Source organism: Lithobates pipiens, unplaced genomic scaffold, assembly GCF_037356315.1.
Source record: "Lithobates pipiens isolate NorthernLeopardFrog02 unplaced genomic scaffold, aLitPip1_a1.2 Scaffold_22, whole genome shotgun sequence".
Taxonomy (NCBI): domain Eukaryota; kingdom Metazoa; phylum Chordata; class Amphibia; order Anura; family Ranidae; genus Lithobates; species Lithobates pipiens.
In genome coordinates, this window is record NW_027507784.1 from 311,873,361 (window position 1) to 312,017,539 (window position 144,179).

At 40.6% G+C, this 144,179-nt stretch overlaps 1 protein-coding gene across 1 annotated transcript; it reads right to left on the minus strand.

Annotated features, from left to right (window-relative positions):
• Positions 1–10,917: 10,917 nt before the first annotated feature.
• LOC143925739 (uncharacterized) lies at positions 10,918–88,604 on the minus strand. The gene is made up of 55 exons (XM_077450191.1): positions 88,488–88,604; positions 85,932–86,028; positions 84,358–84,395; positions 82,508–82,579; positions 80,810–80,831; positions 80,676–80,706; positions 78,838–78,916; positions 78,206–78,358; positions 77,757–77,965; positions 76,787–76,878; positions 75,655–75,761; positions 74,195–74,544; positions 72,983–73,086; positions 72,396–72,399; positions 72,133–72,265; positions 70,514–70,699; positions 68,268–68,479; positions 67,060–67,157; positions 65,028–65,131; positions 64,420–64,602; positions 59,196–59,395; positions 58,715–58,824; positions 57,706–57,824; positions 57,233–57,406; positions 55,346–55,545; positions 54,959–55,059; positions 53,785–53,897; positions 52,409–52,588; positions 51,903–52,105; positions 50,723–50,823; positions 49,361–49,476; positions 48,970–49,137; positions 46,914–47,116; positions 45,851–45,954; positions 44,502–44,620; positions 41,750–41,908; positions 40,097–40,296; positions 37,894–38,000; positions 35,856–35,974; positions 35,599–35,760; positions 34,991–35,196; positions 33,936–34,039; positions 33,256–33,371; positions 31,887–32,054; positions 31,104–31,321; positions 29,334–29,437; positions 28,106–28,221; positions 26,324–26,482; positions 24,385–24,593; positions 23,375–23,457; positions 21,533–21,648; positions 19,563–19,727; positions 18,044–18,246; positions 17,276–17,379; positions 10,918–14,526 (listed from the first exon to the last, which is right to left on the minus strand). Exons 2-55 carry the CDS (start codon positions 85,987–85,989, stop codon positions 14,375–14,377), a joined length of 7,416 nt encoding a protein of 2,471 aa, XP_077306317.1. The 5' UTR covers positions 85,990–86,028; positions 88,488–88,604; the 3' UTR covers positions 10,918–14,374.
• Positions 88,605–144,179: the final 55,575 nt, after the last annotated feature.

Consider the following 144,179-nt stretch of genomic DNA (forward strand, 5'->3'; position numbering starts at 1 on the left):
TTGTCTACTGTAGATAACTTCCCAGTGCCACTTCTTTATTTGTTGAATTGATAACCACTCAGAAACACTTCCTTATTATTATATAGATAACTATCCAGTAAATTTTAACTTCTCTTTTTTTTAAATAACTGACTAGTACCACTTCTTTATTTTTTATATTGCTAGTCCTAGAAGATTGCTGGTTGCATGCCTAGGAGTGTATCCTCACTTGATGCACTAAATGTTCAAGATATGACAGGAGTCACTAAAGTAAGAAACAACTTTATTCCAAAGCCATACAAGCTGTCAGGACATACCTTCTTAAAGCCACTCCACATTAATTAATTTCCCCCGAATGGGTGAATGAGTGGAGAGCCTTTAAGGTGGGATATTCTGATAGCTTGTTTGGATTTGGATAAAAGTTGTCTGTTATGCCCAGTATTATTTCTTTATTTTTGTTTTAATTTGTATTTAGATAAATACTTAGAGCCACTTCTTTGTTTTTTGTTTAGCGTGGATTACTGCCTAGTGCCACTGCATTATTTGTCTTCTAGATAACAGCTGAGAACCAATTCTTGACTTTTTAAATAGAAGACTGCCCAGTACTATGTCTTTATTTTTTAAATTGATAACTGCCTAGCAATGCACCACATCCTTATTTGTCTTATAGATAGTAGTTCTGTACAATTACTTTATTTTGTTTAGCTAAAGGTAACTGGAATGTGCCTTTTTAATTTTTTTTTTTTTTGAAGATTTTGGCCTAGTACCACTTCTTTATTTGGATAACTGCATTGCACTGTGTTTCTATTTTTTAGAATAACTGTCTAGTCATTTTCACTTATTTTTTTTATTGTTTCTTTTCTATATAAATGCCTAGCACCACGCCAATATTTTTATATAGGTAACTGTCCTGTATAATTCCTTTTTTTTATTAATTTTTTTAGAGAATGCTTACCGGCAGTGGTGTCGCTAGGGGGTGGCTTTGGGGCTATAGCCCTGAATCTGTGGCCCATAGCCTCGAGCCTCTGCAAGGGTTCCCAAGGGGAGAGGAAGCTCTCTGGGGACCCTGATTATAAGGAGGAGGCTCTATGTAAGGGGGGCTCTCTGGGAACCTTGATGAAGGGGGGCTATCTGGGGACCCTGATGTAAGTGGGGGGTTCTCTGGGGATATATATACACACACATGCGTATATTACTTTATATACATGTGTATGCCCACCCAAGCGTATGACTTTCTTTACTACGCTGCTATGGGCTCTAGCCCCAGATCTTTTGTAGACCTAGCAATTCCCCTGCTTACCGGTATTATTTCTTTATTGTCTTTTTAGAAAACTTCCCATTGTTTTTATACATATCAGCCCAGTTCTACTTTTTTATAGTTTTTTTTTGCCCAATACCACTTCCTTTTTGTTTATAAAAATAATTGATCAGGGCCAATTTGATATTCATTATAGATGAATAACTAGTAACTATTGTTTTTTTAACTACCTAGTGCCATTTCCTAATTGTTCTTTATAGATAAAAAAGTGCCCAGTATCCCTTTATTTTTTGTTAGAAAACTTCCCAGTACTACTTCTATATTGCTTTTTATAGATAACGGTTCAGTAGTGTTTCTTTATTTTTATAGATAACCGCCAAATGCATTTTAAGTTTTTTTTTATATAAATAAGTGATTAGTATTATTTTTTGGCTATGTTTTGTAGAAAACATTGATAACATAATGTTAGTTATTTACTAAAGGAAAATACACTTTGCACTGCAAGTGCACTTGAAAGTGCACTTTGAAGTAAAGTCTCTGTAGATCCGAGGGGGACATGCAAGGAAAAAAAAAAAACAGCATTTTAGCTTGCACATGATTAGATGATAAAATAAGCAGAGCTTCCCCTCATTTCAGATCTATCCCTTAGATTTACAGTGACTGCACTTTCAAGTGCACTTGCAGTGCAAAGTGGACTTGCCATTCGTAAATAACCCCATATGTCTTTATTTGCTTTCTAATTGCACACTTCTACTTCTTTATTTGTGTTTTAAATTTTTTTATATAGATAACCGCCTAGTGTCCGTCATTTACTGATTTTTATATAAATATCTGCAGAGTACACCTATTAATTCATTTTTTTTGTTTTAAATAGACAACAGCCCTGTACCATGTGCTGTTTTTAGTTTTATAGATAAACGACTAGTCTTCTTTAGTATATTTTTATGCAAAGGTCCCCCAGTATCCATTTAAATTTTTGGGGTGTCTGTGTTCTTCTTTATGTGTACTGCTTCTTTATTATTAATCATGCTATTTTTTTGTTTTTTTATGTAGGGAAAATATATACTATCATACTAATTACCTGCTGTGCACTTTATAATGTTACTTGTTTGTTTGATCATTTTGTTTCAAGATAGTTTTAAAGGGCTGGACCACCAAAAAGGGAAATTACCTTTTATTTCTCTCGGGGGGTACTTGTGATAAGGTCTCTGGCTCAGAGTTCACAGTTACTGCATGCTCAGTGTAAAGGTTATGGCTACAGTATGTTTCTTTATTGGATCTTTACATATTTGCTTAAGACTCCTCTTGGATTGAGGTGACATCAACCGTGTCTATCCATCACTGAAGTGCCATTTCTGAGTGGAGTGGCTGTTTAAGAAATGAATCCATGTGATCCTTCTTCTATTAAGTGATCAAAACTGACTCATCATTAAGGGAAATTGTATGTACTGTGGGCCTTACTTAGGGTCTGTGTGTAGGTAAGACTCAGACCTTTTATATTTCAGTGAGCAAATATTAAATAGTGTTGGCATAGTTATTAGAATATATGCTTGCTTTGAGCTGTTAGGATGTGTGTTCCTGTAGATATGATGTACATATCCCTTTAAAGTTTCAGTGACAATTAACATGTGCAGTGCATCTGGAAAGTATTCACAGCTCTTCACTTTTTCCCCATTTTGTTACGTTACAGCCATATTACAAAATGGATTAAATGCAATATTTTCCTCAAATTCTACAAACAATACCCCATAATGACAACGGGAAAGAAGTTTGTTTGAAATCTTTTCAAATTTATTAAAAATAAAAAACGTAAAAAAAAATCACATGTACATATAGTAAGTATGTACAGCCTTTGCCATGACACTCAAAATTGAACTCAGGTGCATCCTGTTTCCACTAATCTTCCTTGAGATGTTTCTAAAAATTGATTGGAGTCCACCTGTGGTAAATTCAGTTGATCGAACATGATTTGGAAAGGCACACACCTGTTTATATAAGGTCCCACTGTTAACAGTTCATTTCCGAGCACAAACAAGTCATGAAGTCCAAGGAATTGTCTGTAGACATTGGAGACAGGATTGTATGGAGGCATAGATCTGGGGAGGGGTACAGAAAAATGTCTGCAGCATTGAAGGTCCCAATGAGCACAGTGGCCTCCATCACCTGTAAATGGTAAAGAAGTTTGGAACTGCCAAGACTCTTCCTAGAGCAGGCTGCCCGGCCAAACTGAGCGATCATGGGAGAAGGGCCTTAGTCAGAAATGTGACCAAGAACCAGTTGGTCACTCTGACAGAGCTCCAGCATTTCTCTATGGAGAGAGGAGAACCTTCCAGAAGAACAACCATCTTTGCAGCACTCCACCAATCAGGCCTGTATGATAGAGTGGCCAGATGGAAGTCATTTCTCAGTAAAAGGCACATGGCAGCCCATCTGGAGTTTTCCAAAAGGCACCTGAAGGACTCTCAGACCATAAGAAACAAAATTCTCTGGTCTAATGAAACAAAGATTGAACTCTTTGGCCCGAATGGCAAACATCATGTCTGGAGGAAAACAGGCACCGCTCATCACCTGGGCAATACCATCCCTACAGTGAAGCATGGTGGTGGCAGCATCATGCTGTAGGGATGTTTTACAGTGGCAGGAATTGGGAGACTAGGCAGGATCGAGGGGAAGATGAGTGCAGCAGTGCAGCATTCTTTATGAAAACCTGGTGAAGGTTCATCTTCCAACAGGACAATGGCCCTAAGCACACAGCCAATATAACAAAGGAGTGGCTATGGGACAACTGTGTGAATGTCCTTGAGTGGCACAGCCACATTCCAGACTTCCACTCAATTTAACATCTCTGGAGAGATCTGAAAATGGCTGTGCATCGACGTTCCCCATCAAACCTAATGGAGCTTGAGAGGTCCTACGGAGAAGAATGGAAGAAACTTCCCAAAAATAGGTGTGCCAAGCTTGTAGCATCATACTCAGAAAGACTTGAGGCTATAATTGGTGCCAAAGGTTGGTGCTCTAAGTATTGAGCAAAGGCTGTGAATACTTATGTACATGTGATTTTATCAGTTTTTTTATTTTTAATAAATATACAAAGATTTCAAACAAACGTCTTTCACATTGTCATTATGGGGTATTGTTTGTAGAATTTTGAGGAAAATAATTAATTTAATCCTTTTCGTAATAAGGCTGTAATGTAACTTGTTATAGAAAAAGTCAAACTCAGTGAATACTTTCCGGATGCACTGTACACAGTGTTCTCTAGATCAGCCTTTCTATGGACCCACAGCCATCTCTAGATGTGTCTAGGGGTTCCTTGAGCAGTGTGGCAGATTGATTTCCTGCCTGACTGTACCGCCATAGTTTCAGCACCACTGTCATTAGGCAGAACCTCTCCTTTTGCCTCTCAGGAAAGTAACTTCCTCTTGCCTCTCAGGGAAGTAACTGCTGATTAATGTTTTTAGTTGTACATAAGAGGGACATTCTTCCCACTAACCAACAATGTAAGAGGGTCCTTCTCCCAGTGACCACTAATTTAAGGGGGCACCTCTACACTGACTACCAATGTAAGGGACCAATGGAAGGAGTGCCAGGCCAAATGATAAAGGAGTTCAAATTTACTTTACTGGTTTACACTAAAAAACAGCCATTGTGTTTCAGGGGCCTTAAAAAATCCCCCCTTCGTCAGGGCTTCAGTTAAAATAAAACACTTGAATGGACTCAAAATAGGTCTTTCCTGTGTGTGGGGAAGCTAATTACTGGTTTCCTGGACTAGGAGAGTTACTAGCCATTCACATCTGTGTGAGCAATCAAGATAACTTTCTTATTTTGAAGGCAGGTCTCCTGAAGAAGAGTTTTTTTTATTCTGGCACCTGGAATGCATTAGCTGTTTGTTCAAGTGTAAATCAATAAATTAAATTGGACAGTTCTATTATTTGGTCTGGCACTCCTTTCACTGGTGCATGTTTTTTTTTTCTTCTTGTAACCTGCTGAGTAACCACTAGGGGGTAGCCCTGTCTGTTCTGAGCAGCCTGACCTAAGCCAATGAACTCTCCAAATAATTTTATCATCTCACTTTAACTTGTATGAACTCATTTCAAAGTCCCAGCTCCCCTTGGATGTTTTTTTCTATATTGGAGTACCAGGGAGGGAGCATTTCTATACCCAACACCAATATAAAAAGGGAATTTCTATACTAACCAGCAGTGTAACAGGGCGCTTCTATACTGTGTACTTTTACAGTGAATACCAACATAAGCGTGCGCCTTTTCACTGATCAGCAATGTAAAGGATACACGTCTACACCAACTATTAAAATACCGTATATACTCGAGTATAAGCCGAGATTTTCAGCCTCTTTTTTGAGGCTGAAAGTGCCCCCCTCGGCTTATACTCGAGTCATCGCCGTCTGACTGCTCGATCAGCGTATCGAGCAGACAGACGGCGGACATACTACAATTCGAAAGCCGCGCCTCCGCCTCCGCCTCCGCCTCCGCCTCCGCCTGTGATAGGCGGAACACTGAATTTCCCAGCAGCCTGTGTTCCGCCTATAACGGACATCGTCTCATCCTCGTCCGTAGTACGAGGATGAGACGATGTCCGTGATAGGCGGAACACAGGCTGCTGGGAAATTCAGTGTTCCGCCTATCACAGGCGAAGGCGGAGGCGCGGCTTTTGAATTTTAGAATGGCCGCCGAGGCGCCGACGAAGAGCGGCGATCCTGGCAAGGCACGGGACGGAGGCAAGGCAAGGCACGGCACGGGACGGGACGGAGGCAAGGCACGACACGGGACGGAGGCAAGGAGGCAAGGCACGGCACGGGACGGAGGCAAGGAGGCAAGGCACGGCACGGGACGGAGGCAAGGAGGCAAGGCACGGGACGGAGGCTCGGGACACAGGCTCGGGACACAGGTAGGCTGGACACACACACACACACACACACACACACACACACGGACACACGGACACACACACACAGGGATGGATGGATGGAGACACACACACACAGGGATGGATGGATGGATGGAGACACACACACACAGGGATGGATGGATGGATGGAGACACACACACACAGGGATGGATGGATGGATGGAGACACACACACACAGGGATGGATGGATGGATGGAGACACACACACACAGGGATGGATGGATGGATGGACACACACACACACAGGGATGGATGGATGGATGGACACACACACACACAGGGATGGATGGATGGATGGACACACACACACACAGGGATGGACGGACACACAGGGATGGACGGACACACAGGGACGGACACACACACAGGGATGGACAGGCATGTCTCACCCTCGGCTTATACACGAGTCAATAAGTTTGCCAGTTTTTTTGGGGGTAAATTGGGGGCCTCGGCTTATATTCGGGTCGGCCTATACTCGAGTATATACGGTAAGTGTGCTTTCCCACTGAACACCAATGATAAGTGTAACTTTTCATTTGACCTCCAATGTAGAGGTGCATTGCAAAGACAATCAATATGGGGAACATCACCCTAGTAACCACCAATGTATTGATGTACTTCTCCACTTACCACTAATGTAAGGGGTCCTACTACACTGACCACCAGTTTATCTTTATATGTAAGAATAGTGAAGCTGGGGTTGCAGAGGCCTAAACATCTTTTTAGAATTACCCATTTTTGTAAAAAGATTAAGAAAGGCTACTCTAGATGTTTCCTGGAAATGACAAGGAAGTCACTGTTGTTTTTTTTTATCTAATCAGCAGCAGGGATGGTAATTACAGTTTTGTGTGCCAGTGGCTGCTGTGTTCCTTAAATTCTTCAGTCCTCTATCCCCCTAGATACCCTTGCAGTTGTTATGTTCAGGTGTTATGGGGGATAATATGTATGGCTGCACTTGTCACAGGGCAGAACTACCAAAGGTCTCACTTGTGACCGGGCCCTGGCATTCCGCCACTGTTGGGGGGCCCCAAGAACCTGGACTGTGGCTCCCTAGGGCTTTGAACTAAGAGAGTCTATATCTCACAGCCCAGAACCAGCACTGACAGTCCCCCCCCCCCCCCATCATTAAGGGCAGGAGAGGAGAGGGAGAGCTGGTTCTGCTCCTCAGTTTTCCACCCTTTCCTCCTGTGTTTGCTCATTGGGAGGCAGGAGATAGAAGAACTTTAAACTTCCCACCCACACATCCCCTTCTCTAAGGCACAACACTGCTGGGAAGAGTGGATGGAAAGTTTTAAGCCCAACAGCCAGAAGAGGAAAGGTGCTGACTACCAATGCCTAAGTGAGCTCTTCATCCATCCACCATGAGTGAAGTCTCCCTCTTCCCTCCCTTTTCTCTCCTGCCTCCCAGTGAGTAAACTAATGTAAGAGGGACTCATATGCAAAGGGAGCTCTGTGGATTGTGATGTAAGGGGAGGCTTTGGTGAGCAACAACCTCCTTACATCAGAGTTTCCCTTTACACCCAGAGTCCACAGCATTCCCCCTTATATCAAAGCCCCCTCAAGTTCGTTTTTTTTTATTTGTACATGTTCCAGAGTCCACACACATCCCCTTACAGTGTAAGTGGAAATTCTGTGGATTCTGATTCTGCGGGCTCTGATGTAAGGGGCGTGCTGCAGACTTTAATGTAAGGAGCAGTCTGTGGACTCTGACATAAGAAGCACTCTGTGGACTCTGATGTAAAGGGGCTCTATGGACTCTAATGTAAGAGGTACTCTGTGGACTCTGATGTAAAGGGCACTCTGTGGACACTGATGTAAGGGATGGGCTCTGCAGGCTCTTATGGAAGGGGTGCTCTGCTGACTCTGACGTAAGTGGGGGCTCTGGTTACCAGAGACCCCCTTATTTTAAAGTTTCCCTTTACACCAGATTCTGCAATGTTCCTTCTTACTTTAGAGTCCCCAGGATTCTCCCTTACATCAGAGTCTGCAGAGTCACCCATTACAGTGTAAGGGAACTCTGCATGTTCAGCTGTAAGAAGAACTCTGTGGATTCAGATGTAAAGGGAAACTCTGCGGCTTCAGATTTAAGGGAAAACTCTGTGGATTCAGATGTAAGGGGAAATGCTGTGAATTCAGATGTAAAGGGGAAACTCTGTGAATTCAGATGTAAAGGGGAAACTCTGTGAATTAAGATGTAAAGGGGAAACTCTGTGAATTCATGTGTAAAGGGGAACTCTGGATTCAGATGTGAACAGGAACTCTGGATTCAGTGCAAGTGGAAATTCTGAGATGTAAGGGGGCTCTGTGGACTTTGATGTAAGGGGCACTTTGCAGACTCTGATGTAAGGGGGTCTCTGTAGACTCCGATGTAAGGGGCGCTCTGTGGAATCTGATTTAAGGTGGACTTTGTGGACTCTGATGTTAGGGGGAATCTGGGGACTCTGATGTAAGGGGGATCAGCAGACTGTGATGTAAGAAGTGTTCTGAAAGCTCTAATATAAGGGGGGTCTGTGGACTCTGATGTAAGGGGCAGTCTGTGGACTCTGATGTAAGGTAGTCTATGGACTCTGATGTAAGGGGCAGTCTGTGGACTGTGATGTAAGGAGCACTCTGCAGAATCTGATGTTGGTGGGCGCTCTCTGGATTCTGATGTAAGGGGGCTCTGCAGACTGTGATGTAAGAGGGACTCTGCAGACTCTGATTTAAGGGACACAATGCAGACTCTGATGTAAGGGGCACTCTGCAAACTCTAATGTAAGGGGGGCTCTGTGGACTCTGTAAGAGGGCTCTGAAGACCAGCAAGTAAGGGACACTCTGCAGACATTGATGTAAGTGGGGGCTCTGGTTACCAGAGACCCCCCTATATCACAGTTCCCCTTTACACCAGAGTCTACAGCATTCCTTCTTACTTCAGAGTCCCCAGAGTTCTCCCTTATATCAGAGTCTACAGAGTCACCCCTTACAGTGTACAGGAACTCTGGGTATTCAGATGTAAGAGGAACTCTGTGGATTCAGATGTAAAGGGAAACTCTGCGGATTCAGATGTAAAGGGAAACTCTGCGGATTCAGATGTAAAGGGGAAACTGTGAAATCAGATGTAAAGGTGAACTCTGTGGAATCAGATGTGAAAGGGAACTCTGGATTCAGTGCAAGTGGAAATTCTGAGATGTAAGGGGGCTCTGTGGATTTTGATGTAAGGAGCACTTTGCAGACTCTGATGTAAGGGGCATTCTGCAGACTCTGATATAAGGAGTGCTTTGCAGACTCTTATGTAAGGAGTGCTCTGTGGACTCTGATGTAAGGGGTACTCTGTGGAATCTGATGTAAAGGGAATCTGTAGACTCTGATGTAAGGGGCGCTCTGTGGACTCTGATTTAGGGTGCACTTTTTGGACTCTGATGTTAGGGGGGCTTTGCGAACTCTGATGTAAGGGGCGCTCTATGGCCTCTGATGTAAGGGGCTCTCTGTGGACTCTGATGCAAGTGGGGGCTCTGCAGACTCTGATGTAAGTGGTGGCTCTGCAGACTGTGATGTAAGTGGGGGCTCTGCAGACTGTGATGTAAGTGGGGGCTCTGCAGACTGTGATGTAAGTGGGGGCTCTGCGAACTATGATGCAAGGAGAAATCTGCAGACTTTGATGCAAGGGGCACTCTGTGCAATCTGATGTACATGGCGCACTGCCAACTCTGTTGTAAGGGGGGCTCTGCAGGCACTAAAGTAATAAAGTAAGGGGCACTTTGATTTAAGTAGGGGCTCTGATTACCATAGACTCCCTTATATCACAGTTCCCCTTACAACAGAGTCTGCAGCAATCCCTCCTTACATCAGAGTTCTGAGAACACCCTTAAATTAGAGTCCCCATAGTTCTCCCTTACATCTGAGTTTGCAGAGTCACCCCTTTAACTGTAAGGGAACTCTCTGAGTTCAGATGTAAGGGGAGGGGAACTCTGTGGATTCAGATGTAAAGGGAAATCTGCTGTTCTATATGTAAAGTGGAACTCTGGATTCAGATGTAAAGGGGGAACATTGGGAATTCTTGTGATTAAATCCATATGATTAGAAATGTTATTTAATCACAAAATATATGTATAGTGTATACTTAAAAAAAAAAAATTTGTTGCACGTCCCTAAACTGTTCGGGTTTGGCTTAAAGAAAAGGTAACAACCCTACTTAAGATGGCAGAACACGTGAAAGGGTCCCGCAGTGGCACTGTAATAAAGGCCCCAGTGATGGGGGTAAAGGGGCGCGGGATCAATGGGAAGGGCCTTGGGCTCAGAGAGACGGGGGGGTCAGGGGAGCCCTTCATGGTTTCTTGCACCGGGCCCCGGAAGGCTCTAGTTATGCCTCTGACTTGTCACATACACTGGTCAAAGGTGCCAACTACACCCACCCTTTCGGCCTCCTTGCTCCATTCATAGGAGTTGTACTGTAGGTTTCCACAATGAAAGGGCTTTATGAATGATGGGTGGATAGATGAAAGGTTGGCCTTCTCCTTTCATACAGCACTTTTGTGGGAAGTGTTATTACAGCATCCATGAAAAGAGACGGGGGGGGGGGGGACAAAATCAGCACTTGACAAATGCCTGTGATAGGTGCAGCCACTAATAATAACCCCCAATGAACTGCAGCCTTAAGTTTGCTGGACTGTATTACCAAATGTAATATGGAAGGCTTCATGTTTATATTTTTCTTGAAGATAATATTAGGGTTAATTTATGGCCTATGGCCTAGAAATAAAGGGCAATAAAAATGTAATTATGAGTCACTTTACTGTGGGTTACTGCATATCATAGCTCTTTGGGCTGTGTTATTATTATGTATAGGCACTGGAGTTCCTTTACAACTGTCATAAGAGAAATGGAGGTTGCGCTGGCTGATCTCTCTTTCTAAGAATACAAGCTCCTTAGCTGTCATTCTGGTCCTTGTGTCCTCAATTTGGACCATGAATCTGGAGCAAGGGCGCAGGTGAGCACATCGGACCTTCCTCATCTGCAAACTTGTTCTGGCTGAGTGACCCAAAAAACACTGAAGCCAGAGGATCAACATGACAACTAGCATTTTTAGAAGTGGCGTGAATGTATATGTGGATAGCATTATGTAACTAGCAAGCAATAGACAGCAATAACAAATACATAACATAACAAAAAATACATCAAACAGCTTATATGAAGAATAAGAAATTAGTACTCCTGACATGTTGGCTAAGCAAATGTCTACTAGGACTACTTCCTAGGTCTCTAAGCCCTCACCTTGCTTGCCTATAAACTGTGATTTCAATGAGTAAACTTTATACTATTACGGGTTAGGTTATAAGTATAAGTATCCCCAAACCAGGTTAGTTGGTTTACACCCTAGTACCTTTTTTTTTGGGTTTAGTTTAACCAGTAGCAAATAGGTTAGTTAGATTAGACAGCAATAGCGCAATACAAAAGCAGTGGCTAAGATGCATAATTGTAGCACATCAAAAAAAGATCAACAAAGGTCTTTTTTTTTTTTCAATGAAAATTTATTATAAGCAAACAGACAGCTACACAGACAAAAAGTATAGATGAAAAAAAGCATTGCTGGCGGGTTCTTATAGGGAATACAGTCAATGAACAATTGTACAATGTTCAGCTGATCTTCACAATATCATAAAGAAATTAGATGATGAGGACACAACACTCCCATGTCTTCCATGATTAAAGTACATACAATATTCCAGTTCATAGTTATATATTTAACAAGACATTTTGTTGTGGGAATATACATATATAGTATATATATATATTAACGTTTACTCCAGGATTTTACATTACTCCCAGGTTATAATTATTTACAATGAGTTAATATAGGTAAAGCTTTGGGAATTGTGCAATAGTGGAACACAATAGTTGTTTGCAAGTTACGCCAGCAGTTGTTGTGGATGTCATGATAAAGGGAAATACTGTATAGGCATCCAAGGATGTAAGCTCTGTCTTTGTTGGGAGCTGGACAGTGGTCTTTTCAGTAATTAATGAGCGGACCTTCATGTGGGGAAGTGGGGAGAGAGCAGCGAAAAGAAGCTGGAATCTGCACAGGACACAACATTGCTACTGATCAAACTAAACTTCCTACTGCTAACATGTAGCACTTGGACAGTCCAATTACGAGTTGTAGATTACCTACAAAGGCAGTGTTTTTGAGGAATCGAGCAAAAATAAAAAAATTGCATTGACAACACATGTTATATAAAACCAGGGCAAAACAAGTGGCCTAATTAATTTCCTGCCTATCTCTAAACTCATTTGACTCAATAGGTAAAAAAGAGAATGGCTCCTGAATGGTTCCTGAATCTCAAAGTGCATCTGATCTTTCACTTTACATAGCTAAATACAGGTCCATTCAAAGTGCATCAAAACAAAGAAAAGGGTGCAAAAATCTTACCGTTCATTTTCTATCGAAAGCAGCCACAGTCTGATTTGCAAAGCCTGTCCCCTGCCAGCATGCTACAGAAAAGAACTGTCCCCTGCCAGCATGCTACAGAAAAGAACCCTAGCTCCTTGTGAGGAGTCAGTGATCTCTCTAAAGAGGTTGAACACACCCTTTCCCATCAGCAGATGTGGTTCAGCAGGGAGCATGTTGGACCTCCCAGAGATACCACAACTTCCACAAAGGGAGAAAGGGTCCTTTTCTACAAGGTGCTGGAAGGAGAAAGGGTCCTTCTCTATAGGATGTTAGAAGGGGACAGGCTGTGGCTGGTTTCTAAGGAAAACAAATTATAACACATTAAATATAGTTCTGAATCTGATGCAGCTGCAATGTATTTAGCTCCTTTCAACTGAAAGTTTTATTTTAGGCTTTAAACTCCAGGTTTATATTGACTGGTCTAATATATAGCTTTAAGACAACCATAACTGTGCTTTTGTGAATATTGATAAACCCCTTCCTCTTACTCGCAGCTTCATATTGATTTAGAAACCTGAGTTCAACAACTTTAACTGGAGAACTAGGGTCTGGGTGAAGCCTGATCCCTGGTTTAGAATCAGTCAAGACTAGATGGACTGTTTGTTAAGGGAGGTTGGCAATACCAACATCGTCCTTAAAGGTGATGCTAACACAACAATGATTTCAGTAAAAATGTTAAAGGACAATGACAAAACCAGTCAGCTGGAATTTGTCAATCAAGTAACAAAGGTGTTATACCTTCTTAATTATTAATAAGGACATGGTAGAACCCTTTTTAATAACTTAATAGCAGCCTCTTTAACTGACCACAAATTCAAATGGGAATATGCCCACATTGGAATCCTTGAGTGTTTTAAGAAGTGGACAGATCTAGTGTTTCTGCAATTTTGATTAGTTTTGTGTGTACTTTAAAGGGTATCTATAGCCAAAACTTATTTTTTCTTTGAATAGAATATGGAAGGGTTGGACCCTTTGTTAATTTTTTTTCTGTTATCGTTGCCCCCATTGGAGATGTTTAACTTCTCTTTGTACTGGTGACCATTGTCACAGGGAAAGAAAGTGAGGAGAAATACAAACTATTAGGGTTGTTCTCTAACAAGACAAGAGGTAAGAAACAATCTTTCATTGGGGACCCCTGTTCCAGGGAACAGCCATCTAAGAGGAGAATGCTCCGCATTTTGGGAGATTGTCTCTAACTTCCTGTTGCAGTTCCAAAGATACACATAAAGCATAAAAATAATCTGGTAAAGGTTTATGACATTCCTCTATGCTATCCAAGACTAAAAAGTAAAAAAAAATGGCTATATATACACTTTTGTTTCAGGCGCATAAAGCCCATGGCCTTCAAACTTGAAGTTGGCAAGTACTAGTTAAATAATGATGGTACGTTGGTTTTCTAATCAGTATCCTTCTACCTCTTATACAGTTTGGTTATTGCATTTTTACAAGATTTAGTGTATTACCAACCTCTGCTAAAGCTTCACAAATGATATGGAATCTCATAAAGAACACTGCATGCATTATCTGTTTGTAATTAAGTCCACTTAGAACCCTCAACAAAGAAAGGCCTGCCTACAGATACCAATTTGTTTAATCACTGAACTAGTGACCTGACTGAAAAGCACATGGACACTGCTCAATTCCCAGCAAATAAAGAGAAAAATCCAGGAAACCAGGTGACAATCTAGAGTATGTCCCAAGAGACCCTTACAGCATCAGTGGGTAGGATTAGCGCAGAAGAGGGCTCATATTTAGTCTTCCGGAAGTATCTTTTCGATTCTTTAGGATAATTTGCAATACGTTTCATAACTTACTGTGTCCACAGCTGGGTAAATCTCTTTAATGCTGTCAGTTGACAGAAGAGAGCAATATTGGCCAATGTTTTGCGCTACCCATTGAACTGTGCTTGAGGTTCCAAGGGTACATGGATCTTCTGGAAACAGAAAAAAGTGTACATGTTGAATTAATGTTTCTATTCACAGATCAAATGAAAATGAAACTGAAAATGAAGAAAAGCAAAATACAAAAACAAACAAACATGTAAATTCAGTGCATGTCTCTGCAATACATGCATATTTTCCCATGCTTTATCCCTTTAAAAAGGCTGCAAGTACAAAGAATAACTCTTGATCTGCCAGAAAGCCAGTAAGCTCCTAACTTTCTAAACTGACAACACTGCCTTTGTTGCACTTAAATACCAAACAGTATTGTCAGCTCTGCTCAGTTCTCCCTGCTGGACTACAGAACACCTCCCATTATGTTGTGAAGATGAGGGGGAAGAGAGGGGTTGTAGTCTAGAGGGGAGAACTAGGACTCATAACACTGTTTGGGATTTAAATGCAACAGAGGTACTGTGTTGTCAGTCCAAACAAGAAGTTAGTAGACAATTGGACTTCTGATAGATCAACAGGTATTTTTCTGTACATTATCATGGGGAAATATATATGTATTACAAAGATGTATCGAATGTTTTTTTTTTTGTTTTTTGGCCAGACATGCACTTTTGATAAAAATTTGACATAACAGAGGTTACTAAGCTTGTGGAATCCATATATTTTTTTTTAGAGACTGTATTATGATATTTTGTATATTTTTTGTTTGCTAAAGCCAGCCTCATTAGATGGATCGAATCTTGTCCGAAACAGTAGTAAACGGACGAAAATCCACCCATCTATGGGCAGGCTGCTTGTTCTAAAGTTGATCCATCGATCGGCTTCAGTACAGCCAGCCTGTCAGATTATTTTTGCATGTGATTACTGCCATCGGCTATAGCCGTCAGCAGTGATCATTGTGTTCTTGCCGGCAGGGAGGGCACCCTGTGCTCCCCACCAGCAGAAAAAAGTAGTGCTGCAGGATGTATTCCCCCATCAACACTAACCCGTGGTTGCAGGAAAGAAAATTGCATCATCCATGGCTTGCTTTACATATGTCCACAGTAAAAATCGTTTTTTTGAAATACCTTTTTAGTCAAATAAATATAAAATACTACTTATGGTTGTTTTATATTTTCAATTTGAAGCCAGCAGAAGCTTTAAGCAAGCCATAGACGAGTCAAAAACCGAATGAGAATATTCTTGGCGATCGGGTCGTTCATTTTTTGCATCATAGTGTGCCAGCTGCGATTTTTGTGCCGCATTTGAAAGTACCTGATCCAACATGCTGGATTTTTGTGATGACACAATCGTATGTTCCATTCTCATTTTTGATCAACAGAATGTTCGGTTTTCGATTTGTCTATGGCCGGCTTTATGCTTTTTTTAGAGTCTCTGAAGGCGCCTTCTTACAGCTGTTGTGACTAAAGATAGTCTGGAATGACTCAAAACAGAGACCTCACCCCACAGGGGAAGAGAACAGATTGATGAGTTTTTTTGCACTCTGTCATTGTCCATTCACCAGGTTGGAGGTGGGAAAATAACTATATTACTAAATGCTAACAGAGGGAATAGTGTCATACTCATCATGGACTGTCAAGCAGATGTGATAATGAATCTAAAATGTGGTGTTTCCATGTACAAACATGCTAGGATAGCTACAGAAGCTCTATAGGAATGACCCACATTTACCCACAGGTTGCAGTATTATTATTTTCTTTTACGTTTTATTAAATTTTTGGGGCAAAAAACTGCTTTTCTTATTCTCTGTGACATCATCATTAAAATGTGTAAAATGCTTGCAGGGGCGTTTGCAGGCAAGTCAGTTTCTACTGGCATAGTTTTTCACCCAGAACTACATCTCCCAAGAGCCTTTTCCCTACATAGAGTGTTTAGGTGGGCCTTTGGGAGCCAAAGCAGCAGCATTGTTTTACTGGGAATAAAATCAATTTATACATGTGGAGAGGAACAAAGGGGAGTGGTCAAGTTTTGTAGTCCAGCAATCAGCACTGATAATCTTGGTGGGTGTTTTTGGGCAGCAAAATCACTGTGTTGTGATCGAACCAAAGAAAGTTAAAAGTACCCTGGATTTCTGACTAATCAATGGGTATTTTTCTGTACTTGCAGCATTTTAAAGGCTAAAACATGGAGAAATGTAATAGTATTGCAGAGATGTATTGTATATGTTTCTTTTTGTCCTGGCATACCCTAAAGCAGTAGTAAACCGCTGAAAAAACGAAACAATAAAAAGACAAACCCTGCAGGGCAATAGCATAATGTGCTAGTATTCATAGCATACTAGCACGTTATGAAATAGTTACCTTAGAATGAGGGCCCCCCTGTTCCCTCTGTGTTTCTTCTGGGTTCGCTGGCCCCGGTGCTGTAAGTGGCTGGAGCCACACGCGTGGGAGGTCTCCGTTCCGGCCAAGGAGCTCTGAATTTCCGGCATGATCCGACGCACTGTTAGAGTGCATGTGCCGCTGACGTCAGCGGCTGCATGCAGGGTGAATATCTCCTAAATCGTGCAGGTTTAGGATATATTTATTTTACATAAAGGTAAGTCTTATTATAGACTTACCTGTAGGTAAAAATGACCAAGCAGGGATACAACCGCTTTAAGCCCTAATAGTATTTTCAGTGGACTTTCTAAGTGGCCTACATTGCTCCTGTCAATCTCAAAGTCCTAGGACAGGGGCTTCATAGCCTGATGGCATCATTTTTTGGTATAAACAATTCTCCTACCCACGAAAACACAGATCACATTTGGTTCTGAAGAAGCCCATCCAATATTTTATCCCCCTTTAAACTTACCTGAACTGTATTTTTTAGTACTCAAGACCTGTTGAATGAAGTTTGCTACAGCCTGTTGTTTTACTAGTGTGAGACTTGAGTACACCGCATCCATGCCATGGACACTGCAAAACAAAGAACACAGCATTGTATAAGGTATCCAATGCAATTATTGCTTCATAAACTCACAAATGATTGTTGTTGCTCAGTTCTTGTCCCCTAGATGCAGTGGTAGAATAAAATAGGGATAAACTAAGAGGCTGCCTGGAACACCAGAATCCGTGAGTGCCAATGGGGATGCTAAAAAGTTCAGATTCTGCACTTCCTTGCTGTTTATAGTAATTCAGTTTCAGCTCACGTTTTTAGACTTTTTGTCAAAAGGTGATCAGCAAGTGCAGCCTTTGTATGGAAATCAGACACAATAGAATGCACACTTGGAAGCACCGGTAAGATATTATCTGCCGTCATAATGTGAGTAATTTTCATAATTTACATTGTTCCATAAGATCCAATTTAAAATTCAAACAATGCATCCCAAATCCTGCAGAAATGGTTCACAACCCCATGTTAGACACAAAAATCACATATGTCTATGTACATTAACCTATACAAATGATCCATATAAGTTAGTTGCAGGGTCATGAAGTTAAATTAGCTGGTGCACGTGGTATAATTAATTCACACCTGACAACATGGCTCTATTATCACATTTTAAGTCTGTCTCATTGTCTGCTAAAATAAGCTGTGTATGACCACCCTAAGTACTGGAGAGTTGGAAACATTACTTACAAGGCCTGGAACTGTGGACAATCAATGGTGAGAGGTATGTACTCTAAAAAGGTTGCATTAAATGACGGTAAGAGGAAAGTGATTCTGGTCATCCATTCTTGGACTTGTGCCACAGTATAGGTATCAAATTGGATGAGCACGGTCTGTGCAACGGCATCCAGCACAGTATCTTTCACTTTTGTGTTTGATAGCAGAGCTGGGTCCTTAAAGACAATTAAATACAATTTTTATCCTGAGTTCAGCAAGTCATGTAGAAATAGTTCTTTGAGCACTTTACATACATTGCATACATACATAACCTTCCTAGGTGAGTTCCTGGGGCACCTCCAAGATGCCATAACCACTGCTTAGTTACACACCCGAGCTGCACAGTTTTTTTTAAGAATAATTCTTAAAGTATATCTAAAGTCAAAGAATTTTTTCTGTTTGTTTTTGATGTCTGTGAAGGTCCTTGTATAGGTAGTAGTAGCTATTCATATTACAACTGAACTTGTTCTATAATGTTGAAAATGTTTCACTACTTATCCAAGTAGTTTCTTTAGTTCGAATAAGAGTCAGGAATGTACCCCGGCATTTATAGGAACAAGGGTTCCTCAGTCACTTCAACCTAACATAGAATAGGTCAAATCAGATTGTCAAAGAACATGATGGAAGGTGTTAAAATGTGTGAAAACGCACTGTCAGAATTACATTTTTACATAAGCCATAAAGTGTGAATTGTTCAAGTTAGAGTTATAGAGAGAGTTAATTTTTGTGAAATCATTGGGGGGTAGAAATGTTAAAATGGCATTACATATGAGTAACAGATGGTATTGAAGGCTGCCACCCCTGTTTAGGAATGGTCATTCTAGTTTAATGCAGATATACACTTAGATCCTTTTCACACTGGGGCTTTGAGGTGCTTTAGCGCTGGAAATGGCCTCTGTTAAGCACCTAAAAACTGCCTTCCATTCATTCAAGTGTGACTTTTCACACTCAGGTGGTGCGCTCACCGGACATTCCAAAAAGTCCTGCAAAAAAGTCCTGCAAGCAGCATCTTTTAGGTGGGTTGGGGGCACTGTATTTAGCGCTCATAAAAGCCCTGCCCATTCTAAAGTGCCTGAAAAGCACTTAGGAAGTGCTGCGACAGGGGGGGTTTTAACCCCTTCTGTGGCGTTAAAATTACCCCGTTAGCAAACGAAAAGCGCCATTTAAACAGAGGTAAAGTGACACTAAAACGAGCAGTGCTTTACCGTGAATGCGGCCACAGCCCCAGTGTGAAAGGGGTCTTAAAAGTTTTGTATGGTTACGATTTTTTTTTTTTGCTGTGCAGTCTATGTCCCATTTGAGAGATTTCTCTTCATTTCCTTCTCCTAAAATACCTTAAGAAGCGATAAAAAGGTTGCCAAGACTAAAGTATCACCTGCAGTTTGACATTTTACAATGCTACTGCAATGCACAGATGTGAAGCCAGGCTAAGGGTTTACCTATCCCCATACATTTTTTAGGAGAGGCTGAATTTTTTTAATTAGTTCCTTACCAATGCAATATACTGCCGCAACGTGTCTATGAATTCGGACAGAGCAGTGACATTTCCATTGAAGGTGACTATCACACTTGTAAAAACTGTAATATTTTGCATGACGATGCTTCCAGAAGCTGCCTCAGACAGCTGGGTGGAGCTCAAAAGATCTGCACAAGCCGCCTATAAAACAAAGAAAATACTTATTAAAGCATAATTTCAGATCAGTTCCCATCTCATTGCCCAAGATTCAAAGTCTTTTGATATTATATTGTTCTGGGAGGTATGCTAAAAATGATCAGTCATCTACTTAAAAAAGTTTGTTCACCTTTTCACAAATAATAAAAAGGTGAAATAACTCACAACACTTTGTTGTCTTCTCCAGCCAATATACCAGTCAGGTGCTTTGTTCACAGTACATTTCTAGAGGCTGTGTAGCAGCATTTTGTTTGCAATGATTAGTGCACATTGGTCAGGGCTGGTCACGTGACTGCAAATACCAATGTGGATCTCTGCTTCTCTTCCAGAAGAATGGATTGTCTTTTCATTGATCCGTGCAGTCCCATGGCCAACGCTGACCAATACGCACTTGCCAATGTTTGCGTTATCCTCATACACAGCCTTTGGCACTGTGTAGTGACATTTTAAAGTGCTTGACCATATTAGTGGAGATCATATAAGGTACATGCAGCTGGGATCAGAGGGGCAGGGATGGTGTTATGAGTTTTTTAATGAAAAAGTGGACTAACCCTGAAAGCCAGTAGACAACCTACCATACCCCCTACCAGTTAGTAAATTATTGCTGTGAAGGAATATTGGTAGCCTTCATTAGAAATAGCTTATTAGCTCCTGAAATTGTACTCTCAGCAAAGTATTTAGTAAGAGGGAAAAAGCTATAGATTACACAGAAAACTTAATATATGGCTGAGATACAGGCATGTTTTGGCAAGCTGCTCATATGAAATACCCACAGCTCTGCTGGTCAAAAAGATCCATCTGTGTCTTTTTGGTTAAACATTATATCCTGGCTCAGTTCTCTGCTCACTGGGCAGTGGTAACCATACTGATTCACTGTCCCAACAAGAGGGCTGTAGGAAGGAAGGTGACACAGGAAGTGTCGTACTGGGAGATGTATTGTCTAGTCAGGAATGTGGGTACGTTTGTGTAATTTTACAAAGTTAACTAAAGAGAATGAACTGCAACTAGAGAGAATGGAGTGCATTCTTTCCCTACACTAGTCATCTTTGTCTCTCGCTATACTCCCTTCTATGTTCTCCTGCTGTATCTCTTTGTCTCTGTCTCACCTCTCCAACCCCCCAATATGCTTTAGACCATCAGATGTCAAGAGTCCTCCACCATCCCTTTCATCTCAGTGCACCCTCCTTACCTTGGTCTGCTATTGGAAAGAAATTGGGGGTGGAGCTGGAAAGCAGAAGCTGAAGGGTCTGGAGGAGGACCAAAGAAGGGCAAGAGTCAGCGGCCAGAGTCTGCAATATGCTGAGACCAAGGGAGGCAAAAAAAAGGGCTTGCTTCAGCTGCGTAGAGAGGTGCTGGATCTGTTGGAGGAGTTCTATCCTCCTCTCTGCTGCTGACTGCTGAGATGGGGCAAGAGGAGCAGAGGCAAGACTCTCTGAGCCTGCATTGGGAAGCGCAGGATCTGGTGTACATGTTCTGTATTTCTCTCTGCTGCCAACAAGGTGGAGGCAGAGATGAGGGGGATGCCACAGCTGCAGGAAAAGTGCAAGGGCCACATGAAATGGTCTGGCAGGCCGAATTTGGCCCACGGGCCTTGTGTTTGACACATGTGCTTTAGACACTCAGCTCTATGTAATTGATTGATATGAATGGCTCCAGTTGTTTTGTAAAGTGCTGTCTAATATGTTGGCAATATAAAAAAACAAGAGAACACTGTAAAAACACCAAGGTTATCTCATTAGCATGGTAGCATGTGGCTGAAGCAGGAAAAAAAATATTTTAAACCAACTCACCACATCGAAGTTTGAATACAATGAGACAATAACACTCCACGATCCTGATTTCAAGTATTGTCCCCAGTATTTCAGTACCCATGATCTTGTGTCAAGGTCACCCACGCAGGCAGAACCTAAGCATACATTTGTTTTGTTAAGATTCATAGGGTGCAGATTATGCATGTCAATAAAGATTAAAGGTCTCATTTACTTAAAATGTATGTGCACACTAATAATTAGCTTCTCGTATTTCCCTTTGATTTGCTAAAGCAGACCTTTCATTAAAACTGATTGTCCGAAGCCCTCTGACCCACCCCCCAAAAAGAATACATAGATAGCTTTAAAATCTGTTACAGTAGTGCATTCTCATGAGATTTCAAGCTCCCAGCTCTGTGGGGAATATTTATTCTGGCGGGAGCAGTTTGGCGATCAATGGAATTTATAAATTAATAAGAATGCGGCGCTACCTAAAAGTGCTAAACCTATAAGTGAATAATAATCCCTAAATAAATGTAAATCAAATAATATCCACTGAGTGTAACATAAGTACAATGAGAAATAGATCCATATAAAAAATCCAAATCAAATTACGCGTGCAAACAATAAATGTGCTTATATCTTATCAGGATGGCCGAGTGGTCTAAGGCGCCAGACTCAAGAGCTGTTTCTTCACATTGTGTGGGTGTTCTGGTCTCCAAATGGAGGCGTGGGTTCAAATCCCACTTCTGACCATCTGTTGCACATTTATTGTTTGCACGCGTAATTTGATTTGGATTTTTTATATGGATCTATTTCTCATTGTACTTATGTTACACTCAGTGGATATTATTTGATTTACATTTATTTAGGGATTATTATTCACTTATAGGTTTAGCACTTTTAGGTAGCGCCGCATTCTTATTAATTTATATACTCAATTTTTGGTGCAGAGATCACTTTTTTTATGCTGGCTGCTTCCTATATACATTCATTTTATATATTTTCCTATGACATATTAGGTGGAGCGCACTAGTTTTCCCTTTACACATTTGATCAATGGAATTTAAAGCCAATTGTGTTGAGGAAGGCTGGCTGGCAAAATCTTTCCATGGGAGATTCACTTTACTATACTGTATAAAATGTTTGTTTTATTTGTGCAAGAGTGGACAAAAAAATCTTGTGAGCTGATAACTGTCTGATTACTCTTAATGTGCTGCCTGTTGCCAGTTATCATTGTTCTCAGTTCTCTATGTGAACTGCAGAACACTTCCCCCTATGTTATGGCGAAGAGGAGAGGGGCAGGTATTTTTGAAGTCCTAACACACTTCCTCTTCTAGGGTGACACTTCTCCATACAGTACAGTTAGTGACAGCGTGTTGTCACGCTAGGACATACCACTAGATATAAGGACCGGTAAACTGCAATATATCAAAGTTTTGTTTTTGGTTTCAGATACACTTCAAGAAGTCATCAGGTTTGAGATAAACATAGCCTCAGCTGCAAATAACTGCTTTAGTAAACAAGCCCCTTAAATGAATAATTAATCTTTAAAAATGGTTCTTTTTTCTGCAACCACATTGATGTGGTTAATTTACCAAAGGAGTGCAAAATGTTTAATTAACTTAATAAAAAGGTAAAGCTGTGTTCTGTTCTATCATCCAATCAGGTACAAGCACAAATCCATTTTTTAAATCCTTTAAGTGAATATAGTTTCCCCATATTCACTAAGCTAATGTAACATTCTTTTTGCAAAGTGAGCATTCTTTTTTCCTTTTGTAAATCAACCCGTAGGAATGTGAGGAAGTGGAAGCAAAAATACAGGATGCTTTTCTTGTGTACAGTTCGAATCCTTCCAAAGTATCTTAATGTTAGTTACTGTACCTGTGTTTGACAGCACTGAGTTCACAAAGTCAAAGACAGCACTGGGGTTTTCAGGATTTGTAAGATCCAATAAGGGTTGCATGCTGCAGAAAAAAAAAAAAAAGTTACCTGTGGGTTTCTGGAAAGTGGAAAATATACTACCTTTGGTCGCTTTTCTAACACAGAGCCCAACAGACACTAATTGTGAGAGATGGTGATGGGCCATTTGTTATTAGCTGGTGGACATCAACGGATAGGTACAAACTGACAAGCATTTAAGTAAACTGACTAACATATAGGAAAAGAGGGATGGATACACTTCACTCACAGACTACCTCCGCAAATATAGTAATTCCTTCCCACAGCCAAAGCAAGCTATTCACATCTCAGCCAACCCTGAGAAAGGTGGAAATGGATAAAAAGTATGTCTTAATACTATAAAATATTGTTTACACCAATATAATTTACAGAAAGTATCACAGGCAGGTCAGAGCAAGGACTCAACTCAGAGGAGTACTGGGAACCTTCAACATTGGGGGGCAAACACAAATGACAGGCCCTTTCTTGGTAGGAACAAATTTCTATAAGCAGACAAAAGTGGGCCATTGGGCTGCCAGCATCAGCTTGTTTTGCAGTTCTCCTAATTCAATCACATGACATTTCAGAGCTGCAAAGTAAAATGGTGTTGGAAGACTAGTAACCCCAGGTTTTAAAGGGGAACAAATATCCATATAATGTGCCACTGACTGTAGGCCCACTCTGAATGATGTCTGAATAATGAATTATCTCCACTTGTGGCCACCAGCCCTATATTTCTACTTGTAGCTCAGTCCTCCCCTGATTAACTATAGCCAAAGCAGTTCATGCTGCTGCTATGGGGCTCAGAGGCACAGTGTGCACTATTGGAGTATCTAAAGGAGCTGTTATAAAGTATAAAACGGCAAAGAGGACTTTGTTAATATGATTATCAGCATCAAACTAATAGGTTCAAAGTATACTTTTTCTATATCTATGAAAAAATTGAAACTTACATTGCAGCCAGGGAGTCACAGCCTATATCTGTTGGAATGTAGCTGAAGGACCTGGCATCGAGGGATGAGCTGAACAGCTGGAGCTTATTCTCAAAAAAGTCACCATAATTGGCTGAAGTGAAGGACGAAAAGCCAGATCCAACCTTGCAGAAGATTTCGCCAAGGAAGTTCTTCCTAACAGCTGCACTACTGATTGAAGGGATTCCATTCTATGAGATGACACATTTTTTAAAACCAACAGTTTTAAAAAAAAATTTTTGCCATGCTTCTATCCATGGAAATGTTTGTACATTTTGGTAAAAAAACAGCAAGTTGTACAATTAGGATGTAAGGTGTGATGTAATCTTGTTCAAAAAGGTGTATGTGTAGAAAGGAGTGTGGATTTCCCAATGGAATCAAGATTATTATTTAAAAAAAAACAGTGAAAAGCTCTGTTAGAGTTATGAATAATGCAATGCAAGGCACTATGAGCTAAGTGACTACTGTGCACTGTGAATATCATTTTCAAAGTGTATCTAAAGCTATTTTTTTTTTGGATAGAGTGGGGAAGATTTAAAAACCTGTCAACATATTTGTTTGTACAGTTGCCACTGGAACAATAATAAAAAGGAGACATTTTCAAACGGGGACGCTTGTTAACTTTTCTACTTAGAGATTTTTCTCTTGCTGTGTCAATGGGATAAGAATTAAAGGGACATCTTCCTAGATGGCAAAAAACTGACAGGTTTTAACCATTTCTTACTACTGTATTTCCAAAACTTAAAGTGATTCTAAAGTAAAGACATTATTTTACCTTAATGCATTCCCTTCATTAATGTAAACAATTTCCCACTGGTTGTTCCCCCGCCCCCTTCACTAAAACATTTATCTGAGTCCTTTCTCAATCCAGTGCTCTTCCGTCGGCAGCAATGAGGCTCTATTTTCCCTTTCTCACAGGACACACAAGCAGCAGTGGAAGCCAACAGGTTCCTGCTGCTGTCAGTCAAATCTTGTGAGGAGGGAGTGGTGGGCATGGCTAAGCCACGCTGTGTATGTCTTTGGATGCACACAGCCTGGCTCAGGAGTGCACAGCCATGATGGCCACCAGAGCATGAAGTTGCTGTGGGAGCACTCGGAGAAGAGGAAGAGTAGAGAGTGACAGCGAGGGATCCCAGAAGAGGAGGTAAGAGGGCCCTTTCAATGCAATACCATTTCACAGATCAGGTAAATATAACTTATTTTTTTATTTTAAGAAAAAATTACTTTGAGAATAACTTTAATAAAAAAAAGTCATACAATGTTTACATGCAAAAATATCACAAAGGGCACTCTGGAGAAAAAAAAGAGGTTTACCTCCACACAGGGGAAGACTTCTACACAGTAAGAGCTATGGAAATTTGGAATGGGCTCCCTCAGGAACTAGTTCTAACCAGCTCAATTGATTGTTTAAAAAACTGGATGCGTTCATAAATGCACAGAATATACCTGGTTATAAACATTTGTAAGGGATAATGGACAAAACTGTTCTCCCAGGAAATATTGCCTTTAGGAATCAGGAAGGAATTTGTTTTTTTGTGATGGAGCAAATTGAAAGATGCTTTATAATGCATGTTTTGCCTTCCTCTGGATCAACTGTGGGTAGAGAGTTCTGTATATGGAGGTTTTCAAATTATTTATTAGTTCTTTCCTCTACTTCTTGAACTCAAAAAGACTTGTCATTTTTTCTCAACCTAACTATGTAACATGCTGGCTGTATCATATTTTTATGATTATTTTTCAACAAAGAAGATGAAATGGGTAAAACCAAAGAAGTGCTAAAAAACAGTACAATATAAAACAGATATAGAAAAATAAGAATTGGAAAGTGGATGTAGAAAGACAAGGACAAAGAAGGGAAAATAAAAGAGAAGAATTCAGAAGATAAAAAAAAAAACTACAGAACAACAAAAACTAAAGTTACCTCTTTAGCTGCTGCATTGAAAGAATCCAGGAAGGAACCGATGGTTTGGCTGTTCAGTGCCGAAAAGATTATATTAATCTGGTTCTGGTCTGACCAGACATGGCTGTTGGCCACATAGCTACCCAGCTGCTGAGCTGAAAGATACGACACTGCATCCGTCTGCCAAAGTGGAAAGAAGTCTTGTCACTATAAAGCTGGCCATAAACAATGGTTCACAAAAACTAGCTTATCATTTATGAAAATATCTGGATAACCTTTTCTTTACTAGACGCAGACATCCAAGTGCAGCGCATGTCACACGAGCGTAGCCTGAAAACTGTAATACTGACCCATTCCTGCACTACATAAAACACAGGGGAACTGGAGTAAAACTGCTAGGTTTTATTTCATTTCATGTTGGTGTCCCAAGGTAATGATTCCTTTGTGGTTGCCCATTGTACACAAACTGGCTGTCACACAGTGCTTTTCAAATTTTTTACACAATACAGCAATCGGAAACCACATATTTACATTATTTTCCTCATCCAGCATTCACCAAACCATTGTTCATCATCATTCTTAGCCGAATCGGAAGGTAAGAGATGCCTATATATATATTTTATATATATATATATATATATATATATATATATATATATATATATATATATATATATACACTCAACTCCAGTGAAAAGTCTTCCTGTTTTTTCAAATATCTTTGGGAAGAGTCAGTGTCTATTTTTTATTGATACCTGTGTCCTCCATGATGGGATGTTTGCTTACTTCCTGTCCTTGTAACATCAGCACAAGAAAAAAGTGTACAGTAAAAACCTGTTAGATGTTCTAAATGTTGCCCGTCTTGCTAAGAAAAACTGTAATTGTGTTGCTGTTGTGTTGCTGTTTCTGGTGAAACTTCCTTTCCTTGTGATACCCGGTTATCAGGGCAGAAAGTGAAAATTAACAAAAATAAAAGAATAAAAGGAGAGATGCAGCACAAATAAGATTGCAATGTTCTAATCAGTGCCTGGAAAAAGTTCTGGCTGTGTTTGGGCTTTTAGATTCTTATCCAATCCTATTTATATGCATAAAATGAATTTTGTCTTGGTTGGACCCTATCTGCAACACCCTCAGATGACCATGACCTTAGCAACCAACAATCTACTGCAGGCTAGAGTGGATGCCTTCTGTAGACTTTAGAAAACAATGTTGGTGTCTACTGTAGGCCCCAGCAGACTCTTACCTGAGAGAAGCTAAAGTCAAAGTCTGGTTAGGTATTATTGTGTTTCAGCCTATCAAAGCACCAAGTAAAATGGTGCTGGAGGTCCACTATTCCCGAAAACAAACACAAAAAGTGAGGTAAATATTGAGGAGGACCTGTCACTGCTCATATTTTTCCTGAATGCCATTCAGTGTGCCATTTTTATTATAGAACAGAGGAGACTTTAAATTTCTGTTGGATTTTTATTTCTGTCTGTGACCCCCACTGGGGAGAGGTTCCTTGACTTCCTGTCCCTGTAACTCAAATGCAGAAAAAAAAACATTCTCAGCAGTTCATACCTTCCACATTATGCTAAAATATTTTTCTTTTTGTCTGCATCCATACTAAAGAGATTTCTCATCACTTCATGTCTTGAGAGTAGATGAAGAGAAATATCCCTACTAAAAACACTACACTAAAAACTACAACCACAAATTGTAACTCCTTTTTGTTCAAACCCTTTTCTGTTTTATCCAAAACTAGTTAAAATGTTTTGACTGGATTTGGGCTTGTAAAACATATAGTTCAACACATGTACTTACAACAATAAAGTCTGGGTTTATAGCAAAAATATCAGCTATGGAGGCTTGTGCGCGGATTTCACCGAAATTGAGAACAAGCCATTTGCCACTGTTGCCTGAGATGGGGCATGCGGGACCTGTAATAAAAAAAAAATGACAATTATACTAATTACTTAGCTACTTAGAAGCTATATTTTAGTTTTAGGTGGATATCTTTAATATACCTGTTGAGCACTCTGACAGTGAGGTCTATGAACTAGAGCTCTAAGTCCTGCCAGTCTAACATGGGCACTATGAGGGTGTTTTTTATCGCCTTTTGTTTGGGTCACATGGATTTTAATTTGCCATACAAGTCTAAGTGAATGTAAAACTCTCTTGATGCAGGTCAAAAGTAGGGAAACTGCAGGTCAATTACATCTGTGAGTTAATTCTGAATAATCTCTGAAGCACCTTAAACTAATGTCAAACTGATGTTATTAAAACAATCCCAAAGCCCAACAAAACAGGCCCAAATGGCAATATTGACTTTCTATATGATATATAAAGTGATCTGTCACTGTACTCTTTTCAATATCTCTCACCAGCTATCTTCTAAAGATCAGGGGGTCAGTGCATCCAGAAAACCACGCATGCAAAAAGTTGGGATAAGTCATATTAAAAATTGTACATTATCCCCAGAAATTCTGTAGAATCAGTAGATATTGGCAAACTTTTGCCATGTTGGCAAAATACATTGTTGTCAATGGATTTGTGTGGTTTCAATGGGCTTTAAATGTCTCATGACTACTTTCAACTATCCTGAACCCTTTCTTGTGACAAAAAAAATCTTATTAGCCTCCTTATTTTTATACTGCTTATTCACAGAAAGAAAAATAGACAGAGGGAAAAAAAGTAAAATAAAACATTTACTTTGCCAGAACAAAAATGTGGATAAAATTTACCAAAAAGGGAAAAAAATACAAATAAAAAAATAAAAATGACATGACTTAAACTAAATACACCCCATTCAGCCACCCCCTTTCCCAAATTAGCACAACCTCTTACTAAAGGAACAAAAAAGAGTAGATTTCTTTTTTAAGCAAATTACACATAACTAGCTCAATTCTGCACAAAAATATGCTTCAATGACATTGCTCCACTCATACATACCCATAACTGAAATGAGTTTTGAGTGGACTGACCCCTAAAATGATACAGTGGAAAAAGGACATTAAAGGGAGAAACCATGCATTAACAAGTGTTCTCTTACCAGTTAATTGTTTTTTTCCCAAGAGGATTGACTTGAAATGGTTATAACCTGCAACTTGTACTTCGCCTTGCAATTGTGCGTAGGAACTGCTAAACCCAGAAATGCTGCATATTGAGAGGAGAGAGAATCATTGAGCTATTTAAAAAACAATTCATGTTTTCAGCACACATTTACCAAAAGTTATAAAGTAAACTAATCAAATCATAGTTTGAGTTGTGCATACATTTCAAAAGACCCCACTGCTAGACCAAGCAGAGCTTTTATAATGCTTGTAGGCAGGACAGCAGCCATGTGTTCCATACTTGTAGCACAAAGTCTCTCTCGAGATCTACCATTCTTTGCATGACATTGTCCATACGGACTGACATTTGTCTTGATGCCAACATGTAGGTTTGCATTTTACTTGAAAGCACTTGTTCCTAGACCACCTCTGACTTCATTGAGTCACAGACCCTAAACAAATGTGCAGCTATTAAAGTTACTGTATCTGCTCTGCATGCTTTTTAAAGATCAATGTAACAAAGCCACTGGGTGATGGTCAAACAACAAGCATTTTCTGGAGAGATCCTCTACACTCTGTAATTTGTGAACATGACTTTAACATCTTTGTTGCTATCTTTAGCTACATTTTTAGAGATTTGTAGATTGAGCTCTCAGTGGTCTCTGCTTGCCTCTGCTTAGCAGCAAAGATTTCAGCCACACAGAGACTGCATTCTTTTCAATAGGTTGATGGACCCCCTAGACTTGCATTGTGTGAATTAGCAGAGAAAGCAATCACTATATAGCACTGCAAAGCAGAAAGCAGAGCCACTGTATGTATCGAGTAAAAATGCATGCCTCCATCTACGTATGTTTATATAAAATATACAGAAAAAACTAGGTGATTAAACCAATGACACACACTCATAATTACACCAGGTCGATCTGTTTTGCATGTCCTAGAAAAATGAAATGAAAAAAAATAATAATAATAATTTAAAGAGGAACTTCATCAAAAAGGGAAATTCCACTTATCCTCCTCCTCCCTCTTTATAGTAGTTTTTTCTTGAGGGGGAGCGGAGTACCTATTTTTAACCTGCTCTCACTTCCACTGTGATCGTCTAGGCCAGTGATGGCAAACCTTGGCACCCCCGATGTTTTGGAACTACATTTCCCATGATGCTCACCTACACTGCAGAGTGCATGAGCATCATAGGAAATATAGTTCCAAAACATCTGGGGTACCAAGGTTTGCCATCACTGGTCTAGGTGATCCAGGTGGAAGTTGGCATGTCCTCCCCATCTGCTCACAACCTCCTGGGACACATCACAGGTCCCAGGAGGCTGCAAAAGCAAAGCACGGTAGCAAAGCACGGCTCATGAAGTCACAGACAGCTTCCCGCAGTCAACGTGGCAATGCTAGGGGCCGAAGACCAGTGAAGAACCTGCCTAAGTGAAGATAGCACTGGATCCCTGGGCTGGTGTGTGTCTTTTTACTAAAGGTCAGCAACTACAGTATTTGTAGCTGCTGACTTGTTATTTCTTTAGAACAGACTGAAGCTCCTCTTTAATTTCCACTAAATCTTTAATCCAGAACAGTCACAGAACCTAAACAAGTGGGAACTTTGGGATGCAAATAAGTGATTATATATTTCCAGACAATTATTTTTGATCTGTACTGGATAAATTGAAGCAGAATTCTGATTGGTTGGTATACGGCATACTCAGAAATACCCGGTAAACATTTAATACATGAATACTGCTGATCCACCTCTATTGCTCTTTACTTACACAGACTGGAAAGACGTGCAGTCGATGCTTGCCGGTATCAGATTAATCTGGCTCACTTGGAAGAATGGGAAGAACAATCTGAATAAGGCAGAACCTGAGCCGAAATAATTACTCCACTGGATACTGGTGAAAGAGGTAAATTGTGCTGAGACTTTGGCAAAGATGGCACTGAAGATGGACTGTGAGATCTCACCACCTGGAATGCTCACATAGTTTTTCTGTAAAAGTGAAGAAGGGGTATTTATTGAGATTATACACTATATAGAAAACATTCTGCACTCAGTTGGTGAATGCATGCATATCTGAAGTATCTCTAATAAAGGTGACCACTAAACAAACAGCTAACTACACAGTTATAATTCATAAATTAATTTTAACTGTCAAAGCATTGTATGTCTGTCCATGTAGTCCTGAGATTTAAAAAGCCCTGCCAGGTTGGAGACAAAGGTGTCTACTTGCTGGACTACTCCAACCAAATGTTTGTTTAATTTTTTGGCAAACTAGGGAAATTTGAAACCACCGGTCAGGCTTTAAATGGTCTCTACATCCAGCAGGGCAATACTGACTGTGGGTCTATCCTTTCCCAGCCCTGTGACGTGGACTTGGCTGTTAATGAAACTGGTAGTATCGAAAAACTGTACATTGGCACCCTTGTTTTTTCACACCAGTTATTTTTCTGTCTGGAAGTTGTATTCTTACATAATCAAGAATATGTGCAACAAAACACTTCTGGAAATGAAATAAAGACACTGGTAACATAGAAAAGATACACCTGCCACCTACCTGCTGTGCAGTTATTTGCAAGGCATTGAGGTATGCATCTATGTCTGTGAAAGACATCTGCTCCAGTCTACCAATGACAGCGTTGGCCTGGTCTTGATCAGTAAATACATTTTCGTTGAGGGTCACAGAGGCCAGCTGGCTGGTGCTCAGGGTGCTCACTGCAGACACCTACATGGAGAAAGTCATTTATTTTTTTAGGCAAAGTGAAAAATTTGGATTATGACCCAGCTTATATATTTAGCTCTGCTTTTATTTTTAAGAGGCTTTCATGAACAGTTGTACAATTAGATAAATATTCTGCAACAGAACACTGCTAGATCAACTAACTTTAAAGGAAACCTGTCTTGATGGAAATATTGGGGAAACCATTGCTCCGTCATTTTTGATGGTGCAAATTGTACTGGAAGGTTTATTACACAATATCTCTGCTCCCCCAACCCTCTAGTGGATTCTAGGACAACCAGGACAGTGACAGCAACTGCCTTCACTGAAGAGTCACACTCTTCAATTTAAAATTCATAGGAAAATTTGAGTTATCCTCATTGGAGTGCTGGATTGCAGTGATACAAGACCGTGCCCCACTCGATTTAGAGTGGAAAAAAATAAACTGACCTATCTTTAGATAAAACTTTTATTACAACATGCAAATGTCAGAGGGGTGTCTTTTCTGTTTCTCCTTTTAGCGATATTTCCCTTCACTTTCTGTTCCAGTGACACAGCAAGAAGTGTTGTCACCAGAGCAGCTGTCCCTTTTAAAAGATTTGCCTTCTATTACTGTTGCAGTGCCTATTGTAAAATGTATTTTCCATAATTTTCTGTCCAGGTGACAAAGGTTCTCCTTTGCAGCAAAACCAGCAATATAAACACTTCCAAAATGAAAAGAAAAGATTTGGGCTTTAGATACATTTCAGCTACAATTGATGGGTGCTTTTGTTCTGGATCAGTGACTGAGCAAGTTCGGGTTTAGTGTAATATACACACCGAGGAAGACATTTGCATTAAAAGTCCCTTCATCCAGTTTGAATAAAAAAAAAAATGGAAAACTAGGGGGCAAAAATAGGGAATCATGACCTACCACAGCCAATCACACAATGAGTCTTTACACTGTAATCTATGGTAGACTGTAAGCTTTCATGAGCAGAGCCCTCCAAACCCTCTTGTATTGATTTGTATTGCAACTGTATTGTCTCCCCTTTTTTGTAAAGAGCTGTCCAAACTGTTGCCATTTTATTTTAAATCCAGTATATTAATAATACTCTAATAATGTTAGACTAATATAATTAGATGCTATAAGCAACAGACTGTCTTCGCTTCATGCTATTTTATGCTAAGGGTCATCCTGGCCAGTATGAAGTAAAGGCACACCTACCCAACTGAAACTGGGATAGATTTCCTTGAGCTGGGAATAAGTCAAATAGGATACAAATTTGCCTATTGAGTTTGTGATTGCAGCGGTGCTGTCGTCTCCACTCTGAGGACAGAAACCTGCATAGAAACAAATAATAGAAAATTGACTGTAAAATGCCTGAAAAACAAATTCAACTTTTTTACATTTCCTTCCAGTAACATACATTTGAAGTGCATTTCTGGTGACGCGGCAGTATGCACAGTAACCTCTTTATTATGTTAAGAAGTTGTTCTGACCCTGGTTGGTGGAACTCATGCATATTATGACAGGAGGGGAACGCAAAGGAGGAGATTTACTAAAACTGATGCACACAAAATCGGGTGCAGCTGTTCATGGTAGCCAATCAGCTTCTAACTTCAGCTTCAATTAAAATTTGACAAAACCTGGAAGCTTCTATGCAGAGCTGCACCAGATTTTGCACTCTCCAGTTTTAGTACATGCCCTCCAATGTCTCTCTCCATCAAACATCATAGGCTGGGAAAAAAGTGATAGCAAGAACTATAGAGACAAGAAGATCCCTTTTTAGTAAGGAAATACGGTAAATAACAAATATGCAATCTCACAGCTTTCACCAAAATGGGGACAACTCAACAGTTTAATTTTATTATAGTGTAGTATTGCCATTTAAGTGCTGACTATACCTGAATTCGTTTTCTTGCTCCTGATATAGTCATACAAAACTCCAAATAGACTCTGGCGATTGTCAGGTGTGAAGCTGTCAAAATTAGCATTCAACTGCTGCAAACTGTGCGACACAAAAGAAAAATCATATAGAGAATGTGAAACACTGCTTTTACATTTCACAGAAAACGTACAGTGTATTTATAGCCAACGCTTTTTTTTTTTTAGCTTTGGATGGTGTAGGGGAAAGTTAAAACCCCTGTAACCCCTGTAAGTCTTGCTGGGGAGATTTCCCTTCACATTCTGTCTTGAAGACTTAATGGGACATGAGAGGAAATCTCCCCTAAGGCTCGATTCACATCTATGCATGTTGCTTTTGAGCGTTTTTGCAGTGCTTTTTGCGTGCTTGCTGCGTTTTTGGACACGTGTTTTTACCGCAAATTTGCTGCATTTTGCCTTTTGTGGGTTTTTTTTTTCTTTTCTTTTTTTCACACTGTGGTTGCTTAGCAACCAGATATATACAGTGAAAAAAAACGGGGAAAAAAAAGGAAAAACGCAAATCGCGGCAAAATCGTGGCAAAAACACGGTAAAAACATGGTGCTTGCGTTATTGATGCAGGTCCATTGACTTCTACTAAATGCAAAATGCTGAATTTTGCATGAAAAAATGTCCCCGACCCTTTCCAAAAACGCAGAGGCACAAAAATGCATTGATGTGAACATGTTCCATAGAAACCCATGTTAAAAAATGTCCTTGCATTTCTGCAAAATGCATCAAAAAACGGACTTATGTGAATGGAGCCTAAGTGAGGGAAAATCCCATCGTGGACAGTTGTCACCAGAAAATGTGTCCAGATTGGATGCTTTCTCCTCACCTCATGCACTTATGTCAACTCTCTAATTTTGTAGGTAAATCTATCCAAAATAGAAAAACAACGTTTTGTCATTACATACACTTTAATACACCGGTGCTTTAGGTTACAGGACACTCTTCCTGACCACAGGGGTGCTCAGAAAACAATTTATAATGACATTAAAAGCAAATTTTAACATAGATGAGATATCTCAGGCTTACATAATTTTGTATGCATCGCAGTCAGCAGATCCCAAAAGGGTGGACAACTGGTTCGAGTTTATGCTGAACAATAATGGTTGCAGCCTAACAGTCACCAAGTCTTCCCAATTGCTAGAGCTATAGGAGGATAGAGAGCTACTGATGATGGAGAGAGATGCAGACAGGAAATCAGAACCGACCACATTTGACACCAAATTGATGTTCTTCTGTAAAACAGGACAAATACAAAATTCACACAATTGAAATGTTATAGAAATCAATAGGAAAGTATTAAAAATGTTTATATATATCTACACCTCTTACAAATGTTATATATATATATATATATATATATATATATATATATATATATATATATATATATATACACACACCTCTTATTTGGATCTTTGAAAATGTATGGGTCACCTTTTAATCTGAATACAATTTAATATCTATCTGTAATCTTATCTGAGCTGCAAGAACACAGATTGCGCTGTCTGACATAACAGATGGGCAAGTAAACATGAAAGTGATATTACAATTACATTTAGGTGGCAATATTGAATCAAAATGTGTAATTGCTGAAAACATGCTTTAGTTTCCCTTTTTTGCCTGTTTTACCATACCTGCTGCAGAGTCACAGACAGTGAATTCAGGAAGCCGTTGACCTCACTAACATCAAACTTCCGCACCCTGGCTGCAACCTGGCAAGAAACGTCCTCATCGTTGACAGCAGAGATAGCGACATCAGCCAGCTGGTTAGGGCTCAAATTTGTGATATCATTAACCTGGAGGATGACAAGGAAACAAAAATACAATCAGTGGTGTTATAACAAAAAAAATAGATAATTATAAAAGTTACAAATACTGCACTAATACTCACAGCATTGTAGTGAGTGTTCCATGCTATATATTCACTGATCTCTATGTATGAGGAGAAACTGCCAAAGTTGTTTTGGATCCAGACTTCAACATTATCTGTTGCACTTCCACACTTAACACCTATAACATAGAAGACTTTTTTTTATTTTACTGCTCCTTGTATTTATTTTAATGTCATACAGACTTATTTGCCAAAAGATTATCCTAATACGCATGTATAGATAATGAGGTGCTTGCTCCATATTACTAGAACAGAACCTAATTTTAAGGAAATATAATATAATATAATCATTTCCTTATTAGGCCAATTACTTCATGGATGGAATCTCATTACATAATTTCCTGTATCCGTTGTCTCTCAGTTATGCCCACTGGATTCCCTTCAGTGCTAGCGATTAGTATAGTTGATGGAAAGGGGAGCTGAGGAAGACATATCTGCAATCAGTGCTGGGTATTAGTATAGCCAATGGGGAATGGAGGTACAGAAACATACACAATTACATTGGGGTATACTATAATCAATAGAAATTGGAAGTGCAGCAAAAAAAAAAAACACCCCCCGATCTATGCTAGGGATTAGTATAGCCAATGGAACCTAGAGCTGAAGGTAGACACACACACAATCATTGTCAATGAGGTGCAGGAAGGCACTCAAAATGTACTACCTATTAGTATAGCCAATGGGAATTGGAGGTGCAGGAAGATGCACAATCAATGCTGGGGATTAGAATGAGTGGCTGAGTACTTGAGGTGCAAGAAGACACCCACAATCAATAATTGTGATTAGGAGAAGGACAATAGGTTTTGGGACTTTAAATATACCCCCATGCTCACATCTACCAAGCAAAAATAAATTCTATCTATGATGTAATTTGTCTAAAAAAGTTTTATCTTTTATTTCAAACAGTATAAAAACACATATTACTATCTGTATAATATATTACAAAGATAAGAGTATTAAATCTTCTGAGAAGTTATCAATTCTCCTTCCAGGGTAAAAGCGTTGGGGTGAGACATACCACCTCTGATCCCCACACAAGGTCTTGTTTGGCTTATCCCTGGATGGGTGTCCCTTTTTTTTATCTGTGATGTACATCTGCCTGCATCAACCAATGGGGTCCCAGTAGGATATTGAACTACTACTATGTGTCATTTTTCCATTTTTGAACTAGAGGCTTGATGAGCTCTTCAATTTTAAAATATGCACTTTAACCTACTTGGACTCCACCCTTGATTTAAGGCTACAAAATATTTACATCATATCAGACTTTGGTTTATATGGTTTATATGTGTACCTAAGGGTTACCCTCCCATGGGCCAGAAGGCTATCTCTTAAGTTCACTGACCTCTCCTACCATAAACATTGAGCATGCTATACTGCATCCATCTTGGATTTGTTTTTAAACTACCTGTGATTTACTTGTTTCAATATATTCAATTCTGTTGGTCCTGATGAAGAGGATGATCCGAGAAACACGTTGACCTTCTCAGAAGATTTAATATGCTTATCTTTGTAATGTATTATACAGAGAGTAATATGTGTTTTTATACTGTTTGAAATAAAAGATGAAACTTTTTTTTAGACAAATTACATCATAGATAGCATTTCTTTTTGCTTGGTAGCTTTGTTAGGTATGGTTAAAGTCCAAAAAACCTATCATCCTTCTCCTACTTTACCAGGGTGATACCCTTGTGCTCACATATTTTCAAGCTAATTGCACTCCTTCCCACAAACATGAACTCATAGTACAATAAATTGTGATTAGTATAAGTGGAGGAGCCCTGGAGGTACAGGAAGACTCAGCCATAATCAATGCTTGGAATTAGTATGATTGTTTGGGAACTAGAGGTGTTTTAAACTTTACTACAGGAACTTCTGGAGCTCATATTTAAAATAAAGAACAATAGTACTTTAAGGGTTTATAAACAAATTCAAAATGCTCTCAGTATCTCAAGACTTGAAACAATATTATGATTTTTAATGATTTTTTTTTGGCCAAAGATGTTAACATTGCCATTACACAGATTATTTGGGTTACCTGATGTAGGCAAAACGGACTCAAATTGTGGTTGGATACAGTTGTGATATACAGACTGCCGTGAGTCCTCACTCATTGAATCAAACACCTTGTTTAATCCAGTCAGCCTGTAGGAGAAGAAAATGACCTTATGTTATCCTCTGCACTAAAACTGAAATGATTTAAAAAAAGATGTACATGAAGCTTCAAGGCAACCATAATATGTCAGCAGGATCAAATAAAATCATTACTGTGATTAAAAATAATAAGCCTGCATGTCCCATGCATAGAAAAACTGCTTCTCCAGACCTTCATTAATTGGTGAAATATGCTGGTTGCTTGGTTGTTACGCTGATCCAATGATTTCAGAATTTTAGTCAACTCACATCTTAGAAAAGAAAATCAGCATCTGCGGTCCTGTAATTTAAAGCCTACAAAGCCCAAACCACATGGCTACCAGCATGTGTGCTTGACATCAAGAAAGCCTTCAAAGATTTTGTTATTTTCAGCCCCTGTCCGCTAGACTTGCTGTGAGATAAAAAGATTTATAAGGTGCAGCCCTGCTAAAGGCCCCATTTAGTCCTCAAGAATTTTCCTGCCCTTTCCCCCACTGCATCAGGGCTGCTGTGCCACTTGACTCATCTAGAGAAAGTATTTGAAGTATTGTTCCTTCCAGTGGGGAAGGAGCAGCACTTTATACAAGAACCAGATTTGCTATTGTAAAGCAGAAAGAGCACACAGCTTTTCAATTAAATTGATTATATGAGTCACTTGTGTACAAAAGGAGACATGGAAATCCTGAAATAAATAAAACATATACTCATATATACAGCACTTTCCTTGCACAGGCCAAGTTTCCGTACTTGTTATACCATAAAGTTAAATCATAAAGGTACCCTTAAAAATTAGGTTATGGTCATGCTCATTACAATAAAAACTATTGTACCAGAAAAATTAGGTTATGGAATGAGGTGTCAATCTTTTGCTGCAGGATCCCCATGCCAGTTCTGGGTATAGTCAGATGGTGCCTGCATGAATGGCTGTCTGCTCAACACCGGCATCCTAATACAGTAATTAAGTTAGGCCCGGAGTAAAAAGAAAAAAACCTAGGCAAAGGTTCAACATGACTTGGTTTCAGCATAGGAGCAGTCGTGATGAGTTCAAAAGGAAATAGAAGTAGTTGGTACTCACCGGATTGGTAGAAAGGGTAGAACAAGTGAAACTTCAGGAGTTGGGGACGTGAGAAGGGTTTGGGAGATGTTCAGTTGGAAGAGACCCTGGATGGGACAACTTATTAAATTTGTTTTGGTCTTTGTTTTTTGTTTATTTGGTAGGTCACGGGGTCTGGGCACTTTTGTCATAGTGGCTGGGTGGGGCATGAGGTCCTTGGATGTGTTATGATTAGAGGCAACAAAGTACATTTGTAGGGACCCATCTCGGGTATGGCTCCCATTATTCTGGCACGTGGAACCTGCAATATTGGTTTGTCTCTGAGTTGGTGTTTTTGCGGCTGGAGGCCTAAAATGGTGGATTACACAGGTTTTTGAAGTACATGCCCACAAAGACCTTGGGGTCCCTTGAAAACTGTCTGTATGTTCATATGGGGATATGTTAAATATGTTATTTATATTTGGTTAATAAAAAGGCGGCTATGACCCTTAAAGATCCAGTCGATGTCATGTCTGGTCAATCTATTATAATGATAATCATCTTTTCTACCCTAGTCATGTTTCTTGGTATATCTCTAAATGAAATATGTTTGCTATCCCTATAAATAAAAAAAACCCCCACAAACTCTTTAAAAATGTATATTTTTTTTCTCTAATTATAATATTGGTTTTCCATTCTTGGTTTTAAAAAAATCTAAGTTTATTATTGAGTGCACCCATGACATTAAGTTTGAAAAGCATGACAGGTTTTATAATAAGAAGGTTCAGCAGGGCCAGTATGCCTTATAGGCATCTGTGTTGACTACTAGGTAAGAAACAGCTTTCTCTGCTAAGAGGGAAGAAAGAGGGTGTGTCTGCTGTGCAGGTCTACCTTTAACCCCACCCCTGCAGAGAGAAATTTTTAAAGTATAAAAGGTACTCTTGCATACATCCCCACCGCCTGACTGCAAGTCAGAGATAGGCGGTGTGCATATGCAATATTTACACACAAATGCACATGACAACCAGCAAATCAAATAAAACAACTAGCATTTAGAAACAACACATGTACGTACAGTTGTTGATAGGATGCACAGGTCAGGGGGTACTTAATTTTCTCCAGTTCTGTGTCATCAACTTTGTGCAAGACGTTCTGTAGTGTAACCTGCGTCCACTCCTGCCAGTCAGAAGGCTGGAAATTATTTATGATTGGAGTGAGGATTTCAAAGGTTTTGTTCAGGATCAGATCTCCCACTGGGCTGTTCTGCAGTTGCTCCTACAAAACATTAACCATGAAGTTAAAAATCAAAATCCCCAAAAAATTACAGCAAAAAAAAAGAAAAGATAAAAGCTCAATGATCCATATAGCCTGCCCTTTTTCTTAAGCTACATGAGCTAAGCAACGTTAAAGCTCATTTATAGCCAGCTCTTTTAAGTTTTAGCCATGTCAGCATACCATAGCTGTATCCCTATTAGGAAGAGTTACTCTCCCTTTGTGTTCTGGTGACCAATGGGGGTGATTGATCCAACCACACTACTATATCTTTGGACACTTTATGATTAGATACTGGTGGGATGATCTCTAAGAACAAAACGTATGTTGAGTTCAGGTGTTTCCAGTAAAGGGAACTGTTAATGCTACAGTATACATGTGTGTGCCGGCTCCATAAAGACATGGCTTGATGAATTTGTCATGGAGAACGCAAGTGGTCGCAAGTGGTCTTCACAGAGCACTGACGTCAACACAGATTAACACATTTGGCATGAATTGGAATGCCAACTACCAGCCAGGATCAATACCTGACCTCACAAATGCTCTTTTGGCTCAAATGTGCTTAAGTTCCCACAGTCACATTCCAAAATCTTGTGGAAAGCCTTCCCTGAAGAGCGGAGGCTGTTAGAGCCTAAAATTGGGGACCAATTGCATTTAATGTTGACAGTTTTGGAATGAACTGGCCAACAAGCTTTTGGCTATATACAGCATCCTTCAATTTGCAGGAAAAACCACTCCAATTATGTCACAAAAAGAAATTAGGATCTAACAAGAATTTGAACTCTAAATCCAAAGAGAAAATAAAAAATGGGGCTGTTAGGCTTTAACTATAAAATATATTTTAAAGAGGTATTAAACCTATAACAAAAATTGTCATATTCATAATATCATTAGATGTGGTGGCTGCATTTGTTTTATTTTTTTAAGCTTTTTCCCCTCAGTTTTTTACTGGTAATCTGACCAGTAACACACATCCTGTATTAGAGCACCCCCACTCTGGATGAAGGAGTACAGGGGCACCTTTGGACAGCAGCATTGTCATTTTGAAGGGGGGGGGGGGGAGTTAGATGTACTAACAGAATTAAATGTACTAACAAATTGAAGCCAAACTCCAGCTCACACTTTGAAATCAGTTACATAAAAAAAAAATCTTCTTTTGGGATAAAGGTTTTACATAAATAAATAAAAAAACTGGTCATTGTAAGCACCCCTGCCAGTCTGGATTGGTTTGTTTCATCCCTGTAAACTGATACACCTGGAAGAGATTGTTCTTTTGAAAATCAACAGACCTACTGGCTGGATCATCAGGTGAAAATAAAGGAAAGACATCTTCAAAAAGAATACAATATAACTGCAATATAAATGTTTGTTTTTGGGTTTAATACCACTTTAATTGGAAATGACATTGACACAATCTTGTTTGCAAAACTGTCATGCATAACAGTTTAAATCTTACCGGAGCCTGACTGTTGCACTGGTCTAAGAAGTCTTTCACTTTGTTAGGGGTGTCTATGCTGTCCAATACTGGAGCAATGGCTTCTTCACTGTTCAGGGCTCCATTGGCAATAGCGTATTCTGCCACCTGAGAACCGGTGCATACGTCCAGGGCAGAAGACTACAAGAAATGATCAGACAATATGTAAATATCCACATACATTTCCATTTTCTATTTCATATCTGCTGATATTGTTACATAGTCAACAATATTAAAAATAAATATCCATCAATCTTAGGCCGCGTACACACGCGGGGACTGTTCGCTCAACTTTGTCCGTCAAACAGTTTCAGCAAACAGTCCGCTCAAAATTAGCATGGACGGACTTGCCCACACACGACGAACGAACAGTTTGCTGAAACCGTGCGCGATGACGTGAACGGCATGTACGACGGGACGGAAAATACGACGTCCTATACACTGCATTACAACTTTCGGCGTGTAAATCCTTTCTGAGCATGCGCGGAACTTAGTTTAACGAACAAGCCTACACACGAGGGGACTGTTCGCTGAAACCAAGTTTCAGCGGACAGTTTTTCGGAATTTCCGAAAAACTTTGTTCAGCAGACTGTTCGCTGAAACTGTCCGCTGAAAGCCCACACACGGGCGGACTGTCCGCCGAAACACTGTTCAGCGGACAAAGTTGGGCGAACAGTCCCCGCGTGTGTACGCGGCCTTACACAAATGCTTACTGCATTGCTCCAAAGGAAGTCAACTAAGCAAGTGTTGCCAAATATGCTTTACAGAAGGATAATAGGATTTACAGAAATAATTCCCTCTAAGATCAATCAACTCAATTTTCTACTGTAGATCAGAAGAGTCTATTTTCAACCTGTATAACTCTGCATAATTTTTGTTGCAAGAAAAAGATCCAGTTTTTTTTTTTATTCAATTATTGCTGTCCCCTTTTTTTCATACAACATTTGATAGCACTCTTATGCCCCGTACACACGATCGGACTTTCTGACAACAAAACCGTGGAATTCTGTTCGAAGGTTGTTGGCTCCACCTTGTCTTGCATACACACGGTCACACAAATGTTGGCCAACAATTACGAACATAGTGACGTACAAAAGTCGATAAAAAGGAAATTCAACAGTCATGCGCCACCCTTTGGGCTCCTTCTGCTAATGTTGTGTTTGGTGAGCATTGATGTGTGGACTTTTGTGAGACGGACTTGTGTACACAGCAAAAATTTGTTGGGGGAAAATTTGAGAACCTGCTAGCCAACATTTGTTGGTGGAAAGTCCACCAAGAAATGTTCGATGGAGCATACACACGGTCAGACTTTCCACCAACAAGTTCAAATCCAACATTTGTTGACGGAAAATCCGCAGAGGGGTGCACTGAAAAGTATTATTTCTCTTTTTTTATTTAATGTAGTAAAACGTATTTTGTGATCTTTTACTATCCATAAACTTTAAAGATTGCTTACCAGCCTTGAGGCTTTGTTCAATGAGGGCCACAAGGAAAGAGTAGCAGGGCTTACAGCCTTCCAGAATTAATCATTGACATGCAATAAAAAGTGATGGCTAATGCACACTATAACTATGCAGTGATTGGCTATACAAGAGAGAGCTGATTAAGAACAAGATCCAGGCGCTTCAAAAATAAATATTACTCATCTTTATTCTGCTTCTGTAGGAAGCATGATGTTATATTTAAATCCCCTGGCAGGACCGATGCCTCTGATTGGGAAATGTGGCAGGCTGGAAGCACAGCTCTTATTAATCACTATAGATAGTCCAACTGGCATCTACTTTTAACACATTAAGGGGAAACTAAAATAGTTTCAGGGCAAGTTTATTTTGGTTGTTTTTTTGTTTTGTTTTTTGGACCAGTTTTACACCATTTTTTTGTTTTAACACTCTCCCTATATTCACTATATTCATTTTGCTAATAGAATTTTAACAAAATGAGAAAGGATTAACAGAGCACTACTATGCTGCCACTGCGTGCTTTAGGCCATTATTTGTCTGACTGTCACTTAAGACTAAGCCATCTGATACTGCTCTGATTCATTCAATTTGAGTTTTGCTGTGTGAGTTTTGTGATCAATGGACTTCTTTTGGAAAAGCTGGAAAGGATGCATAGCTAAATGTGCAAGAAGTGGTCACTAGAGCTACACCTGCTAGCTCAATACAAATTTTTACTAAGAAATATTTTCTATTTACCTTAGTCTAGGTTTACAATTGCAGTGTTTTTACTGCCCCCAGCCAGTATTTCCCACCCACCGAATGTGAGTGACCAATTTGACTGAATGGGGGCACGCCACAACTGCCCCATAACCATGTGCATGCCTCCTCACTTCCACTGCAGATTACTTTTCAGAGGTCACCACTAGTGTACACGAGCCCTTTGACAAGTTATTTTTTGTTGCCCTAGTCATAGTAATTAAACAAATTGTTCCCTTAAAAAAGCCACCCAGGACTATTCACTGCAGGAAGGCTGATAGCCCCAATGCAGCAGAGATAGTTTAGGATATTTGTTTTATTTATTATGCTTGTGGTCAGATATTTTGCAGCACAGACTCTTGAATCAGGAGTAATGTACTTAAATATAATACTACTTTTCTGCTCTGTGAATCTGAAGATTTTGTAGATCTCTAGTTTCCACCACGTAAATGGAATAGGAAATTAAAAATGCCTACTTTTAGTATCTTGCATGCCTCTCTTAAAAAAATATATATATGATTATATTACAGAATACTTACTGCTTCGAATTTCGGGTTGCCTGCTTTAAAATCATCAAGTGAAGCCTGTGCCTTGAATTCTCCCCAGAGTTTCTCAACCCATTCACTACTGCTTCCAGTCTCAGTTGAGCAAGCAGAATCTGGACAAAAGCATTGACATTAACAATAGACTACAAATGTCAGAAGTAATAATAAAGAAAAAAATATACATATGTATATATACTATAAAGATAGATAGATAGATGGATAGATAGATAGATAGATAGATAGATAGATAGATAGATAGATAGATAGATAGATAGATAGATAGATAGATAGATAGATAGATAGATAGAGTATATAAACCCCAAAATGAAAATATAATATATTGCAGCTTACCAGGACATAGATGTCTGCATTCAATTTATTTTTAAAGCTTTTTTTCCCTTTCTCTTTGTTCTAATCAAATGATCCTACCAGTAACACATTTTTACTGTCCTAGGGTGACAACCCGTTCACTGCATCTTTGGAGGAGCAGCGTTGTCATCCTAGGTTGCTTTCCTGGTCTGAACTGCAAAACACCTCCTCCTCATTCTATCTCCATTACAAAGAGACAACATGTTTTGTAGTTCACAGACGATAGCTGAGAAAGCTTACATTGAGATATCAGTTCAGTGCAAAGGAACTTACAAGAGCATTGGAATTCTAAATCAACAGGTACTTTTCCTCTACTTGCAAAAATGATTATAGCCTGAAAAAAAGGACTAATGCAGCCGCAAAACCAAATGACTGCTAAGCTGCAATCTTTATTACATTTTTCGTTAAGACCAGCTGCAGCCAAAAATGTTTACTTTGCTTTATATAGACCGGGGAAGAGTTAGAACCAGTGTCAGATTTTCGGTGTCCTTGTTGAGGGGAGGGGGCTTTCTGCACATTATCTGTCAGGACAGGAAGTGAAGGAAAATCTCTCCAGTGGGGGCAGAGACAAAAAAAATGATTTTTAGTGAGGATAGATTAGAATGTCTAATATTGGTCTAATTACTGTCTCTCCTGATGAAATCTGCCCCTCTCCCATCTGCAAAGTAAATAAAATAAAACTAAAGAGAAAACCTTACAGATGTTTTAACTCTTCACCGCTATTCAAAACGAACAAAACAAACTAGGTGTTTTAATAATCTTATGAATGTAATATTGATTGAATCTGGTAGTTTTCTATGTATATGTATTGTAAAACATCTTTTTTTTTGTAACTGATAATCCTTGACCATCTGTATATGGATTGTACCAGGAGGGTCAGAATAAACATAGTCAGGAGAGAATTAGAGTGAAGATGGAAATGTTGCTAGACAGTCTTCTTAATAAGGGAGCTACCATTCAGCGTTTAACAATACCTGTAGTACTCAGGACATCGTGGTTGAATGACCTGATTCTGTTATACATGGCTTCTTTTTGGTCATCGCCCAGTTTGGAATAAGCCTTACTTAAGCCCCCAACCCTGCATACAGAGCAGAAACATTTTATAAACCATCAATTGAATCCATTCAACACAAACCCATTATGCTACATTTATAACAAAATAGAGTACCCTTCCCCATATCCTACTCCTAACACTAATACCACATATAACCCTAAAACTAACCCTACATGTAACCCTAACATTAAATCTCAATGTAACCCTAACGCTAACCCTCCATTAAATCCTTAAGTCTACTGCTAACACCACCTGTAATCCTAACACTGACCCTTCCAATTTTAAATATAATCACTTATTTTAATAGTCACCTTTCCTGCACTAGGATCCTCTGTGCCAAAGGCCAACCCTCTATGCTATCCAAAGGATACCGGCCCTGGAATTCCAGCAGTAGGAACCAATTCTGTGAATGAGGCCTATGTAGGCCTACTTTGAGAATTTACAGGGGGTAAATTGTGGGACAGTGGTACTTAGTCTGCAGAACTACAGACCAGAAGAAGCACTGCTACTTTCATTAGGCTATGGGCGATAGAACAGGTTTTATCTAGGTTTCAGCTGTGTTTTCTGCTAACTGGACTGCCCTTTTAAAGTATGCTTAGTTCAGAAAGGAAAATAAAAACACAGTTTCATTAACTATTGCTTGCCTGTAAAAGATTTTCTTCCTAGTCCTGAGTATGTTATCTACAAAATACAACTGCTCCATCATTAAGGCCGAGAACAAGTTTACAAAATTTCCCTAAGAAGTCTCAGCATTTCCTAAGGACATCGGCCTTAGCTCTTCCTGCCTTATTTTGTGTGCTTATCCTGCCCAGTGCCTTGAACTCATATCATCATCCAATTTGCAGACAGAAGTTATTATTGACATCATTCTGAGCCAGTCCTGACTTCCCTAACCCATTTTAAATCCTGTCAGCAAACAATCATTACAGATAATACAGATAAACAAAAGGTTGTGCTCATCAGGTAGATGAATGTAGACATACACAGAGATTTGGGAATCACAAGAGCCGTCACTTTTAAGGGAGGCAATGTCGGAAGCCGTAGAACTTGAGATCACATAGCTGAATAAGTCTCCAAACCATAATTCATATTCGGCTGATGTCGTTATGCTTTCAGTCACTGTTGACCACACCGTTGTGAAAATCAAGTTCTGGATATTACTGTCTGGCAGCTGTGTAAGGTTTTTCTGGATAAGGCAATAAGGAATAAACAAAGAGAAACACATTTAAAAGGTAGGAAGAACTTTTATATGCACCACTCACATCTAAACTGACAACATCTTGTGAAATTTTAAACAAACTGCATTCCTTATGGTCAGGAAACATTTGGAGAAATTTGTGAGAAGTATATAAATTTAACCTGTGTGTTGTTCACAGAAAAAAAGCATTTTTTTAAGTATTAACTCTTAAATGGACTCTTTTACATTCTGAAGAGGCTCCAAAGAATGGCCCCTGCAACAGACCACTGTAAATACTTACCTCTCTGAGTCTGAACTCAAGTGCTCAGATAAAGTCCTCGCATCCAGCTCACCTGCTCATGTGTAGAGTGCCTGATGGCCCCTGCTGCCTTCAGTGGTTCCTTGTGGCAGTTGTCATTACTTTGTCTAACAGAAGACACATCGGCATTCAACACTCCCAGATGTGGCAAATGCTGAAAACTTTAATGGAAGCTGTATTGATTCACTGCCTTCCGGGGAAATACATTTCCACAATTTGTTTATATTTCAGGGACCACTCTCTTTTTTTGGGGCGCAACATAATCACTTTATATAAAGGAACCTATATTGACTTATTATTGTGCTGGAGTAAACCCTGTGCAAAACATTTTTACTAGCCAGTGCTAGTCATTATGAAACAAGGCCACTAGAATTTTGTTAAGCTAAGGTGTCCAACGGGTGCTTTTTGGCCATGTAATGTGGCAGAAAAAGTCCAACGGAATTATTTCATTGGATATTCCAATTGTGTGTGGGCTTCAGTGGACTTTTTTTTTCGAAAATTCTGACAGACCTGGAAATAGAACATGTTTTAAATTTTTCCAACTGAATCAATTCCTATCGGGAAAACCTCTGTATGCTGTTCTAATGGACCGAAAACGATGCAAGGGCAGCTATTGGCTACTGGCTATTGAACTTCTTTTTTCTAGTTCTGTCATACATGTTGTACGTCACCGCATTCTAAATGATCGGATTTTTGTGTGAAATCGAGTGTAGGCAAGTCCGTTTCAGCAGAACTCCGTTGGAAAAACCATCAGAGTTTATTCTAGTGAAAAAACCAGTCGTGTGTACACGGCATTAGAGCTTGTTTGCAGGTTAGGCGTATAAAGCTTACACTTCCTTTCAGAATTTTCCAGTTGAAAATCTCAAAGTTCTTTCATTATGGAAAAGATATTGTAGTAATTGTTATGTTTAAAACCAAAGGTATTTCCCTCTTATACTTTTGCTTCCCTGGTTCATAAATCTGGCCTCATCGACATACTAATTATTTTTTTAAATAAAACCTTTCGCTGTACTCAATTTAAATTGTTGACCAAGTGACATCATTGGTGGGTCTTTTTGCTTCTCTTCGAAATGCAAGAATGGGGGGGTGGGCAGCATGGTGCTGTACATAGTTTATTAAAAACATTAAATTATGCTATGTCAGTACTCCTCTCAGGTGCCCTCAGCACTGATGTAAGCAGTGGCTTTATTCAAAAATCACAATAACTTGATAGGTGAATGTCGGTCTGGAGGAGTAGGTGTTTCTGGGCAGGCCGCATTTGCATACAGTCTCCTAGATTACACCCACATGTAATGCTGTACCTCCATGGTTGCATAAACTGGAATTCAGTGAATGAAACGGATGAGCCAGGGACAGTCAGCGTGGTTAAGAAAGATGATGCTGGATGTCTTCCATCCATAAAATTAGGTGTGCTCGATCTGACTTGTTGCAGCTGTTAATGCACATTGTGAGAAGCTCATAGTAAGCTCAGAGTAAACAATTTCAAGCAGGGGAACCTGTACAACTGTGAAACTGTGATGGTAAGGCTAGAGCTTTAACTGACCTGTTGACACACCACGTTTACTTCAGTCATAAATGATGTGACAGTCTCAATATCACGATCTCTCACTTCAGCAAGGATCAGGGCTGCATCCAGTTGGTCTGTGATTGCTGTGGTATTCGCAAGAAGGTTGCCCAGCTGTGTACCAGAGAAGAGGTCCAGGCAGGTATACTAGACAGGAAAGAACAAGAATTTAGACAAAAATGTTGAAGGATAGTTGATTAATATAACAGTTACTGTAAAGTGAAATCCTTTACTTTCAGACTTGGCAACCACTATAAGACCATGACTAACAGAACTTACAAACCCAAAGGTTCCCAATATTTGCAATATTTAATTCTCTGTCCAAATCTACATTGTGAGTGACATATTGTAAAACAAGAACTTTAATTACCGCGTTAAACTTGTTGTAGTAGTACTGATATTCATAGATTGTAGCTTTAGAGGCAAAGCTCTGGAAGATGACTTGGATATAACTCCTACTATCTGTGTACAAGCTGCTACAGCCACCTGTAAGAAGAGGTTAGAAAAGGAGATTACATGACATTTGTAATAGTCAAACAAATAGTATATTCCTTCTTGCCAGTGACTTGGGTAGTGTTTTGTTTTGAATATACACAATGCTACTTCTGTCCACTAGGGGAAAAATACTCGACCAGTTCCTAGAAAATGTGTTTCAGCAGTTGAGACAAAGGGCCTGTTTATAACAGGGTGAAGAATCATGATACATAATTATTTGCTTATTTAAAGCCACTGATTCATTGTTTTTGCACCATAATGCTGTTCATGCTATTGACAGTTCATTCATGCTATTCCTGCTACCTGTTGATTTGTGTTCACATATACTGACCTGGCAACCCTATTATTTCTAAAAGTCATCTTTCCCAAGGAAATAAAGAGAAATACGCCAGATCATTGAGTTGTATGGACATTGTGTTACATTCTTTATTAAAAATTTTGGGTCTTAAAAATGGATATGGTGTGTGGAGAATGGCAGCCTATTGGGGAAAAGTGTTCTAAGAATTGCAAAAGTGTTATAAAGAAGAAAAAAAATTGCCGAATTCAGGTCTTTTATAAGACCCCTTTCACACTGAGGTGTTTTTCAGGCGCTTTTGGGCTAAAAATAGTGCCTATGAAGTGCCTGAAATGACTCCCCTGCTTTCACACTGAGGTGATACGCTGGCAGGATGTTAAAAAAAACTCCTGCAAGCAGCATCTTTGGAGTGATGAAGGAGCATTGAAATGAATGGGCAGCACCGCCGAACCGCCGACAAAGCGCTGCTGCAGTGGCGCTTTGGGGGTCGCTATAACCCTTTTTCGGCTGCTAGAGGGGTTTAAATGTGAAAACCTCTGCAAAACTATGGTAAAGCGCCGCTAAAAATAACGGCGCTTTACCGCCGACGTCTCGGTGTGAAAGCACCCAAAATTGATCACACACATTTTACGATCTGATTGGAGAATCTGCTTTAGATCTACCAACAGCTACTCTGAGGGTCATGCTTTAATTTCTACAACTAAATCACTATATCGAAACTGATTTAATCCCACTATTACGCATAGATTTTTTTTTTCAAGCAGCATATTTGACATGAGATTTTTAGAGTAGAACTACAGGAGCTGCCAAAATTGCTGTACTCTTTGGAGTTAATGGTTCATAAAATTTTGATGCTGACCTGGAACCAGGGATGTGACCAAGGTCCATTTTTTATTTTTGTTGTCATTGGCCCTAAATGGTTAACCCTTCCTCAACTCATACCTGAAGATCTATGGTAATCCAAGTAGCGTAGGATCCAATCAAACACAGCGCTTATGACATCTTCTGAAAATTCATCAAACCCACTGCTGATGCCATTAAGTCTGAAATAAGAAAAGACATTTAAAAAAAAGCTTATTAAAGCATTATTATGATTTGATAATTCCAGTGGCCATTTCTAACATGTACAGAGCCAATGTTGGTACTCAGAAAAGAGTGTATGATAAAGGTGAACCTAATAATGTAATTCATTTTAGAGAGCTGGTAGGTAAGTTTTAGGACGGCTGTTGGGTATTTATTGCTGCAATAATCAGATGCAGGAACTTGGTATAATAACTTGTATTATATAGTTATATTATTTTATGTACACCAAGCTGATCTTTAATTACTGAGTCAGTTTGTGCTCTGTTCTTCCAACCAACATCAAAGCCCTGATGAAGCGGATACTTGGAACTCCCACGAAACCTGTTGACTCATAGTTTATGAGGAAATAAACATTCCATTTGGAATCTCAATAATTACAGTGCTCAATTTTTCATATTTATTGCTGTTTGTGTCTATCCTCACTTTCTGTTCAAGTGACACCCGCAGCACAAAATAGTGGAAAGGTGGCAACAGGACAGGAGGGTAAATGTGCCCAACAGGGACACAGAAACCTATAAAAGCTGAAAGAGGATCTAACTCCTCCCCATTTCACCCAAAAAAAGTTTTGGTCATTGTCTGTTTGCCCATTGGAGAGAAATCCCTTTACTTTGTTTGCTGTGATGTCATGAAGACAGGAAGTAAGACGGTTATCCTCCCAGCAGGACCCCAGACATTAATAAAAAAACAACCAGAGGTTCTAACTCCTCCCCACCATAACTAAAACTTCAAAAGCGTTTTGGAGGCAGCTAATAATGGGAAGCCCCCACCTGATTCAGAAAACACTGTGTTATATTTTCTGTGATACATGGCTGGGTGGAAGAAAGTCTAACAAAGTCTAACATTTGCAGATGTTTATTGTTAGCGCTGTGCCAACATATTTTTGAAAAGCATTTGGTAAAATATACGTCCATAGCTGGAGCTGAAGTACAAAGCTACAATTGAAACCATAGCTTCTGGTTAAGCAAGTGAGGCTTCACTTCATCAGGGATTTCCTTTTAAAGTGGGACCCCCCCCCCCCCTTTAGGTGCTTGGTACTTACATGCTGTCGTAGGAGTCACAGTCTATAGTGACTGAGATCTGTTGGACCACTTCAGATGTGAGGCCCCCTATGAAATATTGAAAGGTCTCCTTGAAACTTGAAATCTGTTCTGTTGTCAGGGAATTCAAATCAGATGTATAGCTTTCAAACAGGTAAGTCATGGCTTCTTGTCTCACTTCCGTGGTCATAGTCTTATCATTGAGCTGTGAAAGGAATGGTCTAAAGTTGAAGTTTAATTCTGTTTTTTGAGTTAGTTTTAATAATTCATGCAGTGCAGAATAGCAAAGTAACCTCTCTATATACCTAAATTCTGGAAAATTGGAATTATCATTTGTTATTATGTTTTGTATTATCACTTTGCCTATAGGTATTTCAATATAGTTTTTTTCTATAAATTACACACCAATTCTTGTTGCGTCCTCTTTCCTTACCCAGTTATTGCAAGTAAGCCAAACTACATAGTTATAAAAATTTACAGAGGGCCTGTGTCTAGCATGTACCCTTACCTGCTCGTATGCTACGTTGAAGTCACCCAAGAACGTGACCACTTCATGTGCAGAAGTGACACCGTCCTCTCCCTCCAAAGACTCCAAGACTGTCAAAGTTACATTCACATTCGTCAAAACGTTAGTCGTACAAAGGTATTCAACTTTCTGTGAGACGCTGGTTTCTGTGATGATTTGTAACTGTAATAATAATACAAATGTCACATCTTGAAACAAAATCCATTCATTTTTGAACTTCAGACAAATGTTAAAAAAAAACTAAAAAAACTTGGTATCAGCCTCCTAAATCCCCTTAACAGCAGCACTAAGACTGGAAAAGGGAATTGCAACCATAGAAGGCAATCAGGTACTAACAATATATAGTAAGAGAGAACAGGGTGACAGAGGAGTCAATTGCGGCTGCTCCTTAACTGTCCAATCACAGGCTGAGGGCTAAGAAATTACCTTTTTTTCTTGATTAGCTAGGGCAGAAACATTTTAGGTCCAGTGGCTGGCTAAGCAGATCGGCAGAAAAATGTCTCCCACATATGTAATTCGATTTATACCTGGGGGTTCAGCTCCAATGGGGATTTACATGGGAATAAAGAAGGTCTCCTACTCTTTCCAGCTGCTGCAAGTTATTTTTTTTATAGCATAAAATAAAATAAATAAAACAGAAAAAGTGAGACATCTGCATAAAGGCCACAAAAGGCTTGGGAATATATTTCACTGAGAGCCAATTCACACCAGAACACACACATCCCCATGCAGTGTGATTTGACAGCCCATTCATTTGAATAGACTGCAAATCACACTAGAATGTGGAAAAAGAAGGGCGAGCACTAATATTTCAGAATTCGCTGCACAATTTGATGCCTGCAAACATGTAGCATTTGTTTTTGGAGTGCCATGTTAATACATTGGCACTCGCATGCAGATCGCAAGGGCAGCATGTTCACGTGTGGTGTGGGAAATATTCCCAGAATGCGTTGTTATGAACCGGTCCTCAAAGAGTCCCCAAGAGATATTAAAAAAGAAGAAAAATTGTTATTTAGTTCAATTTTCCAGCCGTTACAGTAAATAGAAATATACGTTTTGGGTTCACTGACCCTTTAAACTTGTAAAGAGCTAGTACTGGTTACTTTAAGTGCATAAAAGGCAGTTGTCACATATTTCAAAACATGCCTTCCCTGAAAAACAGATATTCGTATGATCACTTGCTGATTTGTCGTGAGAAGGAGAGCAGATGTAACTAACCAACTAGCAAGTGGTTTTGAGCCAACTAATCTACAAGACTGAAATGCCCAGAAGTTGAGCATTTTTTTTTCATCATTACCCAAATCATTATTCATCAGTCATCTCTTGAAGGCCATGTTTCAGCCAGTCAGCTAACTTACCACATCCAGTTGGTGATTAATCTCTTGCACCTGTTTCAGAGTGGTGTACATGAAGAAGCTACTCAAGGTGCTGTTTGTCCATTCGACTGTGGTGGTGTAAGTACTTGTGCAACCTGAAAGTCAAAGAATATTAAAGGTTTACAGCCTATCAGGTAATGGAAAAAAGATCTGAGATTCACTTATGATAGTCATAACATGTTAAGCCGCATATATAAACTGAAAATTCAAGTGGTCCTAAAGGCAGTAAGCTTTTAACCCTAATGCATTCTCTGCATTAAGTTACAAAGCCCCCCCCCCCCCCCTTATACTTACCTGAGCTAAATCTTCATTCAGCAATGTGCACAAGAGCAGAGGCACCTACCCAATAACTCCTATATCCCTTATGGTTGCCTGTATCTAATAACGCTACTGTCCATATAATCCCATCCTATTCCGTAAGCCTCCATAACATCTAAAGCTCCTGGAAATACTTAATATTCATACTCTTACCTCATCCTTTACATCTGGAAACTACATATCCATTAATAACTCCATCCAACTCACCATAACCTTACCCACATCACCTTCCCCTCTGCCCCATTGTTTTACCTCAGCAACAACTAGGTTGATGAACAAATAGAACAAATAATTATAAACTACACTTTTCTTTTTAATGTGTTTAATTTGTTCCTCCAGAGGTTGCTAGGGGTTCTTTGAGCAATGAGCAATTTCTGCCTCTCAGAAAAACTTTCCACTGAAACCATTGATCTTCTTAGCTGTTTGGAAGGGGGTCATTGACAACAAGTGTAAGGTTGTTCCCAGTGACTATCACACTAAAGTATCATGAGTTGTAGATATAGCAATTTTTAGCAGGAGTTCCCTGACAAAAATTAATAGGAAAGTTAGTTCAAGGATCCATCTGTGCTGAAAAGGTAAGAGCTGACAGGGGAAGAGCCTCACTAACCCCTGTCATAAGAACTATTGACAAGGATGTAATTGTGATCCATATTGGCGCATAGAAACCTATGTTAAATGGGGAGATATTACTTTTTTTGAAATCATGTTTAGCATCAGATCTGTCTGTGATGAGATTATCATCACATCACTCACCACCACACTGTCCGGCCTTTAATTCAGAGATATAATCACACAAATAATGGTGCATGCAGTGATTAGGCAATATGGTCAAATTTACCATTGAGGGATAAACTCTTCAGATTTCCGATAATCCATTTGGCAATTTCTGTTCTGGTAGAATCGGTCATGCTGCTAAAACCTTTGTTCAACTGGGTCACACTGCAAAACAATTTTGAATATGGAAATTTCATTAAATAGTTGACTTCAACCAACACTTAATAGATTACCTGATAATGTTATAGTAACAGGAGATTTCCTAGTTATGATTTCATCTAAGTTCTCTACAATAATCTATAAAATGACAAAAGAAGCTCAGACACGCTGTAAGAATAGGTCAGGAAAGAGAATTCTAGTTTAAGAGAGTAGGAGAAACCAGTACATTCCAGTTGCTTTTCTTTTATGGGATTTCCAACTGATCAACCCACCCCCTGTAGCAAGCACTTACATGACAGAAAGTGTGTCACAGTCCCGGATAACAAATACCGACAGGGTCTCCCTTGTAAAGAACTGAATCAAGATAGAGATCCTATACGTAAACAGTATTTCTATTTGTGTTCTGTTGTATGTTGTCACTTGAGTCTTAATTATATTGATATATCGTTGGAGTATCTGCTGTCCGATACTGGTGTTAATTTGGATGTTTCTCTGAAAAAAAAAGAGATGGGCAATTAACATACCATGGCAGATGCTAAACTTATCAACCCAGCCACAAGAGAAAACATTCCCTCCCAATTCATGCATGATTCTGTTCCTCATTCCTTGTTCGTTCGACATTACCTCTGTCCGCACCTGGCTTACGTATGATTCTTACGCTGTTAAACCTTATTATTCTCTGCTCTCCAATGCAGCAAGGTTCTTTTCTTTTTCTTTTTTAATTGGCAATTTGGAGGTGTGCCCACTTAAGGTTTTTAAACAGAGGTCCCTGTCAATTCAAGTAGCCCCTGATAATGTCCTGTTGGATGAAAACTGTTGGGCAGAGCTTGCTGCACTGACCAATATTATAAGCTGCTGTCTTTAGGGTTAGACATGTGTATACATGTGAGTAAATTTATGCCAGCTTTTTTTAAATGTATTTTACTTTGTAAACTTGTTTCTATATAATAAATGCTCCATGCATGTTCATTTATGTTCATATGATAAGGATTGGGACATGGACATGCTGGAATTGCAATAGTGATTATACTTTGGCGCATACAGGTGCAGTATTTGGTAAGTGTGCACGTTACTTATTTTGGTGATGGGGTTTACACTGTGAGGATCTCATACAAGATTGTCTTTCTTTCTTTTTAGATTATTCTGGAGTGTTCACAATGGTTTTAAATAATCAAGACAGGGAAGATTTTTTCAGTAGTATGTTTATGTGCATTTTTTATTGTGTTATCTTGTGAAGCACACAGAATTTCGTATTATGTGCTTTGATTGTAACACAAGTTGCTTTTTGGACACAGGACTTTTATTTCATAATATGTTTTGATTGCAAACTGATTGTAGCACTTGGAGGTTGATTTACTAAAGGCAAATAGACTGTGCACTTTGCAAATGCAGTTACACTCACTCCCCCCAGACCTTGAATATGGTGAAGCTCTACTAATTTCCATCACCCAACATGTACAAGCAAAATGCAGTGATTTTTTCTTTTCTGTGCACCTGATTGGGTATTCTTTACAAAGTAAAGCTTTATTGCATGAGTTTGCCTGTGATTCCAATAAGCTGGGTGTGAATGGGGCCTCCATTTATGTTGGGCTGCACATTTCATGTCATAAGGGATTCACATATATCATCCCCTTTTACAAGCAGCTTAAAAGTGTTCAACCAGTGTAGACTTAATTTTATATGAGTGGTGAGGTCTGCACAATACAGCGTTCACTGGAAAGGTCGGAGGAGGCTCCTCCAAAACTGGTAGGTTATAGCCAGACACAGCACCAACCAGAGACAAAAAAGTAGACCTCCAGTAAGCTATATATATGACTGCGCTTAGTCCTTGTTTCTCCATAGTTAGGTTAAATATTGGTCTTAATGTCTACAGCAATAATGTGGGTTTCCAAAACCCTGCAACTTCCAAAACTAAAATGATAAGAAAATCACTCAAGCCTTTATGTTCACAAAGTTAAAATATTTTTTGTTATCCTCCATTAAAACATCACTAAAAAGATCACCCATGTGTATTTGATGATAGTAACTAGATGGTAGTGCCACCCAGGTGGTTCTGGATTTGGAGATGGATTCAATTGAGTAGCTTATCCACCTTAACGAGTTTAAAGGTTTCTCCATCTTCTTAACAGATTCTACCCTATATGTCTTGGCAAGTAAATAGTATAAAAAAAATACCTACCGTATAGCCAGTCTCAGAGAAGCGGGTCATAACAGCATCTACAGTTTCAATGGTTTGGGTCTGGAGGTAAGTAAACACTTGATTGACTTCCACGTCACTCTCATAAACATTCTCCAGCACAAACATGTCTCCAAACTGGTCAGTGGTAAGTAGCTGAAATACTCCCGACTGGAACTAAAGCAAGACGGTGTAAAAGAAGAGCATTACCTAAACATGCTTAAAGCTTTGCCATTAAGCCCTCCTAAAAATATTCTTTGCATTAAAGATAACCTAATAGATGATTTTTGAATACTCTCTCTCAACGCAAGTTTTCTGTCTCTTAGTGCAAATCTACCTGCTCAGACCGACTTAAAACAGGCTCTCTATATTGTTATTTTATCTTAGCAGTTATTCAGCATGGATGCTGCTGTACTTCTTGATACTGTGTGGCTCTGATAACTTTTAATGAACATTAGCAGAGGTCAAATACATACCACGTCGAAGTTTATGAAATAAGTTCTCAATTCTTCATAGGTGATGTCCACAGAGTAGTCTCCATAATAGTTTTGAATATAAATGACAGTGCTGGTCTCTTGTTTTGTGCATCTTTCAGCTAGAGGCAAACAAATCACACTGCAGCAAGGGATAAACAATAGCTCTGATACATGGGAATTATAGATATGCATGCCCACTACTCATCCACCTCAAAATCTGCTCCCTCTAATTTTACTACCACCTACTCTATCAGGGTTTTTGTCTATCATAAGGCAACGGTATCAGGTAGTGCAATCTAGGGGCAGCTTGAAATTAGGCCTTTGTGTATTATATTGGTAGCCTGCTACTTTCTGCTCATACATATGCTTATCTCAGTTTATGCAAGCGGAGATCCAGGAGTGGAGGGGCCTAATACTAAAACTAGCAGGTGGTACCTGAAACTATGAGGAAGAATAAAGTTGAACTCCAGGATAAATAAATATTGTCTAAATACAAGAGGCATGCTTACTTGAATCTTAGTGTGCTTTCTGTGCCTCTTTCAGATATGTGCAGAAATACAGTGTAAGCTAGAGAGACATTAGTAGAACTCTGGATATATCTATGGTAAAATGCAGTTCCATCTTGTGCCATAGGGTATTTTGGCTATAATTGTAATAGCAACTTGCTTTTGAACTTAGGCAGGACTTTACAAAGTTTAAAGTTGTTGAGGGGTTAAACTTAATTTTGGGATTACAGAATCTTGGGCTTAAACATATTTCTCTGGATATCCTGCACAGCTACTGGTCTGAATCAGAGTTCACAAACACTGCGGACCCTATTCATAGGACTAGATTTCCAACACTGCAGCCTGTAAGCACACAGGTTTGGTACCCAAAAGCTACCTCTTTCCCTTTAATGCCTATAGGCACAGGCCTACTGTGCCTAATGCTAAAATGGACACTTCCTATCGGATACAATTGTATGCCCTTATGTCTCCATTGGAAAATAACTATTTTCAACAGCAATTACCTTCTGGCTTGTTTGTTTTATCATTTCTCATGTAGTTCTGAATATGGTCAATGATGTCCTTCCTGTTTGTATCCTGTGTGTCAGTGTAGACAAAGCTAACGGCTTGTATGCTGTAAGAGAGAAGTTGCGGTTGTTCAGTCTGATTGAGCAATAAACATGATGGGGGAGATTTACTAAAACTGGTGCAAGCAGAGTCTGGTGCAGCTGTGCATAGTAACCAACCAGCTTTTTACTTGTTCAATTAAGCTTTGACAATAAAACGTAAAAGCTGATTGGTTACTATGCACAGTTGCACCAGATTCTGTGTGCATCAGTTTTAGTAAACCCCTCCCCCCCCCCCCCCCCCCCCCGGTGATTCTTAGTATTAAATTCAGTTATTACAATCATAGTATTTTTTTTACTGATTATTGCCCTGTGGCCTTAATCAATTTTCTGGATTTGAATCATTTTTCTATTAGCAGGTTAACAAATTAACACTTACAAAGATGTCTGGAATCCACATCCCACTTCCACCGGGATTTCCTTTAGAACTTCAGTGTCAATTACAGGCAAAACAGGGTACAGTCTTGTCTCGAACCAAAGGGTGGTCTCGTCTGAGGTAAAGTCTACAAAACTTGTGGACAGTTCCGAGACTGTTTCAGACAACATGTAATGCCTTACCTCATCGGTAAAGGTCTTGACCTAAAGGAAAAAAAGACAAGGACAATGTTTATTAATTGTTTAAACTGTACAATATGACACAAACCAGTTTTGGGGTTTCATTCAGGGGTTTTGCTAAGTGGTATAAAATGTGGACAACACATGAAACACTTGCAGAGTTTGATTAAAGTTTAACCAGTTAAATAAAATCAAGGCTAGAGTTTTTGCCAGTGGTGGTGTCTTAAAGGAAAAAATTATAGCAACCATTGCTGACCTTCTTTTCAAAATTCTAGTTGCCTGGTTATCAAGTAGGTCCACTAGATTTATTAATTCCAGAGTTTTATTTATCCAGAGGTCTTATAGACCCCACATCCCTCCCTAAAGAGGACCTGTCACACACTGTTCCTATCACAAGGGATGTTTACATTTCTTGTAATAGGAATAAAAGTAGGAATATGTAAAGTGTAAAAATAAAAGTAAAATAAACAATGAAAAAATTTATTTTAAAGTGCCTCCGTCCCTGCGTGCTCGCGTACAGAAGCAAACGCATGCGTAAGTCGCGCCCACATATGTAAACAACATTCAAATCACACATGTGAGATATCGTCACATGCGTTAGAGCGAGAGCAACAATTCTATCCCCAAGACCTCCTCTTTAACTCTAAACTTGTAACCTGTAAGACATTTTAAATCATCGTATATGGAGATTTTTAAGCACTGAAGTTTGGTGCCATTACACGAGTGTGCGCAATTTTAAAGCGTGACATATTAGGTATCTATTTACTTGGCATAACATCATCTTTCACATTATACAAAAAAATTGGGCTAACTTTAAAAAAATAAATTTTATTCATGAAACTGATATTTTTCCTAAAAAAGCATTTTAAAAATTGCTGCGCACATACTGTGTGACGTAAAAAGTTGCAACAACCCCCATTTTATTCCCTAGAGTCTCTGTTCAAAAAAATATATAAAATGTTTTGGGGTTCTGACTAATTTTCCAGCAGAAAATACTGATTTAACCACTTCAACCCCGGAAGAATTTGCCCCGTTCCTGACCAGGCCCTTTTTGCGATACACCACTGCGTTGCTTTAATTGAAAAATGCATGGTCTTGCAACGTTTTACCCAGACAAAATATATGTCCTTTTTTCCTCACAAATAGAGATTGCTTCTGGTGGTATTTTATCACATCTGCGATTAATATTTTTTGCGCTATAAACCAAAAAAGCAACAATTTTGAAAAAAACACAATATTTTGTACTTTTTGCTATACTAAATATCCAAAAAACAAAAACAAAAACGAATTTTGTCACCAGTTTAGGCCAATATGTATTCTTCTACATATTTTTGGCAATAAACATATATTGATTGGTTTGTGCAAAAGTTATAGCATCTACAAAATAGGGGATATATTTATGGCATATTTATTATTATTTTTTTTTTTTACTAGTATGGGTGTAATTTATAGCTACACAGCTAAAGGTTCTTCTCATTAGCTGCTAAACATTTGTATTCACACCTAAATCTGAAGTCATGGCCATTCATCAATAAAATGTATTAATGGCATTTTAAACATTCTATACGTTATTTTAAAACCATAATTGGATCAAAGTGCCTATATTCCATTGTATTACCACTGGGCCCATGATGAGCTCCAGTCTGGGTGCCTCTGCAAAAACATAAGTTTTTTTGCTCCATCTACACCACTTCTACTACCTGGAACCAGGACTTGCACGACTACAGACCTATCCAAAAAGCTTCCATGGAGACGAAGCTTCCATGGAGAGAATTATTCTCCACAAGCTGAAACCCTTGTTTGCATCACACTTCAATGTTTTTTGCAACCTCCCATTTGCAAGCTTAACAACAATACTACAGGATAAAAGTCTCTCTTGTATCCCCTCTATTTCTCTTTTCTGTCTTTTCCTCATCTATAATTTGACTGCAATAATCAAAAATGTGCCTACTGCATACTTATTGTGCTTTGTGCTGTTTATCAAGTATGCATGTATGGGTTTGATACACTTTAATTAATCTTCTGCAGTGTGTTTCAAGTACTTGTAAATCAGTTAAAGTCTGAAGAATTTTTTGTCTCTCCCCAGACAGGACCCTATCACCAATTTGCAACAAGCATTGGATTACACACTGTAAATATTTAATTGCATTTTTTCCTATTTGCTTTACATTTTAGAAAACAAAATCACGTTTGTTAGGTTTGTGTCATAAACTACTGCATATAAAGCAATTTGTCCTGCTTTTCATTACTTTAAAATTTCTTGTTTTACAAAGGTCCAAAAAGTAGGAGAGTACTTTTACTCACTATAAATGGTACTAGATTCAATGAATAAGATGTCAAGTAAGTGAAGCTACAAGAGGCAGAAAGCAAAGCAAACAGACAAGCAGGGTACAATAGACCTCCTATGTCTAGAATTGCTAGCTTCTATGGCCAAAGTTTGATAGAACAGGCAAGTGTTATATCCAAAACGTTGCAACATAAAATATGAACGGTACCTCTGGTAAATACTATTAGTTATATTTTAACACACACCACCAAACACTATAAATGACAGTCCTCCAAAAACTAATATAACCTTGGATAAATGCTTCATTTTGTTTTTTAAACCTTTTTTAGCCCTTTCACTGGTCCTTTGACAATCTTTTTAAGCCTTAGCATTTTATCTATTTTTTTTTTTACATGGATACAATACAAGTCTACCATATTTAAAGGTTAAGCCTGTTTATTGTTGTGATACCTAGATATTTTCATGGGACATATTTCTTGAGTATAATTTGAACTGAAAAGGCAAAGTACTGTAGTACTGAGTACTGTGGAAATTGTAATAACCTATAGCAACCAGCTAGCAGTTACTGGGTTGCATGACTGCTCAAAGCAGCTGTAGGACAATATCTGGTTGAAACAAGTAAGCAGTTTCATGCCATTGCTTTTTGCAGTTAATGCCTGTATGCCATATGCATGCAGTTCAGCCATTTTTTTTATATAGTTCAGTTCATTATAGCGTCTTCCAAAACAATGGGCATGATAATTAGGCCCATAAACAATGGAGGTTGAACATAAGGAAAAATAACCCCTTATTCCAATATCTTACACTAACCTATTAAATATCAAATATTGCTCAAACTGGAACCTACAAAGAATGTTTAACGAACAATACTTAAAACACTAAAATGTCAGAGTTGCTACCCTGTTTTTCAGTTCATAATTAATATAAGTTTGTGTTAAGTGTTAAGCCAATGCTTGAACGCAGAAAGTGGTGTTAGGGAGTTATTTTTTTTTTGGTGTGACTTCAGTTTTGAAGTGTCAAATTTTAATCATAATTATGTAAATGTTTTTTTTTTTAACTGCACATAGTATAAGTAAGCAGTGAAAGCCTAATGAAAACCATTTTGCAATATAGTTATGAGGTTATTTTTTTAAACAGACATTTTTAATCAGGTTAGTCATTAGACATTAAGGCCGCGTACACACGGGCGGATTGTCTGTCCAACTTAGTCCGCTGAACCGTGTTTCCGCGGACAATCCGCTCGTGTGTGGGCTTCAGCGGACTTTTCAGCGGACTGTCTGACGAACAAAGTCTTACGGAATTTCCGTAATTTTGTCCGTTCAAACTTGGTTTTGTCCGTCCAAACTTAGTTTCAGCGGACAGTCCGCTCGTGTGTAGGCAAGTTGGACGGACTAAGTATGGCGCATGCTCAGAAAGGATTTACACGGCCGAAGGTTGCATTGCAGTGTATAGGACGTCGTTTTTCTAGTCCCGTCGTACGTGCTGTACACGTCATCATGCACACTTTCAGCGGACTGTCTGCTCATCGTGTGTGGTCAAGTCCGTTCATTCAAATTTTGATCGGACTGTCTGTCGGATTGTCTGACGAACTTAGTTGGGCAGACAATCCGCCCGTGTGTACGCGGCCTAAGACAGATGATATTAGTTATATTTTTATTTCATGCACTGATTTTCAAAAATGAGACTAATTTGTCTTTTAATAAAGGTAATTTGTATAGCTATTCATCTCTAATTAATAACTTAACATAAAAACATGAAGCAACTGCAAAGCTTGCAAAAATCACATGGACAGAAAATTCCTTAACATCAAGAGGATGCAGGCTACTGAAATGTGTCAAACTTTGGTTTTTTATATTCCTTTACTGGTACAAAATTAGGAAATGTGTATTTAAAATCCAAAAACGTCACTTTCTGATATTTTTTTTTAAATCTAAACTGATTAACAAATTGGCAAAAACAGATGAAGCTGCCAATATATAGGAACTGCAATGGGCACCTTTTCAATCCCATTTCAACACCCTTTTAAGTAATTGACTACATGAAATAATTTAGCAATTATCTCTCCACACCAGTTTATTTCTCCTGCAACACTCCAGCTGGAAGGAAAAGCAGAAAATCTACAAGCTGTTTTGCCACCCGAACAAACATTGTTAACCTGTAAAAATATCTTCCAACTGATCAAATACACATAAAAGAGTACTAGAGGAGTAAAAGAGAAACTCAGGGTCCCATACAACATTTGGTGATTTCTTTTCACACCATAGTTTACCTCATAAAGAGACCTCCTTCGTCTCCTTTTGGAAAACTGCACATTTTTCCCTTTTACCTTTTTTCCATTTACCTATCAAAGTAAGTATTTGTTGTTTTGTTTTTTGTTTTTTTGCTAGCTACAGTTACAGATAGTTATTCCTAGGCAGCATTCTTAAAAAGGGAAGGGTTGAGACACAAACTTCTACAGGGAAACCGAACCACTGATTGTTCCAAGACATGTAGAAGGTTGGATGGTGATTCAATCCACTGGTGCCCACTCAAAATAGAAATAGGTTGAATTGGTCTTTAATCTTATTTTAACAATTGATTTCAGAATTTCTAAAACTAAGAAAGACTGTGGCCTCTGAGGACAAAGTTGAAAAGCAATTTTTAATGCTAATGGTATTCATCTTGATACAGTATATCTGCTAGTAGGCCTATACAAGGTTTAACAGTAGATCAGTGCCCAGTGTAAGATCAATAATATAACACAGTAGGATTAACAAATTACCTGTTCATACTCAGAAACAAAAGCATCCCAGAAATTGCTCAAGTTTTCCACATTTTCCTCATGAGTACCATTAGTAAGTACCGTAAAAACCTTTTCTACAATTGTGACATCGGTGTGTGCCTTAGAGTCCAGCACGATAAACTGTCCAAGCTGGTCTGGAACCAATATGTCGATGGAATCCGACTAAAAAAAGATGTTGCAAGTTAAACACAATCAGATCTTTAAAGCCATAGCTTTGTAGAAAATATCAAAGATCCTGTCTGCTTCCTTGTGTAAAGACAAAGTAAAGGCTATTACATTCCAGCTGTCTGTGACTCTTTTGGCTCAATCAATAATCTCAATTGGCAGCAGATTAAAAGCAGATAAATTGCATATAAAGTACAAAGAGAAGCATGTCCAGCATTCACTTAGTATATAGCCTGCTGACTTTCTTTTATTTCCTATAGATGATTGAGATTCCATACTGGTATAATAGTAAGCTGACATAGATAACGCGGCAAATGCATTGTAAAACATGTTTACTGAAATGTAGTGACTGCTTAAACATAGGTCTTATGTGCCATTAGATGCTGATTACAGGTCCACTTTGTTTTTGCATGTTTCCTTACCACATTGTAATCAGGGTTGATTTCTAGGATTACAGCAACACTGACGTCATGTTTAAATTCCAGGTAGTTGTCCGCAAGCCAATCTGCCACTCCATTTGTGCAGTCTACAATTCAAAGATGAGAAATTCAAAAATGACCACTACCTTCCCTAGAAACTTCTACATCAACAGCAATTTACTCTACAGCTATAATATTTACTGTTTATTTTTCTAATGGATAGCAGCAAGTGCACCTGCTTACCTTTATATGTTCATTTTTTATTCTGGCTTTAGATCCTTTTTGCCCACAGATCATTATGAAATGTAGCCCTCTTATTGGGTGGTATTTCCCATTGAAGAGACTGGTAACCCCAGCCAACTATCTTTATGCTGGATGACCGATCTCCCATTAGTTCTGCAGGGAGTGCCCGTGTTACATATGTTTTTGTTACGGTCTATTGGAAGACAAAGATTCCAACCCGGATAAAGCCTGGGTGATGATGCAACTCAGACTCCAAAGAAGACTCTTTCCTTACAGCAGCAAGGTAAGTGGAAGAAAAGGGGAGGATGGGGTTCTTAAAAGGGTTGGGGAGGAAACACTTGCTGTGAGATTGTTTTTAATGGAATTCATAGCTTTTCTTTTAGGCCTCATGCACATTGAGCACTTTCAAGAGCATTTAACATTGTTTTGCCTCTAAACGAACCTCTATGGTCACCTATGTGTCCATACACACATAGGCATTTTACAGCTATATCAATGCAGAAGTATTTAGAGGCAGAAAAGAAAAAAACATTGCTTACCCATTCAGAAGATGATTGTTTTGGCAGAAAAGAAACATCAAATATGCCTAAATGTATCTAAACGTGTCTAAACGGTTCAGTGTTCATTCATTTCTACAAACAGAATAAATTAATATTCTGGTCAATGGAATGAATGAATGCCCAAATTCTTGACACGCCTAAACGCACCTAAATGTATGTGCAAAAGGTAGTTTTAGGGCACTTTATTTACAATGATTTTCTCTTGCCAGGAAATAAGGAAAACGCTTAGCCCTTGTACACACGGTCGGTGATTTCGACAACCAAATCCGTCGGATTTTGTCCGTCGGATTTTGTCTGTCGGATTTTGTCTGACGGATCTTGTCCAAAATTGTTGCATACACACGGTCGGACAAAGTCGGAAAATCGGATCTTTCAGAACGTGATGACGTAATTTCGTTACGATGGGACTACGTTCAGGCTAGTAGCCAATAGCTTTGATGTAGGAATTTGATCTGAGCATGCGTGGCACTTTGTCCGATCGGAATTCTCTACACATGATTGGAGTAAGTCCGATCGGAGCATTTTGACGGAAAATATTTCCAGCAAATTGGAAAAGTTGGTCCGACGGATATTCCGACGGAAACAGTCCGATGCAGACCACACACAGTCGGAATATCTGACAAAACGCTCTGATCGGACACATTCCGTCGGAATTTCCGATCGTGTGAACAAGGGCATAGTGTGCATGAGGTTTTAATATCTCTTTTCTTGATTTTTATTTTTATTTTAGGAACATTCTTGAAATTTACTAAAATCAAACTAAATTTTGAAGTACTTTTGAACGTCATTCATCATGTCATCGTAAGTATGGAGAATTTTCATCAAAATGTTTGTACAAACCATTCTTTTAAGAATCAAATAGTGTGTGGCCAGCTTTAGTAATAAATGTTTATTTTGTGAATAAAGATTTTTAAATATACAGTTAGTCAGTAATATTTTTATTTAGACGGGCAAGTACCTGCAAATAAAAATGTTGATGACATATAGCCTTAGCAAGTAAATGCAAATAAAATAAGAATTTTGAAGACATATTGAGTTATTCAGAATTCTCCGTTGTATAGATAGCTTGTATTATAGCACTTACACCCAACCATCTTGATAGCACTTGTACCACTTGACCACATTTCATATCCTGTTGTAAAATGCCCCAGGATTTGAAGGCATCATTCAAACAATAGAACATTATTTTATCCATCCATTCTTATTCATAAAGATGAAAAGCAAAAACTTACGACTAGACTCATTTCTGAGGAAATTTGAGATCCAGTTGGTGACTCCTGATATTGAATTGTCATTCATTTCCCTGTAACCAGAGCCAAAGCCACCCACACTAAAGGAGAATCAGAAAAAAATATGATCATTTACAGTAAAAATCATAAAATGAAACACAGATGTAGCCCCCTCACAAAAAGGTATTACATAATTTGATTAAGCAAAAGAAAGATGTGTTTTCCTGTGTTTAACTGAATGTAATCCTGTGCTTATCAAAATATTATTCTTTTCTATTTTGGTTCTGCACCTAGGGCTTCTTACCAGAATACTTCTCTACAGTTAAAGTTCTTCCATGGAATGCTTTTTAAACATTCTCTCTAATATTGTTTTGTATTTTTTGTGTATTAAATTAGAAGTGTGCCCTCTTTTTATATATATTGCTGCATAACATAATTATAAGTCAATATACACTTACAGTTTTCTCTTAGCTCCCCTGAAAAGTCCCACAAATGCCTGCTGAGACTGCTAGGGAAGTCTACCTAATGCAGCTTCCTGGGATGGTGTGCCAACAATGTTGCACTGCTCCTCACCTCTGAGTTGCCACTCTTATATAGGCTGGGCCTAATTGCACCACAGTGGGATGAAAAAATATTGCAGAAGGCACGACTTTCAACATTTTCACTGCTGATGCACAGGTCTGTAGCTTGTCAATTACCACCTGGCCACACCTAGTCCTAGACACTGAATTATGGATTGACAGCTCTGCCTCTGTTACTGAAACCCTCCCACTGTGAGCTGCAGTGTCTGGGGAGAGGATCATTTAAGACACAAATATAGATGCAATTGGCTTAGTCAGAGATGGTTTTTGTTTTTGAAGTTTTTTGTTTACCATATGAGACTTGTTTAGACTGTCATACAGAAGCCTATTGTAATTTAATGCATCTGCTCGACCACTTGGCAGGCCAACTAGTGCTATCAATCTATAGTTCAGTGTAGAGACTCATAGCTTAGGCAATGCTTTGACTCCTGGCGGCTGTGGTAGTGGAGTGAAAGTGAGATAAGTACATGCATCTGTGGGGTCTGCATTAAAGAGATCCTGTTACTTTGCCCTGCATAGTCGATGCAGAGATTCACTTTAAGGTAAACTTCTTTTCTTGACTCAAAGTGGAAACTCTGCAGCCCCAATACCTAGTCATAAAACATCACCCCTTGTGCCATTCATGCTTACATTATCTTGAGATTAGAGCAATCTTCAACCACATTGACAGACAGATCGGAAAGTTGTTCAGTGCTAATTGCTGATGTGAAGTAGCTCATGGACTCAGTAAAGCTGTACCAGTCATTTGATTGGTACTCATGAAAATGTGTCTTTATTATTCCCCAGATGCCTTCCAAAAACAGGAACCGTACTTGGTAATTTATAATGATCCTAATGTTAAGCTGTTGGGGGAAAGGAAAACATTGTCAGCTGGTAAACTTGAAGTTGTTTGAAATGGTCTTACCTAAACCAACTGCTGAACAATACTGAGTTCTTTTTTGACAGCACACCATATTCAGACTATATATCACTGCCCGAGTGTGAACAACCATACCTCATATTTTCACAAGCCTTAAAGTGGATGTAAAACCTCACATTTACCCAGTGAAGTGAACAGCCTCAGATTATACACAGGGATGAAACAAATCTCCCTACATAAGTCTTACATGCATATCTGCTGTCTTCAGATTTAAATATTCTTCAGAAAGTGCACGTTGTGTTAGAGATTTTCTCTTCCTGTTCAGCACTGGGAGTGGATTCTTGGCATACAGACAAGACAGCTAATTGGAGGAAAGGCACACACCCCCACTCCACATAAGCAAATGAAGGAAGTAATGTGCAGAGCTATGCTGTGACAAGACAAGCTCTCTGCTAATCTATTTATAGCAACCTCCCTCAACACAAATTTCAGGCTGGTTTTATCTTGTTTAACAGAGAACTTGTCAAAAGTCATCATGCTGTGTTATGAGCAACGAAGCAGCAGAAGCACACGGGACATAGCGCTTTGGAGAGAGATAAGAAAACACTACAGATATATGTGTTTAGGCCAAATTTTATTAATCAGGTTTACATCCACTTTAATGAAAGGGCAGATGTGTGTCCCCCAGGACTGTCTGGCTACACATTGATGAAAGCAGGTAACTATAGCATTTAGCTGAAAAATTATGTATATATCATTAAGGAACCCTAGAGGACTTCTATGAGTGCTAAATATTTTTTATCATTAGCACTTTTGTGATATGAATTGTAATAGACCTTTTAATAGATTTACTATACGACCTCATGGCACATAGTTATTGCCCTGAGCAGTACCTAAGCATCTGAAGATACTGGCACTGCTAGCCTAATTTTCACTGTACAAAGAATAAGTTAACTGCTATATACCTAAAAAACACTCAAAAACACTCAAACTGAGTATTTTCAGGCATTTCCATTGAAGTCTATAGGGCTCAATTCTGCTTGATCAACATGCTCAGATCTGAACAGTGGCTATTGGAAACAATGGAATTGTGCTTGTTGAGTGTTATGATGCTTTGAGATTCAAGCTACAAAATGTTCAGGTGTGAATGGAGCCTAAGCACACTTGAGCAGAGTGATTTTCAGGTGTTTTTCATTGAGATTTTTTGCAACTGTATACAAGCATTTTAGAAGTGTAGCTGTTTTCCATGTGTATTAAACCTTCAGGTTATTTACTTTAGCCCATGGAAAGCAATAGGGGAAGGAGACCAATTTTTAAAAATGCCTGAAATATGCCTGAGAAAATATTTAAATATGCTTGATTTGAGTGTTTACAAGCATATCTGTTGAAGTCTTTGGAGCCAAAAATGTTCAAATCTGCCTCAAAAGTACTTCAGGTTTTGGAGTGTCAGTTGTCGAGCTATAGGCGCCTGAACATTCATATGTGAACAGCCACCCCTGAAATGCATGGGAATTAGGACGCTGTGATTTTTGGAGCTTCAAACTACAAAATGCTCAGGTGTGATTGATGGGAACTAAAGGTCCTTGTTCGAGCACTCTCTGTAATAGGATGACAATCCTCTCTCCCTGTCTCTCAATTGTTCTCCTACATTGCCACCTTGACGTATGGGCTTCCGACTGAGACTATTAGTAGGTGTTTCACAACACACATCAGGCAGGCATGCTCCACTATTGTCACCATCAGGAAACTTGCCCTGGGAAATGACATGCAACTAGCAATGCAGTGCATGTATACAGGAAGTGGCTGAAAAGAGGCTGAGATGAAAAAAAAAAAATGAAAACAAGTATTTGTTATTTTTCACAACAAGGTTAGCAAACAAACTTAAGGCTGAGGTCACCAAGATGGAGTAAGTGGTCATATGCAGCCCCAAAAAATACTAGTTTGAGATGTCTGCATTAGACCAAAGTTCTTTCTTCTAACATACGACTTGGTATCTGTGATCTACTGTACAACTCACCCTAATTAAGACGGTTCTCAGTTCCACTAGAAGCAACCTTATGTATGTATATCCTTTAGCCACCCAGGCATCAGTTACTGATGTAACACGACTTTCAATGTCAATGGGAGAGGCAGAAGTGAAGATGTTGGTATGTATGAACATATCAATAGTCTGATTTATGTTCAGATATGTAACAGCTTGGTACTAAAAAAACAAAACAAAAAGAAAAGACTTTATCAGTAAATGAGAGATGACAAAAATAGAAAATTTTGCATTCTGTCTCAAAGATCATTTCACCTAAAAATTATATTTCAGTGATGTAAGGATATTGGCTAGCTAAGTCTTATGTTGTTTAGTAGAAGATTTGCCTGCTATAATTTTGGTTCTGCCCCTTACAATATTGGTGTATCCTCAATGTGCACTGGGACTAAAATCATCATAAGCTACCTATGGTCTCTGCTTTAATGTAAGAGGGACTCTGTTGGGGACCCTGATAGAAAGGGGTACTCTTAAGGCAGACTCTGATGTCTGCTGGGGACCCTAGTGCAAGAGGGGACTTTGATGGGGACTCTGATGTAAGGGGAGACTCTGATAGGGACCCTGATGTAAGAAGGGCTCTGATATAAACAGGAACTCTGGCTGGGACCTTAATGTGGGGGGGGGGGGGGGACTCAGATAAGGACCCGGATGTGGATCATCACCATCATGAAGATTTTTTTTTGGACTGAATTTTTTTTTTAAATGTAACGTGGCCCTGAAATGTTTAGAAACCCATTACAGTATGGATTACTTAACCTCTTGCTGCCCCAGAAATGCATATGTGCATCGGCAAAGAGGGTAAACTTTAATGCCCACACACTGCGTCTATGCATGCAAGAGCAGCCACAGTTTTGTGCTGAGAGCATGCTCACTGCACATCCCAGCACAGTGGCTGAGTTGTCAAAGACAGCTCCCTGTCTCTAGTCTCAGTTAAAAGAACATCAAGGCTGGGTCAGAAGGGTTTAAGAATTCTGTCTGAGTTTATTTACTTATTGCTGTCTGTGTCCTTTTGGTGAGATTTAGCTTTACTGTCCTAGAGACAAGGCAGGAATTTAGAGGAGATCTCTCCAAAGGGTATCTGATAACTGCTGTCTCCATTGGAAAATTTCCTCTAAAGACAATGGTCACCTGGACCAACAGACCGAATGAGTATCGCCAACAGGAACACAGACAGCAATAAAAACTTACTAAGCTTATCTCAGTAAGATGAGGGATGCTAATTCAATTTTGGGTGCATGTTAATGGATGAAGTTGACCATTGGCCAGCAGGGAAATCTCCCCAGAATAAATGGCTTCAGTCCTCAAAGACATTCACAAGTCTAAGGAAATGCGAAACCCACTTGAAGCAGGTCAAATGCAGGCCAGAAGATGGTCAACTGCGGGTCAAATGCACCTGTCAATGAATTCTGAATGATATCAGAAGCATCTCAAACTGATGTAAAACTGATGCCATTAACAGAAGCCCAAAATCCATTGACACAGGCCCTTATCAGCTTCCCTCTGACTGTCACTACCAAAAACAATAGTGAGGGCCTCCTCATAATAGTTGTGGCAGAGGCCGCATCAAGTATCCAATCCAAAAACAAAAAACAACTTACGCCATCAAAATTTAGGTTGAGACGAATTAGGTCAGCATAGCTTGCATATTCAACGGATTTCCCCAAATTTTGCACTAGCCAGTTAACACTGTTGAGTCCATATGTGCACGCAGAGCCTAGGGACAACACAACACTTATCACATGGGATCACAACTTTGGACACAGCTTTTACAGATGTCATGGTTTGCCTGACAATGGTTATTTTTCTTTTCAGTCTACCTTAAACTGATTTAAGCACACTGCTTTACAGCCTTCAGTGTTACCTACCTGCCACAATGGACAATATGAAACTTTTAATTTACTGTTTAATATATGGACTGAAGGAGAGGTTACACAGTAAGTTGCAAAATCAAACAAAACTATCAGGTGTATTCTGCTTTAATTTGCAGTGTGACATGAGAATCGCAAAATCCAATCCTTATAACAGCTATGTACTTAGCCATTTGAGCTTTGCGTTAATGTTTACTTCATACAGAAAATATTTGTAAAATATATAAAACAGTTTTTAATAATGCTGTCTACACAAAAATACATACAATTTATAAAATGTATTATAGTTTTCAATATTAACAAAATGTAGAATACAATGTTCTATTTTGAGACAAAACGGAGTAATTCAATTGACTGTCACCATCTACATATGGCCAAGAACCACACTGATTGGCTCCTGGTTTTTACAAAAATGCTACAGCTGATAAGTCACACTCAAGTTTGTATTGTATTGCATGATATAGATAAAGGGAAGGTTATATATTTGATAAATTAAGCAATTTATTTTGTTTTAAGATATAATGATTGTGTTAAAGAAAAAAAAGTTATTTTTTACTAGAGAAGAAAAGTTGATTACTACCTGATTTAGCAGCCTCAGCATCCAAAAACTTCATCCTGTATTGGAACACTAGCTGTTTGATGTCATCGGAGAGTTGATCATAGACTTTATCATATCCTTGGTAGCTATAAAAAGAAAAAAATAGTATTATGTGAAAAATAAACAGTGACAAGGAAAGCAGCAGTGGCTTAAAGCTCATTAAAGATATCAAACAGGCATCAGAACGAAATAATGATATCTTGATTGCAGTACAGGAATAGATCATAGTGGGCAGTTTATTGTTGCTTCAATGATTAACTGGTAAAATGTTTACACTGTCCAAAATCTTTGTCAGTTGACTGTAAACATATATACATTTTAGGCTGGCAAATTTGGTGGTAAACAATGGGGCTCTGTGTCTGAATAATAGAAAATTTGAACTCCATGGAGCGAACATGTGCCTCCCCATAGTGTTTGTAAGCAGTTCAAAGCATGAGCAGGATAAGCTGCTATGGAGGGAGAAGTATTTTGAATGGATGTTCTCTGAAGGAATTGGGGGAGGAGGGCATGGTAGTCAAGGGGATCCCCCCTTACATTCAGGAGGGCAAACAGTGACTGTACAAAAACTGTAGGATCAAAGTTATCAGTTAAGGAGTTGGTAAAATACCTCCTACTTAACTTTCACATTAGGCTTTCACATAACAGGCTAAAAAAAGACCTTCTTAGAAGGCAAAATTTGACTCCCTCCACCCCCCCAAAAATAAGACTTTTGCTTATGTACTGTGCATAACCGTAGCAAGGCTGAATACAGCAGAAGATCAATCAAGTACATTATAGGTAAATAAGTATCCTGATTAGTCACATATCAGTACTGTCATTGGCATTTTTTTTTAATAACATATACACAACTATTGTAAAGAGTAAACATTTTAAAAATCATGAAAGATGGACACTTGATTTGAGATAGGCATATTCCAATATGGTCATCTTGAGCCAGATTTGGTAAAAAATGTTTTTGTCTGACCATTTTTTTCCCATAAAATAATAATACTGATATAAACTAGAAATAAGCATAAAAAGGGCACTGAGCCAACACAAACATGCATTTTTATAGTGTAGTCAGCAGAAACACTTGCCTGACTGTAGCTGGAGCATCCCTGAACCTCTAAAGGCTGTCATATGTCAATGGACATCTTATGACCTATTGGCAATATAAGTCAACATGACATGCCTTTGCATTTTGTTTCTACTTACATGGCTTGGAAGTCAGAGCAGTCTGTTATAACAAGCTTCTTCAGGATTTGCTCATTGGTTGCTACGAGCAAATAACTAAGTTTTCCCTGGAAGATGGCGGTTAGCTGAGGCTTACAGAGGGGATCTTGAATGTTGTTTAGTTTGTCCAGAAGATTATTAAGCAAAGAAAAAAGGACATTGACATCATAATTGCTTTCTGGCAAGCTGCTCAGGAACCCAAAATTGTAGGTAAAGTCATTGCTGTTCAGCAGATTAATCACAACAGTCGAGGATTCTTGGCTGCTAAATGCATTGGTACTTTCAACATATTGCTGCAATTGTATCTCAGTGAAGCTGCTTATTGCAGAGTTCTGAAAGGCAGACAAGAAGAATAATTAGATTGGATTGTTTGAAGATAACACAGAGTCAAACTGCTAGACACAGCTAATAAATATATATGTGGCAACTGTTTTTACCCACTAAACAGATTTTTTGTCTATCCAGAGATTTGCCTAGCCCCCCCCAGCCAAGTTGGTGACTTGATTTTTGTCTACTGTAGGAGCAGTAGATTAGTGATACTCATTCTATTGATTTTATTCTTCTCTCGACTCTGATTGATGTGTTCACAGTAAGCACATGTGCATGCAGCATGAGTTGGCTTCTATGTCTGCCCCTAATTCAATTGTCTTACAAATGGATGCAAGAGGCAGGTACTTAATCTAGTTGCATTTAAAATGCATTGAATATTTTGAGAAAATTTGGTCATCATTATTTTACTTTGTTGGTCCTTCTCACCATTGCCAAACTGCACACAGGTTTTCACTCCAGGCCATGTGCCGTGCAGCTCCCACCTTCCTTGGGAGAACAGCAATGCACCCAGGGACACTTAAAGATCTCTTTTATAGGTTTGGAGAATCTTTGGGAACAAGTTCAACGCCTTCAAGTCAGGAAAGCAAGGTTTGTAAAGAGCCAGGGGCTGTGTGATGACTAAACCCTAATCTAAAGTCAGTGCTGAGATTGTTGTGCTGAGTGGTGCTGCTATAGAGCCTGTTCAGTTATCTGCATATCTGCTATAGTACCTTCCCAGGAAATCCAGTGCATCATCATAGCACGTCTATTTTCAAGTAAGTACTCAGACCAAACACAGCCCTCTTTTTTTACTACTTTTGTCAGTAAATTGTGTATTAGAGTTTCATACAGAGTACAGTTGAAAACTCAGTAGAATATGTAGAATATATTGACCACAAAAAGAAAATGTATTATTTTTTTCCTACTTTAATTAAGATCACCTATGAAAAGTTAGCGAAAAGTTAGGTTTTAAGTTAAAAGTAACCTTTCTATCACCTCTGGAGAAATATGGCATTGCAATGTAACCATAAGATACAATGGTACCATGTGTAAGTAATAATAGCTAAATGGCTAAAGACCAGTTAGATATAGAATGTATATTTAGGATTATTTATATAAGGTAGGAAACTTACCCAGTTCTGATTACCGAAACCCACTTGAAAGTCTTCAAAGTTCATGTTGCTCTTAAAGTACGCATAATAGACATTAATTGAGTTTCCTAAGGTGTCTTTTATGCAAGCTGCAGAGACAAATACAATACAGTATATGATAAACTAGATAGTATCCATAAGATCTAACCTTCTGCAAAAATAGCAAATGTATATACAGTATAGAGAGATGTAACAAACCATATCCATATTTTGCTAACATTTAATAATTTCTGTGTATAGTTTGTAAATATATATGACATATACATAGCAATATTTGTTCATTACATACTCAGGACCTGCTTCCTGCTTTGCAGTGTTACACAGTAGTTGCACTTTACTGTCCCATGTCACAAGACAACTGTGGCTAAAAACATATCTCAGGGATGTTAAAAGTGGAAGAGACAAATTTATTTCACTGAGACGCTGAGGGCTCCCGCTAGTGGTTAATGTACACATTCTGTTTTTTAATGCAACAACAAAAATATGGAAGGGCAACTTGCAAAATGTGACAGTCACATGAAAATTAATCCTTTTACTGCTCAAAATGTTACAAGCGAAGCTATAACTTTAAAAGGAGCGTGTAAATTCCCACCTTCCCCACTACCTGTGCCACTAAATGCAGCTTCAATCCTGAGAAATGGTCCCCCACAATTTCCAATGGGAAATTGACACTTTTGGGAATGTCAATCTATCAGGCCCCCTGCAGCACCTATTGGTTCCTTCTGCTGACTTCCACCTCCCTACAGTCTCCTCTAGATTGGGGGACTAATTCTCAAGATCAGAACAATGTTTGACAGTACAGGCAGTGGGAAGGGTGAAAGGTGTAAGGATACCTTCCCTGGAATAGTGTCAGGTCTCATTAAGGTACAAAACATGAAATATGTGCTTGCTGAAAATACACTATACCATCCTCCCAAGAAAATAATGCTTCATAATATGTTCGCAAAGCGCTTTTTGGTTCATTTTGGTCTAACTGTAAGGGATATACAAATATATGTAAAGAAAAATATTGAAAGGAACTATATATATATATCTTATACATGGTGTAACATGTTTAGACATAGGGTGTGTTTGGCAGGGTTTACTTTGTGTGTGTCTAAGTTTGCATACTCACATTTTGCCTTGATGAATGTGGTTATCCATATTCCAATCTCATCTTGAGTTTCATTGCTTAATGAAGAATACTGCAAATCCAGTCCCTGGACACTGAAGGGAAGGAAAAAGGACACAGAGGTTTATTTTCCTTTTCCTGTTTTACATGATGCTAGGCACAAAAAACAGCTGCCACCGTAGTGGTGATTACATCACCCCATAGTGGCCACTGAGTTAGGCTCACCATACACATTACAATCTGACCATACAATCTCTGTACAATCATCTTTAGATCTACCAACACTATGTAAAATGAGGGCTTACCTGAACAATCCAATTCATTTAAATAAAATATGGCAGGCTCTTTTATTACAGGGATCAACAGATCAAGACAAGGAATATACCCACTGGAGTCAAAGGCAGCAAAAGAGTTCCCCATGCTTTCCACAACTAACAATTTGTTTGCAGGTTTGACTTTAAAGTAGATCTAAACCCAGTCCCTAAAATCTCATACATGTTTTCACATGTTAATGCCAGGTCAAAAGTTGTTTTTGTTTTATGTCTGCAGCTTTCATTTAAAGAATACCTGTGATCCTGACAAAAAGGTTCCTTTTCAGTCACTTCTTGCTCTGGACTGACAATTGTCTCACAACTGTGCAACTACACCCTGTACATGAAGACTACAAGAGGCCATGCTGACACACATTGAGCAGACGTGGCCCACTGTTGTTACTGTCAGCAAGACAGTCCACAGGAACAATTTACATGTGACGCTGCAGACAAGAAGGCTGAAAGAGGCTGGAGAAGATTATCAGCACTGAGATGGAAAAAAGTGAAAAAGGTATTTTATAAGAAAGACAAAAAAAAAAAAAAGAAAACATGTGGCTATAGTTTAAGGTACTCAGTATTCACGCAAAGTTAATGTCACCCAGTTAGAGTTTAGACCTACTCCTACATGAAGAGCCTAAGTAATGAGAACATATTGCACTTACATGGCCTCCAGTCCATCACATGTCACAGTGGTGGTAGTTAAGCAGTTCAGGATCTCAGTGTTGATGGCAGGAAGGAAGGCATATAGCCTATCCCGTATCCAAATAGATAGCGAACCGGGGGTCAGATTTTCTGGATCTTGCCTCAGTTTCTCCCACACTGCAGTCAACACATACGTTCTGCTGTGAGATGTAATGGATGAAGAAGGAATCTGAAAGACAGAAGCTTGTTAAAGTGATGCTGCATATCCTTCCAGGCCTAAGATTTCCAAAACTTTTTTAAAAGAACCTTTCACTGACATGCTCCCACCATACCTGGAAGTACTGTATTTCTCTTCGCTCCCCCAACAGCCAATCAAAGAAAGAGAAAACAATCGTAATGTACTACCAATGGGCCGGCTTTTTAAAGGGAACCTATGGCTTTATATTCAAAGGAAAAGAAAGTAACTTACCATACGATTGATTTTGTTCAACACAAATCCAATTGTGCCCAAACTGAGTTTGCTGAAGAAAAGTGAGAATGCTCCCTGCGTGAGGATCGCATCAGGGTTTGTAATGAAGCAGTTTAGGATGTTATAAATTGTGTTGTCTTCCACACTGCTCAACTGTGGATAGACAAACAAAATAAAACAATTTTAGAGAGATCCTGTCCCATTGTCCATGACACATTAAATATCACCCTGGCACTGCAGTTAAAGATAATTCACGTTTTAGATTTAGACCTCAAACTGTATGTGATAAAAGTGAGGAAGATAAACAATGCACCTGGTCCCTGCCATAATGAAAGATTTAGTATGTTTTGGGGCTTATTTAAAGCTGGGCACAGATATTATAATGTAATTATACAATCAGCTGCAATGTAGCAATAGTCAGAGGTATAAAGGTGCAGATATCAACCGACTACTTTATTTATCATCATAAGTGAAGGTGGGGGTTGAACAAAAGTTAACAGTGGTGGGGGGAAAGTGGACAGGCAATTAAGTGAACCCCTTCTTGAACACGGCAAGTCTTCGACGACGCAGTTGCTGAACAATGACCACAGTAATGTTTTCATTCATGAGATAAAAAACACAGTCAAACTTACGTCTACACAAGCATAGTGTTGAAAAGAAGTGCCGCACACATCATAATTTGGGCTTGCTAGAAGATTAACTAGATCATCACTAGTTAAAAACAAAAACAGAAATAATTATACAAAAAATAGTATAAATTGGAACAGAGTAATTGAAAGTATTATAAAGTGCATATAGTGTGAAAAATATTTTTAGAATGTCAAAAACACAATATAGAAACAGTTCAATGTTACAGTGCTACAAATATTCACTGTTTCCTCTGTGTAAAGGGTTACTCTATTTAAAAGTTATATATCAATATTAGATGGGCGGTAAGATTAGGTTATCAAGGTATATCTAGAGACAAAACCTATGTTTTGGAAGTTAAAAATATTTTTACTTAAAGTGGAACTTTCGTCAGAAAATTAAGTCCTGCTAGACCACTTCAGACTGGCCCCTTTTGCAGGTATAGCTATGTAAAACATTAAAAATACGTTTTCTATACTGTTTAAAATCCAGAAATACACTGTCTCACCCTCAGTTGCTCTCTATTTTTAGGCACTGTGCCGAATTCATAGAAGCCAATCTGCTGACAGCCTAATGATTTACCACTGCTCAGGGGCTCTGGGCTTCAACAAAATGTCAGCTTCCAGCAAGAAGGAACAGTAACAATGCTGGAGACAATTTTTTTTTTTAAGTTGTTATGGTTAAAGTTCCAATTTAAGGAAAGAGTGAATCTCAAGGGTTATTATTTTGGCATTCTGTATCCCGCTGGGTGAGGGGGCTTTACTTCCTGTCCTGTAGACACAACAAGTAGATGAAATCTCTCAAAACAACTGTGCCTATTGGAAGATTTTCTCTTTATTGCCATTCTGTTGAAACCCACCTTTCTCGTCCCAGTGGCAATGGTTAGAAGGACAAATAGAGAAAGTGAATCACCTCAGGAGGGACAAAGGTAGCAATAAAAAGGCCAATTACCTTACACAAAATGAAAATAAAAAAGTTTGGGCTTTAGATACACTTTGGGGAAAAATACTGGGTGACCATCTTAACAAGACCCAACGATAAGCTCTTAATTTAGAAGCCTCTGATGGAAGCATTTATTAATTTCTTTTGAGGCTAAATACTAGTTTCAGGGCAGTTTCGCTTCAGTGTAAGGCTGGATTCACACCTACACAGTTTTAGTGCTTTTTGCATTTTGCAGATTTGCACTACAGTCCATTTACCATGGTTTCCTATGGAACACGTTCTGTAGCACAAATTTACAAAATGCAAAAAGCACTAAAAATGTGAGTGAGAGAGTGACCGCTGTAATCACAGGCTTGAAGATACACATTCAGTTTCAGGAGGGTTTAGTAAGGGTCTTCAAATATATCCAAATCCAAGAACAAAAATGTGCTATATATTGCAGCCTACCAGTACCAGATATGATAGCTGAATTAGCATTTTTTTCAGATTTTTTTTACTTTATTTTTTATTCCTAACAGTAAAATTAATCCTGTGCTAGGATTACATTACTCACACACTGCACTATATTCAAGGGGTGGATCATGACTACAGAAAGCCTATCCCTCTTCTCATCTCTATAACATAGGAGGGGGTGTTCTGTAGTTCATGGAGGTAAACTGGGAAGGGCTGAAAATGTTGCTTGAGATAACACTGAAGAGTGCACAGGACACAGGACAGCAATTCTCTGGCAGGATCAACATGTCTTTTTTTTTGTTGCACTTATCAAACAGATAAAACAAAATGCTTTAAATCGTAAATTTAGAGAACCAAAAGGAATCAAGTAAAATTGTTAAGCTACACAGTTTAATTACATAACAAGTCACATAATTCTTTCTATGCTTCTGAGCATTAGGATACTCACAGTCCAACATAGGTGGAGCAGATATGAAGACCTGTTTCAGAGAAACATGCATAAATTAAGCACTGACTTATTCAGTTCTTACCTATATATTAGAAAAAAAATAATAATACCTTAATAGCATTATGTGTACTTACCAGATTCAATGTAAGAGGGGCACTGCAAAGTGTTAGATATAAAAGTTAATAATTTTGCTTTTGACAAACTTTTTTATGTTTCATCTCATGAAATATTAAATGAACATTTATAAAAACCTTTTTTTTTTTTCAAATCTTTATTTGAGCTCCTCTCTTTCAAGTATATACAGATAAAGATACAGACAAAAAGTCAATCCACTTAAAATGTATATTAAATTTTTTTTTTTTCTTAATATTGCTTTGCACCTTAGTTCCCAAACATCTCCCACACGTAGCAACAAAGAAGAAGAACGTTTTACTACTACCTACTGGATTTTTTATTTTAGTAAAACTCCACGGTTTGGTGGAATAAAAAGGGGGAAGTCTGCTAATAAAGACCCAAAAAAATCAAAGATATTGGTGGGGTAATCAAAAGACCATTTTCTCCACCCCAACTTAAAAATCTAATTTGTATATATGGCTGCCTATCCTGCTGCCACTCTAAATAATATTGGATACAATAAAATCCAGGAAATACTTTGTCTTCCAGATATTATTGCTCCAATATCCCACTGTGGCTGGTCACGGGACCAGATGACGAGGCATTTGGTCATATGACTAGCCTTTTTTTATGGCAGGTAATTATCTCTGGCTTGTATTTCCATCTACTGATTACATATAGCAGGGAAGTCAATAGGGCAAGGTACTGTCATCTAACTATAGATCCAATGTCATACTTGTGCACATCTTCTTTTTCTTTATATTTCTCTGGATAAGGCTCCATGCACACTACCACGACTTCAAAGTCGCAATCACTTTTCCACGATTTTGTGGATGCGATTTTTGCTGTGAATTCCGGGAATGCCTGTGTAACTCGCATCAAAGCTGCATCAAAGTAGTGCAGGGACCACTTTGAAGTCAGCACAACTTGAAGTGGCACTGATATGAATGGTTGTCATTCGAAATCATGGGGAACAACTTGTCAGTTCAACTTTGCAGTCACAGGACAACTCATAAAAAAGTGTGAAAGGGGCCTAAGGCTCCATTCACACTTGTATGACTCCAAAGTTGCGCTGACTTTGGAGTGCAACTATGGTGGGTGCAACTTGGATACGACTTTGGCCTTGACCAGTGATAATGGACAACTGTTGCACACAAGTTGCATTGTATAACATTCAGATACAACTTTCATGCAACTTTTGAGGGTTAACATTGAAGTCTATGGCCCTCAAAATCAGACCAGTTTCTGCAACTTTAAGTCATGCATATATGAATGGGTATCATTAGAAAACATGGGGGACGACTTGTCATGCAACCTTGATATCCAAAGCTGCATGACAAGTGTGAATGGAACCTAATACTTAGCCCTCAAAGACAATAGAAGCAGTGCACCAAAGAAAGCAGGCCACCCAATTTCACTGTCAAAGTGTTGGGATAACGGTGCAATAGTGTAATACAACAAACATGAACAGTCCAGAAGGCAGGGAACAAAGAACAGACTGGAGTCATCAGAAGTCAAATTGCAGTGTCAGGTAAACCAACAGTCAACAGTAAAAGGTCAACAAGATACATATATTGCCACTGATGTTGAATAATAAGACAAAATGACATGAGAAAAATGACAGAACTGGGACATGGAAAACACTTCATATTAAACAAATATTTAAAACATTGGTCTTATCATAAGACACTGAGATGTAAGAAAAAAGGCGCCCTCACAATTAGAGTATCCGTCGCTACAACTCCGGCTTCTGTTGTTGTTTCAAAGAACAAAGTGGTTATTTTTGGACTCTGTTTAGGAAAAACATAGTTTTAAGGTTACTGTCTGGTTTTTACTATGTTTTAACATAAAAACAACTGATGTTTTTAAAGTATAGCATTGCAAAGCCCCTATAGGGTTACAGTGAATATAAGGACACAGGAATAATGATGCCAAGAAAGGACATGCGCTAATAATTTTCCTGAAGTTGCTTTTTAAGCTGTTTTTGATTAGTGTAGGACAATAAAAATGTTGTGAGCATACTGGTACTTGAAAATTAGAAAATGCAACCGTTAAAATTTGAAAAGTGGAAAACCACACTCCAAAAGGTTTCTCAAGAAATTCAAGATATACTTAATAGGACTTTTTCAGTTTGCTAAATAGTATACCATTGTTTTTATTTTTATTTCTAATAAAAAAAGTGAATAAAGCTGAAAAATGTGAAGAGTGTGCACTATTTCAGTGTAAGGTGTGGTAAATTCCTTTAAATGTGCGTGTGTTCTTTTTTCCTCAAGGGTAGAAGGTGCTTCATGTTTTAAATTAAATATGGCTACCAAAGACAAAGTAATTTCTAGTATGTGCCCTGAGGCAATTTTTGAACCATAAAAGAAAAATATGTTTTTGAATGACATAGTGACAAAACTAAGACTGTCATCTAGGATTTAATCCAAAATGGGGAATTGCCCACTTTTTTTTCAGAAGTTCTATGTAGAACTGACCTGGGAGGAAATCAAGTGACCAAAAAATAGGGGGTGTGCTATTCAGTTAATACAATAGAGCTCACAACAATAGTTTTATTATGTTTGTTATGTTTGTCACTTTGCCTGGGATGTTAAGACACAGAAATGAATACGTTATTTAATGATACAAATAAGGGTCTAACCCAATGATGATATGTTTGGATACAGGATCTTCAACAAATCACAAAGAACTTTATGTGCCAAAACACCTAACTAATCTAAAAGGGCTCTTGGGGGTCTCTTGCTAACTTAAACATATGTATACTTTATGATTACTAAATCCGACAATTAGCCAAAATAAGGACATGATGGCAATTCTGTCTAAGCTGGACCTAGGGTTCTGCTGTTTTTACATTTACTGTTACATTTAGGTGCGTTCCTTTGTGCAGAAGCATAAGGAGTTAGATGAAAGCAGCATGTTGTCTAACCCAGTGTTTTTCAACCTCAGTCCTTAAGTACCCCTAATGAGCCATGTTTTGGGAACTTCCCTTAGATAAAATAGCTCTTATCAATACCATGTCATTGATATTGATTTAAAGCAACTGTGTAAAGTAAAGGAAAACCTGAAAACACGGCCCGTTGGGGCTACTTGCAGACTAAATTTTAGGACCACTAGTCTAACCATACAGCCTGGGACTTACACCATTTTCTTTATCTGCTCATTATGGCCCATTTAGCCGTCAACTAGTAAGTGAAGGTCTAGTTTGTCTTCTATCATATAAAGTGCTGGAAATGTAACTAGGAAGTTCAATATTATGAGGTTGACGTTCAATATTTTGTCAATGGAAATCATACTATGGACCCTGAAGCACTAAGACTAGACAAGTTCTCTAAGACTGGTGAAAAAAGGCCCCTTAACATTCAGTAATCAAAAATGTTGATGCCTTAATATTGTGATCCTTTGACCTTCAAGTACTATGTTATTTTTATGGTGTAACTTTTACCCAGGCCCCAACTTCAAAGTGAGCAACACAAACAGACACACATCTGGTCATTTCATATACAGAACAAGAATTCTCCAATCCCGGTCAGCATATAGAAAACAATAAATACACATTTTAAATACTTACATCATTCGGGTTTCCTTCCTCTCCATTTATACAGTGATCTAAACATAACACAAATGACAATTACTATTTATTTTGAGCGAGACTTAGAAATATAAGAATTGTTCATTGTGTATACTTTGTTAATAAAACATGTGATCTGATACGTGAGTACTTGCTATGGGTTATTACAGATTGTTATAAACCACCTTTAGCTTATTGCAAAACACAAGAAGGCACACTTTGTGCCATATGGAAGGCTTAACCTGTGTGTATGGTATGTTTTCTTTACCGTAACAGATGCGAAAATGTGGTATAGACTTCCAATAGAGCTACTCCTAGCCAACTCTGTTGATGGTTTTAAAAAAAGTCTGGATGTGTTTCTAAATGCGCAAAATATTATTGGCTATTAATATTTATAAGAAATAACACTATTAATTGTTAACCTGGGGAGTATCTGAGGTCAGTAAAGAAGTTCTTCCTTGTTCAAGCAAATTTGATCACACTTCCTTTAGATTTTTCAGTTATTTATTTTAAGCCCATACAAGCCATACAAAGCAGGGACCAGTAAAATTTCAATCCATGTATGGGCACTGTGGTTGTACAGAAGTCGATCTATGAATCGACTTCTGTACAACCGCCCTATCAGATTTCCCTGACTTCATCAGCACTGCAGGCTAAAGCCTGCAATGCTGATCAGTGTATTCTGATGGCAGGGAAGTCTCTCTGCTGTCAGAATACAATAATTCACCTGGCAGTATTCCCCATCCACATTGAGTGTTTGGATATGGGTATCAAGCCTTTTTTTTTTTTTTTGTATTCAACCCACTGGTTGATTTAAAAAAAGACTCATCTATGGGCTGCCTTAGGCCCCTTGCACATATGTGGACTGTTTGCCCGTTTTTCATTTATCCATTGATGGAGGAAAAATGGACATCAAATAGTTGTAAATGGGTGATCATCCATTTACATCCGTTTACATCCACTTTTTGGAACAAACCAAATCTTTATTTTTCTTCCATTAAAAAAATGTATCGGATGAAAAAACGAATGTAAACGGACAAACGTAAGTTTTTGCATGAAAAAATGGCTTTGAGACTCAAGTGGTTAAGGACTCTAGCTGAAGAATGTAAAAAACGGATGTAAAAATGGATGAAAAACTGCTAAAAAACTGATATAAACTTCATCCATTTTTTTCTTTGAAAAAACTTTACTCAACTGATAAAATGAACGGTCCACATGTGTGAAAGGGGCCCTGGTCTTTTAGCTGAATTAGATTTTTCAAACTGACTTTATTTACAGAACAAAATGTCAATAAAGAGCAAAATGTTTCAAATAATATTTTAAAATGAGCACACAGGCTTTGGATTTGGGAATAAGGTACATGTAGTTCCAGCATATCCAAGTGACTAGTATATCATTAAACATGGTATTGTATGATATCCCTTCAGTCGTGTGCCAAGCCAACATCTAGACTAATTTCTCCATAGTGCTCTATAGTCCTATTTTAATAATTAGGCCAGGTTAGTTTCCAACAAACAAAAGTCTAACAAAAGTACAATAAAGTAGTACAATAATACAATTTAAAAAAAACTTACTTGAAAGCAGTATTCCTGATATAAAAAAAAGGACAGCTAAGGCCGATATCCTGGCCATCCTACCAGACACTTGTCTTTGTCTGTGCTCCTCGTTCTACTGTAGAGTAAACGTATTTGAGTTATTTAGTTATTGATATAAACTGGTTGATTAACTGTCACAGAGGTATGCATGTTACCTAATCTCAGTTTAGAATTATTATATCAGCGTAGTGTAAGTGTAGGACCAGCGGAAATAACTCCTGAACATTCTATCTGAAAATTAAAATAAGGAACTGGTACAACATGACCCAGCCCATATAATTCTAAAGCTTTCTGTATCCTTGTCATGCTGTGGAAAACCATTCTACAGAGAATTTAAAAGCATTTAATAGAAAACTGTAATGGCTTATATTCAATTTTATTTAATTTTTTAATGTTTATAAATGAATATTTTATTTCATTGCTTTCATTAAGGCATATGTATAGACAACATCACTTTTTTACATTTTTTATTGTGTTTTAAAGGGTTAAAATCCCTGCTGGTTTATTTTTTGCTCTTTGGGTCCAATTCGGGGAAATTTCCCTATATTTCCTGTTCCAAAGACACAGCAGGAAGTTAGAGGTGAAAGGTGAATTCCTCTCTTAGACAGTTGTCCCCGGGAACAAGTGGCACCATTAGAGGATTTACCCTTATCGCTTGTTCTGGGGACAACTTTTGGGTCTCTCACCTTATTTCTGGATGACAATGGTCATCAGTACAAATAAAGGGTGTCTCGCCCCATTGGGAACACAGACAGCAATGAAAATTGACAGCGGTCTAATCCTTCCCCACACCATCCAAAACTAAGATTATTGCCCATTTTAAAGTAAAAATATCCCAAAACATTATTTTAGAAAGATACTTTTAACAAAGGGGGTGCAAAGCACTGACTTTTTACTTCGGCTCCTACTACTACTACTACTAATGGCTGTTTCTAAGTAAAAATCTATACGGGTTCAAATGAGCAAGTATAGCCATGGGGGCCTGTCCTTTCTCCAACTCATTCAGCTGTGTTTTTGTTATGAATAGACATAAATAACAGAAGATTATATTGTAAGGGCTCGCAGCATATAACTAAATCATTACATTGTTTAAATGCATCCATATTTAAATAAATTCATAGGAACATTTTGCAGGCAAGATTACTAAGTATACAAACCAAACTGCATGATAGTATTTGGGAATCATCTAACGTTTTTAAATTTTAACATTTTAGAAGGCAGTAATGTATCATTTTATTTATGTGCTACATGTATGCTCTACAGGTTTGCACTTACATAACCAGAACAAACACTATTCCAACAACAACAAAAAAAACCTTTGGGAGTGGCTATTTACATTTTCTTTAAGTGTTTCTTCACTCTAAATCAATAGCACAACCCTTCTTAGAAATTCTACTGGGGTGAAATTCTTTATATATCTGCCATCAATCCAAATGGAGTATAAAAGCCGTATCAGTGTTAATTACTGTGAAACCGATGATCATAATTAATAACATGGACACCACATACTGTTGAATATGCAAAAGCCACTATGCATAACGGTAGTATGACACGTCTCAAACTAGATCGGCAGACATATACATTTTCTTTTCTTTTCTTGCTTAGCCCAAGATCTGTTTTTTAAGGTGGAATTTAAAACACTTTGTTCTTAATTGCAATAGGATATTAAAGGAGATATTTAGACAGAACTGATTGTTTAAGCTAGCCTTATACATCGACAATGATTGGATGGCCATGAAATATGCAATTGTTTTTGGTGGCTTTTTGGACCAGCTTCCACCTTAAACAGGGAATTCATGCTTGGAGAATAGCTAACAGTTCCAGTTCTTACTTATCTTGGGTGAAACAATAGAAATTCATTTTCAAACTTGTTTGTTGTTGTTATCCCGGAGAATGCTTTTTCGAGGTTTGGCACTGCCACAAAGACATTATATGGACCTGACTTGCCATCTAATGTTTGTGGGTATCAAAATAAAAGTTATCTGTATTATAAATATGCCAATGCTTAAAATGTAAAAAATAATAATAATGCAATTATGAAGGAAACAGGTATTATCTAGTAATTACAGTTCTTTTAAATATCTATAGGGGTGGTGGTGCATCAAGGGGTCCCCCCCCAAAAAAAAGATGCAACCCCAAAGCAATGTTCTGGCACCTTGCAAAAATATATAAACTAGGAATTTATTAAGTACATATAATGCCATAAGCAATTAAGATATTTTTAAAAATTATTATTTGAATGAGAAATAATTATTCAGGATTTTGTTTCTCTTAAAATAAATTGCAAATATAAAATATATATTTATTTTGTCCTAATTTAATTAAGAATTAATAAAGTTGAAATATATACCTCAAATCAAATATTTGTTTTAGTTCCCTAAAGTTGCAAAAGTAAAAATGCATTTGTAACAAAAGGTCTTTTCTTAAATTGTGATGGTCCAGTATTTATCTGGATCATCCATTCTATTGTCATTAATGCTTATTGATTGAGTAGGTATAGGTAATGCAGCTATTGAGAGTTGAAGGAGCACTTACTCTGGATTTCAGTCCTGTGCACCTGTCCTTAGAAGAAATCAGATGTAGACTGGTGCTTTTTCACCTACATAAGGAGTACTTATAGCCTGACATAAGGCTTAAGGTTGCAGCTCTAAGCTATTTGGACAGCAGTCAAATGGCCCAACCCAGATAAAGGCTGTTCCATGTGTCACTGCATTCCTAGCTTGTGCTTTACATCAGGGGACATTCTCTGGCCTTAGGTACCTTTCTCTGTCCCTGCCCTGTACCTGAGGGATTAAAAGATAGGACCCCTTGTTGTAAGTAGGTCATAGCACTCCAGAAAGAGGGGGTTATTTTTCTTCAGAAATAACTGAATAAAATATCACCTATAAAATATGACCACATATGATTTTTTTTAGTTTTCAGTTACATTTTTAACTTTTTTTTTTTGTTCATTATTTTACCAGTTCTGTATTTTAAAAAAAAAAATTTTTTATGTCTTGTCCCCTTATTTCAACAATTTTGTCATTTTATTTATTCTTTTAAAGAGGGGTTATACTTCCCCTCCTGTATTCCAAGCACATTTATAAATAAATTGGCTGCACGTTCGCCTCACATATTTGCCTGTTCAAAAAAACATTAGTGGAAGTCTAATATACGAATGTGAAAAAGTGATTGGTGCAACATTCACTCTGTTTAAAAGTGGGAAAAAAGCCACTCTCTATGTTCTCTCAACATGTGTTTTTTGCATATGCACCAGGCTAAGACAGCTAAAGATTGCGTTACCCAATGAAAGTGCAGGAATTGGCTGTGGAGACCTGTATGCATAATGATGAATCTGTGCTCAGTTTTGGGTGACCAAATGTATTTAATTACTGTACTTTTTTAATTATAAAATATAAAGGTTAGAAAATCTAAGTGACCCTCTCTTCTAGTGCTACCGAACTGGCACACCACAAATGGTGACTGGTATCTACCATGGCACTGAGCATCAAGCCTTTTGCTATAACTTTTATTGCTTGGGTGGGGTTGCATCAAGGGGGTGCCCCCCAAAAAAGGGGCAACCCCCAAAGCAATGGTGATAATTTTGGCAACTGGCTCCTTGGCACTCTCAGTGCTTCTTGGTGGGGCAGTGACATGAAAGCTTATTGATCTCCCATTATAGTAACAGTTCACCAGTGTACATGGGTATGATATAGATATGAGTTAACAACAAAGACCATTGCTAAAACTTTTCACAATTTGTACAATTCCTAACATAGGCTAAAATGTATCGTTTAGTATCTGAATAAATACCACTATGGGTGTACTCTTCATCCATCCTGGCTAAGATTCTAAAAGGTTCTAAAGGCTAAAGGTCTCACTGAGCAATATGTGTGCACATGAAATGGAATCGTGCAGGAAACTGCAGGAAAAAGGGGCTGTACTCTCCATGGGTTCCCTCTGATACCATAGATACTAAATTTTACCATAAGGGAAAAATATTAATACTTGCTGTAATGAAAAAACTCACTCTTGTGCATTATTGGGGATTATTCACTAAAACTACATGGTGCAAAATCTGATGCAGCTGACCATAGAAACCAATCAGCTTCCAGTTTTTTTGTCAAAGCTTACAGTGATATTAAAGTCTTGTCTTTTGTTTTTTTTAAATAACAAACATATCATACCTACCTGCTCGGTGCAGTGGTTTTACACAGAGCAGCCAAGATCCTACTCTTCTTGAGTCCCTCGCCATCGCTCCTGGCCCCTCCTCTCCTGGTGAATGCCCCCACAGCATGCATCTTGCCACGAATCAATGCCCATCAGTGCCACCCATCAGTGCCGCCTATCCATGCTCACCAGTGCCACCTATCTGTGCCCAGTGCCCACCAGTGCCACCCATAAGTGCCACCTATCAGTGCTCATTATTTCCACATATTAGTCTCACCTGCCAGTGCCCATAAGTGCGGAATATTCGTGATTCCTCATAAGTGCCACCTAATCAGTGCCCATAAGTGCCACCTTTTTTTCAAAATTTTTGGTCTTTTTTTTTAGGAAAAAATTAAAAAGCCCAGGAGTGATTTAATACCACCAAAAGAAAGCCCTATTTGTGTGAAGAAAATGTAAAAAATGTCACATGGTTACAGTGTAGCATGACCGCGAGTTCATTGCCATCTGATGTTTGTGGGTATCAAAATAAAAGTTATCAGTATTAAAAATATGGCAATGCTTAAGCACTTAAGCTCCGGACCATTTTCCAGCTAAAGGACCAAGCCCCTTTTTGCGATTCAGCACTGCGTCGCTTTAATTGACAATTGCGCGGACAAAACAAAATTGACGTCCTTTTTTTCCCCACAAATAGAGATTTCCTTTGGTGGTATTTGATCACCTCTGTGGTTTTTATTTTTTGCGCTATAAACAAAAAAAGAGTGACAATTTTGAAAAAAACATTTTGCTATAATAAATATCCCCCTAAAATATATAAAAAAACATTTTTTTTCCTCAGTTTAGGCCGATATGTATTCTTCTATATATTTTTGGTAAAAAAAAAATCGCAATAAGCGTTTTTTGATTGGTTTGCACAAAAGTTATAGCGTCTACAAAATAGGGGATAGTTTTATAGCATTTTTATTATAATTTTTTTTTTTACTAGTAATGGCAGCGATCAGTGATTTTTATTGTGACTGCGACATTATGGCGGACACGTCAGACAATTTTGATACATTTTTGGGACCATTAGCATTAATACAGCAATCGGTGCAATTAAAAATGCACTGATTACTGAAAAATGTCACTGGCAGTGAAGGGGTTAACCACTAGGGGGCAGTGTAGGGGTTAAGTGTGTGTGTTTTTTTTAACTGTAAGGGGGGGGTGGCTTGGTGTCTGACATCACTGATCGTCTTTCCCTATAACAGGGAACAGACGATCAGTGACAGCCTCAGTAGGAAGCACGAGGAGAGGTTTGTTTACACATACCTCTCTTTGTTCTTCAGCTCTGTGACCCGATCGCCTGACACCAGCGGCGATCGGGTCCATGGGTCCCGCGGCCACTGTCATGGAGCTCAGGACCGTGTCGCTATTGTGCCGGCGGCGGCGCGCTAGCAACCCATGGCTGGGCACTTAAAGGGCAATGTACGTGTACGTGCTTGTGCCCAGCTGTGCCATTCTGCCGACGTACATCGGCGTGAGGCGGTCCTTAAGAGGTTAAAATGTAAAATAAAATATTAATGCAATTATAAACGGAACAGGTATTATCTAGCAATTACAGTTATTTTAAATATATATATATATAGGGGTGGTGGTGCATCAAGGGGTCTCCCCCCCCAAAAAAAGATGCAACCCCAAAAGCAATGAGGTGATTAAGGAGCGCTTTATTGGGAACCTCCACACAAGAACATCACGCCACAGTACTGAAAAAAAAATTAACAGGTATTTGGGTATATACAGTATATAGCTGCCAGGAATGAATGAATGAACGGATCAAGCTGAACATTCACTGTTCTGCTGTTTGGATAAGATTTGAATTAGTCATTTGAGGGTTTAGTGGGTCATTCCTCCCCTCCCACTATACAATCCCACAATGCATTGCTTGAGCCGTCATCGGTCAGTGTTGATTCACAATAAAGTTTCTGCCCACACATTATAAACATCTGCTTTTCCAGAAGTCTTTTATTAGTGAGTTCATGGATTTAGTGAGTGTGAGGGACAGCTGACATTTGTTGAAGGTATAGACAAGTTAGTGCAGTGTAATTTCAAGTATCATGTTATATACAGTTCTATAGTTTAGAGCTAAATACACTGTAGTCAGTGCTATAGAGTACTATACAGTGTGCTGTATATTTGCTATTGATACTTTGTGGCGGCTTGCAGCTTGTATGGCTAGGGAGAATGGAGTGTAAGCCCCCCTGCATTCACTGCAATCTAACCTCTTGACGCCGACATACCACGAATATGCGTCCCCACTGCACTGGGCTTTTTTTCCGTGGGGCTGCATATATGCATATGCCCATTTGTGCTGGGAGCATGCCGCAAAGCGCGCTCCCGGCACAGAGACCAGGGTCTCACTGAGACCCGAGGCCCGTACTAACAATCAGGATTGCTGTGATGACCTCTGATTGGCTATCACAGTGATCAATCACTGTGAAGCCCACCCCTGTGTTTCTCTCTCTGTGAATGGAGAGGAAGGATACATTGTATCTTTGTCTCCCCTTGCAGAGAGAGAGAGAAAAAAAAAGTGTGTGTAAAATAAATAAATATAAAAAAAAAATAAAGAAAAATTAACTAGATCAAGGTTTTATCTAGGTCAGTGCCAGGGTTAGTGTCTGGGTCAAGGTCTGGGTCAAAGGTCAAGGTCAGGGTCAAAAGTCCAGGTCAGTATATTTTGACCCCTGGGGCGTTTTTCAGATGCTTTAGCGTTAAATAAAGCACCTGTAAAGCACTTGAAAGAAGCCTCATCTGCAATCCCAATGTGAAAGCCCAAGTGCTTTAAGAGCCCTTTCACACTGCCAGCGCCCGAAAAATGCTGGTAAAGCGACGCTTAACCACTTGACCACTGGGCACTTAAACACCCTTAATAACCAGATCAATTTTCAGCTTTCGGTGCTCTCACATTTTGAATGACAATTACTCAGTCATGCAACACTGGACCTATATGAAATTGTTGTCCTTTTTTTCACACAAATGGAGCTTTCTTTTGGTGGTATTTAATCACCGCTCGGTTTTTTATTTTTTGTGCTATAAAAGAAAAAATACAGAAAATTCTGTAAAAAAATGAATTTTTCTTTGTTTCTGTTATAAAATTTAGCAGATTAGTAATTTTTTCTTCATAAATTTTGGCCAAAATTTATACTACTACATATCTTTGGTAAAAATAAGTACAAATTGGTGGATATTATTTGGTCTTTGTGAAAGTTATAGAGTCCACAAGCTATGGTGCCAATATCTGAAAATTGATCACACCTGAAGTACAGACAATTCTTGAGACCCTAACATGCCAGAAAAGTACAAACACCCCCCAAATGACCCCTTTTTGGACAGAAGACATTCCAAGGTATTTAGTAAGAGGCATGATGAGTTTTTTGAAGTTGTCGTTTTTTCCCCACAATTCTTTGCAAAATCAAGATTTTTTTTACTTTTTTTTTTTCACAAAATTGTCATATTATCAGTTTATTTCTCACACACAGCATATGCATACCACAAACTACACCCCAAAACACATTCTGCTATTACTCCTGAGTACGGCGATACCACATGTGTGAGACTTTTACACAGTGTGGCCACATACAGAGGCCCAACATGCAGAGAGCGCCATCAGGCGTTCTGGAGCACCCAGGACAATTCTGACATTTCTCTCCTACATGTAAAAATCATCATTTATTTGCTAGAAAATTACATAGAATCCCAAAAAATTATATATGTTTTTTTAGAAAACACCCTGGAGAATACAATGGTGGTCGTTGCAACTTTTTATCTCGCACGGTATTTGCGCAGCAATTTTTCGAATGCTTTTTTTTGGAAAAAAAACAGTTTTGTGCTAAAAAAACAAAAAAAAAAAACAGTAAAGTTAGCCCAATTTTTGCATAATGTGAAAGATGAAGTTACGCTGAGTAAATAGATACCTAACATGTCACTCTTCAAAATTGCACACGCTCGTGGAATGTCACCAAACCTCGCTACTTAAAAATCCCCATAGGCGACGATTTAATTTTTTTTTACTGGTTACATGTTTTGAGTTACAGAGGAGGTCTAGTTCGCTTCTGCATGCGAGCACATGGGGACAGGGGCGCTTTAAAAAAAATGTATTTGTTTTATTGTTCATTTTACTTTATTTATTTTAGTTTGAATTTTTTTTCCCCAAAAATAAATTTTTTGATCACTTTTATTCCTATTACAAGGAATGTAAACATCCCTTGTAATAGGAATATGGCATGACAGGTCCTCTTTACAGTGAGATATGGGGTCAATAAGACCCCACATCTCACCTCTAAGAGCATTGCAGAGTGTTGCTGTTTAGTTTTATTAATTCACCTAAGTACCACAATTCACAGCTTATAGTGCACCCAGGCACCTTTCCCCCTCATCTCCAGGCTCGTCTTCCCTTATTTGCAAATAAAAAATGCCTGCATCATGTCTGGGAAACCAACAAGGAGAGGCAGAGGTTCATGTGCAACATTGAGGGGGCAAGCAGCCAAAGTAATGGTCATGGACGTGGTCGATTATCTGCAGACAGTACACGTTTGCCCCTTTTTGAGTGCTGGGTCTGCTTTACAGCCACGGCATGTGGAGGAGGTGGGGTAGAGGGGCTAACCAAGCCATCCTCATTCTCCTCCTTTACCCTAGACCCAGATTAGCTCACAGACCATCACAGATATCTAGGTGGCATATTTTGATTCCCCATCACAGCTGCTCCTTTTACTGCAACGCCAACTAGCATGGAGGAGTTGGATGAATTATTTGAGCACGCTGCAACCTCTTTCCCCTACTTGCTGCAAGAGGTTGCACAGCTGATAATTGTATATAATATTGGTTTTGATGTTGAGGAGGAGGAGAGTAGCAGGAGTGTAGAGGGAGGAGACACCAGTCATGGGCAATCAACTAAAAGTGATGTTCCCCGCAGTCGTAGCATACTGCCAAGTTGCCTCCAGTGATGAAGAGAGAGGTAATGGTGAGGTCCCTGTACATTATTTTTAGTCTGTGCCTTAAGTGGTTAAAGAGTGGCAATAGCATCGGTCATTTGGGTGCCACCTGCATGAAAAGATATGTGACCTCTCACCATGCAGCTTGTTTGGAGCAGCACCAGAAAAGCTGCACATCAGGAAAAGGGCCTTCTCGCCCTTCCAGCTCCTCCCATTCCATTTCTACCCCCACAATACACCATGCCTTCTCAGCAGCCTCCAGCAATAGGAATGACAGTATAGAAGAGGTGTCAGAGGTCTGCTCTTTGGTTCCTCCAGTAGGGAAAAGGGTATGGATGGGACAACACAGAGTAGGGGTAGGGATAGGCAAAAACCATGCTTCAATTCTGCCAACACCCCACCACCAGCTGTAGCATTGAGCAGGAAAATTCAGCTGACCTAGCTGCAAGAGCAAAAAAGAAAATATACCCTAGCCACCCAATGTCCAGCTTCTAAATGCCAGCTTGGCCAAATTTCTGTCTTTACAACTGTTTCAACTGGTGGAATCTGCGCCTTTTGAGAACTTGCAGGATCTGCTGTACTGACGTGGCAGCTTCCCAGCTGTCATTTCTATGGCATAAGGCCATCCCTACACTTCACCATCACATAGAAGGCAATGTATCCATCTTGCCTTACCTGCATGCACCTGTACTTGCAGGACTATGCATCTGTGGTCATATGGACCTTGCTGATCGCATGGTCCAGCAAGTACAGGTAGCACATGCTGGACCATGCTAGTACAGGGACAGGTAGTACTTACTTGCTGTCTGCTGGCAGTTGGGAAGGATGCATGACATGGCTCACGGAGCTTGTTCTTCTGTTCCTCATCCTTGCAGTGACAGTGGCAAAGCTGTTTGCACTACTTCCTCAATGCCCTCCTCCACTGAGTCATCTTCTGAACCACCAGTTCCCTATGAGGGTTCGAGAGGCTGTGCAAGAGATGCAGTGGTTCTTGGATAGGTACCCAGTTTTACAAAATCTTCTAAGGGAAACCAGGAGGAGAAATTGACTTTGGCCATGCTGCAGTGACTCCACACGAAGTACAGAGTCATCAACGAGTACCTGTGTGAGTATGGCACAAGAATAGGCTGAGGGGTTCCTTTTCCCCACATCAGTGGCTGCTGGTACAGGATACATGTTCTATATTGTCATTGTATGAGGAGGTATAGTAAGCCATGACAATGCATGCTACCATGACACTTTACTAGTTGTTTTTCTGCTGGAGTATACACTGTGTGTGAAATCATGGACAGGGCACTTGAGGCAAAGCAGCAGGAGGAAGAGCAGAACTTTCTTTCATCATGGGGGCTCAATCTATGTAGGCACCATCCATGTGAGGCCACCGCAGGCACAGGAGGAGGAGGAGTAAGGTTGTTGTAGGGGCATTAAGGCTGAAAATTACATGGGGCAGACTTCCAGAGGTGGGTTTTTTATACCTCCAAAACCCCCGGGAGTGGTAGTGGTAGATCACCCTGCCCCTGTAGAGGGAGCACAGGATGAAACATCTGAAGTACAGTCTACTGAAGAACCTGTGTTACACATTTCCAGAGGCTGGCAGGTTAATGTCTAATGGACAAGGTGTCACTGAGCCTCCTGTGGAGCAGTGGTGAAGGGCGCACATGAGCAATGCCTTTAAAATGTTTCAGTCCTCAGCACTCAGGGTTGTCTGCTGCAAGCATCTGCACAGTGTCTGTCACACATGGTCGCTGATTGTCTGGGTCAAAAGTGAATGTAGATAGCCTTTGAATAGACAACCCCCTGGACTACTTGTTCACACAGCTGGACAACTAGCCAGAGCTTATGTAGTATGTGATTGAGCTGTAGGGCTGTCCTTTAGCCAGCAGGATCTCTGAATGTGAAGATTTTGTGAAAAACAAAAGAGTGCATCTGTTAACGGACATTGTTGACCAGCTGACATTTTTGAAAATGAATCAGTCCTGGAATAGGCAGCAGCTACCAGTCTTCTGATGCAGATACTGCTGATTAAATGCATGTGAGGAATCCTGTCACCCTCCCAGATCTTTAGTTTTTTCTGCATCCCAAGCTTCTCCTTTCACCACGGCAGGCCATAAAAAAGTCTCAGGTGTTGCCACCATAGTCATGTCCAGTCCCCAATCAGCATTACCCAGCCACTGTGAGTGCATCCTTCTAACTACCACTGTTAACATCTCATGCCTCTGATGTAGGCCTGTTACCTTACAAAAATCGAGACATACAGTATTTGAAGCAGTATTCATGTAGCACCACAAATTTTTCTGCAGCTGTTTAACAGTTGAAAAGGCTGTAATATTTTTTTTTTTTACAATAGTCTATCCTGTGCCCTGCAGGAAGAATTCTGTCTGGTTATGTTGTTTGTTTGGGCACCACCAACACCCAATGCCCAATTTTTCCCAAGTTGGGTGACAGTTAACAAAAGTATACAATTTAATCCTAGGATCAAGCCTCTCCCCCTGATGCAATAATATTAATATATGTGTTGGGTTACAGGGCTTTGGCATTATTAATACCTGAAACCTAATTATTAAAAGCTCTTTTTGTGAATGTAGAAATTGTTCCATTTTTGGGGCTTGGTAAATACTGCATTGGTCATTTTTTTTTTTTTTTTTTTGGTGAAATGCAGTGCATCAGCATTACAATTGATCAATAGGTTATGTGCTCTCATGCTGCTACCTCAGTTGTGAAATTTTGAATAAAAATTCTTTACAATAGTGTGGCCTAACAGCCATGCCTTACTTAAAAACAGAAGTCCGGGCTAACCAGCCAACAACAGATGCCCCACAGCAAGCCTATTGGTGACATCACTACCCAGGCATTGCTGCCAATGTTGATGTTCTCTCCTCCCCCCTGAAGCAGGTGCTGGGAGCCAATAAAGTGACTGGACTGGAGCAGCCTAATGCCGCGTACACACGATCGGAACTTCAGCCAGCAAAAGACCGATGAGAGCTTTTCGTCAGAAAATGTGACCGTGTGTATGCTCCATCAGAATTTTGCTGGCCGAATTTCCGCCAGAAAAAGATTGAGAGCATGTGCTCAATTTTTCCGATGGAAAAAGTTTTGATCGGAAATCCTGATCGTCTGTAGCAATTCCGAATTGCAAAATTCCTACACATGCTCGGAAACAATTTGATGCATGCTCGGAAGCATTAAACTTAATTTTCTCGGCTGGTCGTAGTATTGTACGTTACTGCATTCTTGACGGTTGAAAGTTCAGCGAACTTTTGTGTGACCGTGTGTATGCAAAAACAAGCTTGAGCAGAATTCCATTGGAAAAACCATCATAGCTTTTTCCGACGAGAATTCCGATCGTGTGTACGCGGCATTAGAATAGGTAAGTATAGATATCTTTCCTCTTAAAGCTAGTTAGTATAGAACTTTGTTTAAGATTAGGTTTAGCCCAGACTTACAAGCCGACGCCTGCAAAGGGTGTTGGTACTTGTAGTTTATTTATTCACAGACCTCTGTGAATGAATGATGTGGCCGTGTGGGTGGAGTCCTGCACTACTGCGCTCTTTTCAAAAAGTGACAGCTGGTACAGGGAACTTCTCCTCGTACTGCTGTCACACAGAGGCTGTGGATCCCTGAGCAGCTGCAGGTGTGGGAACATGTTACATGTTTCCCCCTAAAAATGGGTGGAACATGTAACATGTTCCCGAATGTGCTAAACTAGTAATAATCGAATGCAGAGGCAATTATTTAATATTATAAACTTTCCAGCAGACTAGGTCCAACGGAATCAGTCCATCGGACAATCCGATCGTGTGTGGGCTAATCCGATCGTTTTTCATTTTAAAAAAACCGACAGACCTAGAAATAGAACATATTTCAAATCCGTCCGACTGACTCAATTCCTATCGGGAAAACCGTTCATCTGTATGCTGGTCCGACAGACCAATTATGAAGCAAGGGAAGCTATTGGCTACTGGATATTGAACTTCCTTTTTTAGTCCCATCTTACGTCATCACATTCAAAATGAATGGACTTTCGAACGGACTCAATCCGTTTGTGTGTGGCCAAGTCCGTTCGTTCGGAAAGTCCATCTGGAAGACCGTTGGACCTAGTCAACTGGAAAGTCCGGTCGTGTGTATGTGGCATTACAGATACAACCAGCCCATTGAGTGCAGCCATAATGCTGATGTGGTACAATGAAATTGAGTTTGACATCCCTGTAGACAGAGTTGTTAGAGCTGGTGTGTATGGACTGGTGCTTGTGGGGGAAGAGCAGCCTCTGTACTATTTGTGAAGAACAAGTTACCAGCAGTCCCTAAGGGCGTAGCGCTACAGCTAAATAGACTGCAACATCTGGAGAAGATGGCTGTAACAAATGGAAAGTGCATTCGATCACTGAATAGAAAGTTAATAGAAGAAGGAGAGTGTTCTGCACTCCTATGAACTTCTATCAGTGAAACATGTACTGTGAACTGTACTTCCACGTTCCTTTACAGTTGATGTAAACTTTGATTCATGAAATTTGAACTGGGCACATATATCTACAGTGTGTTCTTATCTCTCTTCAAATTCCTGTGGCTTTCTCTTGCTCCGATATTCTGTTACAAGTTACCCAACTTCTGGCAAATTCTCTGACACATGATAAAATCAGCCTGAAATTTGTGTCAGGGAGGATGCTCATAACTAGGTTAGCAGAGAGCTACTCTACTCACAGGACAGCTCTCAAAGTATCTGCATATCTGGAGGGGGGTGTGTGCCTTTCCTCCAATCAGCTGTCTTCCTGTGTAAAAAAACATTACACTGCTACTGCTGAATGAGGTGAAGTGAAAATTCTGTTCTGATGTGCACTTTCTAAACAGTATATAAAGCTGAAGACAGCAGATATACATGTAAAACTTATGTAGGGAGATTTTTTTCTCCATCTCTGTATATCATCTGAGGCTGTTCAATTCACTGGGTATATGAGAGGGTTCACATCCACTTTAACTGAAAAAACTGTCTTGGAGCAATCCTCATTTTTTGTCGCAGATCTTTGTCCTATAAAATTTCTTTATAATATTGGAAGATTACTGTTTGCACTATACGTGTAAATTGGTCCATATAGGTCTTGTAATCTCAGAGATCTGTGTTATATGCTTTTGATTAACCACTTGACCTCCATAAGATTTACCCCCCTTCATGACTAGGCCCTTTTTTGCTTTACTGCATTGCGGTACTTTAACTGACAATTGCATGGTCATGCAATGATGTACATACATTAAATTATCTAATTTTATTCTCACAAATAGAGCTTTCTTTTGGTGGTATTTGATCACCAATGTTTTTTTCTATTTTTTTTTGCACTATACACAAAAAAGCCACCAATTTTGGAAAAAAAATAAAATTCTTTACTTTGTGCTATAAAACATATCTAATAAAAAAGATTAACAATCTATTTTCTTCATAAATTTAGGCCAATATGTATTCTGTAGACATGTGCAGCATGAAAAAATGTGCTTTGTTTCATTTTGTAGCGATTCGTTATTTAAATAATTTAGTTTAGTTTAATTCATTTTCGGACTTTGTTCCATTTATTTGTTTTCGAATTCAATTCTAATTTTCCAAATTCAGTCTAATTGAATTAAATTAGACCGAATTAGAACATTTTTAATGGAATTCGGATTGGTATTCAAATTCAAATTTATGGTTGTGGTTATATACTGTATTTGTAGAACCCATAACTTTCATATCTCCTGGGAGGTGGACCTGTTCTGTGAAACATGATATTAGATGCGATCAACTAAGATTTAACAATATTCACCTTTGGACCATAGAATACAGAAATGTTGATGTTATGGGGGATCATGTTTGATATGGTGAGCATATGGTGGAATCAATATCATGAAGTTATATATACTTATTGAGCTGATATGTTGTATAACACTTTATCCAATTAATTTTTTGCTAATTTGTCAATAAAATGTGAGTGTGACCGGCTCTCAATGAAGTCAGTTGATACAGGTCTGGTTCAGGTGTGAATGCAAGCAAAATTCTGACCTGATTTGCACCTAAATCGGTGAACAGGAATGCACCGGACCCCATGCTGGGAACCATAGCTGCACACAAGTGAACCCGGCCTCAACCCTAAAATTAGATTTTCTTTTTGGAATAGCTCATTACTTAAAGAGCTATTAAACCCAAAACCAAGTAATATATTGCAACTTACCAATCATTTGATGTGGTGACTGCATGCGTTTTCTTCTTGTAGGCTTTTTCCCCTCTGTTTTCACCTGGTGATCTAGCCTGTAACGCACCTCCTGTATTAGCGTGCCCCCCATTCTGGATGAAAGAGCACAGTGGCACCTATGGATGTTGGCTTTGTCAGTCGGGAGAGAGGGGAGTGTTAGATGGACTAGCAGATTTAGATACATTAACAAATTGAAACCAAACTCCAGCTCACACTGCAGTTACACAAGACATGCAGTTATAGCAAACTGTTTTTTTTTTCTTTTGGGATAAAGGTTTTACATTAATAAATAAAATAATAAAAAAAAAAACGAATGCAGACATCACACCTAAGAATTGGTAAGCTGCAATATAACACATTTGATTTTGATTTAATGAACTTGCTTTTGAGCTATAATTACCTACACAATGATTCACCTTGCCACCCAGCAGGTAAAAATGTACTTGGCATTTTATAATGTTACCCTAGGCAATGCCGAATCTAGAATATGCCCTAGATCCGGAATTATTTCTAATAATTTTCTTTTATCCTTTCTCAGCTATTTTTAATCTTCTCAGGTGGAGTTGAGTGGCAGGTGGGGTTGGGCAATCCTATAAACTGGGTCATGTGCCTCTGAGGACATTTTTCTCAGAAATATCTGAAGTGACGCACTTGTCATGTTTCATCTTTGAGCATAGTTCTATGGTGTACAAAAATATGTTCCACATATGGCACGGACCTGAACATATGACTAACTGTAATATTTCAGATACATCAAGATCATCATCTGCCCTTTGGACATTTTGTTCTTGCTGTTTATTCACACCTGTGGTCAAAACAAATTGTTTAAAAGTAACTCATGCTTCATCCATCACTTGTTTTTACTAACCTTCCTGTTGCTCCCTTGACTTTTCATTCATCCTCAGGATTTCAGGGAAGAGACCCTGTACAAGATCCAGATCGGCGTGGTCAGGACTTACAATGGACTAAGAACTGTTTCTTTGCCCCAATGTGACAGTGATGGGGCCTGGCAATTGGCTATTCAAATACCCATTGCTTCACCATTGGAGTACAGGGATCGAGTCAAATGCTCCCCATACCATGACCATTTCTCTTTTCTCCTTGGGAATGAAGGGACAAGCTCCAAGGCTTATATCTAAGTTAACTTGTTTCTTTGTCTTGCACAAGCTCTCTTATGCCGCGTACACACGTAGCTGACTATCCGGAGGACTTAGTCTGGTGGACTTTCCGCCGGACTGTCCGCCGGACTTTCCGAACGAGCTACTTGCCCACACACGGTACTTTTGCGGCGGACTAATACGGTGTACTAAGTCCGCCGGACTATCTGCCATACTTTTGAAATGAACGGACTCGCCCACAAACGCGGAGGAAAGTCCGCTCATTTTGAGCGCGTCTCCAGGTAGCCGGGGCCAGCGACGCCTCCTTCGCTGGCCCCGGCTACCTGGATGGACTTGAAGGGGAATCCCTACGTCGAAAAATCGGCGTGGGGGTCCCACCTAGGTCCATATCAGACCCTTATCCGAGCACGCTACCCGGACGGCCAGGAAAGGGGGTGGGGACGAGGGAGCACCCCCCCTCCTGAGCCGTACCAGGCTGCGTGCCCTCAACATGGGGGGTGCCTTGGCGAAGGGGGGCTGTGTGGCCCCTCCACCCCAAAGCACCTTGTCCCCATGTTGATGAGGACAAGGGCCTCTTCCCGACAACCCTGGCCGTTGGTTGTCGGGGTCTGCGGGCGGGGGGCTTATCAGAATCTGTGAGTCCCCTTTAATAAGGGGGCCCCCGGATCCTGGCCCCCCTCCCTATGTGAATGAGTATGGGGTACAATGTACCCCTACCCATTCACCTGTGAAAAAAAGTAAAAATAAAGTAAATAAAAAAAAAACACAACACACAAGGGTTAAAATAGTTTATTGCACAGCTCCGGGGGTCTTCTTTCGTCTTCGGGGGTCTGCTCTTTTGCTAGCTCTTTCACCAGCGGAGGAGCCCGGCTTTCTTCTTTGCTGCCGCCCTCTTCTTCCGACTTCGGGGGTCATGTCCTCCTCTTCGGTTCTTCTTGCCGAGTCACCGCGCCTTCTTCTAGCTCTTTTACAAGCGGTGGCCCGGTCTTCTGTCGCCGTTGCTGCTGTCGCCGTCTTCTCTTCTTCTGTTCTTCTCTTCTGGAGATGTTGCCTCGTCGCTGTCTCCGGTCACAATGGCAGGGACGCGGCGTGCGGCGACTTATATAGGGACATCACCGGATGATGTCCCCACCCATTATGATGTCACAGTCCCAGAGGATGCTGGGACTGTGACATCATAATGGGCGGGGGCGGGGACGCCTCCTTCGCTGGCCCCGGCTAAATGGAGACGCGCTCAAAATGAGCGGACTTTTCTCTGGGCAGGAAAAGTCCGTTCATTTCAAAAGTACGGCGGACTGGCACACACACGCCCGGATTGTCCGCCGAAATGCGAGTCCAGCGGACAAATTGGAGTGCAAAACTACTTTCTCAGGCCGCAGGACTTTTGGGTAAAGAAAGTCCGCCGGAGCCTACACATGGGCGGATTGCCCGGCGGACTTGAGTCCGCTGGACTTTTCCACCAGATTGTTTGATCGTGTGTATGAGGCATTAGCCCCATTAAAGTGTGTATATAGCCAATTTTTGTTTTTTTGGGATAGAGAAGGTAAGGGTTAAAACCCGTGGCAGGTTATTTTGTTTTTCACTCTGGGTAACATTGGGGGTTTTTACATTCACTTCCTTTCCCAGAAATACAAAATGCACACACAGGTTGGACTTGATGGATTTTTCCAACCTCACCAACTATGTAACAATAGGAAGTTAGAGTAAATCTTCTTAAGTGAAGGAAATTTGATTTCCGCATTCCTCTTGTTCTGGGAACAATTCTAAATGGTGGACCTATCATTTTTCTTGGTGACAATGGTCACCAGAATAAACAGAGTAAATCTCCCCAATGGGGAGAGAGCAATAAAGAAAACTTGACAGAAGGTCTAACCATTCCCCCGACTATCCAAAAGAATGAAAAAAGTTTTGCATAGAGATTTACTTGAACTTTCTGTTCAAAATCTTAGTCATCGATTAATATCTTACCTGTACATTGCACACTCACATTGGTCCCTACACTCAAGGAGCCCACAATCTAAGGTCCCCATTCATATACTAGGGCCAATTTTGGACAGAGGCCAATTAACCTACCTGCATGTCTTTGGAGTGTGGGAAGTACCTGGAGGAAACCCAAGCAGGCACAGGGAGAACAGGCACAGGGAGAACATGCAAACTCCAGGCAGGTAGTGTCATGGTTGGAATTTGAACCAGCGACGCTTTAAACTGCTAGGTGAGAGTGCTACTCACTACACCACTGTGCTGCCCGCTGTGCTGTACCTGCTATTTTAGTGTAAGAATGCCCCTCTGACACTTATTTTTTCTGTCCCAGAATGAGAGAGCAACAATCCCAAAAGCCCACAGAATGAGTCAGACCAATAGCTCTGCAATCAGTAGGGAGCACATAGTATATGTTGCAGTATGTTGACATTGCTGAAAATTGAGCAAGTGGGATTTTGTGCAAGTGGTTCTAAAGCCTTAAGGTTTTTCACCTATTGCAGTCCATGCATTAAGGTGAAAAACCTTCTGTGCTGCAGCTTCCACCAAGCCCCCCCTTACACCTGAGCCTGATCCAATCCAGCGATGTGAAACCGGCTTTCTATGGGGGCACCCATCGAAGAGGAGGGGCCTGGAGCACCGCACAGAGCAAGTAAGTATGACGTTTGTTATTTTAACCAGTTGCCGACCGCCGCACGCCGATGTACGTCGGTACAATGGCACGGGCAGGCATAAGGACATACATGTACGTCCCTTGCCTCCCGCGGGTCGGGGGCCCGATCGGGCCCCCGCCCGGTGCCTGCGGCGGTCGGTATTCGTACGGGAGCGATCCCGGACGAGGGGACGGCCATTCATTCATGGCCACCCCCTCGCGATCGCTCCCGACGAATAGAAATCCCCGGTGACATCACTTCCTCTCCTGTAATGTAAACACAGGAGAGGAAGTGATGTATTCTCTCCTCCGTGTCGGTATTTTTCGTTCCGACACGGAGGAGAGCGGATCAGTAAGTTGCACCAACACTCACACACACAGTAGAACATGCCAGGCACACTCACACCCCCCCTTTACCCCCCGATCACCCCCCCAATTACCCCTGCCCCCCAGTCACAGTGACACCAATGTCATTTTTTTTTTTTTTTTTTTTTTTTTTTGCATTGGTGTCATTTGTGACTGTAATAACTGTTAGGGCAGTTAGAGTTAGCCCCCTTTAGTTCTAATGTACCCCCCTAACCCCCCCAATAAAGGTTTAACCCCGTGATCACCCCCCGTCGCCAGTGTCACTAAGGCTGGGTTCACATTTGCAGCGGTTTATGAGAACGAATGTGATTCGCACCGCACTGCAGTGCAAATCACATCCGATCTCTGTGCGATTCGAGTTCAGCCATTCGCCGCACCCGCCACACCCGCCGCACCCGCCGCAAATTCGCACGGGACCCTTTTTTTGGCCCGCAGCAGAATCGGATCGCATGGGTGTTCACACCATGCGATCCGAGTTTGCAGATCGCACTGCGATATGCGAACTGATCTGGGGGTGTCAGTAACATTTCACTGACACTCCCAGCAGTTCGCATAGGGCAGTGTGAACTGCCGCCGGGAGGCATGCGATGCGGGAACCCGCCGCGGATTCGCGGCGTTTCCGCATCGCTCCAGTGTGAACCCAGCCTAATAAGCGATCATTTTTCTGATCGCCGTATTAGTGTCACAGGTGACGCTAGTTAGGCAGGTAGGTATTTAGGTTCGCCGCAGCTTTTTATAGCGCCAGGGACCCCCATATACTACCGCATAAAGCCCCCTGATTGCCCCCTAGTTAACCCTTTCACCAGTGATCACCATATAACTGTTACAGGTGACGCTGGTTGGTTAGTTATTTTTTTATAGTTTCAGGGCACCCGCCATTTATTACCTAATAAAGGTTTAACCCCCTGATCACCCGGCGGGTGTCATTTGTGACTAATAACTGTTAGGGCAGTTAGGGTTAGCCCCCTTTAGTTCTAAGGTACCCCCCTAACCCCCCCAATAAAGGTTTAACCCCGTGATCACCCCCCGTCGCCAGTGTCACTAAGGCTGGGTTCACATTGCAGCGGTTTATGAGAACGGATGTGATTCGCACCGCACTGCAGTGCAAATCACATCCGATCTCTGTGCGATTCGAGTTCAGCCATTCGCCGCACCCGCCGCACCCGCCGCAAATTCGCACGGGACCCTTTTTTTGGCCCGCAGCAGAATCGGATCGCATGGGTGTTCACACCATGCGATCCGAGTTTGCAGATCGCACTGCGATATGCGAACTGATCTGGGGGTGTCAGTAACATTTCACTGACACTCCCAGCAGTTCGCATAGGGCAGTGTGAACTGCCGCCGGGAGGCATGCGATGCGGGAACCCGCCGCGCATTCGTGGCGTTCCCGCATCGCTCCAGTGTGAACCCAGCCTAATAAGCGATCGTTTTTCTGATCGCTGTATTAGTGTCACAGGTGACGCTAGTTAGGCAGGTAGGTATTTAGGTTCGCTGCAGCTTTTTATAGCGCCAGGGACCCCCATATACTACCGCATAAAGCCCCCTGATTGCCCCCTAGTTAACCCTTTCACCAGTGATCACCATATAACTGTTACAGGTGACGCTGGTTGGTTAGTTATTTTTTTATAGTTTCAGGGCACCCGCCATTTATTACCTAGTCTCACTAGTGTACCCCTAAATTTAGGGGTGTCTACTTTCCAAAATGGGGTCATTTGGGGGGGGTTTGTGCCATCTTGGCATTTTATGGCCTTCAAAACTGTAACGCCCTTAGAAAGCCTGAAGGCGGTGCTTGGTTTTCGGGGCCCCGTACGCGGCTAGGCTCCCAAAAAGTCCCACATATGTGGTATCCCCATACTCAGGAGAAGCAGCAGAATTTATTTTGGGGTGTCATTTCACATATGCCCATGGCATGCGTGAGCAATATATCATTTAGTGACAACTTTGTGAAAAAAAAAAAAAAAAAAAAAAAAGTTTGTAATTTTCCCGCAACTTGTGGCAAAATATAAAATATTCCATGGACTCAACATGCCTCTCAGCAAATAGCTTGGGGTGTCTACTTTCTAAAATGGGGTCATTTGTGGGGGTTTTGTGCCATCTTGGCATTTTATGGCCTTCAAAACTGTAATAGGTAGTGAGGAGTGAAATCAAAAAATTACGCCCTTAGAAAGCCTGAAGGCGGTGCTTGGTTTTCGGGGCCCCGTACGCGGCTAGGCTCCCAAAAAGTCCCACATATGTGGTATCCCCGTACTCAGGAGAAGCAGCAGAATTTATTTTGGGGTGTCATTTCACATATGCCCATGGCATGCATGAGCAATATATCATTTAGTGACAACTTTGTTAAAAAAAAAAAAAAAAAAAAAAAAGTTTGTAATTTTCCCGCAACTTGTGGCAAAATATAAAATATTCCATGAACTCAACATGCCTCTCAGCAAATAGCTTGGGGTGTCTACTTTCTAAAATGGGGTCATTTGTGGGGGTTTTGTGCCATCTTGGCATTTTATGGCCTTCAAAACTGTAATAGGTAGTGAGAAGTGAACTCAAAAATTTACGCCCTTAGAAAGCCTGAAGGCGGTGCTTGGTTTTCGGGGCCCCGTACGCGGCTAGGCTCCCAAAAAGTCCCACATATGTGGTATCCCCATACTCAGGAGAAGCAGCAGAATTTATTTTGGGGTGTCATTTCACATACGCCCATAGCATGTGTGAGCAATATATCATTTAGTGACAACTTTGTGTAAAAAAAAAAAAAAATTTTTTTTTTTGTCATTATTCAATCGCTTGAGGCAAAAAAATAAAATATTCAATGGGCTCAACATGCCTCTTATCAATTTCCTTAGGGGGTCTACTTTCCAAAATGGGGTCATTTGGGGGGGTTTTGTACTGCCCTGCCATTTTAGCACCTCAAGAAATGAGATAGGCAGTCGTAAACTAAAAGCTGCGTAAATTCCAGAAAACGTACCTTAGTTTGTAGATGTGACAACTTTTGCGCAAACCAATAAATATACAATTATTGACTTTTTTTTTACCAAAGACATGTGGCTGAATACATTTTGGCCTAAATGTATGACTAAAATTGAGTTTATTGGATTTTTCTAATAACAAAAAGTAGAAAATATCATTTTTTTTCAAAATTTGCGGTCTTTTTACGTTTATATCGCAAAAAATAAAAATCGCAGAGGCAATCAAATACCATCAAAAGAAAGCTCTATTTGTGGGAAGAAAAGGACGCAAATTTTGTTTGGGTACAACATTGCATGACCGCGCAATTACCAGTTAAAGCAGCGCAGTGCCAAAGTGTAAAAAGACCTCTGGTCATTTACCAGCAAAATGGTCCGGTCTGAAAGTGGTTAAGAAAAAAAAATTAAGGTTTAATACCACTTTAAGGTGTGGGAAATAAATGGGGAGTGGATGACAGGTTAAAATTTAAGCCAAAAATATGGTGCAGCCAAACCAGCAAACTGAAAAAAATATAAATTGCACAGGCCTTTTAACACTAGGGGCCAGTCAGACGTGCTGCAATGCTCTAATACTAGACGTTTCCTAGGAGGAGAGAACAGAGTGACGAAGGTTAGACCAAACTCCAGCGTACTTTGCAGTGAAGTGTCTTGGAGTGCAGGACTTGGTAGTGCTGTGTGGCAGTGGTGCCTCAAAGACAACACTAGCTGGACAGAATTAATTATTTGAGATGGTAAATGGATATTTTATATATTTATTTTTAGCAGTGCATTTGGCTAATTTCCTAGAGTTTTGTAGAACCAACATTGAATGTTTTTGAAGCCCAGTCCGTTCAAAAACACAGATGTCCAGGTAAGGAGTACAGTACCCCAAAGCACACTCTTGGACACTCTAAATACATACAGACACCACCCTTTACATTTGGCTGCCCTGGATTTATCCTTTCTCTTCTAAACAACAGCACAATTTACAGTATGTAAAGGGTCAGTAAACCAATTTCCAATGATACCCATATATGTGCGACTTAAAGTTGCAGCAACTTCAAGGTAGTTCATGCACTACTTTGGTCTGAGCTTCATGCAACTTGAGGGCCATAGACTTCAATGTTAACCCTCAGAAGTTGCATGAAAGTCGTACCTGAATGTTATACAATGCAACTTGTGTGCAACAATTGTCCATTATCACTGGTCAAAGCCGATGTCAAAGTTAAAGTTACGCCAAAGTTCTACTTCAAAGTCTGCGCAACTTTGGATGTATATTATAGGACGCAGGATCTTAGTCTTAAGCTGGCTATAGATAGATGGATAAAATTTCCAAATATATATGTTCCTGCTCAACAGAAGGCAATCTTTGAGGATCAGCAGCAGCATACAACCTTATCGCTGACCAGTGTATTCTGACAGTCCGGCTGTCAGTGAGAAGCGAAAAGGATTTCTCCACCCAACTTTCTTGAAGGAATTTGTTAATTTTTTTCGATCATCCTGCAGGCTGATGAAAAAAATACAAGTCATTTATGGCCAGCATTAAACAACCCATATATTTTGCAATTTTCTATCCTTCCACTACAGATGAAAGGAAAGAAAATTGCTGGGTTCCCTCATCTACACAGTCAGTGTTGATGGGGGGATCCCTCCCGCAGCACTATTGTCGTCTGCCAGCAGAGAGGTTTTGCTGGCTAAACACAATGGTCACTGCCGGCAGCTATAGCTGCCGGCAGTAATCTCTTACAAAAAGAATCTAACAGGTTGGTTGTACTGAAGTCGATCAATGGCCAGGTTTAGATCCTTGGGTGGTGTGGAGTTTTACAGTTTTGCTTGCCAAGGTCCAATCACCTGAAGGTATCTGCATAACTCAGTGGTCTAGGACTAAGATCTTTTATCTTGTAATGTACTCCAAGAAAAGGATTTTACAAGTATGTAAAAAATCCAATTATTTTAAAAAATCCAGCAGGGGTTGGGGAAACCCCTCATGTTGTGCACAGGTTTGTAGAACTCAGCACATCGATTTTACCAATTAAGTCCCCAAGAGAAATAAGGTTGCTTAACTATTTATCATCATCAGAAAATCTGTATGTAGTACCCTCCTAGAATAGGTTGCTAGAAAGGCTCAGGTAAATCTAGTTCTTTGGTTCCTCTGTAAACATTGGAACAGTGTGTGATTCTTTTTTGGCTGTTCTGGATGTCACTGGCTGCAGGCTCATCTAATAGTGAATTCTAGAATGTGGTGGGTTGGAAAAAGTAGAACCTTGGCCTTAATATTTATTGGGGAGAATGCCCAGTAGGTGGCTAAGGAGTGCATAAATAGTTTGTGGCAACAGCAGCAGAGTTCTTGTCCAGGAAGAGAAGACCCCAGGCTGATGGGCTGATGCCCTTCTAGGTAGTTTGGCAGAAGTCTGCAGAAGTGTAGGATCCTATTGACTGCTGCTTTAACCCTTTGAGCATCTGCTCCAGAGCTGCTGAAATAGGACCTTTCCTTTGAGTCCCCCAGGGCTGCTTTTGCCCTATTATCTGCTAAGGGAATTCTCTTGAAGAGTGTAGACAAAGCAGAGAGTTTCCTCTGGTTTCTTGGTGCACTATATTTGGAGTATCCCAAAGCTCACCCTGCACCCCAGCCAACTTCTGTGAGCATTAAATCATAAAAAGACGTTCCGTGCCTGGTCATTGAGCTCTGACTATTCAAGTTGTTTTGTGCCTGGCTGCTTGTACATCCAGATGGGAAGAGAACCTGGGGCAAATCATTGGGGTACAATAGGGGCCTGCGCTACATGTAAAATCACTTTTGGGTGGATTAACACTGCACATTATCCTATAAAAATAATTTCCAATCTCCAAAGAAATAGTATAATTTGGCGTAGTTGCTGTCATTTTGAATCGCTTTCTAGCTGCTTCTCAGTGGTTTGATAACTGCACCAAAATTGGCAGTTCTGTCCATAGTTACTAAGCTGAACAATGGCATCACATTCCTCTTATTGACTCTCCATAATGTAAAACTGACACATAACTAAAGTCATTAGCTAGCTGTGAGTGACATCTTTGCCATGGCTTTGAAATATCTGTTTTAGGTTGGGTTGGGGGTCATGTTTTACATGTTTTTTTTTCCGTTTCCAATGGATAAAGCTCTAATTATGTACCGTAAAATGAATAATTCTGACTTTGTATCAAGAGTCTGTATGTGCTGTAGGATTTGGCTTATTACCTGAGTTGTTATTGTTTAGTATTGAAAATCATATTCTGAGTGAACATTTTATAAGAAGCTCAGAAGGATGGAAACATTTTTTAATGCCTTCTCTTATGTGTCTGGTGATATGTGTTCCTGGTAATATGTTGGTGTTTAGTATTCAGATTCGAGGACCCGTCTCTAATGTTCTATGCTTTGGACTTCCAGCACATAAACCAAAACGTATGCAAGTGTAGCGCCCTGCTCCCGATGAGCAGACGCTATTGTTTTTTTCAAATTTAATTATCTGAAGCTGTAGTTTGGCTCTACATAATTTCTCTAAAAGTTCTGGTTTCTGTACCAGTCCAGTTGGGCTGCACTGATTCCCACCTGACCATAGGTGTCGCTATCACCATCGGTGGGTGTGGAACAGCAGCAGGCTCGGAAATGGTTCAGTGGGTGTGGTTTACCTGCTGTGCATTCTGGGAGAGGGTATTTAAGGTACCGACGCCATTTTTCTGTGTTCATTTTCTGGGGTCCGTGATCCCAACCCCAGGGCCCTCCTGGCCTGGGGTCTGTGTCGCATGGTCTTGTGCCTCGGGGCCTGCTGGCCTGAGGCATCGCAACTGAGAGTGTAGGCCCAGGAATGTCTTGGGGCCTACTGATCCAGGGGTGGTCCAGTGCTGTCTCGCCTGCGGGCAGAAGCCAAGTAAAGCTGAAGGATCCAGGGGAGGACTTTTCCAGTGGAGGATCAAGCGCAAGGCTGGTGTCTCTGGAGGAGCCTGGAAACTCAGTTTGAGGACACATCCCGAATCAATATACTTACAGTATCACCGGGTCAGCTGAAATAATCTGGTACTGTATGGTAGTTCTTCCTAAAAACTCTCAAGAATCTCTAAGTTCGGTTAACAAGTCTGTGGCAGAGACTTTGTTGTGCATCTACTTTCAAGAACCACTACGTTTAATTAACAAGTCTGTGGCAGAGACTTTGTTTGGCATCTCATCGGCTGCTAGGTCAAGTGAGAGAGGCCTATCCGGTGACTGCTGGATCCAGTCTGTGGAGCTGTTTGTCCTCTGGATCTGACTGATACCTCTAACCTGCAGTTACTAGGTGCTTGAACTCCCTTTATGCTCTAACCCTCTTTTGAAGGACTGTGTCTTGTGTCTTTCTTTGATATTACCCCTAAATAAATCTTCAAAAAGGACCACGTGTCTGATATATCTTCATTTGGGCTACTTTCCACGGGACCCCCCTAAGATGAAGAGGCGAGGTAACGGTAAGCCCGAATAAAACCAGCAGCTCCATCGGGGGTTAGTGCTACACAAGCATCCTCCAAAATAAAAACCTATCCCAAACCTGAAACCCTGTTACCCTTCCCCCATCTTGTAACATATGTATAAAATTAAAACTTTTTTTTGGCTTTAAATAAATTAGGAAATGGTTAAAAGACACACATTATTACAGCTCTGTAATCATTAATACATCTTTAAACACATTTTTTAATGCAAGCAATTATCTGAATTTCAGTTCATGTACAAACAAGATGCATGCTGATGAAAGGAGAAGGAAGAATGACAGAGAGATGAGTTCATCATGGCGTTCCTTCTTTTACTGTCCAGTCACAGGCTGAGGGTGGGTCCAGGACAACCAAGGCTCAGAGGAAGTGGGTTGAATGATATTGTCTATCAGAATGGGTACATCTAGAGGCAAAAAAGCACAGAGGAGAAAATCTCTGGATTGAAGGTGACTATTGCCCAAAAAAAATGGCTTTGTTATTTTATCTTTTAATGGGATGTTCATTTTTTTTTGCCATTTTTAGGGTGAATTCCTTTCTCTTTTCTATTTTGTGAACACAACAGGAAAACAGTGCCCCCATTGAATTTTCCTTCACCTTTGGTCCTGATGACAATGATCAAACAGGAAGATTGATTTTTTTCCCCAGCATGGATACAGAGAGCAATAAAAACCTAAAGGGCCTTTAAGGAGGACCCTTTGGTGCCTGGGTTGTTAGGCCAATTCCCAGACAGGGGCCCATGGTACAGCTTTTCAGGAGTGATGACCCAAAGCTCTGACTTCACCCCTCCCGTTTAACAACACTTACACAGGTTCTGATTTATTTTGGCCCTAGGCCTGGGCAAGGGCCACCTGTTCTATTTTACATTAGAAACCTCCACTGCAGATGGTTCACTGACACTTACTGACCATCACTTACCCAATCACCTTATCCCCTTTTTCCAGAACAGGCTGCAGAGAAGTTTCCCAGGTATTGCGCTTACACTATGTCTCCATAAGAAATCGGTTAGTGCAGCATATTGTAAGGCTACTTTGCATTTTTCTGACTGCCAACAACCATGCAGCCATTCATTTTATGACATACAACCCGAAGGCAGAATTTGCTGTTTGCAACTTTTTTTACTGAACATCAAATAAGTTTATAAACATATGATTCATAAACTTGAACACACCTGAACTTGTATAGGTACAGTTCCTGAAATATAGTAAAAGTACCTCAAGACATTAAAGTGGTTGTAAACCCTTACAAACCACTTTGACCTACAGGTAAGCCTAGATTAAGGCTTACCTGTAGGTCCAAGCAATATCTCCTAAACCTATATGGTTTAGGAGATATTTGCCCGAAAACGGCGCACTGAGTGCGGCATTCTCAGCGACGGAGCTGCCGCGCGTGTCGGCTCCCGTGCGCATGCGTGGGAGTGACATCATCACGGCTTTGCCGAATGACAGCGGCGGAGCTGCGAGACCCAACCAACAAGATGGATGCGGCGGACTACAGGGGACAGCGGCGACTTCGCTGGCTCCTGTGTCAGGTAAGTGACACATAATGGGCTACTATGCGATGCATAGTAGTCCATTATGATTTGCCTTTTCAGGGAATGAAAGAGGAAGTAAACTCATCAGGGTTTACTTCCTCTTTAAGGCAGAGTTCCAGACCACTAGCAATACAGTTACACAATTGTCCCACTGTTAGATGTTGCAGAGGGGTGCTGCAGTGCTCATGTTATTGTTTAACATTAGGTGCTTGAACTCAGCCTCCCATGGACTATGAGCCCGAGGCCTAGTTGCGCACCACTGCAGGGGAGCACACTCTCCCCTCCTTACTCCATCACTCATTCTCTGATTGGATCAGACCCCATTTGAATTCCTCCCTCACTTAAATTACAGAGGCAAATAGCTTTCCTGAACAGACAAGGTGCTACAAGATGAAGAAGTTGGTACCTCTCAATCTGAAAAGAACCCTCTGTTACAGGCCTTTATTGACTTGCTTTGGGCCTGTGTTGATGGCATAAATTAACAACAGTTTTAGACAATTCATTGACACGATCATTTGTCCAAATTCCTTCTAACCAGCACACAACCTGCTTAAAGAGGATTTTGCATTCCTATAGACTTGTATGGGAATGCAAAACGTGTTTAAAGCAAAGAAAAGCACTTTGACTGAAGCCCTAACAGACATTCTAAGCCCCTGCATAATGCGGTCCTAAGGCCACATGCAGCCCTTTGGTACATATTGAGGGAGATTTACTAAAACTGTTGCACACAAAACCTGGTACAACTGAACATACTAACCAAAAAGTGTCTAACTTTAGCTTGTTCCATTAAGCTTTGGCAATAAAACCTAGAAGCTGATTGGTTACTATGCATCAGCTGCACCAGATTCTGTGTGCACCAGTTTTAGTAAATCTCCCTTGCTGTGTGACCCTCATTCAGGACCAGAGCCAGATCTGTGCCAACAGTGATTTTTAGTCCCTTTATAACTTGTACATATTCCCTAACTTTCTCCTGCAGCATTTTGCTAGTCTCAACTACATCTGTCAGCAGTCTCTGACTATCTCCTTTAGTATGTCTGCAACCTCTGTCTCCTGTTGCACAGAGGACTGTCTCAGACAGTCCTTTGTAGCAATAAGTGTATTGAATCAACACTGGAGACCCCCTAAATGCAGTAGTTTTCCCATCACTGTTGAACATCCAAGCAAAAAAAAGTTTGTTTTTTTAGATACACTTTAACCACTTAAGGACTAGACTTAGTCCCTTTAATGACCAAGCCATTTTTTGCGATATGACACTATGTTGTTTTACCTGACAATTGCGCGGTCGTGCGATGCTGTACCCATACAAAATTGACGTCTTTTTTTTCCCCACAAATAGAGCTTTATTTTGTTGGTATTTGATCATCTCTGTGGTTTTTATTTTTTGCACTATAAACAAAAAAAGCCAGATAATTTTGAAAAAACACAATATTTTGTACTTTTTGCTATAACAAATATCCCCATTTTTTGTTTAAAAAAACTATTTTTTTCCCCGGGTTTGGGCCAATATGTATTCTTCTACATATTTTTGGTAATAAAATTTGCAATAAGCGTATATGGATTGGTTTGCGCAAAAGTTATAGCGTCTACAAAATAGGAGATAAATTTATGGCATTTTTTTATTTTTTATTTTTTTACTAGTAATGTTGCTGATCTGCAATTTTTATCCTGACTGTGACATTATGGCGGACAGATCGGACACTTTTGACACATTTTTAGGACCATTGGCATTTATACAGCGATTAGTGCTATAGTGGGGGGACTGGACTGCCTGTGTGAGGAGACCGATCGTTTTTCATACTTAGTAGGAACAACAGATAGGTCTCCTCACCTCTGACAGTGCAGAGATCTGTCTGTTTACATTGACCGATCTCCGTTCTATCTGGAGCGATCGCGGGTGCCTGGCCAGTCATCGTGATTGCCGGGCACACACATCAACTCCGGTGTTGTGCCGCGGATGGTGCACACATACCCCTAGTGGTCAAAAGGCGAACCTACGTACAGTTACATTGGTTCACCCAGAGAAGCCAACCTGCCGCAGTACAACTGCAGCGTTTGGTCGGGAAGGGGTTAATGATGAGCAGGGCTAGACTGTCACAATGACAACTTGGAACTGCAGATTACACTCAGAGATCAAATCTCCCTGGGTAATCAGTGATCTGTTCTGACAGTTTATTCAGAGATCAGATCTCTCAGCGTAATTAGAAAGTGGCTGTCCCAGTGTAATCAGAGATCGTCTCTCTCAGTGTATTATTATTATTCAGGATTTATATAGCGCCAACAGTTTATGCAGCTCTTTACAATATAAAAGAGAGACAATACAGTTATAATACAATAAAGTACAAGAGGGTTAAGAAGGCCCTGCTCAGAAGAGCTTACAATCTAATAGGGTGGAGCAGGTGATACAAAAGGTTGTAACTGTGGGGAATGAGCTGATTAAAGTGGTAAAAGATTAGTTGGAGACGTGATAGGCTTCCCTGAAAAGATGAGTTTTCAGGGTTCGCCTGAAGGTAGCAAGAGTAGGGGATAGCCAGACAGGTTGAGTTAGCAAGTTGCAGAGAATGGGAGAGGCTCTGGGGAAATTATGGAGAGGAGCATGGGAGGAGGAGACAAGGGAGCTTGAAGTAGGTCTTGAGAGAAGCGGAAAGGACAGTTTGGGTGATATTTGGAGACAAGATTGGTGATGCAGCTCGGGCAGAGTTGTGAATGGCTTTGTATGTTGTGGTTAGTATTTTTTATTTAATTAGCTGGGTGATTGGGAGCCAGGGTAGGGATTGGAGGAGAGGGATGGCAGACACCGAGTGGTTGGTAAAGTGTATAAGTCTGGCAGCAGCATTCATGATAGACTAAAGAGGGGATAGCCTATGGAGAGGCAGGCCAATGAGAAGGGAGTTGTAATACTCAAGGCAAGAGATAACAAATGAGTGAATGAGGAGCTTGGTGGTTTCATTTGTTAAAAAGGGGTAGAATTTTAGAGATGTTACGGAGGTGAATTCTACAAACTTTTGAATACGATTGGATTTGAGGCTGAGAGGACAAGTCAGAGTCTAGGATTACACCTAGTACCATGGCTTGAGGGGAAGGACTGATGGTTGCATTGTTGATTTTGATGGAAATGTTATGGAGGGGGGCGCGAGTGGGGGGAATATAAATAGCTTGGTTTTAAAGAGACTTCGTTTAAGGAAGTGGTGCAACATCCATGCTGATATGTCTATTAGTAACTTAGTAGTGCGAAAGGAGACTGAAGGAGTGAGTTGAGGTGTAGACAGATAGATAGATTTGGTTGTTATCGGCGTATAAGTGGTATTGGAAGCCGTGGGTAGTTATCACGTGACCACGGGAGAAGGTGTAGATTGAGAAGAGAAGTGGTCCAAGAACAGGGTCTGTGGGGGACCCCACAGAAAAGGGCAATGGAGAGGGGGAGACAGAGTTGTGGGTAACACTGAGGGAGTGCTATGATAGGTAGGCAGAGAACCAGGATAGAGAAGAATCTTGGAGGCAAAGGGAATGAAGTTTATTGAGAAGGAGCGAGTGGTCAACAGTATCAAAGGCTGCAGAGAGGTCAAGTAGTAGGAGTATGGAGTAGTGGGTGTTGAATTTAGCAGTTCGTAAATCGTTAGCTTAGTAAGGCAGTTTCCGTGGAGTGCTGCGAGTGAAAGCCAGACTGTAAGTGTAATTACAGTATGGCTCTCCCAGTGTAACCAGGGCTGATCTGCATGTTGACAGATATGCCTTGCAGAGCACATGAGACTGCTGGAGTGCAGAGGCTGTCACCCCAGCTATCATCTTCACCACATTGCCCCAAGTCAGCCTGGCACTGGTTATCAATCTGTCATACTGATCAAATGACTTCAGTATTTAATGAATTACTGACCTAGAACAAGTATGTGAGTCAGCAGTTTGGACTTCACAAGCTGCAAGCTTCTTCATGGTCTGTGACCAAAAAATTATGGAAAGCGAGGTAGAGAGGCTCAAAGGTGCTCTCTTTCCCAGGCGTTGGACTAAAGTGAAATTCCATTGAGGAGGGAAGGGATAGAACCCTTTCATTGCTTTCTTTGTCCTTGTTGGGTAGATCAAACCTCACGCCCAATGAATCAAACATTTTACAATTATTACAGGAATAGGTGGCAAATTATTCAGAGGGAGACCCTACTCCAATGACATCTGTGAATGCTGAGATTTCCCCTTGTTTTCAAATTGGAAGAGGTTCCAAACTTTCTTGATGTTATCTTTTTTTTTTAAAAATCCAACAAACTTTTATTTCTGTAAACATGGATAACAGAAGTAGGACAATGTGTACGTATAATTTTGGAGTACATCATAAGCTTTATAGAGAGCAGAGTTCGGCTTTACAACAGGGAAAATAAACGTACATGTTGTATACATTACAGCGTACTTCAGTGGTTCAAAAGTGAGTGCGTAGGGCATTATGCCATGACTAAGTCAGGTGTATGGCAGTCACCAGCAGGCGTACACATATACCAGAGGGAAGGGTGTGTGTTGCAGTAGGGGCCCTCTACCTATTAATGATAGCAGTGGTAAATCAGCTCTAGTACTATCTAGTAGATCTGTAGATGTGGATGCCGATTCCAGTCAATGGTCCCAAATTTTGTGGTATTTCCCTGGGCAGTTTCTGTGCTTATATATAATGTTTTTGTAGGGTAGGGATTGGTTGACAGTGGCCATCCATTCCTGAAGTGTATCAGCTCGAAGCTACTTTATAGCTATCAGAAGCCTGGCTACAAATAATGTTTCTTGTATAAAAACGTGAAAAGGTATGTTCTGTTCATGCACAGGGAGTATTCCCAATAAACATTGTTTGGGGTATAATGTTAGGGGAGAGCCCATGTCATTGTGTAGGAACTTGACCAGTTGTTCCCAGTTTCGTCCGAATTTCAGGTATTTTCGTTTTCGTTTTGACAAACGTTAACGAAAGCACAGAATCCGAAAAACAAAAGATCCGACATAAATAAATGCTTTATTTTCGTTTTCCTTGTTACAACAGTTCGATATAGAATAGGAGATTTGACGTGACTCTGACAATAACAATCTGTGTCTCTAGAACCTGTGGTCGAATGTGCCTAACCTTACCTCTATAAGTCATAAGTTACTGTTCTAAAAAGTGTTTGGGGACCTGGGTCCTGCCCCAGGGGACATGTATCAATGCATGTATCAATGCAAAAAAAAGTTTTAAAAATTGCATTTTTTTCGGAATGATTTTAATAATGATTAAAGTGAAACAATAAAAGTGTAATGTTTCTTTAAATTTCGTAGCTGGGGGGTGTCTATAGTATGCCTGTGAATGGGGCGCATGTTTTTGGTGCTTAGAACTGTCCCTGCACAAAGTGTCATTTATGCAGGAAAAAAAGTCCTTTAAAATCACTCGCAGCTATTATGAATTGTCGGCTCCGTAATACAGAGAACACTCATTGAAAGTCATTGATAAAATAAATAAATAAAAAAGCGTGGGGGTCCCCCAAATTCAATTACCAGGTCCTTCAGGTCTGGTATGGATATTAAGGGGAACCCTGCGTCAAATAAAAAAAAAAATTGACGTGGGGTTCCCCCTAAATATCCATACCAGACCCTTCAGGTCTGTGACCCCTCAAAGCACCTTGTCCCCATGTTGTTTGGGGAAAAGGGCCTCATCCCCACAACCCTGGCCCGTGGTTGTGGGGGTCTGCGGGCGGGGGGCTTATCATAATCTGGAAGCCCCCTTTGACAAGGGGACCCCCGGATCCCGGCCCCCCCCTGTTTGAAATGGTAAGGGGGTACAAAAAATACCCTACCATTTCACAAAGAAAGTGTAAAAAATAGTTAAATAAGACAAACACACTTTTGAAAAATTCCTTTATTAAAAATAAAAAAAATAACAAAAAGATTCCAGTGGTGGTAATCCACTCTTGCTATCCAGCGACGGATGATATCTCTCCAGCGATGGTTGATCTGATCCCGCGCAGCGAATCCATCCATCTTCTGTCTCCACGGAGGAGACACTGCGGGGATCCCGGCGGCCTGACGTTTGTTATATGTGAAGGGCGGGGCCACCCGTCACCTGACCCCGCCCCCTCTGACGCAAGGGGAAACCCGGGCTTCCCCTTGACGTATGGGTGACCCCGCCCCCCTCTGATGTAACGGAAACCTGCCTGTGTTACATCAGAGGGGGGTCACCCATACGTCACGGGGAACCCCGGGTTTCCCCTTGCACCAGAGGCGGGTCAGGTGACGGGTGGCCCCGCCCTCCCCATATAACAAACGTCAGGCCACCGGGATCCCCGCAGTGTCTCCTCCGTGGAGACCAGGCATGTACTGGCCATTGAGACTACAGGGAGTTTCCCGGTGGGCCGATGGCTCAGTGGGCCGATTTCAGTGACAAAGTAATGGCTGTGCGGTTCGCCCTCAACTTCACGCAGTGATGTGAGAAAAAGTAGAAAAATACAGGGGAGAATAAGTGAAATAATAAAAGAGGTTACTGAGGACTGCTTATGTTATGCTACTTATGTTTATTTGCACAATTGCGTATAGTTTTATATACTGTTTTTGTGCTTGTTTACAAAATTAAAGTGGGCTGGTCTGGATGAAGTCCAGGGCCAAATTTTTGTCCCAGTCCAGCCCTGGTGGAGACAGAAGATGGATGGATTTGCTGCGCTGGATCAAATCAACCATCGCTGGAGAGATATCATCCGTCGCTGGATAGCAAGAGTGGATTACCACCGCTGGAATCTTTTTTTTATTTTTAATAAAGGAATTTTTCAAAAGTGTGTTCGTCTTATTTAACAATTTTTTTTTACACTTTCTTTGTGAAATGGTAGGGGTACTTTTGTACCCCCTTACCATTTCAAACAGGGGGGCGGGATCTGGGGGTCCCCTTGTTAAAGGGGGCTTCCAGATTCTAATAAGCCCCCCGCCCGCAGACCCCCACAACCACCGGCCAGGGTTGTGGGGATGAGGCCCTTCTCCACATCAACATGGGGAAAAGGTGCTTTGAGGGGTCACAGACCCCCAAAGCATCCTCCCAATGTTGAGGGCATGTGGCCTGGTAAGGTTCAGGAGGGAGGAGGGGCCGCTCTCTCGTCCCCCCCTCTTATCCTGCGGCCTGCCAGGTTGCGTGCTCGGATAAAGGGTCTGGTATGGATTTTTAGGGGGATCCCCACGTCAATTTTTTTTAAAATTTGACGCAGGGTTCCCCTTAATATCCATACCAGACCTGAAGGGCCTGGTAATTGAATTTGGGGGACCCCCACGCTTTATTTATTTATTTATTTATTTTATCAATGACTTTCAATGAATGTTCTCTGTATTACAGAGCCGACAATTCATAATAGCTGCGAGTGATTTTAAAGGACTTTTTTTCCTGCATAAATGACACTTTGTGCAGGGACAGTTCTAAGCACCAGAAACATGCGCCCCTTCACAGGCATACTATACACACCCCCCAGCTACGAAATTTAAAGGAATATTACACTTTTATTGTTTCACTTTAATCATTATTAAAATTACTGCTCCCGAAAAAACTGCAGTTTTTAAAACTTTTTTTTGCATTGATACATGTCCCCTGGGGCAGGACCCAGGTCCCCAAACACTTTTTAGGACAGTAACTTGCATATTAGCATTTAAAATTAGCACTTTAGATTTTGAACATTGGAGTCCCATAGACTTTAATAGGGTTCTAAAGTTCACACGAAGTATGCTATATACTAGCTCTGTCGAATCTTCTTTATACATTTGACAGACACCATAAGCCTTCAAAGACAGATTCGACCGTAATTCATGTGGATTTTAGGACAAATGCAATTTTTGAACGAAAAACGAAATAAATAAAAACAAATTTCAGCAGTAACTAAATTAATACATTTTTCGGACGAAAACGAAATTCCGAAACAAAATATTTTACTCTGCACATGTCTAGTTCCTAGTAGGATCGTATGGATAGTATGTATAGATGAGTGAGTCTATCAGCTAGTCAAGGAGAGACCAATTTACCAGCCACCAAGGCATCCATCCACTCATCCTACTCCAGCTCCCCCATGTCTACCACCCAACTGCCCTTCAACTCGCTGGACAATTCTGCCACTGCGGGCAAGGTAAGGCTGGAATAGCAAACAGTGGTTCGTTTTTTTGGGTTCTCACCAAGTAGAACCTCTACTAAGTATTTAGAGGTGAGGTCAGGTGTAGAAATTCCAAACTGGGACTGCAGTGCGTGGCAAAACTAGAGAAAGCCAAAGAACATAGAGTTAGCCAGGTTGAAGGTGAGTTTAATATCCTGAAACGATTTGACTCCCGCATTGTCCATTACCTGATGGAGATATATCACCCCCTGTTGATCCAGAGATCCAGAGATCTACATCTGGCAGGGTGAGTAGCTTGGAAAGGTTAAAATTGTCCCAAAGTGGCATGAGGGTATGAGTGGGGAAGCCCTCAACTGGCACAGTGCCAGCACCCAGATTCTGCAGTGGTGGTATACCAGTCCCCTACGGCCCCCCAGTCTAGTTGAATTATGTGTGTCACAATATGATCTGGAAGGGGTGTGCAACTTGGGTAGCCGCTGAGGAGCATGTCCAGCTCAGTTACCTAAGTTTGTCTTCCTTGTTGAACTGAAAGAAATGGGATAGTTTAGAAGCAAGATAGTAAGCGTGAAGGGTCAGGTAGTGCAGAACCACCCAGCCCCGTGGTTTTTTTTAGGACTTGACACGATACCTTATGCCGAAAGTTGCCCCAGACAAATGAGTTAAGGATAGAATCCATCATTTTAAATATCCAGAGAGGCAGGTAAGTTGGGGAGTGTCAAAAACTGTATGTGAGTTTGGGCAGCAAGATCATCTTGTGCAGGTTTATGCGGCCCATAACTCCAAGAGGAAGATGCGCCCACTTTTGGGTTTTAGTTTTAATGAATGCATACAGGGGTTCTACATTCAATTTAGTGTATTTTTCTGGGGAGCGGGTAACTTGAATCCCCAGGTATTTCATTTGGCTAGTCCTTATCAGAGGGAGGTGGGCTTGGTCTAAGTTTGGAGGACCTAGGTCTGGGGGAAGGTTCTGTGATTTGTCCCAATTGATCCAGAGACTAGAGAATTCCCCAAAACGTTCAATGAGATTTAGGGCTGCCAATAGAGAGGGACCCGCATCCTCCAAGTACAGCAGCATGTCATCGGAGTAAAGGCTAATGGTTTCAACCAGGGGTCCCGCCCTGAAGCCTCTTATGTCTGGATGTTGTCTATCGCCAGGGGTTCCACCACCAGAGCGTACAGCAACAGAGACAGTGGACACCCCTGCTGCGTACCTCTATTCAATGGGAAGGGATTATTCACTTGGACCCTGGCTACGGGGGAGCAATTTGATCCATGTTATGAAATTGGGGCCAAATCCATATCTGCTGAGGCACTCCTATAGGTAGTCCCATTCAACTGAATCAAACGCCCTGGCGGCGTCAAGACTGTCAGTCACGCGGGAGCTTACCGAGTCATGGGTGGCCTGTAGATTCAAAAGCAGGCGTCTTAAGTTGAAAGCCATGTTTTTGTTGGGCATGAAGCCTATTTGATCAGGATTGACTAAGTTGAGGATAACCTTGTTTAAACGAAGCAAAAGGATTTTAGCCAGGATTTTGATATCAAGTTGGAGCAATGAGATGGGGCAATAGTATTCTGGGAGGGAGGGGTCCTTTCCAGGTTTAGGTATCAAGACTATCAGGGCTTCTCGCCTTGATTATGGGAGGGTGGAGGAATTGAAAATGTGTTGGAATAGCTCCTGAAGTTTGGGCGCTAAGACCACTCTAAACTGGGAACAGAATTCTAGTGGAGGCCATCTGTACCAGGAGACTTAGGCCATGGCTAAGCACGAGATAGCCTCACCAATATCTTCCACAGTGATGGGGCTTCCAGCTGGGTAACTTGAGTATGGGACAACAAAGGAAAGTTTACAGATTGTAGGAAAGATACTAGCTCAACGTGAGTGTACTGGGCAGTGGAGGAGTACAGGGTGGAGAAGAAGGCATAGAACTCTTCACCCACTAGGTCAGGATCGGTAATCCGTTTACCTGTGGGGTCAACAAGTGATACTGCCACCAGAGGCCTATGGTCTAAGTGTGCAAGATAGGCTAGAACCCTGCCCACCCACTCTCCATGCTCGAAATTCCTTTGTTTGCAGAAGAAAATTTTTTGTTTGGCTTTCTCAAAGTGGAGGGTATTGACTAGACGAGATTGTACCTTCATCAACGAGGCAGCGTCCGAAGAAGGGTTTAACTGGAATGCCTGTTCTAGTGATTCTAAGTGGGCTTTGGCTTGTTGTAGGGCTGATTTAGAGGGCAAGATGTATCTGGAGATACGAGACGATAGCAGCATCTTGACATGCAATTTAAATGACTCCCATATCATTCCGCAAGGGCCTGATTCTCTATTGGCATTAAAAAAGAAGGTCAGTTTATCCTGTATAGTTTCTATGTCAGGGAGGATGGATAACCAAAAGCGATTAAGTTGTCATGTCGGAGACGAGGGGGGAGTCTGTAAGTCGAGTACGGTCCAGTAAGGGATGTGGTAAGAGAGAATACGGGTGCCATATCCCACATCCACCAGCCGAGGAAGCAGGGAGGAGGATATCAAGATGTAGTCTATCCGTAACATGGTGGAGTGGGAGGCGGAGAAGCAGGAGTAGCCGGAGAGAGTGGGGAATTTGTGGCGCCAAGTATCAACCAGAGCAAATTCACCCATCAGGAGCTCCTGAGTCCAGTCTGTCTTTTAAGGAGTCGATGACCATATTAAAGTCACCCAGCAAGATGGCTGGAACGGTGGGATATTGTGCCATAAATGTAAGACCGTGCTGTATGACTGCAAACTGAACTGGAGGGGGGACATAGTATGCAAGAATTAGCACTTAAAACCTTCCAAACATAGCATACAAGAATATATACCTGCCCTGAGAGTCCGTTCGCAGTGTATAAGTTGAAATTGGGTGCGCTTTGAGATAAGGATTGCGACACCACGGGAGTGTGGGGTATGTGGAGCTTGGTATACCCAGCCTAACCAGGGTTTCTTGAGAGTGAGTTGTAAATGGCGCTTAACCTCAGTGAATTGGGAATGGGGGCGCTGGACCTCAGTGGAGAAGTCTGGGTAAACCGCCACCCTCCCATTGTGGAACGTTATATTGCCTTTTTCCCTGGACAGCCGGAGAATGGCATTGCAGTCCCTGAAATTCATGAATTTGGCAATGAAGTGGGGTGCGCCACTTGGAGGGAGCCTGGCAGCCCCCTCCAGTGGCGCACCCCACTCCTCCACCAGGAAGGAGGTTGAACAGGCATCCCTGCCATAGAAGGTGATAAGCAGATATTCCAAGAATGCCTGTGGATCTGTGCCCTCCAGGCCCTCAGGCAGACCCTTGAAGTGGAGATTGCATCTCCTCAGCCTATTTTCCATATCGTCTTGTTTTTGCATGACAGAATGGAGCTGATGTTGCAGCTGTTCTGTGGAGATTTGCAGTGGGGGGATGTTGTCCGCCACCTGGTTGATCCGTCTTTCAGTTTCAGACATGCGGTCCTGTAGTTTCTGGAAATCGTGCCTAAGCAAGGGGAGATCCACTTTCACCTCTTCAATTGTGGAGGTCAGGGAGGTCTGGCACTGTGAAATGGCACCATGGCATTGTGAGATTGCCTCGAGTACCTTAGCAGTTCCCCAGCAGCTTTTTCCATCTCAGCAGGGGGTTCGGTGCCATCTTCCCTCACAGTCTCTTTCTCCTCATGGCAGTACTTGCCGAGCTTGTTGATGGCTTCCGACATCCGTTTAGGAGGCAACATCTTGGCAATTTAGGATGTGGTGAGCCTCAGGAATGAAGTGGGTAGTAGGAACTGACAGGATATCCCGAGGATTGGTGTAGTTAGGATTAACGGCCGGCAAAGCTCTTAGCTAAAATGTCCTACACCATGCCACTTCAGGCCATACCCCTCTTCTTTACGCTATCTAAGCTAACAAAAATGCATTTTAATCCAGCTGTATTGTTAGCCATTCATATTTTCGAAAAAAATAAAAATAAAAGATATAACTGGTTGGCTATGAGAATAGCTAGAAGGTAAACTCTAGTGGAAGGAGTCACAAGGGTCTATGCAGCCCAGATAACATGCAGACAGCTTCATGTGTTTCTGGTAATTTGTCTTACTGGTTTTAAAATGTTTTTATATTATTATTACTTGGTGGATAACAAAAAGGTCAGAATGCCCATAAGTGGACACTTGCATTCAAATAACCTCTAAAGCAAGGGTCCTCAAACTGCGCCCCACAGGCCGGATACGGCACTGCCAAGGTCATTTACCCAGCACGCTCATTAGGGCTGGCCATATCATGGGTCCTGCTCACCTCCTCCTCCACAGGCAGTCCAGCCGAGGACGGAGGGCGGAGGGCAGAAGGAAGGAGCTGCCCAAAGTAACCTCTAAAGTTAGACCGCGGGTGACTGGTTGCTAGGACACAGGGCAACTAATCACCAATTTGTCAAAATAGAAAGTCCCTCTTCCGGCTCCTGCTCCCATCCAGAACCATGCAACCCTCTTCTCTTGGCTGGTAGGAAACTGCTATGGGAGGGAAGGGGGGGCAGAGGTCACTGTTATAGGGGAAAGTGGGCAGAGGACACCACTGTGTGTGTGTGGGGAGGGTGATGTGAAGGGGGCAGAGGACACTGTCATGGGCAGGGCCCATGTGCAGGGCCTCCCCTATAGCAGTGTCCTCTGCCACCCCTTACATCACCCCCCCACCCCGACCCCTGCATTCTAAACCTAACTCACTCCTGATCCCTGTATTCTAAGCCTAACACACTCTTGATCCCTGTGTTCTAAGACTAACGCACTCTTGATCCCTGTGTTAACTTTCTTCTAATTATATTTGTGCAAAATTGGTTAAACATGAGTTTTATGGTCATCTTGGAGGTGTGTTTGGGGTCGTTATCATGTTGGAATACTGCCCTGTGGCCCAGTCTCTGAAGGGAGGGAATCGTGCTCTGCTTCAGTACGTCACAGTACATGTTGGCATTCATGGTTCCCTCAATGAACTGTAGCTCCCCAGTGCCGGCAGCACTCATGCAGCCCCAGACCATGCTTGACTGTAGGCAAGACACACTTGTTTTTGTATTCCTCACCTGGGTGCCGCCACACATACTTGACACCATCTGAACCGAATACATTTATCTTAATCTCATCCGACCACAGGGCATGGTTCCAGTAATCTATGTCCTTAGTCTGCTTGTCTATAGCAAACTATTTGCAGGCTTTCTTGTGTATCATCTTTATAAGATGCTTCTTTCTGGGATGACAGACATGCCGACCAATTTGATGCAGTGTGCAGCATATGGTCTGAGCACTGACAGGCTGACCCCCCCACCCCTTCAACCTCTGCAGCAATGCTGGCAGAACTCATATGTCTCTTTCCCAAAGACAAACTCTGGATCTGATGCTGAGCACATGCACTCAACTTCTTTTGTCGACCATGGTAAGACCTGTTGAGTGGAACCTGTCCTGTTTAACCACTGTATGGTCTGGAAGGTAAACTGGGTATCTGGTGCTCCAGGAGGCAATACCCTTAGTTTATAATAATGTACATTTGATTACTCAGTTTTTAGGTAAAAACAAAGTTGAACCTGGTAAGGGGGTGATTAAAAAGAGACAGCCATCCTCAGAGTGTGTCCAGCAACTCTGCAAAACATATAAAAGAAACAGGGGGGGGGGGGCTCTCAAAGTGTAGTATTAAAACAGTATAATTTATTGCACAAGATTAAAAACACTTTCAAGATATAATTGGGAGTCATGCTCATCATACAGTAAGTATGTAGTCCTGGCAGTTCTACTGCATCCCACAGGCTCCTTGCATGGTCCGGGTAGCTGGGAAAGGTTCTGGTGTGCTGGGTAGCTGTACATTCAGGAAACCAGGAAGTAATCAGCTGCATGCTGTCCAGCTTGAACTGGAAGAGGAAATTATGTCACCAGCAGGGGGCAGGAGGAAGGGGTCAGGACTGTCTCTGTGGAATGGCCACAGTGCTGCAGTTAAGTTTCAGGGTATTGGCAATCTTCTTATAGCCTATGCCGTCTTTATGTAGAGCAACAATTCTTTTTTTCAGATCCTCAGAGAGTTCTTTGCCATGAAGTGCCATGTTGAACTTTCAGTGACCAGTATGAGAGAGTCAGAGCGATAACACCAAGTTTAACACACCTGCTCCCCATTCACACCCGAGACCTTGTAACACGAACGAGTCACATGGCATGGCCTTTAATAAATTGCATTTAGTTAAACGTTTTTACACTATGGGAGGCTTTTTCTTTATCCCCTTATAACATCTGACAATATTGGAACCATCATATAATCGATGAGCCCGGAAAGTCTGAGACACTGGTGGAAAACCTGTAGACGTGTCCAGCATTGCCAGAAACCGCAGTGTCCTTGAGGGATCAAGAGAAGGAGATTTGATCTATCCCAGGGAGATCGTTAAGGTGGTTTTTGTCACAGTAATCATTTCACTGTATATATAGTCTACACTGAATGCACAATATATATATATATATATATATATATATATATATATATATATATATGCCAGCACTTTATATATTCTACACTAACTGCACTGTATATATATTGTAGAGATGCAACCCCATGTCACAGGTGCATATGTGCAGTGTATGCTTGATTTTGTCAGGAATACTAATTGCACACCTGTGGGCTGGGCTCATAAACATCCCAGGAAGAGAAGTCAGTGCTCAGACTTGGATACAGCTCCGCCTGGCAGACAGGAAGTCTGGCCTAGGAGGTCAGGAGGGTTCCAGTAGGAGACGGCTCCAGGAGAAAGAGACAGGAGGTCTAGGAGTCTAAGACTACAGGTGGCAGTCTGTGTTTACGTCTGAAGCAGGCAGGTGTAGCCTGTGACCAAAACAGCACGAAGCTGACAGTGAGTAAGTCAGGAGGCTATCGTTTGTTTATACAGTGATGGTGGAACCCCTGCGAGGGAAGATTACTGTTTGTTTGAACTTTTTGTTACCTTTAAATAACAGTGGGCTGCCATGCCCTAAAATGAAAGTCTGGAGTGGCACGTTTCTGGAAAACTGCATGTGCCACTTGAACCTAATCACCCCGGATCGTCACTATATATATATATATATATATATATATATATATATATACACTAAACTGCTTGCACACCACTAAATAACCTGCCTAATCTAGCTCAAGTTCTTTCAATCTCTCCACGTTATCACACTACATATGGCTGCCGTGTATGAAGCCTTATATAGCAGATTGCACTGTGATTGGCCAAAGCATGCAGGTAAGGTGCATGCTTTGGCTAATCAGCAGCCGTCAATGCATAACTTTGCAGTGCATTATGGGGTGCTCCGTGGCGCTCAAATTTGCTGCGAATGCCCCATATGTTTGGGGACAAACGAACACCTGATGTTTGAGTCAAATTTACGTTCGATTCGACCATCAGGACAATCCTTTATACAGTGATATCTCAGTTATCTTAATCACTTGACCTCCAGAAGGTTTTACCCCCTCATGACCAGGGCATTTTTGCTATTCAGCACTGTGGTGCTGTATATGGCAATTGGTCGGTCATGCAATACTGTACCCAAATAAAACATTTACATAATTTTTTCACACAATTAGAGCTTTTTTTTGGTGGTAATCACCACCAGGTTTTTGATTTTTATTATATAAACAATAATTTTATTATATAAATGATGAAAGATCGAAGATGTAAAAAAACAAAAACATATTTTGTACTTTCTGTTATAAAGCATATCCAATAAAAAAAATATATATTAATATTAATTGTTTTTTTGTTAAAGTTATAGAATTTATGGTATATATACTAGAATGTATGTAGCTTAAGACACTATACTGTAATGGCTGTGATCAACGACTTATGCCACGTACACACGATCGAAATTCTCGTAGGAAAAACCTCTGATGGTTTTCCCGACGGAATTCTGACGGAATTCGGCTCAAGCTGTCTTGCCTACACACGGTCACATCAAATTCCAATCATTTATAACGCGGTGACGTGCAACACGTACAATGTGACTAGAAAAAGGAAGTTCAATAGCCAGTAGCCAATAGCTTCTCTCTCGTCGTTGAATCTGAGCATGCGTGATTTTTGGCGTGTCGGAATTGCATACACACGATCGGAATTACTGATAGAAAGTTTTTCCGTCTGGAAAATTGAGAACATGCTATCAATTTTTGGCTGGCGGAAATTCGGACAGCTAAATTCCGATCGAGCATACACACGGTCACATTTTCCGATGAAAAGCTCTCATCGGTCTTTTTCTGCCCGGAATTCCGATCGTGTGTACGCAGCATTTTAGTGTGACTGTGATCAGGTCAGGTCAATCTGGCTCCAACAGACACTATTTGGGAGGGTCACTAACTGACACTGAAGTTGCTAGTGACACTAATACAGTGATCAGTGATAATACTGTATACTGACACTGTACTAATGACACTGGCTGGGAAGGGTTTACCAAGGCTTTAACTGTGTGCCTAACAAGTGTGTTTTGTGTGCTGCTTTTACTTAATAATGGTTGTTTTTTCACCTGCCTTTCAGGGAGAAGAAACAGCCAGATCTCACTTCCTATATCCACAGAGTTCTGTTTGTTAGTAAACACAGAACACTGTATGTGATTGGATACAGCCAATCAGCAGGTTTCAGACAAAATCATTGGCTGAAATCTGCTACCAAACTTGTGCTGTGTCCAATCACAGCACAGGTTGGGCAGGGGGCACGTGCATGTGCTTCCCAAACCTGGAAGAAGGCCAGTCACCTCCATGTACGTAACTGTTTTGTGCATTTAGGAAAGATCATGGACTTTACAGGCACCAGTATTAAAAAAAAAAAAAACGATTTTTATTCATAACAAATCTACAAAAATTCTTAATAAAAGCATATAAAAAGAATTTGTACTCAGAGTCAATCCGTGGATATTAAGGAAAGGAACAAAGAGCAACAAAGAACATAGACCTGAAGTGTTCCGGGGTCACGTGGTCAGTATGCCTAAAAGGGGGCAAAAATAACACAGTAGGATGAAAGCTTAACAACCAGATTACACAGTGAATTAATGCCTAACCTGGGGTAGTGGGAATGAGGTATGTCTTTGCTGTAGAAAAGGAAGCGCTAGGAAAGGCAGTAGAGGACCATCCAAGGTTTGACAAATGTAACAATAACAAACTGGTATGAAATCAACACCAAGCACCACACCTAGCCAGGCTCCAAGGACCTGATAACCGTGCCGCCCCCGAATGCTGCGCCTTGCGAGCATGCAGATGTAACAGAAAGGGCCGGGGTGCCAACCAGTAGATTGACCAAAGTAAGTGAGACCCTGGGCGAGAAGCACCCCCCCCCCCCCCGGCTTTAGAAACCACAAAGCCAGCTAAGGCACCGCCTTGAGCCCCGAGCTGGTAACCAAAGCAAAAGGACACCTGAGAGTATGTCAACGTCATGAAAAACAAGACCCACAATGGAAAATTAGCTGAGCACAGCAGGGAGTCTACTCCGCTGGAACCCTGGAAGGCTTCAACAAAAGTGCAGAAAATAAAACTACCTGAGGGGTCTTTCAACATGAAATGCTGAGACTTAACTTGATATGCCCTGAAAGTGTTGAGGGCCGATACAAGCTGGAAGAGGGAAAAAAAAACAGAAACAGAAAAGCCAAAATAGGAACTGGATGTTAACCAACAGGACTGGAAACCTAGACCGGAAAGCCTAGAAAATATGCCAAGCAGTGTACTTAAAACAAAACCTAATGATCAAGGCTGCTACGACAGCCAAAAGGAAAAACAATCTACCACAAACTGGAACTAAAGAGAAAGTGGTACCTGCTTCTGAGACCCGAGCCTACTGATACTGGCCCGGGCCCCGAGAGGGCCCCAGGATCCACCAAAGCCCCTGAGCCAGTAGAAGCTGCAGAGCAGCAATAGGCTGATTAACCAATCGCTCCATACCATAGCGCAACTCCTGGCCGGACGCAGCTAGGGAATTAAAGATAGTGGGGACTGACCCCCAACTGGACAGGAACACAACTAGCACGATAACCGTGAGCAGCCAAAGAAAACCTGTGAAAAGAAAGTAACCTATGAGAAGGAAACAAGACTGGACGAGAAACATGAGTAGCGTGAGCTGATAACCGTGAGCAGCATAAGAACCAAGGCTGCAAGAAAACACGACCTGCCTAGGAAACGCAGCTTGCATGAGAACGTGAAACGATAAACAACGAGAGAAACCCCGGGGGAGACAGGAGAGAAAACCCCAGGGGGGACGCGAGAGAAAACCCTAGGGACACGAGAGAAACCTGCAAAACAAGAGAAACGTGACATTGCATGAGAAACGTGACATTGCATGAGAAACGTGACATTGCATGAGAAACGTGACATTGCATGAGAAACGTAAATTGCAAGAGAAACGTAAATTGCATGAGAAACGTAAATGGCCTACGGACAACCGTATGAGAAACTAACTGCATGAGAAATGTAAGTTTAGAACAAAATGTGAGTGGTGTAAAAACAGATGAGAAGACATGCCACCGACCAAGCCAATTAAAAACGATCGCCTCAATCTGTTAACCCATAGGCGTGATGGGTAACCCGCAGTGGAAGAACATGAACAACCCAGCTGTGTGAGACGACCAGAAAACCTAATAACAACCCCCCCGTGACACAACAAACCCCCTGGTACCTGACAAGTAAAGGACGTAGGACCTAAAGTGTAAGGACGTGGGTGCCGAAATGACAGGACCAACAGCGCATGAATGTGAACCTGATGATACCACCCTAATAAACGCAGAAGTGAGCCCGAGCAACCTGCAGCGCCAAGACAGGAAATTTAAAACGAACACTCACGGCTAAGGTACCCACAGACCGTGGTGGGTAGTAGTAAAGGTGTAACAGTGAACGTGTATGATGTGTGGGCTACAGGCGAGAAGATTGTGGGACGACAATCAATTAACAACGAAACCTCAGCCCGTATGGACCTGTAGACGTGACAGATCCTGGATGTAAGTACCAGCTAACGAAAATGCCGCAAACAAAGGGCAACATGAAACATACAACACATGGGAAAAACGTAAACATATGGGAAAAACGTAAGAAACATGGGAAAAACGTAAGAAAACATGAAAGTCGTCTGAGACATGTACAATACAACAGACACGTAAAATTGCATCAGACACGTAAAATTGCATCAGACACGCAAATTGCATGGGAAAATGTAAAACCTGAGAACCATACATTCCTTGAAAACCCTATAAGAACAGCAAAAACGACAACCGCCTGAGAAATGAAAAATGAATGAGAAACGTAAATTGCAGAAAACTGTAAAATTGCATAAGAAACCGTTATTTGCAGAAAACTGTAAATTGCATGAAACCATAAATTGCACAAAAAAAGTAAATCGCATGACATGTCAACTGCATCAGACACAGAAATTGCATGAGAACCGTAAATTGCGTAAACCGTAGTTGCATAAAGCCGTAAATTTGCAAAAACTTAAAATTGCGTAAAAGACTCGTAAATTGCATGAGACCGCAAATTAGCACGAGACCGTAAATTGGTATGAGAAACCGTAAATTTGCATGAGAAACCATAACTGCATGAGAAGACCATAACTGCATGAGAAGACCGTAAACTGCACGAGAGACCGTAAACTGCATGAGAGACCGTAAATTGAACAAGAAACCGTGTTTTGCACGAGAAATCGTAAATTCCATGAGACCGGAAAATGCATGACAAAACAGGAAATGCATGAAAAACGTAACCTAGCATCCCCCCAGCAGAACCACCAGGAGAAGGAGGTGGGCGGGAGAAGCGGCTCCCTGCAGCCACCAGGTGGATGAACCCCCCCTCCCCCGGCATAAGCAGGCGACCTGAACCTCCCCCGTAGCAACACCGTGAGAAGGAGGTGGGAGGGAGAAGCATCTCCCCTGCAGCCACCAAGCGGACTAACCCCCCCTACCCTCAGACAAACCCCCCTCCCCTCGGCAAGTGAACAAACCACCCCCCCTACGCCCAGCAGAACTACCAGGAGAAGGAGGCAGGCAGGAGAGGCGGACGAATTTCCCCCCCGCAAGCAAGCAGGCAGGCGAAATGGCCCCCAGGTGGCTGAACACCCCCCCCCCCCAGCCACCTGGGAACACCGGGAGAAGTGGGGTGAATGAGTGGAGCTGACGGGGACGAAACACCCCCCCAGCATGAACACCGGGAGAGAAGGCCGGCTGAAACAACATGGGGAGAGAGGGGCGGACTAACCACCCCCCCACTCGGCGGCGATCAAAACCCCCCTCCCCCAGCCGAATCACAAGGAGAAGAAGGCAGGCGGGAGAGCCCGCAGCTTACACCTCCCTCCCCCCGGCAGAGGCAGCCAGAGAAGAAGGAGGGCGGGAGAAGGGCTCCCTCGTGGCGCCCGGAGCCTCCAGTGAACCCCCCTCCCCCGGAAGAACTACACGGGGAAAGCCTATGGATGCAAACCTCCCTCCCCTCCAGCAGAGGCAGCCGGAGAGGGAGGCAGGCGGGAGAAGGGCCCCTCGTGGAGACCGGAGCTGCCAGCGAACCCCCCCCCCCTCCCCTGACAGAACCACACGGGGGAAGCCTGTGGAAGAAAAAACCTCCCTACCACCTTCCCCTCTAGCAGAGGCAGCCAGAGAGGGAGGCGGGCGGGAGAAAGGCTCCCCCAGCGAACCCCCTCTCCCTCGGTAGAACCACATGGGGGAAGCCTCCCGGAAGTGACGTTGACACGAAGCCAGCGTCCACGAGAGGAGGAGGCAGAGGAGGGCAGGCTTTATGCCGCCCGACTCCTGACTCCTCCTACAAACACAGGCTGACCTGCGGTCAGCCTTACACAAAGACCCATGTAAACGATCAGCACAGTCAAATCTAACCACTGAACCAGGGTCGGTAAGTGTGACAACCACTGGTATAATCCCTCAGCAGAGCAGGAGCAGGATAACATTTTATGGATGCAAGCTCAACATGTTTCACGATATGATACTTCTTTGGGAGCTCATCAATATTTTTCACTAAGTAGATGAAAGAAACATCAGTAAATATACATATAAACGCATCAGACAAAATATATACATTTTATTTATAGGGAAAAATATAGATTAGGACTGTGTTCAAGATCCCAGAACATGGAGTAGGCATGCAGAAAGGGTGAGGTAAGATTTGGGGATACACCCGGTACCCAGAAATTAGAAGGTAACCTGATACCTCAATTAGAGGCAGTACATGTATACAGTGCAGTAAAACACAGCCACCTCCACCACACGCAAAACTTTGGGTGTGTCATATGGAAAACATGACCTACCCAAGGTAAGTATGTATATACATAATGGCCCGAGGATCAAGTCCTCAATATGAGCAGTCCAACAGACATATAGGGGAGAAATACTGGCAAACAGACGACACCATAAGTCTCAAGAGACCCAGCCGTGCTCATGAGCGAGCATGGCATAAATCTAAATCCCTGCAAGAATATACCTTCTACAAATCTGCCCTTCTCAAATACAACCCCTGTCTCCACACTGCTAAACAAACTTATTACAACACTCACATCAAAACCCTCTCACCCAAACCTTGCCAACTCTTTTCTACCCTTAATTCCTTACTTCACTCCCCACTGCCCCCACCCACAAACTTGCTTACTGCTCAACAGATTGCCAACCATTTCAATAGAAAAATTGACACAATTCGCAAGGAGATATCCAGAATTCAAATTCCTCCCCTACCCAACACATTGGGTCCAACACCACACTCAATACTCTCCTCCTTTTGCCCAGTTACCACAGGTGAAGTTGATAAACTCCTCTCCATGGCCCACCTCACTACCTGTCCCCTGGACCCTGTCCCCTCTCAATAACAGCGACCCCCTTCCCACTCTATCCTAAACTCCCTAGCCCACATCTTCAACCTCTCCCTCTCTACCGGCACCTTTCCTTCCCTGCTCAAACATGCACTGGTTATCCCCATACTCAAAAAACCCTCACTAGATCCCACTTGTTTGAATAACTTAAGACCCATCTCCCTGCTCCCATTTGCCTCTAAGCTCATCGAACGCCTTGTCAATGACCGAATGAGTCGCTACCTCACAGACAACAACCTTCTTGGCCCCTTACAGTCTGGCTTCCGCCCACAACATTCTACTGAAACTGTCCTACTAAACTCACCAATTACCTAATAACTGCTAAAACCAATGGGTACTACTCCATACTCATACTTTTAGACCTCTCTGCTGCCTTTGACACAGTTGACCAACTGCTCCTCCTCAGCAAATTACACTCCCTTGGCCTCCGTGATTCTGCTTTATCCTGGTTCTCCTCCTACTTATCTCAGCGCACTATCAGTGTCACTTACAACTCCATCTCCTCCACTCCCCTTCCTCTTTCTGTTGGGGTACCCCAAGACTCTGTCCTTGGGCCTCTCCTATTTTCACTCTATACCTCTTCCCTGGGCCAGCTGATAACCTCCCATGGCTTCCAATACCACCTCTATGCCAACGACACCCAGATCTATCTCTCTACTCCTCAACTCACCACCTCGATCTCCTCACGGATCCCAAACTTACTGAATGACATATCGATATGGATGTCACACCACTTCCTTAAACTCAATCTTTCTAAAACTGAGCTTGTTATATTTCCTCCTTCACAGCCCCCCCCCCCCCTCCCCCTGACTTCACCATTAATATCAACAACACAACCATTGGTCCCCCCACACATGCCAGGGTCCTGGGTGTAATCCTTGACTCTGACCTCTCCCTCAGCCCTCATATCCAATCACTGGCTAAATCCTGCCGCCTTAACCTCTGAAACATCTCCAGAATTCGACCCTTCCTTACTAATGACACCACAAAGCAATGTATTCACTCCTTGATTATTTCCTGCCTTGACTACTGCAACTCTCTCCTTAATAGCCTACCCTTAAGCAGGCTATCCCCCCTTTAGTCTATTATGAATTCTGTTGCTAGACTAATACACCTCACTAACCGATCCATAACTGCTGCTCCTCTCTGCCAATCCCTTCACTGGCTCCCCCTACCCCACCGTGTAAAATTCAAAATGCAAACCATAACATATAAGGCCATTCACAACATCGCTCCCATCTACATCACCAACCTCACCTGCAAATATTGCCCAAATTGTCCCCTCAGCTCCTCCCAGGACCTCCTTCTTTCTAGCTCCCTTATTACCTCCTCCCATGCTCGTCTTCAAGACTTCTCCAGAGCCTTTCCCATCCTCTAGAACTCCCTGCCCCAGTATATCCGATCAGCCTCTACCCTGTCCACCTTTAAGAGATCCCTGAAAACTCATTTATTCAGGGGAGCCTATCCCACACCCACCTAACTGTCCCCGAGCCACCCCCATCAAATTATTCTCTGCAGCTATTACCTTTTGTTCCACCCCCTCCCTTTAGAATGTAAGCTCTATGAGCAGGGCCCTCCTGTACCTTTTGTATCAAACTGTACCGTAATTGTGTTGCCCCCCTTATACATTGTAAAGCCCTGCGTAAACTGTTGGCGCTATATAAATCGTGCATAATAATAATAATAAATACTAGGATGGCTTATAACAAGCTCACAAGATTAGGATATCATCTGGGGATATAGAAAAATATATATCCATAAGATGTATATACAAATTTGTCAGAGACCGTATGTGGCCCTTTAAGAAACGTTATTGATTAGAAGACAGATATATTGTACTAACAGATATATTGTACAATAAACATATATTATATAGTCAAGCACAATGATGATAGATAGAGGAGTATGACCTTAATTTGTCAGTTAAACTATTTATGCAAAGGAAAAGACAAGGAAAAGGAAAAGACCAAAAAGAGACTGATATTGCTTGTAATTGCATCACACAGCAGGTTGCCAAAGCCCTATACTCCATTTATGTCATTGGAGAGCAGCTACCGGCCAGGTAATATAAATCCAATGATGGAGGTGTCTGTCACAGAGTAGGGCTCACTAATGAGCCTTTTAAGTATATCCCAATGTCGATGTCACCCAACCCGGCCAAGTGGAAGTGCGCATGTCCCCAGGAATGTGCATGTGACAAGGAAGTGTCTTTTAACATGATGAATAAAATGTTTTAAGACAGGGTGTTGAAATATTTTCCAAATCATTTCTAAAAAAAATCATGATATCAGATTATTCTAATTTCTGTGCACTGATTGAGGACAAACAAGTCCTAGGTAACAAACGGAACACTCCAATACAAGAACAGTATGCATTTCTTCCTTTAGGAGGTGCTGTGCTGCTATTGTAACAAGAAAAAAGTTTTCAGTTTTGCTATTGCATGTTAGTGGGCGTGTTTGGTTTGTTCTGTCCTCTTCACTAGGCCTCAAAAGCATTGGAAGAAAATACAGAGCAACAAAAAGGACCTGAAAGTATATACTATATACTATTAAAAAAGGTAAGAGTTTACATTTTATCTGATTCTGAATCCATTTAGCATTTAGCTACATTCGTTTATCTTTATAAACGTTTGTGTAAATAATAATTTAATTACCTGTAATATGGTTCTCCCCCCACCCCCACACACAACCATAGATTAGTGTCTTCTTTCAAAGTAGTCATTTTTTCTTGTTTTTATTTCCTACTACCCTCAGAAAAATGGTGAGACCAACATCTAGCATATGGAGGCATTGCATTCACATTATAACTTCTCTTCTTCTATTTGCAAATATTGTCAGATGAAATATGCATTTTCAAATGCTGCCAGGATGACAAACACATTATTGTAACAAGTGTCCTGTAGATATTAAAAAATAATTTATGGATCGAAGTGAAGAGGGCAACAATGATGACAATGCACATAGTTTTTCTCAATGTTCTCGTAACAGAATGACTTTCAATCTTAAAAAGACAAAAAAGTGCTAATGTACCATTTTTTTCAATTTTTTATGAAAATTTCATTCCCCCCCCCCCAAAAAAAAAACAGAAAAAAAATTGTTTTTTTTCCGAGCTTCAACATTTCCAGAAATTTTACATCTCTAGTCTGAATACATGAACAGAACCAACTAGAAACAGGTAATTCATAAAAAATACTTATGTGATCGAACCTCATTGATTCCTGTTGGATAGGTAGCGTTGAGTCGCTTTATCCATAGGGTTTCCCTTTGCAATATTCACCTGTCCCAGTTGTCTCCCCTAGGGTCTTGGGGAACAACCTCCAGGACGAAGAATGTGACAAAGGACATATCAAATTTGTGGTACAGGTCAAGATGTCTGTTCACAGGGGGTGAGCATTTTACCATTTGCTGAATAATAGATGTGGTAATTGAGTCTCTGCCTAAATTGGCGGATAGTCTTCCCAACATAATTATGCCCCTGCCCCGAGAAAGGTGGCACATGCTAGAGGGATCTATAAATGTGGTCATCGTACGTTCTGTCCTTGGATTTCCACTGGTTTTCATTTTGTACTCCCAAATAAAGAAATGTTCTACCCCAGATTTGTGGCTGATTGCAACACCCAAGGTGTGATATATCTTATGTTGTACAAGTGCAGAGCTTTTTATGGTTTAATGCAGGCTGTGGCTTTTGGGTGCAACACCAGAGGACACACCCCTGTGATTACACACCCATCTGGAATGCTCTGTCCCCCTCTCTGCTCTTTGGGCCAGCAGACACTTTACCATTGCCAGCACATACGTGCAGGGTTCCCGGGGACATGCGTGCTTCCACTCGGCCGGATTGGGTGATGATGACGCCTCTGGGCATGGGCATCGAGATTGAGATACACTAAAAAAGGCTCATTAGTGAGCCCTACTTTGTGACAGACACCTCTACCATTGGATTTATATTACCTGGCCAGTAGCTGTGTTCAAATGACATAAATGGGGTATGTACATTTTTATGCAGGACTTTCCTTACCATATAGGGCTTTGACAGCCTGCTGTGTGATGCAGTATCAGTCTATTGTTGGTCTTTTCTTTTCAGATTGTTTTCCGTGAGAGACTTGTACTCAACCATACTCAAGACATTATCTCTGGGAAAGTTAACCAATTACTGACCATAAATAGTTTAACCGACAATTCAAGGTCATACCCCTCTATATATCATCATTGTGCTTGATTCTATAATATATGTTCGGTGTCTGAAGTTAGTACAAGTTAGTTAGTCTTCTAATCAATAATGTTTCTCAAAGGGCCATATATGGTCTTTGACAAATTGATATATACAACTTATGGATATATATTTTTCTATATCCCCAGATGATATCCTAATCTTGTGAGTTTGTTATAAGCCATCCTAGTATTTGTCCCCTATATGTCTGTTGGCCTGCTCATCTTCAGAAATTGATCCTCGGGCCTTTATGAATATACATACTTACCTTGGGTAGGTCATGTTTTTCATATGAGGTTTTTTTCCAGGTTTTGGGCGTGGTGGCGGTGACTGTGTTTTACTGCACTCTACATATGTACTGCCTCTTCTTCAAAAAAAGATTGTCATACAAGTGTTTTATTACTGCGCTTTGCAACGCCTTCTTCTCTGCTTTGTTTTTCCTATAGCGTGTGCTTCCCTCCTCTGAAGTGCTGCTGCTGTGGTGTATTAATCACATCTCAAGAGATAGTTTGTTAAAGTCTCCCTGTTATCCAGAGCACCCTATTCTCCACACTCCTTAATATTATTTCTGTACATTTGCAGAGGTGTTTCCATTAAGTATTTTCATTTTTTTACATACACACAGGTAAAAAAGGGGGCAAGGACTGGAATGCCTAATTATTAAGGAAACAGGTACACATTCTGACCTCTATATAGTTACACCTTAGCCAGTGGTCAAACTCAAATTTCAATTCAGGCATTACTGTACTGTTACAGTGCCTTGCAAAAATATTCACCCCTTTGGCTTTTTACCTATGTTGTTACATTATAGCCTTTAGTTCAATGTTTTTTTAATCTGAATTATATGTGATGGATCAGAACACAATAGTCTAAGTTGGTGAAGTAAAATTAGAAAAATATATACATAAAACTATTTTTCAGAAATAAAAACTGATAATTGGCATGTGCGTATGTATTCACCCCTTTGTTATGAAGTCCATAAAAAGCTCTGGTGCAACCATATACCTTCAGAATTCACATAATTAGTGAAATGATGTCCACTTGTGTGCAATCTAAGTGTCACATGATCTGTCATTACATATATACACCTTTTTGAAAGGCCCCAGAGGCTGCAACACCTAAGCAAGGGGCACCACTAACCAAACACTGCCATGAAGACCAAGGAACTCTCCAAACAAGTAAAGGACAATGTTGTTGAGAAGTACGTCAGTGTTAGGTTATAAAAAAAAATCCAAATCTTTGATGATCCCTAGGAGCACCATCAAATCTATCATAACCAAATGGAAAGAGCATGGCACAACAGCAAACTTGCCAAGAGACGGCGGCACACCTCAGAACTCAGGGACCAGGCAAGGAGGGCATTAATCAGAGATGCAGCACAGAGATCTAAGGTAACCCTGGAGGAGCTGCAAAGTTCCACAGTAGAGACTGGAGCATCTGTACATAGGTTGACAATAAGCTGTACTCTCCATAGAGTTGGGCTTTAAGGCAGAGTGGCCAGAAGAAAGTCATTACTTTTAGCAAAAAACAAAATGGCCTGTTTTGAGTTTGCAAAAAGGCACGTGGGAGAGTCCCAAAATGTAGGGAGGAAGGTGCTCTGGTCTGATGAGACTAAAATGAGACTAAGATGAGACTAAAATGAGACTAAGATGAGACTAAAATTTAACTTTTTGGCCATCAAAGAAAAGCTATGTCTGGTGCAAACCCAACACATCACATCACCCAAAGAACACCATCCAACACAACAATGAAACATGGTGGGGGCAGCATCATGCTGTGGGGATGTCGGGACTGGAAAACTGGTCAGAGTTGAGGGAAATACACTGATAAAGCAACACTTGAGTGGTTTAAGGAGAAACATGTAAATGTGTTGGAATGGCCTGGTCAAACTCAAGCGCAAACCATCCAACTTGAAGAAGCTGGAGCAGTTGTGCAAGGAGGAATGAGCAAAAATCCCAGTGGTAAGATGTGGCAAGCTCATAGAGACTTATCCAAAGCAACTTGGAGCTGTGATAGCTGCAAAAGGTGGCTGTACAAAGTATTGACTTTGGGGGGGGTGAATAGTTATGCACATTGACTTTTCTGTCATTTTGTCCTATTTGTTGTTTGCTTCACAATAAAAAAAACATCTTCAAAGTTGTGGTCATGTTCTGTAAATTAAATGATGCAAAGCCTCAAGCAATCCATGTTAATTCCAGGTTGTGAGGCAACAAAATACAAAAAATGCCAAGGGGGTGAATACTTTTGCAAGGCACTGTATATAAAGAAATAATGACAGATATATAACATAGAACTCTCACCTGTAGAATGTATAACTTGTAACTCTGGATCAGCAGGTTTTTAATACACAATAATAGACCTGGTATAAAAGATGAATATTGTCATGCATTTTACAAAGAACAGTCTATAAACAGCTCAATCACTTGTATTAATTCTTCTTTTATACTCAATATTCTTGGGAGTTCCTCATTAATTAAAAGATCAGATTACCCAAAACTGATATATCAATGTTTGGTAGGTGCTCTAGAATTAAACGACCCGACAGATTCCTATAGCTCATCCTGCTGAATGTATTATGTGTTTTATATTATGATGAAAACACCATGAAACATGCAAAGGTGTGCAGGGGCAATCACAACTGCCAGATGGTCAGATGTTTAATCTACAGCAGGGAGATCACCCTATTGAAGTGTCCAAGTAGAATATTCCCATTGCACACATTCTTGGAGGGGACCAAATCAAGTGGGTGCTATATCAACTACTAGCTGGGAACTGGTGTCAATACAAGTCAAAGCATGTATTGCCAGCACACCACAGATTTTCAGAATAACCTTCACAATTTTTTTTAGATGATCACATCATAACAGTAAACTTTTGTGGGCCACCCAGGACCTCTTCATCAGGCATGTGATGTCAGGCCATGTTCATATGCCTGATGAAGGGATCCTGTTCAGCCCCGAAACATCATAATTAAATTTACTGCTGTGATGTGATCATCTTAATAAGGATGAGCCGAACACCCCCCCAGTTCGGTTCGAACCAGAACCTGCGAACAGACCTAAACTTCGTGTGAACTTTAGAACCCTATTAAAGTCTATGGGACTCGAACATTCAAAATCTAAAGTGCTAATTTTAAAGGCTAATATGCAAGTTACTTACTGTCCTAAAAAGTGTTTGGGGACCTGGGTCCTGCCCCAAGGGATGTGTATCAATGCAAAAAAAAGTTTTAAAAACGTTGTTTTTTTCGGGAGCAGTGATTTTAATAATGCTTAAAGTGAAACAATAAAAGTGTAATATTCCTTTAAATTTCGTACCTAGGGGGGTGTCTATAGTATGCCTGTAAAGGGGCGCATGTTTCCCATGCTTAGAACCGTCCCTGCACAAAGTGTAATTTCTGCAGGAAAAAAGTAATTTAAAATAACTTGCGACTATAATGAATTGTCAGCTCCCGTAATACAGAGAACACTCATTGAAAGTCATTGATAAGAAAAAAAAAAAGTGTGAGGTTCCCTCAAATTCAATTACCAGGCCCCTCAGGTCTGGTATGGATATTAAGGGGAACCCCGCGTCAAATACAAAAAAAATGAAGTGGGTTCCCCCTAAATATCCATACCGGACCCTTCAGGTCTGGTATGGATATTAAGGGGAACCCCGCGTCAAATGTAAAAAAAAATGACCTGGGGTTCCCCCTAAAAATCCATACAAGACCCTTTATCCGAGCATGCAACCTGGCAGGCCGCAGGAAAAGAGGAGGGGATGAGAGAACACCCCCCTCC

Excerpts from the sequence above, each read along its gene's own strand:
- LOC143925739 (XM_077450191.1), bottom strand. The coding sequence starts at position 85,989 with ATGGCCAGGATATCGGCCTTAGCTGTCCTTTTTTTTATATCAGGAATA. Across the intron at positions 53,898-54,958 it reads GAAGAGTTTATCCCTCAATG|GTTGCACAAGTACTTACACC; the intron begins GTAAATTTGACC and ends TTTGACTTTCAG. Across the intron at positions 34,040-34,990 it reads TGCGATGCATACAAAATTAT|TTTGCAGCAGTTGAATGCTA; the intron begins GTAAGCCTGAGA and ends TGTGTCGCACAG.